At 45.0% G+C, this 144179-nt stretch overlaps 1 protein-coding gene across 2 annotated transcripts; it reads left to right on the top strand.

The window, feature by feature from the left end:
• The first annotated feature begins 25867 nt into the window (after window positions 1-25867).
• On the top strand, window positions 25868-127944 carry LOC147881779 (uncharacterized). 2 transcript variants are annotated; one of them, XM_087401941.1, is made up of 6 exons: window positions 25868-26198; window positions 72468-72705; window positions 94850-94927; window positions 104450-104509; window positions 104663-104725; window positions 127541-127944. In XM_087401941.1, exons 1-6 carry the CDS (start codon window positions 25963-25965, stop codon window positions 127592-127594), a joined length of 729 nt encoding a protein of 242 aa, XP_087258067.1. In that variant the 5' UTR covers window positions 25868-25962; the 3' UTR covers window positions 127595-127944. The 2 variants fall into 2 exon arrangements, with proteins under 2 accessions (XP_087258067.1, XP_087258068.1); XM_087401942.1 differs by having other exon boundaries at window positions 72464-72705; window positions 127541-127939.
• The last annotated feature ends 16235 nt before the right edge of the window (window positions 127945-144179 follow it).

The raw sequence follows: 144179 nt of genomic DNA, 5'->3' as shown, positions 1-144179 counted from the left end.
AAGCAAAGTTTCTCCTTAATGTTTAGCCACATCTTGGTCATATAGTCATAGAGTCTTCTATGCAATTCCTCCCTACTCTTACTGCTCATAACCATACCCTCTATTTCAAGTGTATCCTCATCATTCATCACCTTAATATGAGTTTCTACTTCTGTAAGTGCATCTACCCCTGCCAGCAAGATCGTGTTCTCAGTAGACAACTTTGAATTTCCCTCCATGAAAACATTCAATTGTTCAGTCAAGGTGCTTTTGACATCTGCTAAGCCACTTTTGAACATCCTCAACCATACTCATTTTTGCAATTAAAAAGCTTTGTAACTTTTCTTTCTTCTCCATGATTTGTGCATTTGGCTGTTGTAGTTCTCCCACTATTATCATACTAGTTGCTTCCCTCTCCTGAGCCTCCTGTTGTTGTAAACCAGCTGATTCTTCTCCTGAGTCCACACTATTTTTTCATCTGTGGGTTGTTTTATTTGAGTTTGTAATCTTTTCACCTTAATATGCAGATGCTTTATAAACTTCTCATGACCTTCCCATAGTCTTATGCATCTGTTGTTCCATTTCTAATTCTTCCAGCAACATCTGATTATGCTGAGATTTTAACCTTTACTACTGCTGATATGTATTCAAAATATTAAATGAAGAAACCATTTGCCTCATTGCTAAATCCACTTGCTCTTGGGCTAGAGGTTGCTCTGGTTGGGGAGGATCTTGTGGGAGAATGTTCTCTAAGTTCTCTCCCTCCATGATCATACTTAGCCTAAAAAATGACAACAAGACAAAATTAATTTGTAACCACAAATAATATTAAATATTTAAACAATATTAAACAATTAACCTATACAAACAATATTTAAATATTTATTGTCGCATCATTTATCATATTTAACAAATGGATCATCATTTTTATCGCATCATTTACTTACACAAACAATATTTAAACATTACTTATCGCATCAATTATCATGTCACTGTAAATATACAAACTGTTCAAACAATGGAGTGGATCCAAACTTGGATGATATATAAAACTAAAAATGTTACAAGTTCCATGATCGGTCCCTCATGTTACATCCCGGTGTCTAAGAAAGACTCAGTCATTGGCTGGTCTAATTCCTTGGTTTGGACTGAGTTGTATACCACATCTTGGATCAATGTCAAAAATCCCACAAAAATCTACAGTACTTGGACGTCTATTGGTTTCGGTTGACTTTCCCTAAAACGCAAATCATCATAAATGCCTGATTAGAGCTTTTGCAGGCCCCGTACTTGGCGATGGTGCACAAATGTCCAAGATTTTTAGGATGTGATGAGACATGGAATACACGTCCTGTGCAACATCGAAAGGTGGGGGATTGGTGCAAAGGCACTCTAGAACAATGTGACGAAACCTAGCAATGGAGCTTCGCACAGTGTTGGGGCTGTCACTGAGTAATGCGGGATAGTGCTTTCTAATGCTGCATGGGGGCATCATTCCCCAATCACAAATGCCCAGATACACCTCCTCAGATGACTCTAAGAAGTGTAGCATAATGTTTTGCGCATGCAAATCATTATGTAGGACATTGTGTTGGTGCATGTAATGAATAGTGCGAACTAGTGCACTTAAAATGTCAAATACATGTTGACAATAGACCATGGAGCTCTAGCAGGCATTTCCGCATCATCTCTATGAAACACCAGAGATGGTCACTTTTCGTCATGTTCGAGGTAGGTTAGCCATCTTTCCAAATGATTTCCATTCTAGAATGAAAATAGTATCATTGGGTTATCGTCATGGACTAGACGTATTGCCCGAATGTACGACATCGCCCAAGCATGTGGCTTCTTCCAATGCGCTGGCCTTCACCGCATCAACGGACATAGAAACCCTCAGCACCTTACATGCATAAATCTTGTCCCTTTCAAAGGGAGCGACAAGAATATTGCACATGTTGACTGTTCCTTTTGTGCATGTGCCCATAGCTGCACTAGGTGTGAATTGGATGTCTCATTGCTGAAGCAATATGGGCCGCATGCGTCTTGGCACTTCTACATGATCATGCAAGCCATGTGATGTGCATGGTGCTCGTGCAGGCTGCTCGTGCAAGCGAGAATGAAGTAGATGGGAATGTATCTACTTGTGCAAATAGATTGTGCATTTGTGGTGCAGGTGAAAATACGAGAGATGAAAACTGGTTTGCGCATGCGATAGGAGGCGCAAATGGAAGCACAAAAGATGTGGTGAAATGTGTATTTGCTGCTATTGCACTTCCTTTATTTGGTGAAGGGATGAAAATGAACTCGACAACTCACTATCTAATCTTTTCCCACAGTTCCCACAGGATTTTCTTCAATGATTAGCATTCTCCTTCTCATTCTCTTGCTCTGAAAATAAGGCCTCCTTCTCTTTGGGTGGCGATTCTGGGACTTCAATCCACTTGTCTTTCTTGGCTCTAATTTGACAATTCCATGCTTGAACCTTAGCTCCATCAGCCTTTTGGTGGGGTTAGTAGTGCAAGGTGGAGATGGCAGAATATCTTCAACAACTTTGACTCTCTTATATGACTACTCTATGTCTTGATGTATATACCCAATTTCTTTCATAGTTGCCCTTTCTTCTTCTATTAGTGGCACTCTATTTGGGCTAGTTGCATCATCCCTTCCTTTCAAATGTCTTTTTGGCTATGTGGCTGTATCTACATGTTCAAAAATCCTTGCCAACATCTGTTTAAGCTTTGACAGTGTCACACTTCATATCTTTTCCTTATCAAGGACTTTCCCATTATTCTTGCATATGCGATTCTTGCCCAGTTATTTTTGCATCCACTCTCTGCTGAAAGGATAAGTGAGTAATTTGATTCTCACATGTAGTCACACTTAGTAAGAAACATTATGGGCTCTAGAAACCATAAAAACTATTCCTGTCTTATTGTGCTTCTATGGTTTTTAATCATGGAATAAAACCTAGTTGTTTGAGGCATTCTGAACTCTACAACCATATGTTGTGAAGTGCATTTCAGTTTTGACCTTGTAGGTGCATCTAGATACCATGCTAAATTAAACACATGTCTGAGAAACAACCTGCTTTATCACCCGAACACCTGGCGCTACATATTCCCCAGACTCTTGTAAATGAGCAAACTACTCATCAGCTTGCATAGTATCAAAGGGTGGGTAGATGGTATGAAAATTTGGAGATCTCTCTTAGAAATAAATTCTAGATTTTGAGAAGGACTATTGTGTCGAGGAAGATATCTAGCAAAATGGAAAGCTTCTTATGTCACTTGTAAACCTCTTTAGAGGTGATATTTTCTGGTAATAAATTTACACATTGTCATAAATAAATAAATAAAATTGTAGTGGTAGTTATAGTGACTCTCTATAAGATTCTTATATATCCCACCGACCGTCGCCATAGCTCTATCCCACCGGTCAAACAGACATTGATTCATTGCTTTAACTCTATCCCGCCGGCCGTCACCATAGCTCTATCCCGTCAACTTGCTATCCCCATGGTCACTGCCTTCACGGGTTGTTGCCTTACCTCTATCCCATGGGTCGTCTCCATAGCCCTATCCCACTGGTCATTGCCATAGCCCTATCCCCACGACTGTAGAGATAGCTCTGTGAACACAAAAATAAGGAAAAAGCACATGAAAATTAGGACCCCGAGAATCAATAAATGATGAAATTTGCATGGAAATTGCATTGAAATAAACCTCAAAAGGGGCTGCTGCCCCTTGACCCCACATCAAGGTAGACTCAACCTAGAATTGAGACCTCAACCGTGCCAATGAACACATGAACTTGAGATCAGGAAGAGTCCTACAAGCTCACCTTGAGCCTAAAGACAGTGCCTCAAATGCCATCTTGTCGACCTCCATACCGAGCTTGGCATCCTCAGGGTCAACAAGCTCAAAAGTCGGTTCTCACTCATTGTAAGAACCACCACCAGGTGAATTATCTAGATTTAAAGAGTCCCTAGTGGAGAAATGGTGAACCCTCCAATGTTAGAGCCTTAGTAGCTCTGGACTCCATCTCCATTGATCTCCACTCTCCTACCCTATCTATAGTAGCAGCTACATTAAGGGAAACCTTTTCCAATATCATGGGAAGGTTTGGATTGACAGACCCAGTAGAGTGGCTAAACCCATTTGCTAGACAGGCTAGGGCAATGTCAGAGGCTCAAATGCTGGCCCAACCATCGATGTCAGAAGCAATACTCGAGGAGCCATGTCCCACAATACCTAATGGCAATCAACTCCCATTGTGCCAATTCTTTAATGATAGACAATCCTATGTGGAGGGATTTGGACCCACATTCTCACCAGGGTGCCAAAATCTAGAGCAAAGGGGTCAGAGGAGTAACCCTGAAGGTCAACTCCTAAGACCCTCCACCTTAGAATCCCCTATGATGCCTCCTTGGCAGCAAAGCATGGGAGTTATTCCCTACCCAACAAGTGCCCCTTATAGGCCTATGCCTGCAGGAAACATGCCACTCCCTAAAGGAGCTCCAATCCAACCTATTAGGCCCAACCCAACTGAAGTCACAATGCAAATGCCTACTAGTGGGTTTGGATCCTTCCATCCCAACCTTGCGACATCAAATCTATGGAACTCTTCATCAGGACTGCCAATGTACGGGACAAGGCCCACCATTCCACAACCTCCTATATCGCAAATGGTCCTTACAGACGAAGCTATGAGAATCCTAGTGCAAGCACTAGGAAGGGGGGCCACCACTCCACCACTAATGTTTCCAGGAAGGGATACCAACCCCTCAAGGAGCAAGCCTATCATAATCTCCAAGCTTTTAGCTTGAGTGATATCAGGGATCTAGACAAAGTCAATGCTTTTAGCTTGAGTCTTGATGGCAAGGCTGGACAATGGTTTAGAGCCTTAAACCTTGAGGAGAAAATAAATTGGGACACATTGCGTAAATCCTTCATTGTGGGGTTTGCCCCCAGTGGTCCTAGCTTTATGAGGTGAAGTAGAAGGACACTGAGTCCTTAAGAGACTATATCACTGGGATTCAACATCTAAACTCATGATGTGAAACCCATGAGAGGATGAGTGATGTGCAGCTTCTGCCATGCTTCCTCATAGGGCTACGGGATGCTAAGCTGCATGATCATTTGTTTGCTATGAATCCCACATCGTTTGAGCTATGTAGCAAGACGGTGATATGCTTAGGGGATAACATGAGGGAGATGCCCCAAAAGGATAAATCCTTAGCTTCCTCAGATGTGTCCCAAATAGCATAGGCTTCAACCTCAGAAGCAACTAGGGATGCAAGCATTATGCCCAAGGTGCTCAAAATGGAAGGGTTGGCCACAGATCTATTAAAACAAGTTGAGCCAACAATGGAAGATAGAAGCACCAAAAGATGCTCCTAGCAATCCCCATCATCTTTCCACAAAGAGATAACATATGGTGTGGGGTATGCACTGGAAATCATGCCACTAAGGAATGCCCTCATCTTAGAGCCAGTCTACTGTGCCCATTGTGTTCATTGGGGAAATCATGACACATCCCAATGTCATTATCCTAGAGTGATTCCTCAACCCGCGTATCACCTGCATTGCCCAATACATCCAATCAAGCACAATTGGCAATACAAGGAGCCACATTAGCCAAACAAGGGCAATTTAGGGCTCAAAATATTCCATTACCCTGCTAGTACTATGACCTCAGCCACCACCTCCACGAAATACTGCCCTGAGTCAAGTATTGGTGGAAGACCTACCTAGTGATTGGGGAGACCCTAAACCTACCTTCAATGGACACAAATATCCCCAAAATGGTGATAATGCAAATCGGTCTAGCATTATAAGTCACTACATTATAAAAGATGACCAATACATTCCAGTCTACCAAATGACACCGATTCCTCAAAAAATGGGAGATAGAAACAACTTCACCCAAGCACAACGCATTCAATACCGTATGTGTCAAGGGCCACACCCTACCAATGAGTGTCCATATAGGGGCAATCTAAGTAGCCAATCACATGTGCACCAACGTCTAATACACCACCACCATTATGCACTGGGTGTGGTGTGGACCATCTTTTTAAGGATTGCTTAATGAGAAGGCCATCTAAGTCCACAAGCCTTAACTTGTTAAGCCTTGAGAGAGACCAAGTGTCATCAGTATCCTTGAATGTAATCACGAGGTGCCAAGCTAAAGCCCTTAATAAAGAGCTTCACAAACAAGGCAAAAGGGATAAAGCTAGCACGTCACGGCCTAGAGATGCAACTGAATCAGCACGAGTAAGCACCAAGGGTGCAACAAAGATTGGGAAGGGTGCAACAAAGATTGGGAAGGGAAAAAATAAGGGCATCATCCAAGATGGGTGGGATGAAGACATAGCCTCCCTAGCAACATCATCTTCCTCTAGTGATACTCTCTCAAATGGTACTAGCAACAACCACTCGCATGAGGCAAATGAGGCAATGCTAATGGCTTCAACCCATGGCCAAGCCACAATACCTAAGGGTCGTGGTGAATATCCAAACCCATAGGTGGGGAAACAATGTCCCACCGAGGTGCATAAATTGGTACACAAGTGCCAAGAGGAATGTGAGCAGAGTCTCAAGGCAAGCAAGAGTACTGATACAATTCATCCAAGACATGAGATAAACACTCAAGCCTCAAAAGCCTTGCAAATACTTGAAAGGGTAGATGAATAAGGTGTGTCATGCCCTTCAACAAAGGGATCCACCCTAATGCAACGGATGTTTGAAGAAGACCCCGCCTTGCAACAACTAAAGGAGGATGACAAAATGTCCTTATATGGCTTAGAAGGGTCTAAATCAATAGACATCACAGGATTAGCCTCATTCCTGTCCACTGAGATGCCCATCGTGGCACTATTAAGGGGTAATCCTACTCTATGGAGAGACTTCTCGGATTGGATGAATGGGCAAATAGTGACATCCCACCCCATAAATCCTGATAATGTTGAATCTCCCAATCATGCTCAAGACCTTGCAAGGGTGTTAGTCAACAAATTGGGCCAATATTTTGAGAGTGATGACACAAATGCAATGTTACCCATCTCCTTCCATAATAAGAAAGCTATGGCAATCTTAGATGGAGGAGCAGGTGTTAACATCATCACGAAACAATGCTAGGAAAAGTGGGAAGTCCCGACCAAAAGAGTACTTCCTTGGTAGTTAAATTAGCTGATGGAGGCATGGCTCATCCCATAGGAGTACTCAAGGACATAAAATCAAAACCTTTGGCCTCACATATTGGGTGTGCCTTATTGTAATGGATTTCCAAAACAACCCTGGTTGAGGCTATTCTAGGCAGACCTTTCTTGCATATGGCAGGATTCATCCATGCTCCAAAAACATTTATCTAAGGAAAGATCAGCAAGTCGTGAGGGTTGATCTCCAAATATGGAAGGCTCACACTATGTTTATAAATCTATTTGCAGCTGAGTCAGATACCACCGATAGGTCTGTGACGGTAAAGCTAGTTTAAAAATATGAGAAAGAGGACAGTGAGAAGAGTCTTGATGAACCTTGGTGTGCTACTTTACCAAAACTAGAAGACTCACTTGCTTGGATGCATACACTGGCAACAATAGATCTACCAACTACCCAGGGCACTTAGACGATGTGCCTTGATGATGAACAACTTAACTCCATTACACCTTTTTACACCATAAGAGCGGTACTACCTAATCAAATTGAATTAGGAATTGACAATTCCTTCGATCCTAATGAGATAGATATGACTCCATCTCAACTTTGGGTAGAGCTGACATCAGCAGGTGCAACATGCCAAATACAGGCCATGGTAGATGGGCGAGCAGGCCACAACCTCATCTCCTAGGAGACATTAAAGCATCTTGGCCAAGTACGCCTTCAAGTATTGATTCTAAAATTCAATCCATAGAGCGTACCTCTATTAAGGTTATTGGTTCTTTAATGTTGAATGGACAATTACATTGTGCCTTGCAAGTTTTTTGTAAGTCCTACAGGTACCTTAACGAAAGCCACCATTCTTGGTAAAAGCTAGATCCAAGACACTTACAAAGGGTTATTTGGTGATGAATCATCCCATCAAGATGCACCAATTGCTAGCCAAGGATCAACAGGATGCCACCAAGGAAGAAGACAAAGACAAAAGGTAACCAAGCAAATATGGGTGCGAAAGGATCTATTGAAGGCTCAAGGCAACTTTGAGGGTAAATCATATTTTTGGATTCCAAAGAAACCTCAACATATAAAGCCACCCCCTCCTCTAAACATCAACCCTCACCATCGCCAGCCACCCCCTCATGTAAACAACAAACCTCAACATCAAAGAAGGAGAAGACGCCATCCAACAAGGAAGGTAATGGGTTTCCACAAGACTACTCGAGGCCCAGGGATATTACCTTGGCAACTCTTATATATGGGTACCCAAGCCTCGCCAGAGCAATCAAGGGCCCATCCATGCTTGCCCTAAGCCTAAATGTACACCATCTCCATCACAAAAACAAGAGCAGAGCCCCAAATCTATCAATACAAAAGCATCAATGAGTGCATATGCACCAGTAGTAGTCACACAATAACCTACTCCACGAAGATGGCAAGGACAGTGACAACGAGAACTTGCTTGCAAGGATAAGGGAAAAGCACCAATGCAAGAGGATCATATACAAAGGAATTCATCTACCTCCTCTCGAGTAGTTACACAAGAACCTGTCTCAAAAAGGGAGACAATAACACAAGAACCTGCTTGACTGCAAGTCTCTCAAAAGGCATGTCCATTTATTGCATCATCTTCAAGGCAACTAGCAGTAACACAAGAACCTATCTTGAAAAAAGAGATAGTAACATAAGAACCTGCCAAAACAAATGCTGAATCCACATTGGGAGTCTCACAAGAACCTTCCTTACTGAGAAATTTGGCATCTATCATCAGGGTAGCGATGCAAGAATTGGCCACACAAGTAATTCCCATCACAACAAAAGTCCCATAAGAACCTTCTAATGTGAACAATGAATTATCGTCATCCCTAAAACATTTCTAAGATGAAACTTGGGCTCAACAAAAGTCCCATAAGAACCTTCTAATGTGAACAACGAATTATCTTCATCCCTAAAACATTTCTCAGATGAAACTTGGGCTCAACAAAAGCAAAAGATCTCTGAGACATTGCGATCCTACTCACACTTAATACATAGAACATATATCACTTTATTACGATGAGTATCATAGGAGTGGTACATGTGGAAGATTGCTATGCTCAATGATGCAACACCAACAATAAGGAACATGCCAACAGTTGATCCCCAAGAACCTGCTCCTGAAAATGGAGTAGCTCCACAAGAACCTACTGCTGCAATCAAGGATCTTGAATAAATTTAAGCAAAATTGCTACCTAGTAATGTATTAGTGACTCTCCTTCAAAGTGATTATCAGACTTACATGAGGTCTTGAATAGATATACAATTCATATTCCTCTGGTGGTCTGCAAAATGATGTTCTTGCTAGGTATGGGTCACAATTGGTCAATATGTCACTGCACTCACTTGGTAGTAAGGTCATCTAGGTGAATAGGAACTCAGTTCCATGTGCTAGGTCTAGGTGTGTCCATAAGAGCAATAAAGTTATAACATGTGGAAGTCCTACCTCTCTACTCAAATGTGGGAGTCCTAGGTGAAAATAGGACTAGGTGAAAATAGGCAATTAGTCCTCTTTCGGTCCTCAGCACAGCACACTCAACAAATCACAACTACATCATCCCAAGGGCTCCTTGAAGCTACAAACACTATGGAAAGTCAATACACCAATCAGCATCAACAACAAGTCCCATCAGTAGAGCCAAAACAGAACAAGGCATTGACTTATGCCTAAGTCTTCAGGGTCTTGGATTTGAGTTCACACATGGAATGACAAGTGGTTCTCCACAAGAAGCTCTCGAGGATGCATTCAACTCTAGGGTGAAGGTGATTACACCAAGATGGGCTTGGATGAGTTTCTTGTGACCCTCAAAGCTTTTTTCACATTCCTTTACTAACATCACCATTAACTATCTAACTTTTACTCATCCTCTTTTCTTTATTATTCTTTCCTTCAGTTCTAGCTTAGAAGCCTTCCCTAGAATCCCCCTTATATAAACCTCTTCGACCATAGTCCTCATTTTAGGAGTTTGTATGGTATATTATCAGACTCCTCTCGATTAGATGACTCAGACAAACAAAGCTCCAGATGGTGCCATAACCTTATTGGGCTCGAATACTTCCAAGCAAAGCCCTCAATGAAATATAATCCATAAAATGGATGTTAAAGGAACTTCAATGCAGAGAAGGAAGACAAAATGTCATGTACAACTCGGAACATACAAATGTGGCATGTCAAAGACATAGTCTGATGAGAATCCATTAGAAGTCCCACTCAAATAAAATATGGGACTTAAGCGGAGCACCAGACTGCACTTTACTTACACTGCTAACACTAACACCACTCGAATATACACTCCCTACTAACACGTTCTTCCTAATACCTTACCCCTTATATTTTTATTTTCCTTTTCCTTATTCCTTATTTGAATGATCATAGGTACTTGACTCGGTTCACTCAAACCCTGAAGTGCTAGTTCCATATGATTCATTCATCCATACTTCAAGCAAGCATTCCATAACAAGGAGCCTCTACATCCCTCTGCTGCAATGGACCAAAAGAGATGATTCAGCCCAGTGCACACGAACGACTACTTTGCATGATCTTCATTGCCAACTTTAACAACCATGAACATTGCACGATCCAAAGGAATGGATCGAGATCAGGAAGATGGGCATGTTAACATATTGGTTAACAATACTCCACCATTGGTTAGTGATGTGATTTGATGGACAATGGCAAGTTTATAGAGCCAGGATCGTGTCTTGGGCCCAAGAGGATGGTAAAAGAATGAGAAGAGAGACTGGTATAAAGGTATTAGGGTTGGCTCTCCCTTCAAAAGGTGACTTGTATAAAAGGCCAAATGGTTGACTTTGGTCTTGATTGTTGTTTGCACAAGTTTGAATACAAGCTCCCTCTACTCTTCCAAGAGTGTTTTGGGTGTTCTCTTGTTTCCATTGTAGTGCCCTTGTGTTTGCCAATCCCCCTTCACTATCCTCTTACCTTCTCCTTCTCCCTCCCCTCTCCCCTCTCTTCTCCCCTCTCCCCCTTCCCTCTTTCTCTCATGGAAACACATTGCAATAATCCGGAGGCCGCTTGAGTGACACATGCGGATGGCTCGTGCCTTGCATTGCTCTCACAAGGAGTGGATGCTCCATCAACATCTCTTCAACATCCCCATGACATGTGAGTCATTGTCGAGACCTACACATCATGACAACATACATTGAAATAAAAAGATATCCTCTTGAGATGCAATACAGTTGTTAATGCATGTTTTGCAATGGGCACATCATAGCTTAGTGTGAGATCCATTGGCCACAATGCGGCAACCTTTGCCATGTTTGCTTTAGCTTATTCGTGAAGGAAAAATCGACATGTAAAATTTGTATATGCCATTGGCTAGGTTGTGGATAGAGCCATTGTGCTTAGGTAGTGAACTATCTAAAATGAAAGAGCCAATACTATCTTGGCACTTTATGTAGAGTTACCATATTATCCTTCACCCAATAAGAAGTTGTAAGGAAGGAAGCTCAAAGCAAGATGAGCTCCTATAGTAAAATGCATTTTGGGATGAATTGAACTAAGTGATCTATAAGCTTATATGGTTGATTGATCCTTCAACATAAACCATGTCAAATTGTTACAACTGATTAGATATAAATATGCCACTGTGAGTTAGTGATGCCATTCGATGGATAGTGGCAAGTCCATAGAGCTAGGATTCCCTTCAAAAGGTGGCATGTATAAAGGCCAAATGGTTGGCTCTGGTCTTCACTTGTTGGTTGCATACATTGGAATACAAGCTCTCCTCCTTCTCTTTGGAGTTGTCTCTTGTTCCCTCATAGTGCCTCCATGAATGCCATGTTATCTTCTCCTCTTCCCTTATTCTCTTCTGCTCTCCCTTCCCCACTTCCCTCTTCCCTTCCTCTTCTTTTGCTTATAAATTCACGATTGCAACAAGCCAAGAGTCGCAAGAGTCGCACTAGTGGATGCATTACTCTAAACCCAGAGTAGCTTGGAGGAGTAATCCATTTGCATTCCTACAAGATCCCGATGACACGTGAGTCACCATCAGAGATCACATTTTGGCACTATTGTCAGGGAGTTCCAGGTGTGATTTTGCATTAAATTTGCTTCTCTCATTATCCACCCATTGTCCAATGCTAAGTATTGTAGAGAAAAGTTGTTGGTTTTTTGTGTATAGGAAGGTGTTAGTGAAAGAGAGGTGTTGAAAGTCATTTGGAGTGATTTGGTGATTGCTAAGGTTTGTGTGATAGAAAATCCCAACAAAAACACTACGAAAATAATGCTAGAAGAGACCGGGTAGTATAGCACCTCCCCCCCACAAAAAAACTTGAATAGAAACTCCAAAAATCAAGGAAATGCCCAAAAACTAGTCGGTGAAACTGCGTGTCCATGTGTCACTGCATTATGGTTAACACAATGAGTCCTCAAGTAGTTGCTATAATAACACAATGAGTCCTCAAGTAGTTGCTATAATAACACAATAGTCATTGCGTTAATTGAGTCATTGCATTAATCGAGTTGCTATGTTAATTGAGTTATGTTAATCGAGTAACTGCGTTAAGAAGTCACCACATTAGAAAGTCACTGCGTTATTCAAGTTGCTGCTATATCTAACCCACTACATTATCAACCCGCTATGTTAGCATTAAGGCAACGACCAAAAATTGGCAATTGGCCAATTGTAGATTTAGAAGAAAATGATGAAATTGGCATGCAGATTGCATTGAAATAAAGGCCAACAAGGGGGTGATGCCCCTTGACCCTGCATCGAAGCAGAATCAACTTAGAATGGGCCTCAACTATGCTAATCAACCCATGCACTCAAGATCAGCGAGAGTCCTAGGAGCTAATCTGAGCTTGAGGATAGTGCCTCAAATACCTTCTTGTCAACCTACCCACCCAGCTCTACATCCTTAGGGTTAGGAAGCTCAAAAGTCAGTTCTTACACCTTACACGAACCACTACAAGATGACCTGTCTAGCTCAAAAGAGTCCATAAGCCTGGATGGAGTCATGGAAGAACCTGCCAATGTTGGAGCCTCAGTGGCTCCAAGAACTAACCTTATAGATCCCTAGTCACCTACCCCATCTAAAGTAGCTAGGTTAAGGGAAACCTTATCCAATTCTATGGGTAGACTTGGACTAACAAAACCAATAGATATGCTAAATGCACTTGCTAGGCAGAATGGGGTGCCAATGGAACCTAATATGTTAGCCCAACCATTGATTCCTGAAGCAATTAGAGAACCAAGTCCCATTATATCTAATAGCAATCAATCATTATTTAATGAAAGCCAATCATATAGGGGTGCATTTGATGCTAGGCTCCTTAAGAGTTTCAAATGCCATAACAAAGTGGACAAAGGAGTGGTCTAGAAGTTCCACAACCCCCTACATACAAAGTTCCTTCATTTCCTACTTAACCATAGAACATGGGAGGTCTGCAATACCCAACAACCACCCTTATAGGCCTATGCCTAGGGTGAACATGCCACTTCCTAGAGGACCTTTAGCCCAACCCATTAGGCCCAATCAACCTCAAGTCACAATGCAAATGCCTAGTGGGTTAGGATCCTCGAATCCTACATTTGTATAGCAACCAAATACATGGAACCCTCCATCAAGACCACCAATGTATAGTGTAGGGTCACCATATCCTCAAGCTCTGTCTACTCCATAAATGATACTTATCACGATTAGGCAATGAAGATCCTAGTTGAAGCACTAGGAAGGGGGGGCACACCTCCAATATTTATGGGGAGGGACCAAAATTCTTCTAGCAGTAGTAAACACGTCATCATCTAAGTTAATCACCAAGTTCTTAGAGGAAGGAGACTCAGTCTCCCATTTTGAGCATTTTGAATAGATTTGTGAGACATTTGATGATATAGGGGATCTAGACAAGGTCAATGCTTTTGGCTTAAGCCTTGATGGAAAAGTTGGACAATGGTTTAGCCTGGCTTAAGCCTTGATGGAAAAGTTGGACAATGGTTTAGAGCACTGAGAGAAAATTAATTAGGGCACGTTGTAAAAGTCCTTCATTGTGGGGTTTGCCCCCAATGGACCATGTGGAATCCACTCAACCAGCTCTATAAGGCCAAGCAAAAAGAGACCAAGTATTTTCAAGATTATATTGGTGGAATAAAACACTTGAACACCATTGTGAACCTCATGAGAGAATGAGTGATGCAGAAATATTGCCACACTTCCTCACAGGTTTTGTGGGACTGTAAGATTCATGACCATGCTTTCCCCATGAATACCATGTCATTTGAGTTGTTCAGCAAGGCTGCTCTATGCTTAGATCTATGCTTAGATGACAACATGAAAGAAAATGCCCAAGGAGGGAAGACCACATCCTCCTCCTCAGAAGTATCCTAGACCTTGATGCCCACTACTTCAAGTAGGAGACAACCCCTCCCACCAAGGGTGTGAATATGGAGGAACTGGCTACTAATTTATTAAACCAAGTAAGCCAACAATTGGAAGGAGGGATGGCTAAGGAAGCCGCTAGTAGTTCCCACCTATTCCCAAGTCACAATAATGTATGGTGTGGGATCTATACTGGGAACCATCCCACCAATGAATGCCCTCACCTTTCAAATGTCATACCAAATGTTCACATCCTTTCTTAATAATCTATTGTGGATGCTTTATGTAAACCTTTTCTTGTAGTTCTCCATTAGGGAAAGAAGACATGACATAATTTTCTCACATGCAAATTGAGTGTGTGAGACATACCCAATGCTCGTGCTTCTCGTTAGACCAAGGCACACAATGAGAATTCATATGAATGTGCACCTTGAAATAGAATTATGCTTGATCCACCTCCACATGGAACCCTAAAAGCTTGGGCCACCTCCCCAATGTCCATCACTAAGCAGTGGTTCTACATATTCAAGTATGCAAACATATGATGGATGTCCCATTGAGGTATAAAAATATCCAATTTACACGATTCCAATGGTGGACACATGGGGGACACATGGAATTTACATAACTAGAGTACCCCTCTATTATGCCCATTGTGCATGATTGTGGAATCATGAGGCATCACAATGTTGATATCCTAAGATCATTCCCTAGACAATGTACCGGCAATGGTCACCTCTTACTTTCCTTGCACAACCAAATCTGTCCAATTAGGGACAATTAGCTATATAAGGAGCCACTTCTACCAAACAAGGGCAATTTAGGGCTCAAAGTTCCCTATTACTCCTACCCATGTTGGGACCTCAACCCCCACTACCATGAATCACTTCCATGAATCAAGTATTGGTGGAGGAACTACCTAGGGATTGGGAAAAACCATTGTGCACTGGGTGTGGAGTTGACCACCTCTATAAGGATTGCTTAAGGTAGACACCACAACAATGCTAGCTACTACACCTACGAATGCAAGTCTTAATCTTCTCAGCATTGAGAGAGGCCAAGTTTCCTCGGTACCCTTAAATGTAATTACAAGGGCTCAAGCTAATGCCTTCAGTAAGGAACTTCATAAGCAAGCCAAAAGTGATAAGGCTAGCACATCGCAACTTAGAGAGGCAACTCCATCTATGCATGGAAATGCTAAACGAGCCACTAAGATTGCCATGATAGGGTCATGATCAAGGAGGGTCTGATGAAGACAATGTTGATAGGTTGATATTTTCCGGATAGCATTTTAGATATATTTAGGCATAGTTAAAAGTTTATAGATACTAAGAGTCACCACTTGTTAGGTGTACCTCTTCAATCCATGCTTGGAAACATATGAGAGCATCGACACAGTGTTGATGCAAAAACGATGCAAAGGTTGGTATCAGCCAGTGTACTATAATCTTCAGAAATTGCATGCTCCATCTCAAATCCTTTCCTTCCTCATAATAGGGACCATCCAATGATGCTACGTTATCATCCATACGATCATCAGTAAGTTTCACAATCCTCATCTGTGCAAATGGCCACTAATCCACTTGTTCAAACCCCAAAACTTGACCTTTGGCTATGTTCCTTATTTGCAAATAATATCATTTGCAAAATATCTCCCACACCAAAATCCAAAGAAATGCACTTTGTATTCTAGATAACATGTGAAAACATTATATCCCATGCAATAAATGATTTGTTGAAAACATTATAAGGCATAACATCTCCAAGTATATCCATATCTCCACACTTATGCTTTAGCTCAACATGTGCACTAAGAATCTTTGATATAATAACTATCTTCACCAAGTCTTTAAAAGTGACAAAGAATTTTGATCACTATCGTACATCCCTGGAATAGGTTCTACTACAAACAAATATGTGTCTGCTAATCCGAGATACCTTCCAAAGGTACTTCACCCGAATCCCAACCTACTTAGGTAATCTACCACCAAGTGCTGGCATCCTGGTGTATGCACTATCGTGTAGTCAAATTCTTGCAAAAGAAGGATCCGTCATGCCAATCTCCAAGTTGGTTGTACCTTGTTTACCAAGTACAGCAATGCCAAATGATCTAAATGGAATACATTCTTGTTTCCCAATAAGTAATGGCGGAATTTTCCCAGAGAATAAATCGCTCTAAGGCCTTCTCTCTTCGTGACTAAATAGCTCATTTCGGCACTGGTGAATGTTTGACTTTTATTTGGATGATGGCATATTAGAGAACTTGGTCTAATTAAAGAAGATGGAGCTGGAGGGCTACCACAACTGTCATTGGTGGAAGTGGCAGAAATTTGATCATTCCAACATTTCCATATGCTTTGGATTACAATTGCTCTCACAACTTGTCTCACCACATATTGCATCCCCTTGTCATATTGCAAAATCCCCATCTAAATCCCAATCTTTCCATAATAATTAAGATAAACTCCCAACTAATCGTATCATAAGCCTTTTCAAGGTCTAAAGCTATCCATCATGGTTTGTAGATTTATTTATTGTGGCATTTTTTTGAGACGTATATATGCTGAAGTCACCACTATAGTCTTACTTTCAACAAGATGGCACAATCATTTAGTTCCATCCAGAGAAAATGAAAAGTAGCTCGGATAAATATTGCATTAAAATTTTCCAATAACTTGTAAGAGGGAAATCGAAAGGTGTAAATTGGAAGGAAAGGGAGCAAGAAAAAGAATTGAAGGTAAACAAATATGGGGAAAGGTAGAGGGATGGACGAGTAAATATGAGTGGGCATGTGGCCATTTTGGCAAGAGACCCTCATTTAAATAATATCACATGCTTTTAATAAAGGTGGTGTCATACAAGCTAAATGACAAAATAATTCACTACCCCTTATGTAAGGCCATAAACTTAATCCACACAAAGTGACGAAGTCATTTAGGACCCTCACAAAGAGACAAAAAACTAACCTAAACTCATTACAATGGTCTAAACTACCACTAATCCTAACACTAAACACCCATTAACATGGTCAACTTGACCAAAAGAACTAACTTCTAAACAATGGGCCTAATTAGCACTCACTAGCCAACTACAGCCCTTAGGACCCTTGTAGAGCCAAAAATTTGTCCAAGAGTAGCTATGTAGACAGAGATTGGGTAAATTCATAAGATGGCCTAAAACTGAGGTAGCTCTGACCCAACAACTAGTAGGCAACAGTCGGCCAAGGTAGAGGAGTGTCAATCAATCAAAAGGAGGGAAATTTAAGGTAGATTACAACTATATGCCAGTAGATTTGTTGAAGAGACTCAATGATCGATCCATGTTAGTATAACATCAAAGACCACTGAAATGAAGAAATTGCAAACAGTGAAGGAACCATGATAGAACTAGTGTAGTAGAAATAATGTGAAGTGTGGAGTAGTGTAATGTCAAAGATTACTGAAATGAAGGAATTGCAAACAGTGGAGGAACCATGATAGAACTTGTGTAGGACTTAGTGCTCCAACCTTATACAATTTGCTTTGGGCATATGCGTGATCCCAACAAGTTGGGTTCTTGGATGTTTGTTGACTTATAACATGTTTCTCCAAGCAAAAAGTGCTCGGCCCATATCACTAATAGGAAAAAAATCTATCAGAACACAAGATTTGTTTAGAATTGTGAACCTTCCAAGATGTACCAAACATATGATGTATGTTGAAGGTGTCAGCACTAGGTAGCAATGGTGGAGATGAAAATAGTAGAAGAAGTACCTACTAGGTAGCACTGGTGGAGGTGAAAATAGCAGAAGAAGTACCTACTAGGTAGACTTGCATAGAAGCTTCATAGATGACATCGACAATGCTAATCATCACACTCCCAATTGGGCACTTTATGGTGTAGTTAATGTAGCAATTGAGAAGATCACATGGTTGTCCTCAAATGTGGACCTTGATACCATCTAGAGAAAAAACTAAGAACTCAAGTAGTGGAAGACATGATCACATTGAAGATGACAATGAGGAAAAATAATTGTTGATTTGATTGACTTTGGAGCCACAAGTACGTTCCTCTTTTATAGGAAAAGGAGCCTTAACCTATGACTCAATAAACACACACGTGACATCATTGATGATGTTAAACACAAGTAGATTGATGTCATGGATGATGTGTATTAAAAAGACAACCCACTAGAACCTAGTCACCAGCACATACCAAACCATAACCTTGTTCACATCACAGACTCCAAAATTCCAATGTGTAGCATGTTAGTGTGTGCTTGTTCACATCACAGACTCCAAAATTCCAATGTGTAGCATGTTAGTGTGGCTTTAGAACCCTAGTCCTAACTCATATTTTGCACAATTGACTTTCCTTCATCGGCACTCATCTTTAGCCTTCTCCTCTCCTATTCCCATTGGTGCATCACTTCTTTCATGATCACGCCCACATAGGTGTAGCCTAATGTTCATAGATTCAGATGATAATTTTGAGATACCCTCATATTCAATCTTTAAGTCATTTAGTATGATCTTGAAAATGGCCTTTCTGTATATGAAGTTGCTCTACTATCACTTGAACCTACCAAATACTATATGGCTACTCATGTATCTAGAAACAAATGCCTTATTTCTTTCAAAATAGCCTAATGTTCTTCTAGTAAGCTCAAATTCTTGATTCACCATTGTTATTGACCTACACATTAGGGAATTCCCTAAAGAGATCTAGTTTCTTCCCTGCATGCTCTAAGCAACCAACCTACAAGCTATCTCTAGGGATTGGAGCACCTTCTTAATAATGATTTTGTCGATATATCAATTTATTACCTTGACAGACAATGTATCCCTCCTTCATGTTCACTTTTTCTTAGAGATCAAGTAGTGGGGGTAAGGGAGATAGTAGTGGATGCATTGGATGGCATGATTTGAAGAATAATGGAGGACCTAGCTAGTGGGTTCTAAAATCTCCAAATGTGTAGAGACATCCATGGTGACAAAATAAACACAAGTAGCAAGAATTAAGTGTGAGAGGCCCATGAAGGTCACATGCAAGGCTTGCAAGGAATTAGATTGAGGTGCAAGGGCTTTTAGGTTGTAAGAAGCGTGCTCAAGAGGACTACATTCAAGACTTGCAAGGACGACGACCAAGATGAAAGGCTTGCACGAAAGGAAGAGTGATGGACACTAGGCTTACATGCTTGAGTCAGTTTGGGAGATCTAAAGAACATAATGATCAAGATTGGACCATCTAAGTCTAGACGTCACAATGGTTGATGTAGGCCCTTGCGATGGAGGATGTGATCTGGGACATCTAATTCCATTCAATACAATGTATGATGTGGGTGACCATGTTGGTTTGAATTACTCAATAAAATCTAACTAGCTACTATAGTGGATACTTGCACCACTATGCTACGTCAAATTATATGCATGTCTAAATGTGTGTGTGTGCATGTGAAAGGACATGGCTCAAAGTATGATGGTAATAAGGATTCCATATGGGTTCATGTGATGGTAGCATTTATATGAGCTTCGCTAATGAATAAGCTCAATGGTCCAAGATATTTCCAAGTACTGCAACCTAAGACCATCATGGTGCCTGACTTGGGTAATAGGCCTCCATGCTAGTTTGAATTACATGAACTAGCATGAATGGGATGATGAATCAAAATGCAACAAGGCATAGAGATGTGAATTGTCAGCTTTGAATTTAATTATTAATGGAAAATTAAATTCTAGTTAATGCAACCAAACTACCTCACAGTCCCTAACTTGGGCCACCAGGATCCTTGAAAGTACAACTATGCTTAGATATGAAATGATATGGCTCTTGATTACAACAAGGATTCCACTTGGATTGCATGTGCATGTAATTCATGCAAACACAATGGTCCACAAAGATTCCCTCATGGATTTCAATTTAATGCAATCTAATATTTATGTGAAAGGTCTATAGACTCAAAGATGAGGAGCATTCACCCATTGAGTACTTTATGTGGGACTGTACATGCAACTTGACTAGCTTTTTCCCATCTTCCTCTTGTCTGACCCTCATCTTAATTGTAACTAAAGGTTTAAACCCTTGCACTTGATACATGTATGTTGTAGGCTAAGTTAATTATTTTGGGTGTGTTTTGTATCCATGCCTCTTATCCCCATTGCTCATATCAAAACCCACAAAATCCCTACCATATCCAAAGGTATACATGGCATTTCGTTGAAGATGGTTTGATTAGTGACCAATCGTTGGCATATTCACATGCTTTGAGGTGTATCACCTATTAATTCTTCGACACATTAGCAAGAAGAATTGCATTGGAAATACAACTTATTCATACTTGTATCTTTTGCAAGGATATGATTGCTTGAATGAAGGAAGAGAGGAGATAAGAAATTATACACACAACTAATTGTACACTACATTCAACTTAGGGTTTCCATTGCCTTATTTCTTAATGCATGCTTACCATTTCTTTAGCATATCCACACTAGTGGCTACCTATTCACAGAGAATGGAAATGATATTCCATTGTAAATACCCTCTGTCATGATCAAAGTCATGGTCTTTTGAAATATGTGTATATACTACACTTTTCCCTATACTTAATTTGATCTAGGAGCATTGATTGAGTCAATCTTTTTATTGTTTTTATCCTTGGCCTGTAGATTAAATATATGCAATTTATTTCATTTTCCTAAAGATTGCTGAGGGTTATTGCTTATAAAATTTGATTACTTTTCTTTGCCTTTGATGACGTTTAATGACTACTATCCTTTGGTGGGTTGTATGTCACTAGGACCAATTTCATTAATGGCATGATTGATCAAGTAATAGATGTTTCAATCTAGTGGGTGTTCCATAAACACTTCTTTAAAAGAAAGTATGTTGTGAAATATTGGGTGGGTATGTAATGCTCTTATGTTGTCTATTGAACCCCCAGACGAGCTCAACTCTATGAAGCAAAGGCCGAGGTAAAGCACAAAACAAAGGATCAAATGAACAACAACTAGAAGTCAAAGTCAAATGGACCAAGTTGCAATAAGCATTGAATTGATGGGGAGTCGATAAAAAGGTGCATTGGCCAACCATGGAGGAAGGTGATTGAAAACCATAAAGAGATTTCATCAACAATCTTAGGGTATCTTCAGTATAAAATGGTTTCCAAGGGAATATAAAGGGAAGAAAAGTAATTAGTATGTTCAAGAGGAAAAAAGAGGATAGTAAGTGTGTGTGTGTGTTTAGATTTACTAGTCCCATCAATAAATGAGCCATACAGTCAATTCCATCCTTTGGATAGAAAGTTATATATGAGACAAGGACAAAGAGATTTGAGGATTCAAGGTCAAGAATTGCCAAATATTGAGAATTTACAACTTCCAACAAAGATCGCACCACCGAGGACAGAGTAGAATCCATGGTTCTGAGAGTAAAAGATGAAATGATGCAGGCCATTGAGCAAAAACTATGTGTCTCTCAGCCACCACAGTACCCATGGAGAGAAAATGTTTGGTGCCCACACTACATTGTATGGACAATCATACAACCAATGAATGCCCAATCTTAAGGAACAGACTAAACCCACTAGAAGTGGCTCAGCCCCCATGGTTATGGTGCCCCATTCGCAATGTTGTAGGGCATGATGTAAGTACTTGTTTCTACAATATAAGGGTAGCACAACCTTGGCCACAACAATACCAACAGCCGCCAATCCTAGTGTACAGACAATCGGCACTGGCACCTAATGCACAAGTGCCACATCTCAACCCACTCCCGGTGAGAGACATAGGGGACTATAGAGGATAATTATGTTTTGTAAGGAGTAGTTTTTGCAAAGTGGTTATGAGTGTGAGAGTGTTTGTACTAATAGTAGGATTTATATGGGTTGCAATGTGTTTTCATGAGCAAGTGTGGAGATAGGATAGATGGGTGCATGGGGAAAGCCAAAGGAATGGTGTGTTAAGTATAGTAGTGCCATTTGTATTACATCTCTTAGATGAACAAGGGGAAAAAAACTTTCCTTCTCTAAATTTAGTCTAAGCCAATTGGAAATGTATACATAGTACACTCACATAAAAATTTGCATTGTTCTATCTCTTTTACAAACATGCAATCTTGAAAGGGGTTTATGAGCATTACAAATCCATCCTACATGTTAGAAGATTGTTATGAGGGGGGGGGAGAGAGAGACACAGAGAGAGAGAGAGAGAGAGAGAGAGAGAGGTGCAAACCTTGATGGCTAATTGTTCACTCACATTATAAGGAAGAAAAATGAGTATAAATATACATCTTCTCATTTAGGGTTTGGATTATGGTTTTCCCCTTAATATACACACCATTCTCAATACTCCTCTAAAAGGTGCAAACATATATGTCTAATTGTTCACTCCATTATAATGAAGGAAAATAAGTGTAAATATACATCTTCTCATTTAGGGTTTGGATTATGGCTTTCCCATGTCCCCTTTTAATAGTCTCTCTATACCTTAATCTATACACCATTCTCAATACTCCCTCTTAATTTGCACTTGGTAAGTAGAGGGTGATATACAAAGATATTTTTGGATTTTGTTGAAAATTAAAAAAGTTGCGTTAGGGCATGCACATGAGCACAATGACTTTGCGGTGATACATAAAGTACTAATAAGCAAGTATTTTCCCCTCTTAAGTTGGAGATGTTTTATGCCAAGCTATTGTCAAAAGTATGTGAACTTACCAAGGGAAACTGTCTTTGTGAAGATATGTTCTTGTGAGGGAGTGTGAACATGGTTGATTTCTTCACAAAGAACCTTTTCTCAAATGAAGTGGTAATGCACTTCAATATGCTTGTTTTGGCATGAAATATTGGATTCTTTGCAACTTTAATGCTGGTCGTATTGTTGGAACATAGAAATATTGAATCTCTGGAAAGAATTTCAATTTTTGGTAGAAGTCTTTATGAACCAAATTGCTTCACGGGTGGAATTGGTTGATCCTTTGTATGCCAAGCTATTGTCAAAAGTATGTGAACTTACCAAGGGAAACTGTCTTTGTGAAGATATGTTCTTGTGAGGGAGTGTGAACATGGTTGATTTCTTCACAAAGAACCTTACTATTGTCAAGCTGGAGATGTTTTATGCCAAGCTATTGTCAAAAGTATCTCCAACTCTTAAGTTGGAGATGTTTTATGCCAAGCTATTGTCAAAAGTATGTGAACTTACCAAGGGAAACTGTCTTTGTGAAGATATGTTCTTGTGAGGGAGTGTGAACATGGTTGATTTCTTCACAAAGAACCTTTTCTCAAATGAAGTGGTAATGCACTTCAATATGCTTGTTTTGGCATGAAATATTGGATTCTTTGCAACTTTAATGCTGGTCGTATTGTTGGAACATAGAAATATTGCATCTCTGGAAAGAATTTCAATTTTTGGTAGAAGTCTTTATGAACCAAATTGCTTCACGGGAGGAATTGGTTGATCCTTTGTATTATGCTTTTGTTACTATTGTTGCTGCTTTTGGTTGCTTCTTGCTTTGCCAAGACAAAGATATTGAGCCAAGGTTGAAATTGTATCCACTTTACATCTTCTATCATCTACACTGACTACCCTGTCAACATCAATGTAACCATGAAAATTGAGATATGTTATTTAATCACATTTCAGCCCATAGTCCCATGTAGCTTTCAAGTACTTGAGGACTCTTTGCTAGTTGAAAATTGAGCATTTTTGGGATTTTGCATGAGTTTATTAGTACTAATGAGAATCTATGTTCGAGGACTTGTCATGTGTTGACAATTTGATGTTGCACTCCATGGGTGTAAGAAGTGGCTTGAAGTCATGTAAATGAAATTGTTTGAGAACTATGTGTTTGCAAGATTGCATTTTCATCTCTTCATAATATTATACCAAGAAAACAATAGAGTTCACGCATGTATTTCATGTTGAACTCTAATGTAAGTTGGCTTTTGACTTGTGAAATAAGTTATTCTTTAGAACTTTAATTCTTTCATGTTGAACATTAATGTGAGTTGGCCTTTGACTTGTGAAATAAGTTATCCACTAGAACTAGTGATCAAGTCATCGACATATACTTATAAAAATGCTTTATTGCCAACTTTTTTCATCCATCATGCATCTAGTAGATACTATTATACTTTATTCTTTCTTTTAATAACTCCATTTCACTTAGAAGTGTATTTGAAAGTAAACTATCTTTGGATGCCATGAAGTCTACAAAACTAATTGAACTCATGTGATTTGTATCCTCCTCCATTGTCACATCAAAGGATCTTTGTGTACTTTCTAGGTTACTTTTCTACCAAAGATTTGAGCTCAATACATGCCTTGAATGCATCTTATGTCTATTTGAGAAGTAGATCCATGCCTTGTGGAGTAACCATCATTGAAGGTGATAAATTGTAAAGCTTTTGTCTAGAGACAACATCAGAATGGATGATTTGGAGGATGCCATCACTCCTAGCCCAAGAAATGGGAAAAGGTTGCAGGTGTTGCTTTCCCTTACAACATAATTAACATATATCTTTTTGAAGGTACCTCCGAAAGGCCTTAAATCATGTTTTTCTACTTGCGTAAAACTTGGGATTGAAAGGCATCTTATCAATTGGTCAAGTGCACAAAGCATAAGAGATGAAGATAGCTACCAGAAGGGATGAAAAGGCTCTTAGTCTTCCATGATTTTCCCAGTGGGGCCAGTTGCTAATCAATTGCCTCTTAGACCCCATGCATGTCTTCAAGAATGTGCAATGTACCATTTGGACACATTTGGTTGGTGAAGGGATACGAGTGGTGCACGAGAGGATTTGAGAGCTAAGGATAGATTAGGGAGTAATCGGCACAAAGCCATGTTGTGCTTCCAAAGGCCCCTAAGAGGGAGGAGGTAAAGGTGAAGATGGACATCGCCTCTTTTCAACCCTAAGAGCGTTCACGCATTAGTGCTTGATTGCAAATTAGAATGGAAGGGCAAAATCTAGGTTGTAGCGTGATGACCGTCGGGTGGTGTGAATCACCACACCTGGTAGCCATCCTCCAATTCTAATTCATCCTCCATGGGTGGGAGGGTGGTATGAACTCACCCTAACAGGAGACATTCATTGTTTGAAGCAAGGGATGATGGTCCCAAGTCTATGATGAAGGTGACCTGTGATGATGATGCTGATGATTATGATGGTGATAGTGATCCCTGATGGGGTAGGTAGAGGCCATGGGGAGGCCTTTACCCAAGATAAAAGTCTACAAGCCACTTTTGGCTTGGGTAAAGGCCGAAACCATCAAAGTTGTAGGGGTGAGGAGTGATTTGATGGGCGAGTTAAGAAGCCTTGGACACGTCACCTTTTCTCGCTTAATGCGATGGGCAGCTCTGAAAGTTTGACGCCCACCATCGATAACTTTGAGGATGATGATGATGGTGAAGCTGCTGCTGCTGCTGCTGCTGATGATGATGATAGTGTGATGATGATGATGATGATGATAGTCTACCCCTGATGATGATGATGATGATGATGACCCCTGATGATGATGATGATGATAGTAACCAAGTGAAGCATCATAGCAACCCACTGAATTCGAGTGACTCTCTTCGTCTTCATGGATCGCAAGCCGCGAAAGAAAGCGCCTTCATCACAACAGCTATCCTCTTCCTGGTTGCTCAACCTCTCCATCTCTGCTGTCGCTGCTTGTACCCTCATCTTCCTCGGCCATTGGTTCAGCGGAAGAGAAGGTTGCATTCTGTTCTCTCCCCTTTTGAACTTCAATTGTCGACCCAGCTAGCGCATTGCAGCAACAAGAATGAATACGAATTTTGTTTTCGAATCATGAAGCTTTAGAAGTTTTTTGGGGGCGGCAGAGAAATCGAGATGCTCACCCATTTCCGAGCCCGTATACGGGCTAGCAAAGCCTGGACCTTCATTCTTTCGCTCTCACAATGCACTCGCAGACCTGTTAAGGCTAGGATGATCACAGCGATGCAACAAAATATTGCGGCTCAACTTCAAAGAGCATAATTGTGTCACAATAAAAAGCCAGCATTCCTAACACTTATAGAGACGGGTATGGTGTCGCACAACATCTTGCAAGAATGTTGATTATTTTTCACCCTTCATCTCTATCGAGTGGTCTTGTTTTAATGTGCAATTAAGCTAGCTTCTTGCTAGGCACATCGCCAAAGTTATTGATGACGGGGGGCAATTACTTGTTGGCATGAATAAAGGATAGATGAAGCTGTCGATTACTTTATAGAGGGGCTCAAGAGTAGATTTTGTAGTGAAGCTCAAGGATGAACGCTTACTATGGAGAGGCGCTGAGGAATACCTTTTCTCCTTATGTATAAAGCAGAGACTATGGGACTTGCTTAGTCAATCACCCATTTCCTGAGCTAGGTAGCAGAGGAAACGCAAGAAACTCACAGCATTTTCTTTTGGGCTTAAGACAAATGAATATCTCTTAGTGACAATCTTTCTCTGACATAGTGATAATGAACCTCAATGTGCTTAGTCCGAGCATGAAACACTGGATTTTGTGGAATTGCCAAAGCACTTTGACTTCAGTGGATGTTGGGAATGTGATGCTGGATGGGTATGACAAGGAAATTAAGTGATTGGATGAAGTAGATTGCAATAATGATATGGTGGCATATGGATGGAGAGATCATGAAATCTTGCCTATTTAAGGAGGCACGATCTAATGGAAGATGATTGACTACATGTTGAGCCTCCTTAGTCTGATTTGTGTCTCTTGCGTGTGGTATCAGAGCTCTTTCCTTTATGCTTCTACCTCCCTCACTTGCATGTGGTATCAGAGCTCAGGATAGCAATTTCCTTTATGCTTCCACCTCCATCTCCCTCTCCCTTCAGCATTCTTACACCCCCTAGAGGTGTACCTTGCTACCTAGTTCCTTGCTGCGTGCTACCAGCTGGTCTCAGAAGGCTTCATCGAAGTGTTGCTCCAAATGCTTGTGCGTTCCTCCTGTTGGCTGTGCGTGTGGGAGTGATTTCGCTTGAGAATCATAAGCTATTTTGGAGTATTTTGTGGTTCATTCATTATCCATCACCAGTGCTGCTTGGCTGTTGTGTGGAAACACGTTTTCTGTCATCGTAGCTTACTGTAGTCAGGCACTGGTTTTTCCCTTATCGTGCTCCTGCAACCTGGCCATTTTGCTCCACAATTGATCCTTTTGCTGGAAGAGCCACAACCTGCTGTAAACTGAGGGGAGTTCCACTGATTGGAGCTACACATCGTTTATTTAGGCTGCCCGTTTTCCTGCTAGAAGCACATTTTGCTACTTCTGCTGGAACAGAGGCACCTCCTACTGTTACGCTTTATGCTGCTCACAGTGATATACAGAGGCAAGCTTTGTTGCCTAGTTGGGCCTGTTTTTTGGCTGCTCGATGAAGGTGTAATCTACTATTCTTTTGGCACGTTCTAAGGCTCAAATATTAAATCGTTTTACACAAGCCACTGTTATCATTGCCTGATCGATAGTCATTTTGAAATGGCACATAGGAAAACCTTCCTCAAAGCTTGAAACAACTTCCAGTTTTTATATTTGCTATGGGGAGGAGGAGCTGATCCTGGGAGACTTGATTGTTTGCTAGCACTATGTCATGTAAAATGGGATTGGACACTGCCCTTGAGCTAGTTGCCAAGTGGTAAGACTTTCCCAAAAGAAACATCAAAATGAGTGATGTTGTTGAGAACATCTCCAAGTTTAATGGAGAAGGCTTCCACACTTGAAAAATAAAAACCATGTATCATTTAATGCAAAAAGCTTTGTGGGATCTGTTTGAAGTATGTGAATCAGAATATTAGATCCCCCACTCTAGGCACAATTCCTCAAAACTACATCTGTTGCCCCTTGCAATGCGAATTAGATCCCTCTGCCAAAACCTCTGTTTGACAGAGACCACAATCACCAGACAAGCCAAATCTTGAGATGAGCTTTACTTGGTAGAAGCTTTCAATCTTAGCTTTCACATTTCACACTGTGGTACATCAGAACTACTTTGATAAGAATATTAGATCCCCCAATCTAGGGTCTACTGATAAAGACATGTAAGAACAAAACTAACCAAGATATCACACCCTTATGGTGTTGACGTTGAACTCACAACCCAACCATAGACACCCCCGAGCTGGGATTGTCTAGGATCACTCCACTCAATTTATGGTGGAATTTGGGGTCTTGTTCTAGCTCTATCTCAAGTGCATACTTCCAGAATTCCGATGTTATTTTGTGCCACTCCCTCGGCAGTTTTCGGAAGAATCTTAACTTATTATGCTACAGTTGAGTGGTTCTATTCACTTGCTATGTATCTTTCACCATCAAGTAGCTTTAGAAAACGTTTTGCATCCCATACCACAAGGCATTGTACCAACATCCGTAATCCCTTGGGCTACTGAGTCTTGTTCAATTAAACTGAGTGCCATGTCCAGCTTATAAAGCCTTAGCCCTAACCTTGGCTGACATTCTTCCTGACATCCAGTTAATATCTAAATCATCCAAGGCTCTCTAACCCTATCTTGGTAGGGATGTATCACCCCCAATACTACTATGCACCACCCTAGGCAAGAAAAGTTTTGATGCTCTGATACCAATGTAACAGGAATGAGGGCTATAATTCTCTCATTACGCCATCCATGCTATATACTGAGTGCAAGGGGTGAGTGCTGACTGGAAGGAGAGAGAGTAACCCAGTATATCTGCATGAGATCCTTGAGTCCCTTGCCCTTGTAACAGGAAAGGTTTGCTTGAGGTAGTATCCAGAGTTTGGCCTTTGATGTTGGCAGATCGTCAGGTGAAGACTTTTGGGTTTAAGAAATCAAGGCTCGGCATTTGCAAAAATGTTGCATATGTTTTCACATGTTTGTTCTAAAGGTTTTACCTGATAATTGTCTCTTTCATTGTCACCATCGAGTTCGGATTTTGTCCTAAGCTTGGGAAGAATGTCGTTTCTTTAAACAATTGGTTTGGTTTTGGCAGATGTTGGCTCTCTGGTTCTTGTTTTTCTCCTTCAATATGATGATTGTTCTCTGGAGAGGGATGGAACTCAATTGTATTGTGCTGTCACCAAATGGTTATCAAGTGAGGAGGCTGTGGGTTAATGCAGCCTGAGGGTTGTCCCTCAACATTTGGATGGGTCCTGTGATTTGCCTTGTCCTTTATCTGATTCAGTTTTATTGAGTAATGATGGTTGTCAATGTGAAAGGGAATGGATGTAACATTCAGGGACTTGCTGTGCAGAAAATAAATGAATTGTAAAAAGGAGAACTCTAGCATGAGAGACACCAGAGATCTTCCTAACTAAAGAACACTGCTTTATTTATAATGCTGGCATAAATGCCCTGACTACTGTTCTACATGACTGCCAAATTGGCATACAAAGCTGAGCTTAGAAAACTCCCCCAACTGCCACTATAGGAGATGGAGCTACATTGAAACAGACTGCCAAACCTCGACTATATGCTGTCCATCCTGGGCTGGGTGGAGCGTGGAACCCTCGCCTTCCATTGCGATCTGGTACAGCTGCTGTACGAGTGCTGCTGGAGCAAGTAGAGGCACGGCACAAGGTCTGGAACTGTGTCTGGAGGGTGTAGGACTGAATGCCCAGCTGAGGGGAAAATTGCCCCTTATATAGGGCTGGAAAACCAGCCGATTGGATAGTGGTTTGACTGGCGAGACCAGTCGATTGACTGACCTGCTTGGTTGGGTCGACCTGGCCAACCCTTTTTGGCTGACTCTGGGAGATCCATGCAGGTCGGTCGACCGGCTTGCTTGGCGGGGTTGACCTGGCCAACCCCTTTTGGCCGACTCTGGGCGATCTAGTCGGCATTGAAATCAGCTGCTGGATTGGCCCAAATTCCTGAAAATATCTTGTATTTGAAGGCTGCGAGATGTGACTGTGCAGCCAGTTGTCACTGCCACCTGTGCCTGTCACTGGTGCGTGTGACAATGGAACTCAATCGTCTATATCCCTGTTTTGTCTCTATATTGAAAATGGAAAATTGTGTATTGTTTTCTTCTGTTCCTATATCAAGATTTTGTCTCTTCCTATATCTGAGACAAGGCTTTTGCATCTAATTTCCTCTCTGTTTGTCCCCCAAAGAAAAGAACCCTTCTATTAACACTTGAGAAAAACCAACCATACAAATCAGCTATCCGTGTGGCGCTGATCATGGAAGAAAGTACGAGAAAAGTGCTGACCATTGTGCAGTCTGTTTCTAGAGAACCCAACTCACTGCCTATGGATTTGCAGGAATAGGAGAAACAACCCAACAAATGGATGCCTTGATCCGTGAATGTGTCGAATGCACCTGCAGGCCAAGCTTGGCAGAAAGATGCACGCCTTTTGATGGTCATTCGAGAACCCATCATCCCCTTGCTGCCATATGGCATGCAAGTTATAGATGATATCTTGCCAAATGGCAACAAGGATAGCTGCTGCAGGTTCCTGCTTGCCTCCCATCACCAAATTGCAATGGGTGACCCAGATCCTCCAAGTAGTAATGCTGGACACCGTCTCCCAAACTCTATCCTTGACTGATGGTACAGACCTTTGGCGGGATTTGAGTCATGCACCCCGGAAGGAAACACCTTGTGTCCAGTAATCCTGTAGGCTGGTGAAACCTTCTCGACTGAAGAAAAGGCATGACCCCCCTCTGTCAACCAGGCTGCCATGCCGCAAGTGAAGTCTCACTGCTTTTTTGAGTCCCCTGCTAGATCCTCTGAACTGCACCAATGGGCAGTCCCCCGTGGGCCACCATCCAAAGAAATACATAAATCTTGTGGATGGAGGCTAGTCCACAGATGGGACCAGAATATCGTAACCTCATGGGGTACCTTTTGCTCTGCTCAATACTGCTCTGTCGAAGGGGTCCAGGAATGATGTGTGTGGTGTATAAGAAGAAGGGCATTTTTGTCATCCTCTGTGAGTGCCCCACTCTAGAAGGCTAGAATCACTCACCTGGGTTCCACTATACCTCTTGTAGGGGGCAGTCCTCCCACAACCAAAGCCTCCAGTGAGATTGGTCCTGCCCTGAAGTGACTAATACTGGGTCAGTGGTGGTTCATCCCGTACCAAGACATGATCTTGATCTGCTGTCACTCAAGCATATCCAACCCTAGGTTTTCCTCTGCCTCTGATTGAAGAAAACCCCTTGGCCCCACTTTGTAGTGCATGGGAAGCACCGAGCATGAAAAGGATCCTCTGAGGCACCCTATTTATGATAACTATTGATATCGACTCGAGGGATCTGAGGCTCAGTGCAGACCAAATCTCCAAGGCTCGAGGATGGCATCATCTATCTCCAACATCATCTTGTCTCGGGCGATCTCCTATGAGGAAAGCTGTAATAGGCATGACCTCAATCGAGGGTGCTCTTGTCGCTCTCCGTGTCGTGGGTGGTCGCTCTCCGTGTCGTGGCTAGCTCCTCCTCCTCCATCCCACTTGTTGGGGTGTGACAGGCAATGGAAACTCAGAAAAAGAGAGATAGAAGGCCAAAAACAAGCTGCTATGATCAAAATGCTGCAAGTACAAGTGAGGAGGCTCAAGGGAGAGCCAACATAACAAAACCCTAGGGCTAACTGCCCTAACTGGACTAAGTGTCCTAACTGACCTAGATGGTACATGAACTAACTATACCAATAGTCCTAATTGACTATAACTAGGCCTACAAGGCACATACCAAGGAATTAGTGGCATCTATGGATAGCCAATAGGATGGCCTACAAACCCCCCTCCATGGTATGGGCTAAAGTATCCTGGACATGTCTCAGGATACCTAAATATCTAATGTCATGGTTGCACATGTTAGTCCCATAGGGAAATAGCAACCTATGACTGTAGGGAGTACAACAGATCAAGTTACAAAAGGTACTAAGTTTAAAGCTTGTTAAAAAGCCTCAAACTTAGGTCGAGGTAGAGCCTTCGTAAAAAGATCTACCAAGTTGTCTTCAGTGGGAACATAAGACAACATAATATCACCTATTGATAATCGCTCTCTGACATAGTGATAGTGAACCTCAATATGCATTGTGCGAGCATGGAAAACTGGATTCCGTGCAACAGCCAAAGCACTCTGACTATCAGTGAAGATGACGGTAGGAGCAGTCTGGCATGCACAAAGATATGCAAGTAGCTTCCGAAGCCAAACACACTCCACTATAGCTGTAAAAGCTGCTTTGTACTCAGCTTCACAGCTAGAAGTAGCAACTGTATCTGCTTCTTGCTGAACCAAGAAACACATGAAGTACCAAGCATAAAACAGTTGCCACTGTGTGACACACGAGTGTCCGAACAACCAGCCCAATCACCATAAGTGAATCCATGCATGACAAGTGAAGTATCAGCCCCATAAAGAAGGCCTAAATGCTGAGTGCCTTTGAGCTATCTGAAAACACGCTTCACGGCATGCCAATGGTGAATAGATGGGCTGTGCATATATCTGCTCAACTGTGAGACAGCATACTGTAGATCAGGCCTCGTATGGCATAGGTAAATCAAACAACCAACTGCCTGCTAATACAGAGTGACATCACATGTACCGCTGCCATCCTCAGAAGAGAAGTGAAAACCAGTATCTAATGGTGTGGATATTGGCTAGCAATTCTCAAACTGAAAACGCTGCAAAAGCTATCCAATGTACTTGGATTGTGACATCAAAATGCCCCCCTCACTGCTAGCAAATTGGATGCCCAGATAGTAGTGCAGAAGACCAAGATCAGACATAGCAAATGTCTGCTGCAAATCAAGTTTAAAATCTGCAATTTGCTGAGCATGTGTCCTAGTCACAAGCAGATCATCCACATAAAGGACTAAAATCAGCAAATCTGTCCCACGCTTGCGGATGTAAAGGGTAGCCTCTGTAGGGCTGTTCTAAAAGCCAAATGTGAGCAAATGAGTATGAATCCTCGAATACCAAGCCCGAGGTGCTTGCTTCAATCCATAGAGGGCCTTTTTCAAGCGGCATACCTTGCTTTCAGAACCTTCAACCTAAAAGCCAGGAGGTTGGGAAACATAGAACTCTTCCTGCAAATGCCCATGAAGGAAAGCTGTCGTAATATCAAGCTGATGTATTTGCCAATGAAAGTGGGCAGCAAAGGCAATAACAATGCGAATAGTAGTGATCCTGGAAGTAGGAGCAAAAGTCTCCTCAAAGTCAATGCCATGCTGCTGAGCATAGCCCTTAGCAACAAGACGAGCTTTGTAATGGTCCACTGAACCGTCAGCTTTCCGTTTGATTTTGTAAATCCACTTAGTTCCAATGGCATTCTTGCCAGGAGGCAAATCACAGAACTCCCAAGTGTTATTCTAATGGATAGAATCCAATTCAGCTTGCATGGCCTTCATCCAACAATCATTCTGAAAGGCATCTTGATGACATAATGGCTCTTCATTGGATGCTGTAGCAACCAAAGCATAAGCAACAAAACTAGCATGCTCTTTCTGGACAGTTGCTCTCGTACGGGCTGGCAGAGGAGTGTCTTGTTTACTGTCTTTTAATGTGTCAAGGAGCCAACGGGGTACCTTTTTGGGCTACTGAATTTCTGCTCTTTCTTGGTCAAGAGCCCTATGCAAATGATCCCGATCAATGAGAGGCATATCAGGCTGAATTTCTGGCTGCACATGTGGCTGCAAATGACCAACAGATGGAGGAGGTACTACCTTAGATGGAGCATCATCCCGAGCATCGGATGGAAACGAAGGCATCAAGCTGTCAAATATGTCAAGCCAGCAAAGGCATAGTGGAAGATTCATCAAACACAACATCTTGACTGACAAAACACTTGCCCATGTGGGGCTGATATAGCTTATAGCCCTTGCTCTGTGAACTATACCCAAGAAAAATGCACTTGACAGCGTTATCATCGAACTCAGCGCGTTTCTGTGAAGGCACATGAGCATAAGCTAAGCATCCAAAAGTCCTCATGTGGGAAATGCGAGGCTTATGACCCGTCCGAGCCTCATAAGGGGTGATAGTTTGCAATGCCTTTGTAGGACATCTACTCAAGATGTAATTTGCACACATGACCGCATTCAAGCATCCAACCACAACTTATTAGGCAAATGCTTGCCTTTCAACATGCATTGGGCATCTCCATCACTGATCTATTTTTCCGCTCAGCCACAGGATTCTGTTGAGGAGTAAAAGCCACCGTGCATCGATGATTGATGCCACTGGAAGCCAAAAAAATAGCAAACTCCTTCGATATGTATTCACCTCCCCTATCTGTATTAAGGTGAGCAATGTGTAGCCCACTCTCATTCTCAGCCAAGGCAATAAAGTGCTTGAAGCATGAAGAAACTTCAGATTTGGATTTCAATGCGAAAATCCAAGTATACCTGGTGAAATCATCAATAAAAGTGACAAAATAGTAGAACCCCCCAAGGGCTGCAACCCTCATGGGTCCACAAACATCACTATGAACCATATAAGCTTATGTGAAGCACCAACTCTCCCATCCTTGGGAAACACAGCACGGTGCATCTTACCAAGCAAGCATGGTTCACAAACATGTTTGTAGGCATATGCATTTTGAGAAGATCAACAACCATATCCTCCTTATATAATTTCACCAGGGCTCCAAAATTGAGGTGTCCAAACCTCTCATGCCACAAATGAGTATCTGCCATGGTAGAATCAAGAGCAAAGGCATGTGCATCGGCAAGTGCAGCATCATCATCCAAACATCCGTCATAAGCATCAAGTCTATAAAGACCTCTAGACAATGTGCCAGTCAAAACCATGGTAAAGGCATGTGTACACCTAACACCATAAAAAAGAACCTGAAAGCCACATGTAGCAATGCTTGAAATAGAAATGAGGTTCTTACGAATGCCTGGAACATAAAGGACATGCTCTAGAGTAACAATACCACCAAAGACAGAAGTAAGAGCAACTTGCCCAATACCTTTCACGGTATATGATGCATTATTGGCACATGTGACACTGCCCCCCTGAGATGTAAGCTCCAATGAGCTGAATTACTTCCTGCAGGAAGTGATGTGCTTGCTAGCACCACTATCAAAGAACTAGGCATCATGAACATCTGAAACTGCCATACAAGCATCATGAACATCAGGATTATATAGCATGTAACCAAGAAAGCCCAATGCTGGTCTTGTGCAAAATTAGCGGATTCATGTCGATCTTTTGCACTAGAAGAACTAGATACTGCAAGACCAGGCTCTTTCTTCTGTTCAGATGCTATGCGCTTCCTGCATTCAGAAATATCATGCCTGGGTTTCCTGCAATAATTACATCTCTTCTTCTTTTTGTTATCCCCTGAAGAAGAGGCACCATGTGAATGATCAGCATGGGATGAGAGGGTTTTCCACTTGAAACCTTGCCTTTATCTTTGTGTTTGTGATGGGCAGCAAATGCTTGATCACTAGCCATAGAAGCATTGTGATTCACACGACTTTGCTCCTCCTGAAGAAGAAGAGCAATTGGCTGGTCAAATGAGAAATGATTGGCATCACCCCCTGCAACCAACCTCAATGTAGTAGCAAAGCCTTGATATGAATCAAGCAACCCATCAAGGGTATTAGAAACAAGCTGAGAATCAGGCATAATCTCATAAATGTTGGCCAACTGCACTTTCAAATCCTTCACATTAGTGAGATAGGCATTCATGTTACCACCCTCTTCAAGCTTCAAGTCTTTTAATTGCTTGCGGAGATAGGCAACCCTCGCCTCATTCCGCATTTGATACAAAGATGCAAGCTGATCCCATGCTTGCTTAGCTATCTTGCAAGATCGGATGTGAGGGATAATAAACCGTTTTTCTAAAAGAGCAATCAAGGCATGTGCTTTAGCATCACGACCATCCCACGGAATCTGCTCCTGTGTAGGAGGCAAAGCACCTGCAGCAAGAGGTGTAGGTGTCTTGGAGGTAGCATTAGAACCATCACTTGAAGACCCATCACCTGAAGAAGAACTAGATGCAGTAGGTGCAGCACCAGAAGTGACAGTGCGTGTAGGCCTGGCCTCAGAACCTGAAACAATATGCCATAGATTCTTGGCAACCAAAACATGTCCCATCATGTATGACCACATGGGGTAATTGGTGCCATCAAGCTTATCATCAGCCCCAAGCATACCAAAAAGATCATCCTTGTGGCTAGCCATTGATGCAAACGGAGAGCAAATACCACAACTGACAAAGGGAATGCAAGTGACTGCACAAGCCTCAATGCTTTAAACTGCAAATGTATAGCAGTCCCAAAAGCTGCAAATGAAGACACGCTTCCCGATGCAAACCACTGCAAATAAAGACACGCTTCACGAGGCAAAGCTGTCCGTAAGCTCTGACAGCTCTGTACGGATGCCCGTACTGCAGTTAATGCAGGAGTAACTACTGCTGTCAGTCTGTACAGTTCGGTGCGCAGGTTTAAATGCCTCCGTACAGCTGTAATAAACACCTGAAACTCTTTGTACAGCGGCAGAACTGATCATACAGCAGCAGCAATCTCGTACGGCTCACACGTGTGACTGGCGGGTGTAATAAATGCTCCGTACAGGGCAACAGCAGGTCGGGACACTGTTGTAAATGCACCGTACAGGATGTACGGCTGTCCATGCAGCAGCAGCAGACAATAAATGCACCCGTACAGATGCAGCAGTTCACACGTGTGGATGGCGGCTGTCCGTACTGCAGCAACAAGGCATTAAATGCTCCGAAATGCTAAGCAAAGCTTCAATGGAGCACTAGATGCAGGCGGCTATGCAACAGCAGCACTGAAATGAGGTCTTCCCGTGATTAAACTCCTCCAAATGCCCTCGGGTGACCACACCTGCAGCTGCGAACAGACGAACAGCAAGAATAGGCCGCCAAACAGCTCCAAATGAGGGTACAAGTGCTTAGGGAGGCTGCCAATGGCTGGGAGGAAGGACCCTAGCCTGCTTTGATACCACGGTTGGGTGTGATAGGCAATGGAAACTCAAAAAAAGAGAGATAGAAGGCCAAAAACGAGCTGCTATGATCAAAATGCTGGAAGTACAAGTGAGGAGGCTCAAGGGAGAGCCAACATAACAAAACCCTAGGGCTAACTTCCCTAACTGGACTAAGTGTCCTAACTGACCTAGATGGTACATGACCTAACTGTACCAATAGTCCTAACTGACTATAACTAGGCCTACAAGGCACACATACCAAGGAATAAGTGGCATCTATGGATAGCCCTTAGGATGGCCTACACCACTGTGTCTTGGAGCTGACTCAAAAACATAGAAATCTGTGACTCGTTGCTTTGTCTAGTTAGCCTCTGTATCCTGTAGTCTAGCCTCTTGTCGCTGTGTTTGGAGGCCTCGTCCCATGGGTGTCCATGTGATCTGGCTGAAAAAACTCCGTGATAGAGCTCTGAGAGGGATCAGCCAAGGAAAAAGTCTGCTCCTGTCTCCGTGCTCGAAGCATCCTCTCGCAATGTCTGAGTCCCTCATGAACGAAACCTGCCAAATATCGCTGGTCTGGGTAGGAGATGAATCGGGCCAAAACCCCATAGGTGTCTTTGAAGAGGCAGTAGAAACATCCTTGAATCTCATAGTAAACAGGACACATGAAGATGAAGTGCTCCTCTGTCTCAACCTCCTGCATGTCACACAAAGTGCATATGCGCCTCTCCGTGGGCAGTCTCTCTGCTTTGTCGCTCTCGATACGAAGTCTATGTGAAGAGACCCAGAACTGCCCAAGAGAGATCCTCAGTGAGTGGGGTAAGTAAATCTGAGTGTACCCTGGTGGATCAATGAAACCCTCCGCTGTGATATGTAAGAAGTGATCTTTGTAGAAGCCCAGCTTCACTGGAAGATCACTCGGGCCCAGCCAGGTCCGGAATGTGTGTAGTTGTAAGAGATCCTCACGGATAACCTGGTTGACCTAGTGCGATATGAGGGGAGAAAACGGAGCATCCATGCTATACTGAAAAGGAGGTAGTCTATCCATGTGGAGCCCCAGTCCCTCAAACCATCTCTCTGTGCATGCATACCAACACCTCTGGTCTCCTCCTGCTGCAAGTGCCATAGAAGAGGACAGTGCTAGCCATGGTAGCCTGCTACGCCCAGAGGTGTAATCCCCATACTCCTTGACTCGGTACAGATGCGTGATGACCTGAAATGCAACATCTAGCTGGAATGGGGGTGACCCAAATTCCGCTTGAATGATCTGGTGAGGAACGGATGGCTTACCTCGGATCATCCGTGATAACATGAGAATCTGTAGCCGCTCCACTTTGGCCCATTCTGTATCCGACAAGTCTGGCCCCCAGCATGGACTGCCATACATCCCCGCTGGACGGACCAAGGAGTCAAAAAGCAACCCTTTGGTCCGTGGATCCTGAAAGTGAGAGTGGAAGCACTGCCTCTCTAGTCTAGCCAATGAAGCATATCCTCTGCTCAAGTGTGCCTACATTGCGGGTCTCATAGTGAAGATGGGTCCGGAAAAGACGACCCCAAGATAAGTGTATGATGAAACTACCTCAATAGGTGAACCATCAAATGCGAACTGCTCCTGGCGCATGACGGCTCGAGATGTATTGAAGATCATAACCTTGGTTTTACCTAGGTTAACCTAGGTTTACCTAGGTTGACCTTCAAATCATTAGACTCACAAAAGGACTGTAGGGCATCAAGGTGTCTCTGGAGCCCCTTTGCTGAGGAAGACAAGAGAACCACGTCATCTGCATAAAGCAATATCCGGATCAGCGTGCCTGCAAGAGAGCAACCTGCCCCCCTGGTGTCTGCATCACTGTCTCAAGCTCGTCAATGTAGAGGCCAAACAAGGTAGGTGATAATGGACACCCTTGTTCGACCCCGATAGTGCTCATGATCTCGTTTGTCCACCCAAAACCCGCTCGGACTCTGCCTGAAACTCTCTCATAAAGTGCTAGACAGCCCAAATGATCTCCTGGTTGTAATCTAAATCTTGTAAGCGCCGTATAAGGCGGGCTCTCGGAACTGTGTCAAATGCCTTGCGAAAATCCACAAAGCAGCAGTAGACCCTCTGCTTCCGTGCCCTCGCCTCCTCGATGATACATCTGAGCGTGAGAATGTGGTCCATGGTCCCATGATCACGCCGGAATCCGGCCTATCCTGCTGCTCTAAGTCCTTGACACTCCGCAAATTTGCTGTCCTCGGAATCAAGTACTGATGCATAAATTTTGGACGTGACATGTCCAATCATAATGCTCCTGTAGTTCTCTGGGCTCATGGGATCCCTTGCCTTGTGAATGGGTGAGATAGTGTTAATGGTCCAGGTGCGTGGAAACCCCAAACAAATAGCTTCATTAAATAGCTTTGCTAAGATCGGGGCTAGGAGGTTAATCCCATATTCAATGAACTCAGTGCGTAGTCCCTCATGATCCTTCGCTTGGCCATCATGAAGCTTCATTATGGCATCCTTTACCGCCCCCTAGTGAAGAGGGTGCAGGATGTGGGGCGTGGCATATGTGAGAGGTTAGGGACTGGCTGATTTGGGATATCTGAGAGTGTGCGTGCATAATCAAACCACACTCGAGTGTGAGTGAGTGGTGAGGGGGACCGTCCCTCTAGAAATCTCTGCCAAAAGTCCTTAAGTTGTTACTGAACAGAATGTTCAGTAGCTCCTCGTTCCGGCTGACAAAGTCTAGTTTCTTTCTGCGTACCAATCAATGGTACACGCGCAGTGTCTCTGGTTCGCTCCGAAGACTGTTTTTGGTTTCGAATCTGAGTTGACGGCATAAAGCCTTACACTCATCATCGTACCAGCTATTATAGGGTATGGTCCTAGGGGGTGGTGGGCGGGTGGTGTGGGGGAAAGCATGGGGGAAAGCATGAAGAGCAGCCTCGTGTAGTGAGCGGGTGACCAGGGCAGCACGATCCTCTAATAGGGGTATGAAGTCAATGTAGGTGAGAAGTATGTACAGACGGCCATAGTAATTAGGTGAGTGATCATGATCAAAGCGTATATCATGGTAGGTGGAGTAAGAAGTCAGCGGGGTGGAAAGTGCTGCGTGAGGGGGAGTGGAAATGCTAAAGAAAAGATAGGTATGATCAGCCCCTGGAGGGAGAGGTGCTACGGTGAAGTTAGTGATGCGAGATGTGAAGGCAGGGGATCCCATGGTGTAGTCAACAACACTGGAGCCTCTCCCATTTGGAAAGCACGTGAAACCACCTGAGGTGGGCCATCTGTCAAGACCATTATAAATAATGAGATCATGCATCCTGTCGAGGTCTAATAGGGCCTGCCCATAAGATGTGAATGGTCCTCGTGTGTCAGTCAAAACCCGTATCATACTTGTCTCCTCAAGGTCAATGTTTGGCAATAGAGTGGAATCATCCCTAAAGTCGAGGAGTGGTGCCTAACGAGCGCCTGTCCTCGCGTTGAAGTCCCCAACTAGGAGGACTTGTCCGCGGCTAGAGAAGTCAACAATGGACTAATAAAGAGCAGCAAATGGAGATGTCTCATCCTCAACTCGAATATCTCTGGCAAAGTGGGAGGTCTTAGGGGAGAAGTAGCAAACTGCAATAAACAGATCCTGGCTGTCCATGTGCTGAATCCGGATCAAAAGAAACCTGGAATGTGCATCTCTCTGCTCCACTGAGATGGCCCCCAAAAGTGTGGATTTGTAAAGGACTGCGACTCCTCCTGATCCTCGAACCCCTCCTATATCCCTCATCTCGTCTCTGTAGGCAGACTCCCATGTATACCCGCTGACTACTGGTAGTGGGCGCTCTGGACTCTGATGTGTCTCTGTATAAAAGACTATGTCGTGACCTGTATAGGATTTCGAGAAGTTCCTTGGTTCTGACCATAAGGTACCATTACAGTTTCAGATGGTGCAGGATAGGGTCTCGGATATCTGAGTCTCATAGACCCCGGTGCCCGATGGGGGTATGTAAGGAGTCGTCCATCTCGTACTACTATCCACTTCCCCTCCTTGTGGGCCTGATCCCGCTGCTGCAACAGGAAGCGCCTCTCTTCAACCTGTAGTGTGCCTCCACAATTGGGGTGCTTCCTGGGACTGGGCGTATAGCAGTGACCTCTTGTCGGAGGTGTGAGATCTCTTGTCTGAGTCCCTGAATAAGATCTGCTTGGTCTCGGATAGCTTGAGCTTGCTCCTGTATGACACGCGACTGCTCCTGGGCGAAGCGTGTCTGCTCTTGTGCGAAGCGTGACAGCTCCATCTTGCGCTCTCGGATGCTATGTACCTCCATCAGCAAGCTCTCCCAAGCCTCTGATGGGTCAGCTCGTCTGTACTCTAGTGGAAACTGAAAGGACTGTGGCATGAAAGTGTGGGGATGAGACTGGAGGCTGGGTGATGACTGGGTGAGATGGGTGTGATATGGAGATGATAGTGGCCTAGATGAGGCAATCCCAGCAGGGTGTGGGAACGTGGGCTGACTGAGAGGCAGAGGGGAGAGAAAGGTCGAGGCGTAGTGCAGAACAGTGTATGACCCCTTCAAAGTGGGTGTCATAATCGGTGAGAACTGCAGCGGGAGAAGAAGGGAGAGATGATGTCAGTGACAACCCCTCTACCCCAGGGGAGGGTGGAGCAATCGATGTCATGGGTAGGGGTATATCAGTGCCAGTAGCTATGCTATGGATGTAGAGGCTGTGGATGGAAGTGGAGCTGAAACTGAAGTTGAGGCTGACGTTGAAGCTGAAGCTGAGGATGAGGATGTAGCTGAGACGGAAGCTGAAACTGAAACTGAAACTGAAGCTGAAGTTGAAGCTGATGCTGAGGCTGAGGTGGACCCTGCCTTTCCTTTGCTGTCAACTCCGAGTCCATTGCGGTTGTAGCGTGTATTCACATCCTCAAGTTTCAGTTGTGTTTGTTTCTTGGTTTTGTTGTCGTATTTCTTGGCGGCTTTAGCCGTATCTTTGCCACCTTTCCCCATTTCTTTTGGTTGATTCCGTGTTCGGTGCAGGTCTTAGTGCAGGAGCGGGAGCATGAGCCCCCCCCCCCCCTCCTATGGCGGGAGGCATACCCAGTCCTGGGGCTGAAAATGAAGAGGAAATGAGAGGCTATGGGAGAGGGGGAATTAGGGAATCAGAGCTCGATGGAGGGGGCTGAAGGATGTGACAGGTGCGTAGAGCACGAGCTGGCAAGCAATTTTGGTTTTCGGAGCGTCTCCAAATTCCACCTGCATCAAAAGATACAGCTCGCGGAAGAATATGACCTCAAGGGTGCTAAAAAATGCACTGATGATGTGGCCTATGGGTGCATATGGAGAAGCATAGGGTGCCTGTGAAGGGATTACTGTGCCTGGGTGGCACTTATGCCACATGGCACAACTTTGACCAAACTGTAACTCAGCCAACCTGTAACTGAACCAAACCTGTAATTGAACCAACCTCGTAGGTAACCTAACCAAGCCTGTGTAACCTAACCCTGGGTAGAGTTTATCTGCCGCGTGTAATGCAGGGATGAAGAGAGAGAAAGGCTAGTGAGAGTGTAGTGAGAGAGTAGATAGGTTACGTGAAGCGTGAGGACGGCGGAGGGACTGGCAGAGAGTTTACGCGGGGCTGGCGCAGAGGCTACGAAAGGGGAGAGGGGCTACGTGAGGCGAGGCTATGAGGGGCTGGCAGATAGGTTACGTGAGGGGATGGCGCACCAGCAGTCCGGTGGCGTAGCAGGAGTAGCTCCTAACGAAGGGGAGCGTCGATGACGCAGCTTCACAGGTGATGCAAAAACAGCAGCTCCCCACGACAGCTACCCACGAGACGGGTGACGGAGAGGCTGAGAGAAGTGACGACAAGTGATAGAGAGGCTGAGGCCTGAGGGTGACGGACAGAGAGGGGGGGTGATGAGGGTGACGGACGGAGAGGAGGGGGGTGACGGATGGAGGGCTGAGGGCTGATGGACGGAGAGCAGATGATGCTGATGGGCTGCTGACGAGCACTGACAACGTTGACGGGAGAGAACGGGTTGAACGGGCTGAGCGACGTTGACGAGAGAGAACGGGTTGAACGGGAGAGAGAGAGAGAGGCTGAGGCTTGAGAGTATGATTGGAGTGAAGCGAGGCTGCCCCCTCTCACCGACCCTTTTTGGGCTTTACATTGGTGAGATCACTTCTTTCATAGACCGCCTAAGAGGCGAAGGATCACCACTAGCCGATCTTATGGTACAAATATTGCTATATGCTGATGACATAGTCCTTATCTCATCCTCAGCGGAGGGGCTACAAAGGCACCTGGGGTCCTAGAGGTGTTTTGCAGAGAGAGAGACCTGACAGTCAACCCTGGAAAGACCAAGGTTATGGTCTTCAACACCTCACACATAGTGCTTTGTTGACTCAGTTTCAGCTATCGAGGTGAGCAAGTGGAGATAGTGCGGTCCTACACATATTTGGGAGCAGTCTTCATAGGACCCTATTTCACTATGATGCACGACTCACACAGGGTTGGGGTGCTTTGGCATGACTGGAGAGACGGTGCTTCCATGCGCACTTCCATGATCCATCGACGAAGCATGGTCAAAGTGGACCTGAATGCGTACGGGTGTGGGAGGTGCTCTTCCTGTGGCTGGCATGGTGGTAGGGATATGAAAGGCCAAGTATGAGTGGTCAGCTCCGAGTGGGGGGGGGTATGGCGAAGTCGTGTATCCGTGAGACACAGCCAAGTGGGCCTAGTAGATAGTCTACTGTACTGGACCCATCGCCATGCAGGAAGCAAGTGTGTCTGTTAGAGGATGGCCATCTATGGAGACCATTATAGATGATCAAGTCATGGATAGGTCCTAGCTCAAGCAGATGTCGTCCATATCTGTCACCTGTGGGGCATCTGCAGAGTGCCTAAGTATCCTGAGCTCAGTTGCATCTAGTTCTGGGACTATGTGTGGGTCTCTGTCATCTGTGAAGTCAAGTAGGCCCACCTGTCTATTTCTTGTCCGTGCATTGCAATCCCCTAGTAGGGGGATGCCTCTCAGTTTGGAGAACTCCATGATGTCATAATGGATTGTCTCATTTGGGCTGAGTCCATCTATAGTGACCTCTCGTGCATAGGATGATGTGTTTGGAGGGAAATAGCACACTGCAATGAAGATAGGTCGAACATCAATTCGTAGCCAGGTCTCAGATGTGATTTGAAAAGGACAGCCACCCCTTCGGAGCCTCGTACTCTGCTCTCTCTCCTCAATTCCCTCTTGTGGGTTGACTCCCAAGTATATCTTGTCACTGTAGGCAGCCCTCTCTCAAGGCTCTCACGTGTGTCAGTGTGAAAGATCAGGTCTCTTTCAGTGTATGTCTCTGAGAAGCCCCAAGGGTCGGACCAGAGGGTGCCATTGCAATTCCACACCACTTTTTTCAGCTTATTATGTGCTCTCATCTCATGGGTCTGACACCGTCATGTGTTGTTCACTGCACGTTCTTCCCTCTCCCCTCTTTCTGCCCTTTCTCGGATAATTACCTTCCCATCTTTGTAGGCTGCCCATTTCCCTTCTTGCCTTGCTGCCATAACTCGCACCATCCCTTTCTGCTGTAGGAGTGTGGGATCATCATCCAAATAGATTTTGGTGCAGTGTGGTCCTCATGTCCATGAGGGTGGATCTATCAGTAACTGTCTGCAATTTAATTACCATGAGCCTTGTTGGTGCATCTGCCTTACCCACTCTCCAAGCTGATTCACAGGTGAGGTTGATGCCCATCTTTTCAAATAAAGCCTTGGCATCTAACATGGGGGTGTCACCTACTGTTAGGCCTCTTACCAGTACATTAATAGCCTTGCTGTTACGCCTCTTTTCTTCCTCCAAAGTTGCAAAAATGAGCTCTTTTTTGGGGGCTGTTGTGCCTTTTTCAGCACATCCTTCCATGCAAGCATATCTGCCTTCCCCTTCGTGACTTGCTGTGCGAACTCAGCATGTTTCCCCTGCATAGTGGCTTGTAAGTCTGCCATTTTCTTCTTGAGCTGCTCATTGTCAGATTTCAGCTCATCAATGAGCTTGCATCCGTCTTCTGAGGTCCCCTTTGTGTCCTTGAATTGCTTCATATGTCCTTTGATAAGGGTCAGCTCTTCTTGGATGGGTGGTTGGAGCTCCCCTTCCTCCCCAGCTTTTGAGAGTGGTGACTTGGACTTCTAGCATCTCAATTTGGGAGGCAAGAGAGCTGGTTTTTCATTCAGCATTCGAGTTACCTGGAGTCTTGGATGTTCTCGATGCTTTCTTGGAACTGTCTTTTCCTCTTTAATCCACTGTTTGTGGTTCTGAAATGTGCTGGCAGCAAGTATTTGGCGCCATGGAGCTTGGAGCAGGTCGGGGCCTGCTGTGTACTTTGTGGAGCCCTAGGCAATGCCTAGGGCCTGTATGGGCTGCGCCGGGTAGCCTAGCTTGGCTTGGCCAAGCTTAGTGACTGCTGTGAGTAGTCATGTGGCCCAGCAAACAGGGCCAACACCCACGTGAACATCGTGGTGTGGTCCACGGGGCCTGGGAGAGGCCCATTACACCAAAGATGGCGCCATTTGAGGCGCAGCACCAGCAGGTGCAACAGCTGGTCCGTGTGACAGCAGACGGGTAGCACAACAGATGGGTAGAGAGACAGAGAGATGATGTCACCCATCGAGCAGAGAGAGAGAGAGAGAGAGAGAGAGAGAGAGAGAGTAGCTCTCAATGAGTGACCTTTTCACTATAAGCACATATTTTGCAATCCTACTATTCACATAGTACAAACCTTTACAGCACATATTTTGCAGGCCTATGGGACAAAGTGCACAGAAAAGGGAATTCATACAAGCCTCAGTGGGCTGAAGCAAAGGGTACGCTAGGACCCTTGCTGAGTACTACTGAGTACTAGTCTATGCTAACAGAATCATAATCGTATCAATCAATCTATCCAGGTGCTGGGACAAAACCGAAGCCTGGTACAATGATGGCTCTCTGGTGGTCTGCAAAAATGTCTCGTATCTGTGTCTGTTGAGCTGTCTTGTGCTGCGGTGGGGGGTGCGGTCTCCTCGCTCTCTGGACTCTTTGGGCTATGTCTAGAGTGACCCCTCGTCTCTGTCGGTCTCCCCTAAGGAAAGCTGTGATAGGTTGGACCTCAATGGAGTGTACTCTAGGGGCTCTCTGTCGCACATGTGGCCTCTGCGCCCCTCTCTCGGTGGTACTGTGCCGGCTGCTCATCCAGACTGCTCTCATATCGGCTAGCTCCTCTTCCTCCACTCCACTGTGTCCAGGGGCTGACTCAAATGTATAGAAGTCTGTGACGTGCCGCTGTCCCCGGTCACCCTCTATGTCCTGTAGTGGTATGACCATCCCCTGCTGCTCTCTGATCTGTCGTAGAAGCGCCTTCCTGTGTCGCCGTATCTCCATCAGATAAAGCCCGATACAGGCCTGGTCATGGAAATGGATCAGTTGTGACAAAGGACCGAAGCCACTCCCCTCTAGGTCCTCGAATCTCGTAGTAAGCTGGGCAAACACAAAGAAAATGCTCCTTTGTCTCAACCGCCCCCAGCGTACATAGCGTGCAGACCCGTTGCTCTCTAGGTGTACCTGCTGCTCGCTCTGCCTCAATCCTTAGCTGATGGGTTGAAACCTGCATCTGACCAATGGCAATCCCCAGTGCATGAGATACTCCTCTATCCTCGAGATATTGGGGTCTGATAATGAATCCCTCCTCTGATACTCTCTGGAAGTGGTCGCGATAAAACTGGGTCTTGGTGGGAAGCTCCTTGTCCCCCCCCCCCCCCCCCCCCAAGTCTGGGATGTGTGAAGATGGAGGAGGTCTAACTGTATGATACGGTTGATCTGATCTCGCGGGATCGACTCAGGAGGTGCATCCATGCTGTACTGAAAGGGGGGAAGCCTGTCCATCTGGATACCGTGCCTGGCAAGCCATGTAGATATGCATGCATACCATATGTCTGCCCCGCTCTCTGCGAGTCATCTGGATGACTCTAGGGACAACCTTGAAAGTCTCCAATGGGGTAAGTCCCAGACTCTGTGAATGAAAGTCATTGTCTGAAAGATGGCATCAACTTGGAGAGGTGTCATGGCGAACTTTGCCTGTACTATCTCATGTGGAACTGAGGGCTTACATCGGATCATCTTGGATCCCATCGTCACCTGTAGCCGCTTGAAGCTCCTCCAGTTTGTCCTTGGAAGATCGCACCCCCGGAAAGGTGCTACATACATGAGACAGTCGGCCGCACTAGTGTGTCGAAAAGCCAGCCCTTCGTATGGTTCACTGAGAGGAGCTCCTGCACCTGGTTGCTCCCGCTGCCCCCCTCCCACCATCTCCTCCTTCCTGCAGGCCCTTCCGCCTCCTCCGCCTCGCTTCCCTTCGTTGCTCCTCCCTCGACCTCCTCCGCTACCTCTCCGCCCCCGCCTCCCCTCGCCTACCCTCCCTGCCCCCCCCGCCTCGTCTCTCTGTGCTGCCCCTCGCCTCCCCTCTCTGCTTCCCCGGTCCCCCTCCTCCTCCCCTCCCCGTTGCTCCTCCTGCCTCCTCCGCTATCCTTTCCCGCCTCCTTCCGCCGCCTCTACCACCTCCCCCCTCCGCCTTCCCCGCCTCCTGCCGCCTCCAACTCCTCCCTCCTCCGTCTTCTCCGCCTCCTCCTCTCCTCCCCCCCCTACTGGCTTCCTTCTCCTGCCTCCTCTTCGCCTCTTGCCCCCGCCTTCTCTCCCTCCTCGCCTTCTTGTTCCCCTCCTCCTTCTCTGCCTTCCGTCCTCCTTGCCTTCCTCTTTTCTCTTCCGTCCTTACCCCCCCTCACTCCGTCTCATCCCCACCTCCCTCTCTGACGCTTTTCTTTCCTTTCTCTTCTTCCTCCTTGTAGCGGGAGCATTTGTGCTTGTTAAGGCGAAAGAAAATCTTGGTGGTGACTCTTGGTTTGGCCAGAGGGACTCTTGGTGGTGACTCTTGGTTTGGCCAGAGGGGCTCTATGGCAGCACCCTCGAATCCCATGGCCGTTAAGGTGCTTCTTTCCCCAGTTGACAAGTAACAGGTACAGCAGGCAGTTCAGTCCCTCCAGGACAAGGCGCTTGTGGGCGAAATTGTGGGCCTCATGCCTACACGGAGACAGGTGCGAGAGTGGGTCCAAGTGAGCTTGGCATTAGAAGGAGACCACATCTAGGAGGTCACCATCTATGGACGAGGCATTTTCCTCATCGAGCTGAGCTCCCTCAACACTGCCTCGACACTTGTGGAGCAGAGCCCCATCCTCCTCGGCCACATCTTGTTTACCTCTTTCCTTGGTATCATGGATTCATAGTGGAGGACATGGATACAACACACATGTTCCACGTTTCCTGGTTACACTTCGCTTCCCAGGGCTCCCCAAGGAGTATCGAGTGTGAAGATAGTGGGAGAGAGGGAAGGAGTCTCACTTGCGGCTTTCTCACATGCACAATGGGGGAATACACACAAAGGTGGAGGCTGAAAATAGTTTTCCTCTTCTTAGTTGTGAAAGCCAAAAGAACTCTCGTACAAAGAAAATAGAAGAACCCTATATGTGGGTCTCAAACCAAACTCAACTAACTAAGGTGGCATACTAACTGAGCCACAAACTAGAGTAGATAAGGATAGCTGTCATCCAGCTATTATTTGTGGGCGGTGTACCAACCGCATCTCCAGCTAACAAGTCGGTGACATAAATGCACAACAGTCACCCTGGCATATCGCGAGTGGAGCTCGATATCTCAACACTCCCCCTCGAGCTCAATCCCAATTCCTGCATACCAAGCAGGTCTCTGAACTTGCGCAGCTTCTCTGCGCCCAATGCTTTCGTGAATATGTCAGCTACCTGATCCTCTGTGCTGACATAAACTAGATCAATAAGACCTAGTAAAATCTTCTCCCGCACATAGTGATAATGCACCTCAATGTGCTTTGTTCTAGCATGAAAGACTGGGTTCTTTGCCAAGTGTATGCTGCTCATGTTGTCACAATAAATGACAACCGGCCCATCTGTAGACTGATGCATATCATAGAGTAGCTTATGCAACCAAGCTACCTCACATGCAGCCATTGCTGCACCTCTGTACGCAGCCTCTGTGCTCGACAAGGCAACTGTAGGCTGTTTCTTGCTGCTCCAAGTGACTGCAGCACTCCCAAAAGAGAACACATATCCACTGGTAGATCGTCTATCTGAAATGCTACCAGCCCAATCAGCATCAGTGTATCCATGCAACTGTATCTGAACCCCAGCCTCATAAAATAGTCCATACTGCAATGTGGACTTCACATACCTGAGTATGCGTTTAGCCGCATCCAAATGCGGTTTCCTTGGAGCCTGCATAAACTGACTTACCAACCCAACAGCATAGCTCAAATCTGGCCTGGTAATAGTCATGTAAATCAAACTTCCTACTATGCGTCTGTACATAGTAGGGTCCTTCAGAAGCTCACCTGCATCTGCGCTCAGCTTCACATTCTGCTCCAAAGGAACTGAAATAGGCTTACAGCCTGTCATCCCATATTTGGACAGCATGTCCAATTCATACTGCCTCTGTAAGAGCTGTATCCCACTTGGTGATCTAATCACCTCAATGCCCAAGAAATAACGCAGCTCTCCTAAATCCTTCATCTCAAACTTCTGCCTCAATAGCATTTTCACATGAAGGATATCTTCATCACTATCACCTGTGATGATCAAATCATCAACATAAATGACCAGCAGCATAATCCCTTTCTCTGTTTTTCTCACATAGAGTGAGAAATCTGCCTTGGAAATCTGAAAGCCAATAGTGACAAGATACTGTCCTATCTTGTCAGACCATGCTCTAGGTGCTTGCTTCAAGCCATACAAGGCTTTCTTCAACCTGCAAACAAACTCGGGATGAATAGCATGAACATAACCTGTTGGCTGCTCCATAAAGACCTCTTCTTGTAAATCACCATGCAAAAAGGCATTCTTTACATCCATCTGATGTAAAGACCATCCCTTTGATGCAGCCATAGCAATGGCTGCTCTTACAGTTGCCATCCTTGCAACCGGGCTGAAAGTTTCTTCATAATCAATGCCATATGTCTGTGCATACCCCTTGACAACTAATCTTGCCTTGTATCTATTCACAGAACCATTTGCATTGTGCTTGATCTTATAAACCCATTTACAGCCAATTGCATTCTTGCCTTTAGGCAAAGGCACCAATTCCCATGTAGCATTAGCATCCAAGGCATCCATTTCTTCATCCATGGCTTTCTCCAATTTTTCATTTCCCATGGCTTGCTCAAAAGAAGTGGGTTCTGGTTCCTGTATCACTTTGACCATATAAATGGTTGTAAATCCATCATATTTCAGCCTATCCACAGGATACCTAACCCTGATAGACCTGCGCAAAATAGGCTCACTTCCTGGTGCTCTCAAAACATCCTTGGTCTTCCTTACTCCAGGTGTAACAACAGAAGGAATACCCAACTCATCATCTATGCTCTGTTCTGAGCCACTGGATTCACCATCCACATAAGAGTGACCTGCATTCACATCAAACATGGGCTGATCTACCTTCTCTTTTCCTTTTCGTGATACCTGCGTACCACTCTCTGCATTGCTTTGAGGGGATTCTCCTGATCTCAATCTACCTGTCCATGGCGAAGTATGTGAATCACTGGTAGAGGACACTCCAGGTCCACTGATATTTTGTGATTGCTGCTGTGCATTCTGTGCAGCATTACCATTTTGTGCATCTACATCAATCATCACATTTACTGGTTTATACCAGCTGCTCATCTCATCAAAAACAACATCTCTGCTCACTGTGAACTTACGTGTAGAAGGGTTATAGCATCTATACCCTTTTTGTTGCAGAGAATAACCAATAAAGACGCACTTCTCAGCTTTTGGATCCAACTTGGACCTCAACTCATCTGGCACATGGACATAGGCAATGCAACCAAAAATCTTCAAATGAGAAATATCTGGTTTCCTACCAGTATACATCTCCTCTGGCGTCATGCCATGTATTGCTGCAGTGGGAGTCCTGTTCATTATATACACTGCTGTAGCAACTGCTTCAGCCCAATAATAATCTGGTAGATCTTTTTCATTTAGCATAGCCCGAGATACCTCTCCAATATGCCTGTTTTTCCTTTCTGCAATTCCATTTTGCCGTGGGGTATGACTGCATGAATATTGCTGCTTTATACCATGCTCCTGCAAGAACCTTGCAAACTCATTTGAGAGGTACTCTCCCTCTCCATCTGACCTTAGGCATTTTATTTGCAGGCCTGTTTCTTTTTCAACCATAGCTTTGAAAGCTTTGAAGTGCCCAAACACTTCACTTTTCTTTTTCATAAAATACACCCACAGTTTTTTGCTGAAGTCATCAATAAATGTGACAAAATAGTGACAGCCTCCAATAGATGCAGCTTTTGTAGTCCACACATCAGAGTGGATTAATTCCAATGGCTTTTTACTCTCTTGAACATGCCTAGGAAAAAGTTTCCTTGCCTGTTTCCAAATTGACAGGCTTCACAAACCTTGTGTATTTCTGCAACCTTGAATTTAGGCAATCCTGCAACAATATTTTGGGCTTGCATTGATTTAAGTCGCTGTATATTAATATGACCAATGCGTATGTGCCAGATATCAATATCTGCAACTACACCGGTCCCATGTGCAAACATTGCTGCACTCAATTTAGGCATGTCTGCATCCAACGTAAACATCCTGCCCTTCTTCTTTCCTTTTGCTATCAAGCGACCATTATTTTTCATATCCTCAACAAAGCATCCATGAGGATTAAATCTGACCTGCAAGCCCTGCTCAACCATCTGACCAACCGAAACCAGGTTCTTGGTGATGTTCGGGACATGAAATACATCAGACAAGTATTTCTTTTTCCCATCCTGCATAGACAAAGGAATTTTGCCAATCTGCACAATAGGATGTGCAGTATCATCACCAGTCTCCACAAATCCTGGCTTTTCCATTTTCCTTGCATCTTGCATCCATTCTGCATGACCTGTCATGTGGTTTGACGCACCTGAGTCAACATACCACACATCATTTTGTTCTTTTGCACTTGTCATAGAATTAGTCATATGCTGCACCATAAATAGATGCTCATTTCTGTCATCACCCTGCCTGCTAGAAGATGCATAATTGCCTTGCTGCAATTTTCCATTCATAATGTCATTCTGCTTTTTGTAGCAGTCCTTAGCCATATGACCCATTTTGCCACAATAGTAGCATTCAACATTGCTGTTTGCATTTTGGCTTCTCTGCCATCCACCACGGCCTCTTTGGCTCCCCCTGCCTCTAGAGTTACCACGTCCTCCTGCATAGGACTGGTTTTCTTGCGTTTGCTGCATATTCTGATTTCTACCACGGCCTGCAGATCGGCCTCCTCTACCTCTGCCTCTACCTCTGCCAGCATTTGAGTAGAAGACAGTTTCTTTTGAAGTTCCTGCTGAAGAAGATGTACCACCATTTCTCTGCTCTTCAGAAATTAGAAGAGCAATCAGCTCCTCAAAATCAGGAAATTTTTCACGGACGGCAATGGATGTCCGGAACTGTGCATAATCCTTTCCTAGACCATTCAAGGTCACAGAAACCAAATCATCATCATCCACTGGTGACCCAATGGAAGCAAGTGCATCTGCAATTTTCTTCACTTTCATGTGGTAGTCATTTATGCTCAAATTTTCTCTCTGCACATTGTGCAACTCCTGTTTGAGTTGCATTTTCCTGGCTTGCGTATTTGTGCTGTACATTTTTGCCAAAGTATCCCATGCCTCCTTTGGCGTACTTGCATCCTGAATATGCACAATCATGGAGTCCGAAATACTGATAGACAGCCAGTTCATAACTTTCCTGGCTCTCTCATGCCATCCTTTAAATGCCTGCATTTTCTGTTGACTGGGAACATTAGGAAGAACAGGTTCTTCTTCATTTCCTGTAATGAATTCCCAATAGCCTTTTCCCATCAAGAAATTCGTCATTCTAAACTTCCATGCCTGGAAGTTGTTCTTGTCAAGCTTTTTAGTGACAATCTGTGAAAGAGAATTAGACGCCATTACAGAACACTGCAAAATATTCTATCACTGCAAAAAACACAGCTTTTGCCTCACACGGGTAGATCTGCAAAACTGACGAAAGTGGTATTTCACCACACAGTCACTTCCTAGTGACGATTTTGCATCAACAGGCAACAGGCATGAATCTGCAACTCCCAATATCTTTGCACACAGGCATACGATGCAATTTCTGCGGCACCTTTCCATCGATGAGCCGCGCAGTGGTCGCACAGTAAAAAACAGGGCCTTTTTCTGAGTGCCTGCGAAGAACTTCCGCCTTCAAAACGGGCCCCGAAACGGCCTCAAATCAGAAAAATAAAGTCACTAAGGGCTTTGCCCTTGTCCCGCAGCATATACTGCGCTCTCGCCACACCGCGAAGGGCGTCTCAATCTGAAACAGTGCACTCCTGCACTTCTGGCTGTGCTACCTGCAGAGATTTGCTCCCAAACTCGAAATAGGAAAGCAACACTGGTCCTCTTCCGAGGACACCACGAACTTGGCTTGCTTTCTTGAGCTCCTTACCACGAACAAGGCTCTGATACCATGTGAAGATAGTGGGAGAGAGAGAAGGAGTCTCACTTGCAGCTTTCTCACATGCACAATGGGGGAATACACACAAAGGTGGAGGCTGAAAACAGTTTTCCTCTTCTTAGTTGTGAAAGCCAAAAGAACTCTCGTACAAAGAAAATAGAAGAACCCTATATGTGGGTCTCAAACCAAACTCAACTAACTAAGGTGGCATACTAACTGAGCCACAAACTAGAGTAGATAAGAATAGCTGTCATCCAGCTATTATTTGTGGGCGGTGTACCAACCGCATCTCCAGCTAACAAGTCGGTGACATAAGTGCACAACAGTCACCCTGGCATATCGCGAGTGGAGCTCGATATCTCAACATCGAGCCATCCTCCCTTCCATTGGTCGGGCATTTGGCACAGTGCTCGAGTCTCTGCCAGATTCGGCCGCCTCAGTTTTAGCAGATTATGGCAGTCTCAGGATCAGATTGGTGGTTGAGAGCCCAGAGTCCCTCCCAGAGTTGATCCTTCTTGAGACCCTTGAAGGGGGCACACTTCGCCAGAGGGTGGAGATTCCTGGGTTACCAGGCCAGTGTCTTCAGTGCAGACAGATGGGTCACCTTGCCAAAGATTGCCCCCGTGGCCTCCCTCGTGCGCCTCCCCCCCTCTTCGCAGAGTAGATAGAGTCAGCAGGCCTGAGCCCAGCGGCCTCTCAGGCAGGAGCAACAGCAGTCTCAGACCCCTTGGGTTACCCCCTCAGAAGGGGATTGGACCCAAGTTAAAAAGAAAAAGAAAACAAGCAAGCAGGTCCGCAAGCGCCGCAGGCAGAGGGCCAATCGCAGAGAGAGGGACAGGATTGACCGAGAGGCCTCGAAGGAGAAACAACAGGAGCCACCTCCTCTAGCGGCAAGGGCCACCGCCCATCCAAACAGTCCTCCAGCTTTGGAGGTTCAGCCTTCGAATCCACCCTTGCAGTAGCAACAACGAGCCCTAGGAGCTCTAGATGCGGCGATGGCGGAGGCCGCATACGCTAGCCCGATGGGGGCCGCGGAGGAGCCGATCCAGAGCCTCAGCGAGCCTGATCAGTAGGGGGGCCCTGTGGTCCTTGTCCCTCCTCCTCCCCCCCCAGACCCTTCCCCCTCTTCCTCCTCACTTCCCCCTCCCCCTCCAAGTTTCCCCTCGCCCCCTCCCCCCCCCTCAGGCCCCCCTCCTATAGTCACCCTCACCACCCCCCCCCTCCCTCTATCCCCCGTGTCCCTACCGCTTCCTCTCCTGCTGCCCCCCTCTTCACTTCAGCAGCAGGTCTTCCGCTTCGACACCCCTACCAGCTGGCAGGGGAACGATGACGCCCCCTTCTGCTTCCTCATCGCAGCAGCAGGTTCGTTTAGGGAGGGATCCTGAGGGACGAGGCTCGTCTTCCCAAGGACTTCTGGAGGTTAGGACCCTGGAACGATCTGCTCTTATCCTCTACCATTGGAGGTAACGCTCATGGTCCTTCAGTCGCGAAAGGGGGGTTTGATCAGTGCAGTGGGATCTCCGACACCGTTTGGAGATTTCCATTTGCCTCCACAGGGTTGGAGAAATGGTCCCCAGAGGTGTTCGATGCTATTTTGGGGAATCAGATTACACTCATGATGGATGAGTGCATGGGGCCACATGGACTAGACCTTTGGTACACCCATGGTGCGGAGGTGAACTTTCAGTTGAGCTTCATGCACGAGGAGCCGGTGTGTGTTTGGCGACAAGAGTTATCAGATTACCACTGGAAGCAAAGGTGGAGCAGGCACACTTCTCGCCCCTCCAGAAGTGTGCGGAGCTGTTCGGGGTGGAAGCCTCCTTCATGATGAAGTGAGCACGGAAAATCGGTATTGAGCCGGTATCCACACTAGTACGGCGTCGCACAGATACTGACTACTCGCCCTATAAACTCCCGGCAAAATCACACAAAGTAGTCTTTCTGGGACAGGCACCCACCCACAGGAGAGCCTTGTTCCCAACTCCCCCGTCCTCATGAGCTGGACCATAGTGAGTTGGAACGTATACGGGCTCCACGACCGTGTTCGTAGCCAACCGTAGTACCTGATACTCGAGTAGGAGTTGCAGAGGGCAGTGGTAGGGCAGGCAGTGGACATCCTTATGATTCAGGAGCACATGTTTTCAGCTTCAGACATTAGACGACGACATCACCTTCTCCCAGGGAGAGGTCCAGAGGAGTGGTGCTCTGCGGTAGCCGACCACTCTCCAGTGGTACTTCACTTGGATTAGCCCCGCCGAGGTCTCCCCCAGAAGGGGGTCCGCATTCCAGAGGACCTCCTGTAGGACGAGGAGATTCAGCAGGTCATGGCAGGGATTTGGGAGCAGTCAGAGACGGCACCGTGTGAGGGCTGGGCTGCGTGGGTGGTCGATGCGATTCAGAGGAGCAATGAGGAGCTGCAGGCTCACGCCCTTAGATGGAGGAGTACCCTTCAAGAGCGTCAGCGGGCTTTGAGGAGAGACCTCGCCTCCATCGAGAGGCTCAACGAGCAGGACCCAGTGTCTTAGTGGCTTAGCGACAGATTCGAGAGCGCTCGTCTCGAGCTCCAAGACACGGAGGTGCGGCGGACTGAGTTCTCCTATCATTCCTCCCGGGCCCGATGGGTGCAGCAGGGGGACAGGATGATGAAGCAGTTCTTTCAGACCACTGGGCCCCGATCAACAGGCACACAGCTACAACGTCTCTGGGACGAGCAGGGCATCATGCACACTGACCCGCAGGAGATTCTGGACATGACCACCGGTTTTTACAGCGAGCTCTTTCAGACAGAGAGGATGACCCCAGCTAGTCTTGTGGCCCGAGAGCTAGTTTGGGATCATGTTCCGCCAGTAGTCTCGCAAGGCGGACTTATGCAGTATACTTGAGGAGCCTTTCACAGATGAGGAGCTCTGGGAAGCCCTCAAGGCTCTCCCGACCTAGAAGTGTCCGGGTGAGGATGGCTTGACGCCGGCCTTCTTCCGGAACTTCTGGGAGATTATCTCCACCCCTTTTCGTCTAGCTTGCCAGGAGATTTTTGACACAGGCCTTCTCCCTCAGTCTTTGAGCAGGGGGTGGATTTGTTTGATCCCGAAAGGGGGAGATAGGTCAGACATCTGACTGTGGAGGCTGATCACTCTGCTTGATACTGCATACAAGATCCTCGCCAAGGTCTTGAGTTTGTGGTTACGGCCCCATCTTACCGACATCATCCATGACACACAGACTGGGTTTGTCCACGAGCGTAGCATCCTGGACAACATCTTCACGTTCTGGGAGACAGTGGATTGGTCTAGGAAGGAGTCACAGCCGTTGGCCATCCTTCTCTTGGACTTTGAGAAGGCCTACGACAGGGTGGAGTGGTCTTTCTTGGAGGGCAGTATGAGGAGATTGGGTTTCTCAGACAGATGGGTCAGAGGAGTTTCAACACTATATGCAGGGAGCTCTAGCCAGATGCTTTTCGGAGGACACACAGGCGAGGCCTTTCCTCTCTCTCGCTCAGTCCGCCAGGACTGCCTACTCGCTCCCTTTCTCTTCTTGTTTGTGCTGGAGGCTTTGGGCTACTATTTGAGATCACAGGTGGCGGGTTGAAGCTCCGAATTAAATAGGAGGAGGAGCTACTTGACTTAGAGTTTGCAGATGACACGGCCTTGTGTGTTGAGGGCACCACAGCGAGTCTGGAGAGAGTCAGGGGCACCCTGGCTATTTATTGTGAGGCCTCGGGGGCACGGATCAACTAGAAGAAATCTATAGGTTTCTTCACAGGCTTTGAGGAGACACATGAGATCCGTGAGTGGGGGAGTGACTTTGGCTTCAGATGGATACCGTGGGGCCAGACCGCGAGATGCCTCGGATGCCAGTATTGACATTACAGCAGAGCAGCAGATTGCCTCGGTCCTTGAGAGTGTTCGACGCAAGCTTCTCTATTGGAGCTCGGCCAAACTCTCCTTAGCAGGTCGCACCTTAATGGCAAACCAGGTCTTTCTTGCCACGGGTTGGTATATTGCCTCCTACTGGTGCTTTCACAGAGGTTGCATTGGGCAGCTCCGATGGTTGATACGAAACTTCCTTTGGGTAGGTTCAGATGGCACGAGGAACTCTAGGGCCCGAGTAGCTTGGCAGACAGTGATCATGCCGTAGGCACTAGGAGGCTTGGGTGTCATTGATCCGGAGATGCAGAGCAGGGCCCTTTTGGGCAAGTTGGTGGTTCGTGGCCTCACCCGAGGTGCAAAGCCTTGGAAGCTCCTCTTACAGCGAGGGCTTTTGAGGAACACCCCATGCACTGGGAGACATTGGTAGCCTTCACATCGATGGATCTTCTCAGAGGCTTCCCTTATGGGGAAGGGCTCCCCACTGATGAGGAGTCTTCATAGGGTATGTCAGAGACTGGCAGGGGGTCTCATTCGTGCTCTACCCAGATGCAGAGAGGAGTTTGAGCGCCAGCCCTTATGTGGCACCCAGAGATCAGAGATCAGGAGGGCTGTATGCTCGGACAGCGGACTCACATTGGTTGGGCACAGTGGGACAGTGGTCTAACAGGGTCCTTTGGCCGTTGGAGCAGACTACCTATGGAGACAGAGGCGAGGCTTGATGCCCTGGTGCATCTGTGAGGGATAGGGCAGCAGATGGGCGAGATTGACTCAGCCATTCTGGAGTCCTGGTGGGAAGGACTTCATGTTTGGAGAGACAGCAGATGGTTGGGGCAGTTTTTCCGTACTGGTGTTCCCTTGCGGATGTTGATGCAGTGCGGCAGCACGCACCCCGACTTCTTTCGTGTAGGACTTGGAGGCCTACTTCAGCCACTCACTGAGAGTTGTTCTGAGATGGATGGGAGTCTTGATGGGATACACTGGCAGATGATCAGAGTGGTGGGACATTTGGGGAAGGAGTGGCACATTGACCCTCCCAGTATTTCAGAGTAGGACACCTCTAGATGGCGCCTTTGGTTGTGGTAGGGTAAACCCCTGAGGGAGGTCCAGTGGGATCCGAGAGAGTGGTTCTGGTGCTCCAGGGGCGGCCTAGCTGAGCAAGTGGATGAGGTGCCCTTCTTTTCCTACACCACACGGATTGGCAGGAGGCTTCAGATGGACTCGTCGAGGTGGACCGCTTTGAGGGAGAGACATTGGGTGACCCAGAGAGTGCCCCGGGATGTGCGCTCCAGGTTTTGGATGCGGTTGTGGTCCAGCTTGCGACCGAGGAAGATCTCTTACTTCTTCTGACTGGCTGTCCACGGATGCTTGTCCATCGGACCGTGGTTGGAGCAGATGCGAGTGGACGGGCAGTGCCATTGTTGCTCCGATGGTGTCCTGGAGGCTATCTCGTATTGCCTGTGGAGCTGCCATAGCGTACCAAGGATCTGGATGGGAGCCCTCAGGATCATGACACGTATGCAGAGTCTTCATAGAGACTACACCTGGGGGATGGTGGCTTGGTTGACAGAGGGAGGACACGCGTTGTAGATTGATGAGATCTCTGCAGCCTACCGGATACAAGGTCAGAGCATCGAGAGGATCGCACTCCACGAGGCAGTCCCCCCTGACAGTCTAGCTCCTCCTCCTAAGGAGGACAATGTTTGGGAGGTAGTAGCTAGCGTCACAGCTTGGAACATTTGGGTGGCTCGCTGCAGTCTTGTGATGGGTGAGTGCCCGGTTCCATGCGCGGCTACCCTAGTTGCCATATGGCAGGATATCATCTACACTCTATGGTCCGCTTGGGAGCGCATGACTCCAGGCTCCAATGTGACTATCGAGAGGGGTGCTCATTTCTACAAGGCTTGGCTTGCAGGTGTTTTCTACATCTTCACTCCACGAGGGATTTGCTGGCTGTATAGTCCCCCCACTTGGCTGTTAGCCCCAGTTCCAAAGATCCCCTAGGCAGTGAGCTGGGGTTTCTTAGGAACAGGCCGGTTTTTCTTTCAGCCTTTTCCTGTTTTTCCATACTTAGCACCTTCGGGGCTGCTGTCTTGTATGAAATCTTTCAAGCATTAATAGAAGGTTCCTTTCTTTGAAAAAAAAAAAAAACCAGCCCTTTGTCGGTGGATCTTGGAAGTGCGCTTGGAAACACTGCCGCTCTAGTCTAGCCAAAGCACTACGCCCTCGTGTGAGTCGTGCCTGGGCTGCATGTTTCATCGTGAAGATGGATCCTGTGAAGACTGCTCCCAAATATGTGTATGACTACACTATCTCCACTGGTTCACCACGATAGGTGAAAGTAAGTCGGTGTTGTTGAAGATCATAACCTTAGTTTTCCCAAGGTTGACCGTCAGATCTCTCTCTATGCAAAACACCTGTAATGCCTCCAGATCTCTCTGTGGCCCCTCCGCTGAAGAGGATATAAGGACTATATCATCGGCATATAACAATATATGTATGATGAGATTCCCTGATAATGAGCCCTCGCCACCTAGGCGATCTATGAAAGATGCAATCTCATCAATGTAGAGTCCAAAGAGAGTTGGTGAGAGAGGGCAGCCCTGCTTCACTCCAATGGTGCTCTCGACTCTCTTTGGACTTGATACCTATAGAAATGCATCACAACTATGGCTCTTCTTTAGGTATCAAGTGCTACAATGCTCACCTTGAAGAAAAGCATGTGGGGCTAAAGTCTAGGTTATTGAAATGTAAACACTCTCACTCCTACCCATTGCTAGAGACCATATCTTTGGACCCTCTCCCCGGCAGAAGATGGTGCTGTCACTTGATATCCGAAGCTAAAAATATGTGCTCTTGAATCATAAGAACATCAATTGACCATCCCACCAAAGCGTGCTGTAACTCCTGGCAAAGAATCAGCAGTTGTGGTTGCTCATGTGCACGATCGTGTAGACCATGCGCGGTGGCAACAAGGCCTTCCTATGAGTAGAAGCTTGTGTTTCAGTCATGGATGTCTTGGATTTCGATGAGGGTTTGGACTGGGAGTAATGTAGTCTATGTCCGTGCGATGGCCTGGCAAAGGCATAAGGTGCATTGGTTTGGTGACGGCAAGTGTGCAATTTGTTGGAGTTGCTTATTGGGCCCCAAATGAATCATAGCGACTGCTTAACCCAAGCCTCGTCTGTCTCTCAAGAAAGCGAGCTAAAAGTGGTAGTATGACAATGGGTGATCCCAAACTCTTACCCTTGTTGGCCCAACCACTCTTCCATCATGCAGAACATTTGATCACGTATCGTCAAGTTAAAGAGAAGGAAGGTTCACTGCTCTTGTCTTGTGGTTGTGAAATTAAAGTCCTAGAAAGGACAAGATGTGCTCCAATAGCTCCTTTAGAACCTCCTTTGCAGGATTGCAAGGTCAAGATTGACACCTCCAATGCGGCGGGTAATCGTTTGGGACATTGAGGAAGTTCATGGCTCCACCCAATAGCTAGAATCCTCTTTGGAGGAACCGCACGGCACGGGGATTTGGCCTTGGGGACCGAGAGAAAAAGAGGGGACTCTCTTGTGTTGACATTGTAGGGGCTGTGTCATGGTCCAATGAAGAGGTGGGCTAGGATTGTGAGGAAGAGCTGAGCTCTGGCCTAAGCGCCTCGGAAGGGTGGTGGCTACAAGGCCAGAAAGGCAGGGAGGGGGAAATCAAAAGCTGCAGGGGGGAGGAAGGGATGATTGGGGGGGTGAGGGTGACCATGGGGGGTTGCGCTGCAGGGGTAGCGGAGGTGGCTCGGGGGGGGAAGGGGGGGGGGATGGGTAGGCGGGGCAACTCGGGGTGGGGCGGAGGGGGCCTGGAGGTGGGGTGAGATGGATGATGGTAATGGTGTTAGAATGTCATTGCCCCACCTGTGAGCCCCCAATTTGAGGGGACAAGGGGGCAGAAGACAATAGGGGGAAGGGATGAACATACCCGGCTTTATGGAGGCAGCACTCTGTGTGGAAAATGCTCCAGTAGACACAGGGGGGCTGGAGCAGCATGTGGTGGACATCTGGGGCTGGCATCAGCAGCCCAAAGGCCCAAAAAGGGCCTATTTATAGGCCAGACCAGCATGGTCTGGTCGGCCACCTGCAGCCCTAAATAACCGACCAAACAGGTCGGCTAGGGGGCCCAGGCCTGGTCGGTACCTTGGACAGGGAGCCGACTCCTAGTTGGCCAATTTGAGGGGTCCAGGCCCTCCTATATAAAGCCCACCATCTCCCCCTCATTCCTCATCACCAGCACTGACAGCCTTGCACTCGGGTAAGTGTGCAGGGAGAGGAGAACATTCAGGTCTTTTGTATCAGCATCTCTTTGCTGTTTTCTGCTCGCCTCTTGAGCTTTTCAGCCCACTGTTAGTGGAAGAATACATGTGAGTTTTGTCTCTATCTCTCTATCTCTCTATCTCTCTTTGAGTGTTGTATGAGCTGCGATCGGGAGTGAGAGGAGTGAGTGATTCTGTACTCTACTTTCCAACTTGGTATCAGAGCAGGGTTTCCAGCTCTAGAACGGAGTTCCTAAGCAAGAAGGCGACTCCAATCTACACTCAGGTTTGCTGCGTGGTCAAGTTCTCTACTTCAAGTTCATTTTTCAGTTTGCTGTTTGCTATTACAGCAAGGATCGAGGACAAGGATTCATTTGTTGTCTCTTCAGCCCCTTCTCTTACTTCCTCCTCCCCCATATTTCTCTCTTTCACCATCCCTAACTTTGGAGAGTCAGGGAAACTAGATGGGTCAAACTACCCGATCTGGAAGGTGAAGATCCAGAGGCATTTAGTGGCTTGGAAGCTGTGGAAGTTGACAACAGGAGTGGAGGCAAAGCCGAAAGATTTGTTGGACAATAAGGGAAAGATTCTCATCCCAGTAGATGGAGAGGAGCTTGAAGGTTAACCAAGTGGAAGGTAATTGGGACTCAATGGGTGTACAAGCTTAAGTTCAAGTCAAATGGGAGCTTGGACAAGTACAAAGCGAGATTGGTGGTGAAAGGCTATGCTTAGTCAGAAGGACTTGACTTCGACGAGACCTTCGTTCCCACAACTAGGATGGTGACCATTCGGACAGTCATTGCCTTGGTTGCTCATCACAGTTGGCCTATTTTTCAGATGGACGTCAATTCTGCATTTTTGAATGGAACCCTGGAGAAGGAGGTATATGTGGAGCCACCAGGATTTCAGATTCCAGGATCCCCATCAAAAGTATGCAAGCTGAAGGCCTTATATGGGCTGAAATAGGCCCCTAGAGTATGGTACCAGTGGATAGATGTTTTCTTTCAGAAAATCGGGTTTCAGAGGAGTCCATCAGAGGCAAATCTTTATCTCGACTCAGAGGGGGATTTACGGCTGGTATGAATCGTGTATGTGGATGACCTCATCATTACAAGGGATCATACGAAGAAGATTGCTCAGGTCAAGAAACTTCTCATGGAGGATTGCTCAGGTCAAGAGACTTCTCATGGAGGAGTTCGAGATGACGGACTTGGGCATAGTTTATTACTTTCTTGGGATTGAGGTGCAGCAGGGAAAGAGCTGTATCTTTATCTCACATGAGAAATATTGCAAGGAGCTACTCAAACGCTTTCAGATGGAAGGTCGCAAAGCGGCAATGACTCCCATGGAAGCTGGTCTGATGCTGAGTGTACATGATCCATCTCAGCGGGCTGATTCATCACTGTATCAACGCATGGTGGGGAGTTTGCTTTAGCCCACCAATACCAGACCGGATATTTCTTTCTTAGTTGAATTGCTCTGTCAGTTCTTGCCACACCCAAGAAGGCCCACTGGGACGCAGGTATGAGGTGTTAGAATTATTATTATATTCTAGGCAGTGGCCAATGTATGTAATAAGTAGGTTAGGGGCACTTTTCCCTCATTGAGGTTTTTCCCCCTAACCACAGTCTAATCCCTAACTACGGTTAGTGGATAGGATAGGGTTTTGTCACTTAGACAAAACCCCTCACTCTTTTTGTACTTACACTCTTCTATTTAGTACACTTACGTTTGCTCTCACTCTTGCTCATTGCTCATCTCACTCTCACATTTGGTATTAGAGCGGGTTGTTCCTGCTATTAATCCTGCTACCCAACTGCTTCAGCTCACGACCTCCATTCTGTATAGTCTGTACGATTGTACAGATGCCGTACTGCCTGTTTGTACCGCCGTACGTTTTTGCGCTACCCGTTCGTACAAGGGTACGGTCAACCGTATTGTTTGCTGCTGACGTCCGTATTGCATCAGCGTCGCCATTTCGTACCAAACTGCGTCGTACTGCATGTGCGAGTTTCGTACTATTTTTCGTACTTGCCACCCTGTCAGGCCGTACAATGTACCTGCATTCTATACAAGCCGCAGTACAGCAGGTGACAGCACAGAGTTCCGTTATGGCCGTCGTACAGCACATAGTTATGTACAGGTTGTCATACAACAGTTGACAGGTTCCGTACAGGTCATCCGTAGTGCGGTATCTTCCGTCCAGGTCATTTCGTACCTACTTGCTGTCAGTGTCTGTACAGCCGTACAGTCCGTACTGTACGCACTGTTGCAGGTCTCCAGAGCAAGGTACTTTTGCAGGGTACTCCAGAAGGGTGGTCATTTGCAGAGTTTTCTTTGCAGGTGGATCTAGAATGGTGCTTTTGTCAGGCATTTGTGCAGAGAGCCATTGTGGCGTGCATTTTGAGTGCACATTTGGGGCTTTTGCATTTTTTACAGAGAATTTCAAAAATTTGGGGCTTTTAGTTCATTTTCCCCTTTGAGGTGCAATTTCTTGCAGAAATTTGGGGCTTTGGCATTGTGGATGCAATTTGGCAGTTGAGAGACCATTTGGGAGATTTGCAAGCAGTTTTGGACTCAGTGTAAGTCAAATTGCAGACTTTTGCCACTTTTTGCAGATTTTCTTTGCAGATTTTTGGGCATTTGCAGAGCATTGTGGTGCATTTCAAGCCTTTGATAGGCTGTGACAGTAATTGTCACTGTGGGCAGATTTTCTTTGACAGACTTTGGTTGTGCATTTTACATCCCAGGAAGGGATTTTACTTGTCCAGTTTGCTGTGTTTTTTGAGTTTTCTGGCAAAAATGGCTCAAAACAACCCCAATGAGGTGTTTGGAGTCCTCACACAAGAGGATAAGTTGGATGGCACCAACTACTCTTTGTGGAGTTTTATGGTTTGCAACATCTTGGTTTGTAGACATCTCTGGGATTATGTCAATGGAGATGATGCAAGGCTAGAATTTGTGGCTACACCTGTCACTCCTACAGCTGGAGGCAGGGGTAGAGGTCAAAATGCAGCACAAGAGAGTAGCTGCTACTCCAGTGGCTCCAACAGCAGAGCAGAAAAGATGGGATTCGAGGGATGCACAAGCTCTTTCTGTGATTTCTCATTCTGTCAAGAGGTTCATTGTTCCTCACATTCGGTCATGCAAGACCTCAATGGCAGCTTGGGAAATTTTAGAGAGTATGTTTGTAGCAAGAAATGATGCTAGAGTTTCCTTCTTGAAGAGAGAGCTATCTCATACGCATATGGATGAGGGAGATTCCATGAATACTCACCTCACAAAGCTTCAGGATTTGAGGGAACAACTGCTGAATATAGATGAAGTCATTCTGGATTCAGAGATGATTACCACCACTCTGAATTCTCTTCTTGAGTCCTATCTTGGTTTCCACAACTCGCTGAATTTGTCATTAAGGGGGGGAATCAATCCTCTCTCTTTTTACGAGTTGGTAGGACTTATGTTGCAGTTAGAGCAGACAAGAAGAAATATGGCAACAGAGGCTGGCGAGCCTACCCTGCTTTCTGAGTTTAAGCCCAAAGGAAAAGGGCAGCAAAAGCAACATGTCAGTCAGCCCGCACATCAGCATAAAGCTGATTCAGGACAGCCCTCTTGTAAGGCTATAGGTGATACAGATAAGCCTAAGAAGAAGGGCATTTGTCACTACTGCAAGAAGCCAGGTCATTATATTGGTGAATGCAAGAAGTGCATAGCTAAAGAAAAGAAAAGGGATTCATGTATGGCTATCTCAGATGCATCAGCTCCTAATACACATGATGAAGGAGATGTTACAGCCAACTTTGTGGAAGAGCACTATGCCTTTTTGTCTTGCATTTCAGATTTTTCAGTAGATAGTTCAGATACTACAACCACTATTGAGGATGATCCATATGCTTTCTTGACTTGCAGTTATGATCCTTCAAAGGATGCATGCTCTCTCAGTGTCAATGAAACACTGAATACTTGGTAATTTGATGTGGTGCTTCTAACCACATCACTTCTAAGAAGAGCCTTTTTGCATCTGTGCATCCTCCACCTACTAAAAAGAAGGTGACATGTGCAAATAATTCTTCTTACTCAGTGTGTGGAGTGGGGGACATCATCTTCACATCCACTAATGGCACAGATTTCAGAATTACAGATGTTCTTTATGTGCCAAGTATAAAGAAGAATTTACTTTCAGTGTCCTCTCTCTATAGAGGAGGATTTCAGGTTATATTTGATGATGCTAAGTGTGTAGTCAGAGACAAAGAGAATGACTATGCTTTGATGTTGTCTGGCACTTTATATTGGGGTCTTTTTGAGCGTGACATATATGAGAAAAGGTCCGATCTTGCACTTTCAGTGAGCACTTCCACTGCTGCGATACAGAATGCAGAGTTATGGCACGCCCAGGTATGGGCACATGAGCTATGGTAGCTTATTGACACTTCAAAAGCATGCTATGGTTGATGCATTGTCTCCTTTGGAGTCACCTCCTCCTCATGCATGTGAGGGTTGCATCCTTGGCAAGATGCATAGATTTCCTTTTAAGAAGGATGGTGCAGTAAAAGCTACTCGGAAATTACAGCTCATACACAGATGTCTGTGGTTCCATGAGGACACCTGCTTTTAGTGGTTATCTCTATTATGTTACTTCATAGATGACTTCATCAATTATACTTGGGTCTATGGTCTTAAGGCAAAATCAGAAGTGTTTATGCATTTCAAACACTTTGTGGCTATGGTTGAGAATGAGACAAGACTCAAGGTGTAGACACTTCACACAGATAGAGGGGGGGAGTATATGTCTCATGAGTTTGAGGCATTTTTAAAGGAGAAAGGCATGACACATCAGCTTACAGTGAGGCTTAGACCTCAGCAAAATGGCAAAGATGAGCGCAAGAATCGCACTGTTCTGGAGATGGATAGATAAATACTCACTAGTAAGAAGTTGCCTCACAGGTTTTGGCTCGAAGACCTCATGTGTGCAAATTATGTTTTGAATTGGGCTCCCACAAAGGCTTTGAAGACAATCACTCCCAATGAGGCATGGCATGGGAGAAAGCCTTCAGTGGATCACTTCAGAGTTTTTGGTTGTGTTGCATATGCCCACGAGCCTGTCGAGTTTCGACGCAAGTTGTTAGATAAGGCACTTAATGCATTTTTGTTGGGTATAGTGCACAAAGCAAAGGCTATCGTCTTTACAGTCCTGCTTCTCGCAAGATTTTTGTGAGTAGAGATGTTATATTTTCAGAGAATTCAGCACATACACATGCTGAATTTACTATTCCAGCTTCTTCAGATGATGTTTTTGAGGGGATGTTTCCTCCAGCATTTGGTTCCCCAGCTGAGACTCATGCTGAGAATCAGAATTTACAGCAACCTCTTCCTGATCCACATGTCCCATTCAGCCACATGCTGATTTTGTACCTCCACAGGGTGTGGATGAAGTTGTCAGGCAAGAGATTCAAGAGATACACACAGCCAAAACAGTTTTGAATTGGTTGCTACAGACTCTCAGGGAGAGTAGGCTTGAGGCACCATTGCCTAGCAGGACTCGTAGTGCAGTAAGGCACGCAGGGGGGGCTCTTTCTGTCGAGACAACTTGTGCAGGTACTCTTCTTGATGAAGAAGAACTTGACTCTTTTGAAGAAGCCAAGGATAATGTGCATTGGATGCATGCCATGCATATTGAATTGCAATCCATTGAGAAAAATCAGACATGGGATGTTGTGGATTTGCCACCAAGTAAGCATGCCATTGGTACCAAATGGATTTTCAAAGTGAAAATGAAGCCAGATGGGTCCATTGAGAGGTACAAGGCAAGGCTGGTTGCCAAAGGCTATGCACAAAAGAAGGGCATAGATTATGAGGAGACTTTTGCTCCTACATCATGGATCACCACTATTAGGTCAGTTATTGCCATGGCTGCAAATTTTGTTTGGAATGTCCATCAGTTGGACATAAAAACAGCTTTTCTTAATGGGGACTTGCAGGAAGAGGTTTATGTTAAACAACCTCCTGGATTTGAACTTTCTAGCAATGCACTTCAAGTTTGCAAGCTTAATAAAGCTTTATATGGGCTGAAACAAGCCCCACGTGCATGGTATGCCAAGATTGATGCATTCCTGGCAAGTAAGGGGTTACATAATAGTCCCACGGAAAGCACCCTCTACATCAAGAAGGATGGGGGAGATATTTTGGTCATCATTCTGTATGTAGATGTCATGTTGCTCACAGGGTCAAATGAGGAAATAATTGCAGATTTCAAAGCTGAGTTGAAAGCTGAATTTGACATGACAAATTTGGGCATGTTAAATATTTATTTGGGGATCTAGTTTATACAAGACAAGCGTGGCATCGTTATGTCTCAATCCAAGTATGTGCAAAAGCTTTTGGATAGGTTCAACATGCATGATGTAAGCCTATAGCCACTCCCATGGAGCCGGGGCTGAAGCTTACTATGCATGATGCAGGTGCATCAGTGGATGTCACACTTTATAGTTAGGATGTTGGATGCCTCATCTATTTGTGCAATACTAGGCTCGATATTTAGTATGAAGTATCTCAGGTGAGCAGATATATGCACAGCCCAAAGACAACACATTGGCAGGCTGTAAAACGCATCTTCCGTTATTTGCAAGGCACAAAGTCTTATGGCTTGATGTTTCCCAGGGGGGGTGACTTGCAGATGCATGCTTGCAGTGATTCAAGATTGGGTTGGAGACTATGATACCAGGCAGTCTACTAGTGGGAATTGTTTCTTTTTGGGCAAAGCTTGCATTTCTTGGCTGAGTAAGAAGCACTCTACAGTGGCTACTTCCTCATGTGAAGCTGAGTACATGGCAGCTTTCACAAGGACAGTTGAATTTGTTTGGTTGCGTGGCTTGTTTACTGATCTTCGTCTCTTATTGGAGGGTCCTTCTCCAATTCTCACTGATAGTGAAAGTGCTATAGCAATGGCAAAGAATCCAGTATTTCATGCTCGCACGAAGCACATAGAGGTTCAATATCATTATGTCAGAGAGAAGTTGCATGCAGGGGAGATCGGTATGATCTATGTGTCAACACATGACAATGTTGATGACATCTCTTCCACGTGAGAAGTTTGAGGCATTTTGCAGTGCCCTAAACCTATCTCCTTTTGGTGATTGATCACTACCTTGTATACCACATTGGCACTGCAAGGGGGTGTTAGAATTATTATTATATTCTAGGCAGTGGCCAATGTATTGAAATAAGTAGGTTAGGGGCACGTTTTCCTCATTGAGGTTTTTTCCCCTAACCACAGTCCAATCCCTAACTATGGTTAGTGGATAGGATAGGGTTTTGTCACGTAGATGAAACCCCTCACTCTCTTTTTGTACTTACACTCTTCTATTCAGTACACTTATGTTTGCTCTCACTCTTGCTTATTGCTCATCTCACTCTCACATGAGGGTGCGAAGGTACTTGAAAGGTACCTACATCTATGGCATCACTTACACGATAGGCATTGAGTTGGGAGGTTTTTGCGATAGTGATTGGGTAGGTGATGGTGACACCCGGAGATCGACTTATGGATACTGTTTCTTACTCTTATTAGGAGCTGTGTCATGGCTGAGTAAGGAACAACCTAATGTCGCCCTTTCATCTACAGAGACAGAGTACAGGGCTGCTTGTACAACGGCATGCGAAACATTGTGGCTTAGGTGGATCTTGGATGACATGAATGTGGCCCAAGAAGATGCGATGGTGATTATGTGCGACAACTAGAGTTGCATAGCAATCGCCAACAACCCCGTGTTTCACGCATGGACGAAGCACATCGAGGTCCACTACCACTTTGTTCGAGAACTCATTGACCAAGGTGTCATTGACTTGATGCCCCACTTGTGAGCCCCTGATTTGAGGGGACAAGGGGGCAGAAGACAATAGGGGGAAGGGATGAACATAACCGGCTTTATGGAGGCAGCACCCTGCGTGGAAAATGCTCTGGTAGACACGGGGGGGCTGGAGCAGCATGTGGTGGACATCTAGGGCTGGCATCAGCAGCCCAAAGGCCCACAAATGGCCTATTTATAGGCCAGACCAGCATGGTCTGGTCGGCCACCTGCAGCCTTAAATAACCGACCAAACAGGTCGGTTTGGGGGCCCAGGTACCTTGGACAAGGAGTCGACTCCCTAGTCGGCCAGTTTGAGGGTTCCAGGCCCTCCTATATAAAGCCCACCATCTCCCCCTCATTCCTCATCACCAGCACTGGCAGCCTTGCACTCGGGTAAGCGTGCAGGGAGAGGTCTTTTGTATCAGCATCTCTTTGCTGTTTTCTGCTCACCTCTTGAGCTTTTGTCAGCCCACTGTTAGTAGAAGAGTACATCTGAGTTTTGTCTCTATCTCTCTATCTATCTCTCTTTGAGTGTTGTATGAGCTGTGATCCGGAGTGATTCTATCCTCTACTTTCCAACAAATGGGGGGACCTCTCTTGCACACTTGTCCTCAAGGGAGTCTCCTTGGACGGCTGGAACCCTGAGGTGGTGAGGAGAGATGGTCTGCTGGAAGATCAAAGATCTTTCCCCAGGTGGTAGAGGTCATCTTAAGGGGGTCTGCTCTGCCTACTCTTCGGTGGGGTGGGGCTGGTGGGGGCCTTGTGCTCGCTTACTCTGCTTGACATGCATGATGTATTTGGTTCTTCACAGCTCTCTTGCCAAGCTTCTTGTGGTCCACGCAAGTCCAAACTCCCTCAGATGGCTCGAGCAAAAGGGCTTTGCGATTCATGCTGTTGTATGTTTGTGCGGGGAGGTCTATCCTCCTGAGGCTCCCGATACTATCCTAGGTGAGGCTGCAGGTGGGTGGAGGCGTGACCTGCATGGCGAAGGCAGGTAGTCTCTAGAGGACCCATTTTTCTGCACCCGAGGCATTGGCTGGGAGGCTTGAGACCTCAAAGCCTTTGTCTGAACTAGCTGCCATCCAGGGTCTTTGGAAGAATCCTCTTGGGCATGGACTCTGGGAACTCTACAATCGCCTTGAGCCGTGGAACACCATCATCTGCAAGGACCAAGGCTGCTGTACACGGGGACTCTAGCATGGTTTTGAAGCAAGCTCCGATGATGGAAGATAGGATGGAACGATATTCCTTCGGAAGCCCTAGGAAGTCTAGCGTCACTGGAAATCTCGGGACATAATGTGTCGTCTCCATGTCCTCTGTTGTCAAACTGGTATGGAGAAAACCGCATGTGGCCAAGGAAGATGGGGCTCTGATCCACATGGGCCTGGGTAGTGACAGGGGAACTCAACTATAGAAGGAAGACTTCTCTCCCACAGATTGTGACTTGCTGCTTGCCTCTAGGCAAAGGGAGACCCCAATAGCAGGGGGTGTCAAAGGAGCTGCCATGAGGGCTCCTGTGGCCAGACCAGAAAAAGTCACCAGTAAGATTACAATTTCCAAAGTTGAAATAGAGAGCTGCTCATGCTTGCAAAGAAGGGAAAAAATGGGGAAGGTGGAATCGAACAGTTGGCTGTCAAGGCAGTCTGAAGGGGAAAAGGAAAGAGGAAGGGATGAAGGGGGAAGGGAAAGAGGGGGGAAGGATGGATGGAAAGAGGGGATAAAAGAGGGAGGGGGGGGGGAGGGGGGGTCAGCTCACAGGCTGTCAAAATACAACCTGACAGGGAAGAAACAAAGGGCCTTGGCCCCAAGAGGCAGGGAGGCAAGGCAAGGCTGAGCCTTACTTAGCCCAGCGATAGGCTGAAAGGCAGCATTGCTGGCATGAAAAAGTCCAGAGAGGAACAACGAAAAAGGGGGGTGGATGCACTGAGGCTTTGGAGGGTTCTCAGGTTCACCATTCTCAAATCTTGGCCAGTACTTGGACAGATACGGTACACACTCTGATGGCCATTTGGGCAACCATGTAGGGATCATCTCGAGCAGCCTCCTCCAGGAGAGTTACTTTTCTCAGAGATTGGAGAGACTCTCCCTTCTTTGCTGAGACTTCTACAGGGTTGAGTTGGCATTTTCAGCCTCAGCCTTGGTTTTTTTCTACCTCATTCCTCTGAGGTGTTTTTTATTACATGCTTAGCATTTTGTATTTCCGCATAGAGCTTGCTCTAGCGAGTTTCTTTCTTAGTTAATAGAAGTCTCTTTTTTGCTGATGGAAGGCAAGGAAGAGGAGGGGTGGGACAGTGCCCATATATATTGCCCATATATATTGCACTGATTCTCATTCCTCTTCAAGTGAGATAGCAGTAATTGTTTGTAGAGGGTTCAAGTGAGACAGCAGTAGTTGTCTGTAGATGGTTCAAATAGACATGGTTGTTTTAGCTTTTGAACTGGCCCAGGCTGTGAGAAACATAATAATTGATGGTTGCATGTAGTGCTGGTCGAAGTCTTTTCAATATCTGGCTCCATACTTGATTTTCCCTGTAGGCAGGCGTTTAGGAGGCAGAGGAAGCAGAGATCTTGCTGATGAAGAGGAAATGAATGGTAACGGAGATGTCAGCCGTGGAAATTTGCAAAAAAGGACAGGTTCAGTTAACAAACCTACAAACCTGGCTGAACTACGTTTACGGCGCCTTAAGGCTGTGGAAGCAAGGTCCCTCCGTGCAAACAATGAGCCTTCAGCAGCAAGGCTTACTCCCCTCGGCATGATCCTCTTTCTTACACAAAAAGTACATATGCTCAATCCTTAGTGTTGTTCTCTTTTACTAGAAAAAAGGTGAAATGCAGTAGTTATTTGTTCTAATTTCCTTTTTGTGCACCAAAGCACGCTAGGTTTCAAAGGATGTGTTGATAATTTGATTATGAACTTGTGTGGGTTTTGTATTGCAGGGTGATAATCTATTAGCTAGTAGAGTTGTTCCTGCTGTCAGGGCCCTTTGTTTAACTTTGTTATGGCCCTTTGTTTAACTTTCCTCTTTCTGTTTGCTTTTTCATGTATGCTTTTCCATGTTTCAAAGTCAACTCACCTCTTCTAGTTGAAGTCCTTGTAAAGTTTTCAGAGGAGCACGCGACTCCTGTAGGGTAGAGGTTAACAAGCTGCTGTAAATGAAGAGTATGGCATGCAGGTTTGTGTGCCTACTTCCAAAAAGTATGCTAGAAAACTTTTTTGAATGTTTAATGTCTCATTCCTTTTTTGGTTTGTTTTTAAGAAAGAGCCTTCTATTAAGTATTAAAAAAACTCGTGAGAGCTAGCTCAGGTGAAAATACATAATGCTTGGCATGAACAAAAAAACCACCCAGAATGGGTCAACCAAAAATCTCAATACAAATTAGAAAGAAACCAAAGAAGAGGTTGAAAATGCCACCTCAGTCATCTATAGACTTTGAGAATAAGGAAGAGCCCCTCCATGCCCTAAGAAAAATATCCCTCTTGGCAAAGGCTGCTCGGGAGGAACCCTGCATGCTCGCCCAACTGGCCATCAAAGTATGTAAGGTATTAGTTCATATACGTGCCATGTGTGAGAGGCATGGACCTGAGATCCATCCAATGCCTCTGTGCATCTTTCTTTCCAGATATGCCATGCTGTAATACTCGCCAGTATCTCCCATGAGGTATCCACAAAAGCATGTACAGGTCTGAAGGAAGATAAGGGAATATCATCTAGAGAGTAGTGCTCAACTAAGTATTGTGGAACGGAGATAGCCCAAGAAGAGTCCTGTCTCTCAAAGAAGATCTAAGGCCCCCAAAGAGAGCCAAGCCACTGAACCTCAGGTCATGTAGAAACATGAAGGAGCAAAAGTACTGAAGATCCTAGCAATTTCCTGCCCTCGCCTGTTTGCAATCCCATAAGCAATAGTGAATGGACTCCTCAACAGACCTATAGCGAGTACAAGAAAAGTTTGCCCCATAAGCAGTAGTGAATGGACTCCTCAACAGACCTATAGCGAGTACAAGTAAAGTTTGCCTCAAACTTGGACCTCCACAGGTTCAATGCAATCCCTCCATGAATAGACAACCAAAAGAATAGAGCGATTTTTCCATTCCTGAGGGATTTCCAGAGTCCCCTCCAAAAGACTCTCTGAAATCAGTAGAAATATGAAAGTTCTCCAAGTGAGGGGATTTGGAGGGACTCCAGTCTCTAGATACAGTATAATAAAAGAAGGGGAGACTCTTCTCTTGGTGCCTGCATCAATCCATTCCCACTTTTTGGGATCCCAGTGCAAGAACTTGACGCGGATCCCTTCGTATAGCCAAATCCTCCAATAACCCAAGAGACTAAAACATGGGTTCGGATCTAGATGCCACTGCAAATCCTTGCTGTGATCCACACACCCTATGATCTTGAAGGCTGAAACAAAATGGCCAAGAAAATATCATCTAAAGATTTGGACAGCCTACCATCAGTTTGAACATCAAAGACCAAGGCATCCTCATGTGCTCCTCGAAAGGCTATGATGTGAAGTGGAATGCCTGTCCTCGAGAAAGCCCCCATCCAAGTAGAGCAAACAACCAGTCTATCATTTGTATCCTCCCAATCCTTAGGTAAGGCTGCATCTTGCTGCTGCATCCTGTACTATTATAATTTCACACAGCCATTTTCAGTCCATTTTGTGCAGTTGTCCCATTGGCGTGACACCGTCATAATTCTCCTTCTTGCTTCTCTCCCCTGTCCACTCTTTCCTGGATAATCACTTTGTCATCTCTGTATGCAGTCCACTTTCTTGCCTTTCTTGCTGCCATTACTCGTACCATTCCCTCCCTTCTGTGCTCCTGCTGTAAGAGAGTGAGGTCGTCATCCAAGTATATTGCCCTCATACTCATGAGGGTAGACCTATCCATGGCAGTCCTGAGTTTCAACACTAATGGTCTTGTTGGTGATTCCACCTTGCCTACCTCTAGGCTGTCTTGCACGTAAGGTTGACACCCATCTGTGTGTGTGTGTGTGAGAGAAGTAGAAGTAGAATTTATTAATGTCCATGGGGGGCCAAAAATGACCCATGGGACCATCTCAATACAATGTGGAGAGAGAGAGAGAAAGAAAGAAAGAAAGAAAGTGTATTATTGTCCACTAAAGGCCAAAATGGGCCCATGGGACATCAAGAACTCTGCATACAAGATAGCACAAAATCAACGTGCCACAAAGAAGAGGCATCGTCGAATATCATCTAAGTGCTACGCAATACAATGCAAGTGAAAGTACGTAATGTCAAATCTGAGCCTAAATACAAAGTAAACTAGATGCAAGGAAACCGCCCCTAGGTGCAAAATGGGGGGATGAGTACAATATGCCAATGCAAAGATACAAGTCCAGGTGTCACGGAGTCTGAGAACCAAAATAATACTGGAAATCCTGTCCATCGACTCTGCCTCCTGCTATGAGAGTACAAATCTGAGCAAAGGTGAGGTGAGCGGCTGGTGGGGCGAGATCTCCATGAGTAAGTCTCCTCCGAAAAGCTGCCATCATCCTGGATCGTCTGGAGATGAAGCGACGAGTACGTCCCCTATGTAACAAGATCCTGCGGCGTCTACAAACCATCTCATATGTACATCCACAGGGTGGAGGCATGTGTCCTGTGTGAGCTCTGACCTCCTCGTGCTCCTCCTGGTCTCTGTCCTCTGGTATAGCGTGTGCCTGAGCTCTATCAGGCTGGGCGCATAGCATGTAGATCCACTGCTCTCTGGGCTCTCCTCGCCTCAATCCTCAGCTGATGGGATGAAACCTGCGTCTGTCCAATGGCAATCCTCAGTGCATGTGAGACTCCTCTGTCCTGGAGATACTGGGGTCTGATGATGAATTCCTCCTCCGACACTCTCAGCAAGTGGTCGCGGTAGATCTTGGTGGGGAGCTCTTGGTCCCCTCTCAAGTCCGAGATATATGGAGCTTGAGGAGACCTAACCGTATGATACGGTTGATCTCGTGGGATCAACTCAGGAGGAGGCGCTTCCATGCTGTACTGAAAGTGGGAAAGTTTGCCCATCTGGATACCGTGTTTGGCAAGCCATGCGGATATACGTGCATACCATCTGTCTGTCGCACTCTCTACTAGTTGTCTGGATAACTCCAGGGCTAGCCTCGCAAGTCTCTAGTGAGGTAAGTCCCAAACTCTGTGGATGACTGTCATTGTCTGAAAGATGGCATCATCTTGGAGAGGTGTCATGGCGAACTCTGCTTGTACTATCTCATGCGGGATTGAGGGCTTACTTCGAATCATCCTGGGCCCCATAATCACCTGTAGCTGTTCAAATCTCCTCCACTCTGTTCTCGGGAGATCGCATCCCTAGAAGGGTGCTACCTGGCGGTTGGCGCACTAAAGTGTCGAAAAGCCAGCCCATCCTGAAAGTTTGCCTACAAACACCGTCTCTCGAGTCGGGCCAAAGCACTTTGTCCCCGTGTGAGTCGTGCCGTGGCTTCCTGAGACATCGTCAAGATGGGTCTTGTGAAAACCTGCTCCCAAGTATGTGTAGGACCGCACTATCTCCACTGGCTCACCATGGTAATTGAAGCTATGTCAATGAAGCACCACGCATGAGGTGATGAAGATCATCACCTTGGTCTTCCCAAGGTTGACTGTCAAGTCTCTTTGCAAAAAACCTCTAAGGCCTTTAGGTGCCTCTACAACAACCCCTGTGCTGAGGATGGTATGACGACTATGTCATTGGCGTATAGAAATATCTGTATCATGAGGTCAGTCAGATGTGATCTTGGCCCCTCGGGTGGTCTATGAAAGATGTGATCTTGTCAATGTGCAATCTGAGAAGCGTCGGTGAGAGGGGGCAGTTCTGCTCTCTACCCAATCTGACAAACCACACGGCGCACGAACTATCCCTCTGACAGACTCATACAGACTCATCACACCCTAAATCAAAGTCTTTGGGATTTGCGGTGAATAATGGGGAGCAATGAGCAAGAGTGTGAGCAAATGTAGAAGCTGAATAACTGAATGAAAATGAGTGTAGTACAAAAGTCAAGCGAGGAGTTTTTTCTAAGTGGCAAAACCCTATCCTATCCACTAACCGTAGTTAGGGATTGGACTGTGGTTAGGGGGAAAAACCTCAATGAGGGAAAAGTGTCCCTAACCTACTTATTACAATACATTGGCCATCGCCTAGAATACAATAATAACTCTAACACCCCCCTGCAGTGCCAATGTGGTGTACAAGGTAGTGATCAATCACCAAAAGGAGATAAGTTTAGGGCACTGCGAAATGCCTCAAACTTCTCACATGGAAGTGCTTTGGTGAAGATGTCTACAACATTGTCATGTGTTGATACATAGATCATACTGATCTCCCCAGCATGCAACGAGCATGAAACACATGATTCTTTGCCATTGCTATAGCACTTTGACTATCAGTGAGAATTGGAGAAGGACCCTCCAATAAGAGACGAAGATCAGTAAACAAACGACGCAGCCAAACAAATTCAACTGTCACTGTGAAAGCTGCCCTGTACTCAGGTTCACATGAGGAAGTATATTGTAGATTGCTTCTTGCTCAGCCAAGAAATGCAAGCTTTGCCCAAAAAGAAGCAATTACCACTAGTGGACTGCTAGGTATCATAGTCTCCAGCCCAATCTGAATCATTGTAAGCATGCATCTGCAAGTCACCCCCCTTGGGAAACATCAAGCCATAAGGCTTTGTGCCTTGCAAATAACGGAAAATGTGTTTTATAGCTTGCCATGCATATACGTGCTCACCTGAGATATTCATACTGAATATTGGGCGTTGTATTGCACAAATAGATGAGGCATCCAACAGCTTGGCTGTAAAGTGTGACATCCTTTGATTCACCTGCATCATACATAGTAATCTTCAGCCCCGGCTCCATGGGAGTGGCTATAGGCTTACAATCATGCATGTTGAACCTATCCAAGAGCTTTTGCACATAGTTGGATTGAAACATAGCGATGCCACACTTGTCTTGTATAAACTGGATCCCCAAATAAAAATTTAACATGCCCAAATTTGTCATGTCAAATTCAGCTTTCAACTAAGCTTTGAAATCTGCAATTATTTCCTCATTGACCTTGTAAGCAGCATGTCGAAACTCCACAGGCACGTGGGCATATGCAACACAACCAAAAACTCTGAAGTGATCCATTGAAGGCTTTCTTCCATGCCATGCCTCACAGGGAGTGATTGTCTTCAAAGCCTTTGTGGGAGCCTAATTCAAAACATAATTTGCACACATAAGGCCTTCGAGCCAAAACCTGTGAGGCAACTTCTTACTAATAAGCATGCACATATCCATCTCCATAAGAGTGCGATTTTTGCGCTCAGCTTTGCCACTTTGCTGAGGTGTAAGCCTCACTGTAAACTAATGCGTGATGCCTTTCTCCTTCAAAAATGCCTCAACTCATGAGACATATACTCCCCCCCTCTATCTAGGCGAAGTGTTTGCACCTTGAGTCCTGTCTCATTCTCAACCATAGCCACAAAGTGTTTGAAATGCATAAACACCTCTGATTTTGCCTTAAGATCATAGACCCAAGTATAATTGGTGAAGTCATCTATGAATGTAAGATAATAGAGATAACCACCAAAAGCAGGTGTCCTCATGGGACCGTAGACATCACTGTGTATGAGCTGTAATTTCCGAGTAGCTCTTACTGCACCATCCTTCTTAAAAGGAAATCTATGTATCTTGCCAAGGATGCAACCCTCACATGCATGAGCAAGAGGTGATTCCAAAGGAGGCAATGCGTCAACCATAGCATGGTTTTGAAGTGTCATTAAGCTGCCATAGCTCATGTGCCCATATCTGGCATGCCATAACTCTGCATTCTGCATTGCAGCAGTGGGAGTGCTCACTGAAAGTGCAAGATCGGATCTTTTCTCATAAATGTCAAGCTGAAAAAGACCCCGATACAAAGTGCTTGACAACATCAAAGCATAGTTATTCTCTTTGTATCTGACTGCACACTTAGCATCATCAAATATGACTTGAAATTATCCTCTATTGAGAGAGCACATTGAAAGAAAATTCTTCTTTATACCTGGCACATAACGAACATTTGAAATTCTGAAATTTGTGCCATGCGAGGATGTGAGTATGATGTCCCCTACTCCACACACTAAATAAGAAGAATTATTTGCACATGCGAGGATGTGAGTATGATGTCACCTTTCTTTTTAGTAGGTGGAGGATGCAAAGATGCAAAAAGGCTCTTCTTAGAAGTGATGTGCTTAGAAGCACCACATCAAAATACCAAGTGTTCAGTGTCTCATTGACACTGAGAGAGCATGAATCCTTTGAAGGGTCATGACTGCAAGTCAAGAAAGGATATGTGTCATCCTCAATAGTGGCTGTAGTATCTGAACTATCCATTGAAAAATCTGAAATGCAAGACAAAAAGGCATAGTGCTCTTCCACAAAGTTGGTTGTAACATCTCCTCCATCATGTGCATTAGGAGATGATGCATCTGAGACAGCCACACCTAAATCCCTTTTGTTTTCTTTAGCTATGCGCTTCTTGCATTCACCAATATAATGACCTGGCTTCTTGCAGGAGTGACAAATGCCCTTCTTCTTAGGCTTATCTGTATCACCTTTAGCCTTATAAAAGGGATGTCTTGAATCAGCTTTATGCTGATGTGCGGGCTGATTGGCATGTTGCTTTTGTTGCCCTTTTCCTTTGGGCTTAAACTTAGAAAGCATGGTATGCTCCCCAACCTGTGTTGCCACATTTCTTGTCTGCTCTTCCTGCAATAGAAGTCCTACCAACTGGTGAAAAGAGAGAGGATTGCTGCCTCTCCTCAATGATAAATTCAAGGAGGTGTGGAAACCAAGATAGGACTCAGGAAGGGAATTCAGAGTGGTGGTAATCATCTTTGAATCCGGAATAACTTCATCTATATTCAGCAACTGTTCCCTCAAATCCTGAAGCTTTGTGAGGTGAACATTCATGGAATCTCCCTCATCCATATGCGTACGAGATAGCTCTCTCTTCAAGAAGGAAACTCTGGCATCATTTCTTGCTGCAAACATACTCTCTAAAATTTCCCGAGCTGCCTTTGAGGTTTTGCATGACCGAATGTGACGAATAATGAACCTCTTGACAAAAAGAAGTTGTGCATCCCTAGAATCCCATCTTTTCTCCTCTGTTGTGGGAGCAAGTGAAGTAGCAGTTGCTCCCACTACTTGTGCTGCATTTGGATCTCTACCCTTGCCTCTAGCTGTAGGAGTGACAGGTGTAGCCACAGATTTTAGCCTTGCCTCATCTCCATTGACATAATCCCAAAGATGTCTGTCAACCAAGATGTTGCGAACCATAAAACTCCACAAGGAGTAGTTGGTTCCATCCAACATTTCCTGGGATGCAAAATGCAGAACCAGAGTCTGCCAAAAAATTCTTCCCACAATGACAATTACTGTCAGAGCCTATCAAAGGCTTAAATGCACCACAATGCTCTGCAAATGCCCAAAAATCTGCAAAGAATATCTGTAAGAAGTGGCAAAAGTCTGGAATTTGACTCACACTGAGTCCCAAACTGCTTGCAAATCTCCCAAATGGTCTTTCAACTGCCAAATTGCATCCGAAATGCAAAGGCCCCAAATTTTTGCAAGAAATTGCACTTGAAAGGGGCAAATCAACTAAAAGGCCCAAATTTCTTCAACTCTGTAAAAAATACAAAAGCCCCAAATTTGTTCCCAAAATGCAAGCCAAGCAATGGCTATCTACACAAATGCCTGTCAAAAACACCTTTCAAAGTCCACTTGCAAAGAAAACCCTGCAAACAACAATGCCGCTAGAGTACCCTGTAAAGGTATTCTTTTTTGAAAATCTGCAACAGTCCGTATAGTGCGGACTGTACGGCTGTACGGATGTTGACTGCAGGCAGTTACCTTAGAGTACGGATGACTTGTACGGAAGGTACGGTACGGACTGTACGACCTATACGGAGGACTTGCATAAAGGGTACAGTACGGAATGTATGACCTGTACGGAATGGTGGCGCTGATGCAACTGTACGGTACGCAGTACAAACCGACTTGTACGGCTGGCACGTGCATTACGGAAATGCAAGTACGGATGGCGTTGTTGTGCGGACGAAAAATGTGCGGAAAAATGCAGTTGTACGGAAAGATAGTCCATATGTTGTACGGACGGCAAGATTTTGGGCAGGGAGCAAGCGGTGAACCGGAGCTGTGGGCTTGCACAAAAGCGGTGAAAGCTGGGAGCTTGGGCAGGAGGAGCTGGTCCAAGAGTTTGTCTTGGTTTGATACCGAATGTGAACAATGGGGAGCAATGAGCAAGAGGTGAGCAAACGTAGAAGCTGAATAACTGAATAGAAATGAGTGTAGTACAAAAGTCAAGTGAGGGGTTTTGTCTAAGTGACAAAACCCTATCCTATCCACTAATCGTAGTTAGAGATTGGACTGTGGTTAGGGGAAAAAACCTCAATGAGGGAAAAGTGCCCCTAACCTACTTATTACAATACATTGGCTACTGCCTAGAATATAATAATAATTCTAACATTTGCATCTCCTGTAGTCTCCTGATCATGTAGGATCATGGGATGGTGTCAAAAGCTTTCTGGTGTCTAGACTTCGCCTCCTCAATGATAGCCCTCAAAGTGAAGATGTGATCTAGAGTGGAATGCTGCCTCCGGAATCCTGAAGATGTGATCTAGAGTGGCATGCTGCCTTTGGAATCCTGCCTACCCTAGTGCCTGCTGCCCCCTTGACTCTGTATGACTGTTAATCTCCCTCTCTAGTACCGATCCATAAATCTTGGCCAATGTGTGGCCAATCATGAGGGTGCGGTAGTTCCCAGTATCCATGGGTTCTCCTGCCTTGTGTATCGTTACAATAGTGGTGGTGCTCTAAGCCGGTGGGAAGCCATGGCATACAACATGGTTGAACATTTGTGCTAGAATCGGGGCTAAGACCTTTTGCCCAGGTACAAAATGCTCAGTCCTTTAGGCTCTCATGATCCTGTGCTTTCCGGTTGTGTAGCCGACGGAGTGCAGCCTATACATTCTGTGTAGTGAACAAGTGACAGGTAGTGGGCCTAGGCATAGAGGACATGTCCGGTGGTGCTTCCATCGAAACATCATATAAAGAGCATGCATAAGTGTGCCACACCCTCGGAGTAGTGATGGGAATGGGTGGCTTCCCCTCCGACAGAAGCCCCCATCTTGTGGTCGAGTCTCCTCCTCGAAATGATATGATAATCTCATCCATCTTGTGTGTGAGGAAGGCCCATCTCTTGCGGTGTGTCAACTTTCAGTAGATACGCTGTGCCTCAGATGACGTCAATTGATCCTGGGCTCACTCCCGTGTGAGGTGGGCTTGCGTCTCTCTACACTTGTCGTCAAACCAAGGTTTTTGAGGCATCTTCCCATCTCAGGCCCGTGTGGATCGGGTCGTAGGGAAGGATCTGGTGGCATCGTCTTGTACCATTGAGGCAAGGGTGTGTGAGGCATGGGCGAGGTCTATATCATCTCCCAGTAGGGTCGGAAGCTCTCTGGCTAAGTAACTCACATATACAGGGTCGAGGGCACAGACAAAGTGGATATGGGTACGAGCGGGTGTGGCAGGCATAGTTACCAGGGAACGGTGTTCCGGCATCCACTACGCCTGGCCTCGACCAAGACCACAAATCCAAGTGGTGGAAGGAGGTGAAACCTGAACGCCTCTACAACAAGTCAAAAGGAGGAGCACGCAAGTGGGATTGTCCCTATTGTGGTGAAGAAAAATTTGGAGGGTCAGACTTAGGGCGGAATCATTTATTGAGAATAAAGAACGGAGGCATTAATTTTTGCCCTAGGATTATTTTAGATGCAGATATCACACGTTTTCAAGCACTTGCAGATAGGTTGGATGCCAAGGCAGCACGACAAAGGTTCTTGATCCTCGTGGTCGAGCACGAGCAACCCCACATCCCAGTGCGACAACGTCTCCATCTGCTTCTATTTCTAGCTTCTTCTTTGGGTCTACAGCTTCACACACACATATGGGGACTCCCACTTCATCATCCCCTGGCTCGAGAGTCGTGCAGGCTATCCTTGTGGCCTCATGGTATCCTGGGAGGAGGGCACATGTAGATGCTGCAGTGGGCCGATTCTTTTATGGAGCAGATGTACCCTCAACAAAAGCCTGAAATCCTTACTTCATCGATATGGTGAAGGAGATTGCAGCCTTTGGACCTAGTTACACTCCTCCCACATGTGAGGCCCTGTGCACCACACAGCGTTTGGCCATTCGCATACTCAGCCAGGGGGCTAGCTTTTCACCTGTTGAGCGGTTGTGGAGCTTTTTTGGAAACATTGCATCCAAAAAGAGGAATAGGCTTGGGGTTCAGAAGGCAAATGATCTTGTATATGTTAATGCAAACTTGCGTTTGCTTAACAAATTCAGGGTAGAGTGCACGAACCATATCTTGGATTTAAACTGATGAGGAATCCAACAGTGATGCAACAGAGGATGCTCCTGAGCATGAGGATGATGAGGCCCAGGACCAGGATCAAGATGATGACGCCCAGCAGGGTAAGGGAGAGGCCTTTATTGCTATGCCACCTTCAGACCATTAGGGCTGACTCTCTTTCTTTCTATACACCATGTACTTGACTCGAGAGTCTCGAGTCGTATTTTGTATTGAGGCCTTCATGCCCGAGGCATGGCCTCCCTTTTTTGTACTTTGTGTATTATATGCTCTCGGATCTATAGTATTCTACAATCTACTATGTTTTATTCACATTGCAAACATGTACATATCAGTTTTGAGTATTCTAAGAGTGTCTTTAAATGTCTAAAGCTGAAATGGAAAGTTTAGAGCTTCTAAAAGTGGTTTTCTTTTATATGAATTGATGACGTGTCATATGATGTGGCATTCCGGTTCTCATTCCCATTCCCTGGCACTTGAAATTTCAGAACGTTCCCGTTCCCTGGTAACTATGGCGGCAGGAGCTCTCCCTGTGACTGGTGTAGTAGCAGAGATATGGAAGGCCAGATATGAGTGTTCAGCCCCGAGTGGGGGAGGGGGTACTGTGAGATCGTGTATCCACAAAGCAAAAACTAATGGGCCCAGTAGGTAGTCCACTGTTGTGGGAAACAATTGAGCCCCCTAGATGATGGCATCTCTGAAGGCCATCGTAGATGATGAGGTTGTGGACTGTTCCCAACTTAAGTAAATGTTGTCCGTACGCCATCACATGTGAGGCATTTGTAGAGTGTCTTAGGATCCAGAGCTTTGTTGCATCTACCCCCACAACCATGTGGAGATCTCTCTCATATGCGAAGCCTAATAGGCCCCTTTTCTATCTATTGTCCTTGCATTGAAGTCCTCCAGAAGGAGGGTGAGTGTAGAGTAGGGTTGGGCATGTGCCTATGCCACGATTTAGGTGTTGTATCCAGTTTCTTCCGAAGCAGATATGCTTGTCCGGAGAACCTACCAGGGTATTATGCTTTGCCAGAGGGGACCAAATGTGTGCGGGCCAGTTTGGCTCAGTTCATAGGGCCTTGTGGACATGCAGACATGTCACCTTGGAGGTGCATTGATGGGGGTGTTCCTAAAGAGGGGTCGTAGGTCATATGGCACTGTTTAGGGCCCCTTTGTAGCGTGCTTGTTGCCACGTGGCAGCTCCTTTGGAGGACTCACACGAGGATCAGGAGCTTTGGCTTGTCTAGAGAGGTAGTGCTTTTAGGTGCACTTTCATGATCCACCAATGAAGGGCTGGCTTTTTGACACCCTAGTGAGACCGACTGCCATGTATGCAGCACCTTTCTGGCGGAGTGATCTCTTGGTGACAAATTGGAGGAGATTGGAGTGGCTACAGGTGATCATGGGGTCTAGGATGATTCACAGTAAGCTCTCAGTCCCTCATTAGATAGTACAGGCAGAGTTTGCCATGACACTGCTTCAAGTTGATGCCATCTTCCAGACAGTGACATTCCTCCACAGAGTTTAGGCCTTACCTCACTGGAGACTGCATTGGCAGTAGAGTCAGAGAGCCGAGTCAGCACATCATGGTATGCACGGGTGTCCACATGGTTTGCCAATGAAGGTACTCAGATGGATCGGCTTCCCCCTTCAGTATAGCATGGATGCACCATGCGAGTTGATCCCTTGAGATGAGATGAACCATATCATATGATTAGATATCCTCCAACTCTATACGTCTAGAACTTTGGGGGCAGACCTAGATTTCCATACCAATCTTGAGTTCTATTGCGACCTCTTCTTGAGAGTCTCTGAGGCTTGACTCATCATCCGAGGATAGAGGAGTCTCACATGTACAAAGGATTGTCTTTGGGTAGATGTGGGTCTCGTTCCATCAGTTGAGGATGGAGGAAGAGAGAGTAGCAGGCACACCCAGAGAGCAGGATAGTAGGCAATGCACATTGTGGGATGTTGAGATAAAGAAGCAATTCTTTGTGCCTAACCTACCTACTATGAGCTCCGGGGACAATATCACTGCCTCTTTCAATAGGGGCACGGCTTTGGTCCACTCTCTCTCGTGATCCACTTCCACGACCATGTCTGTGTTGGGGTCTTTCTAATTGAGATGCGATGGCAAATAGAGACACTATTGAGGCAGATTAGACAACAAAAGGATGTGACCGTGCCACAAGAGGCTGGGGTAGACGGAGCACAGCGACATGTCTTGAACTTCTATGCATTTGAGTCACCTCTAGGAGATAGTGAGGTGGAGGAGGAGGAGCCAGCTGACATGAGGGCCGTGTGAATAAGTGGGGAGAGACAACGCGATGCTGCCGAACCAGAGACATAGAGACCACACACGACACAGAGAGTGACCAGAGCACCCACGATCGAGGTTTGGTTGATCTCAGCTCTCCCCAGAGGAGACCGGCAGAGACAAGGTGTCAATCTTGACATAGCCCATCAGATGTTGAGGAGACCACGTCCCCCACCACAGCGAGAGACAGCTCGGCAGATGCACATCCGGAACATCTTTGCAGCCAATCGGAGAGCCACCATGGCATTAGGTCTTCGGATTCTGAGTTTCAGTTTTTTTTTTTTGCCGAAAAAACAGTTCTAATTATATTACTTCGAGAACAAGATACAAGAGGTCAGCTTATAGCTGACGGGCTGCGTTCACAAACCGGACGCAGCCCAAAAGGTAGCATAATAAATCATACTCTCACGGAGGAATATGCTGAGTGTGAATGAACAGCCATCGGGGTGGTGAGTAGTGCCACCGAAGGCCCTGCGTAGTCTGCTCGAAGAAGAGGCTCTGTGTATCCCAAGCCTGGAGGAAGCGTCTCCGCTTCTCCTGACCAGCCCGGGAGTCTCCCTGAATCTGGTCCCACTGGCCTCTAAGGGTATGAATAATCTCACTCCAAATCTCCGCCATGATCTGGGCAGTCGATAAGGAGGTGCCACCGAGGATCTGCGCGCAGCGCGAGGTCCAGATGTGCCATCCTGTAATGCTGCTGATAATCTCCCAGACTGGCTGCCTCTCCTGAACTCCTGTATCAGCCTCTGCTAGGTGCTGTGGGATACCCTCGAGCGGCCCCCACGTCCCCTGTGTGATAAGGAAAGTGGGGTCCTGCTGGCATGCCTCGAACAAGTGATGAAGACCAGGTGCGGTGCTGCACCAACAGAACGCGCCCCAAGTGATCACTCCTAGCTCTGGTGCTGCACGAGTAAGAAGCCCGAAAGTCCACCTCCACACTTCCTGGGCGCGCGTGCAGCTCCACAGGCAGTGTTTTGGTGACTCCTCATCCGCATGGCAAATCTGACAGCAACCGTCCTGGCCTATCTGCCTCAACCAGCTCCCCACTGGAAGACCTTTGTGGGTAAGAAGCCACAGGAAGTATGAGATCTTCCGCGGCCGCCAGCTCTCCCACAAGGCCTTCCAGAAAGCCTGCAAAAAGAACCTGGAAATACCCTGTGCGTACCAGCTAGGACGCTGGGTGGGGGGGCGGCTCTGCATCCTCCCGAGAACTCGCCTGCCCAGAGTCGTGCTGTAAGCGAAGAAGGAAGTCGGCCCCTGTCCTGTCACAATCTCTGGCCACCACCACTCTCCTGGGTCCCACTCAAGCTCTGACAAGGCCCGCCCCTCCCAGAGCCAAAGACGCCAAAGCTGCAACTGGTCCTGCTCGATACTGGGGTCGGTATGCCAGACCTTCCCCAGAAGGCCTACGACCCTAACCCTCTGCCACGGGAGTAGGGGGTCGATGAGCGCATCCTCTCTCCTGAGTCGTCCGTCCCCTGAAACCGCGAAGAAGGCGATAGAGGAGTCATCCAAACGTCCTGCGACCACCAGTGGGATGCCACGGGGGGTGAACTGTCCCAGCCAGTGGGTGTCTCCAGGCATGAGGACCTGAGGCTCAGGTGGGGCCAACCAAGCGGCTGGGATCGCACCGTCGATCTCCGTGCGTCTCGCCTGGACTCCGCGTGCACCTCCCGCTGCGTCTGCAAGATCGGCCATCTCCAGATGTCTGTACGTATCCCTCCAAACTCGAAGGGACCGGGCTGGCCCCCTCATCCAGCCGTCCCACCTGATATGTGATCTCTCCCCCAACTGAAGGCCCTCGGCGTCTCTGACCTGCCCATTCCAGACGAGCGGCTGGCGATCGATCTCCTCCTGACAGCTGGGCTGGGACTGAATGAGACTGAGACGGAGCCGCCTCCAAACCATGAGGAGGCTACGAACGAGTGGGGAGCGGGGCTGAGTGAGCGGGGCGGAAGTGAAGATCCACCTGAAGGACGGTAGCCACTCTCCACCTCGGCGCGGGACACAAGAGCCGACTCCCTGCTGAAGTAACATCTTCCACGTCTGCCCCCCTGGGGTCAAACCGCGGATGATAAGCTTGCCTAACAAGGCCTGACTCTGAAGCTCTGGATCAATGACCCCCAGACCCCCCTCCGCCTGCGGAAGAATGACTGTCTGCCAAGCAACCCTGGCTCTGGTATCTCTCTGCCCATCCTCCCCAGACCAAAGAAAGTTCCGAACCAACCTCCTGAGCTGTGCCACGCTGGATCTCGAGAAGCACCAACAGGAAGCCACATACCAAGCCGTGGCTAGAAGGACCTGGTTAACTACTAAAGCACGACCTGCAAGGGACAGCTTAGCAGTGCTCCAGAAAGCCAGCTTCCGTCGGATGGAATCTAGCACCGGGAGAAACTGCTGAGCTGGCGTAATGTCTAGGCCAACCTGGAAGCCAAGGTATCTAGCTGTCTGTCCACGTGGAATCCATCTGAAGCCCAGGAATCGCCCCCACTGAGAACACGCCCCCGGGTCTGTGAGAAAACCAACTGATTTGTTCCAGTTGATTTTCGCACCAGCGGCCGAGCAGAAAACCTCCAGGGCCATCCGCACCCTCTCTAGCATCCTCTCATCGTCCTGGACATAAAGGGCTGTATCATCTGCGTACTCTGAGTCCAGAAGCTCCGTGTCCTCCCGGAGTGGAAGGCGAACACCCCTGAGCCCTGTGGACCTCGCCCGAAGGTAGTAAGTCATGGCCTCGGCGAAGAAGAGAAACAGATAAGGAGCCAGGGGACAGCCCTGACGTACTGATCTCTCCAAGCTGAAACGCTCACCCATCCTGCCTCCAATGATGACTCTGCTAGACGCTGTCCTGTACAAAGCTGAGATACCCTGAATCCAGCCTGCCGGGAAACCTAGCCGCTCCAGAGTCCCCTCCAAAAAGGACCAATCCACGCGATCGTAGGCCTTCTCGAAGTCGAGAAGTAAAATGGCAAGGTGTGAACCGTTGTACTGAGCCCACTCCGCCGCCTCTGAAAAGGTGAAGACATTATCCAGGATACTGCGATCCTGGACAAAGCCTGTCTGAGTGTCATGGACGAGGTCTGGGAGTAGAGGTCGAACTCTGGCACTGATCATCTTGGCGAGGATTTTGTAGGCAGTGGTAAGGAGAGTGATCGGACGCCACTGGCGGATCTCCTGTCTATCTCCTCCCTTCGGGATGAGGCAAATCAGTCCCGAGGAAAGGCTCTCTGGCATCTGACCGCTGCTGAAAATCCCCTGCAGAGCTGCAAGGAGGGGCTGATGGATCTGGTCCCAGAAGGAGGTGAAGAAAGCTCGGGATAGCCCATCCTCACCTGGGCATTTCTGCCCATCAATAGCCATCAAGGCCTCCAACATCTCATCCGCGGTGAACGGCGCCAACAACGTCGCCTGCATGCTGGGCTGGACCAGGGATGGAATGTGCCTCCACACCTCCTCACGGTCACGACTAGCACGAGGGGCAAGTGGCTCCTGCTGGAAGAGGGTCCTGTAGAAGTCAGTGGCCAACCCCAGGACCTCCCCCGGGTCCGTAACAAAGTGACCATCCGCTGTCCTGAGACTCCGTAACTGATCACCTGCAGCTCTCTGGCCGTGTGTCCTGAAGAACTCCCTGCACATCCGGTCACCCTTCCGGGCCCAGAAGGAGAGAGAGGCGTGATAGGAGAACTCGGAGCGACGCTGGAGGGTCTCCTCCAAGAGGGCTCTGGCTCGAAGGGCCTGGATCCGAAGCTCCTCCGAGCCCGGGGAAGACTGCTGAAGTCGCTGAATGGAGGCGAGGTCCCTCCGAAGAGCTCTCTCTCTGCCCCACCAATCCTGTCGAACCTGTAGGGTTGCGAGCTGGCAGATCTGGCTGGACTCCTGCAGAGCCTGCGCTACCGAGTCTACCAGATCCATGCCCTCCCCCCAGTCTCTGTCCCAAAGACTGCAAATGCTGCTACGGACGTCCACCCTCGAGAAGATGGAATCGGGAATCCTGCATGATCGGGGGGGGAGAGTCTGGGCTGCCGAATCTAATGAGAGGAGCACAGGCGCATGGTCGGATAGTGTCGTCCCTGGAACAATGCCCGCCTGGCCACCTCTGCTGATGGCCCAATCACTGACATAAAACCTATCAAGCCGCTCCAGGAGTCTGCCTCCTTCCCTGCGGAAGCCCCAAGAGAAGTCCAGGCTCCCGTGCCAACGCCGGAAGGACGGGTCTCTCCAACTGTCCCTCCCTCCTGTCGCGAAGATGAAAGAGTCCCAAGCTGACTGCTCTGCCTGAGCCATACCTGTGAACTCCGGATCTCTACCCTGCTGGTCCTCCAAGGTCTCCAGGTTGTTGAAGTCTCCTCCAACAATCCAGGAATCCATGTCTGGAAGAATCCCTGTAAGTGTCCTCCAGAAGGTGGCTCTGCATCTGAGGTCTGTGGGAGCATAAATGTTGAGGATTCCTATCTTGGATCCCTCCAAATTCAGGCCTACCCAAAGGGCTCGGCCTGGGATCAACGTGCCGTGACCGAAAACTGACTGAGCTAACTGCTCGCACACGGAGGTACAGACCCCCCCGCTCCTCCCCTGTGCGCCGATCGAAGGCTCCCAATAAGTGTAGGAGCGTCCAGGGAGAACCTTCCCACAGCTACGGGCATGAGCCGCAGAAAGCTTGTGCTCCTGGAGCAGCAGTACATCCAATCGACCAATCACTGCAGGCTGAAGTTCCTGACGCAAAATGAGCTTCCTGGGACCACGGGTACTCGAAGAGTGAAACCCGTTCACATTCCAGGATATGAGGTGTAGGCTCATGGAGAGGGATGGGGGGCTGCGAACAGCTGTCTGCTCGCAGAAGAAGTCGAAGAAGAATCAGACAGATCGGAGTGGAGGCGCTGCCGCTTGTGAGAAGGTTTGGAAGGGGAGACGGGGTCGTCCTGCCCGTTCTTCAACACCTTCAGCAAAGGCGAGAGGCCTCTAGTGCCATGAACAAATGCTTTCTCGAGCCAGCTCGAGATCTCTGAAGCGGTCATCCCGTAGAAGGTTCGGAGTTTCTGTTGGGACCAAGCTCTGACATCCTGGGGAAGAGGCCATGCCAGGGGGGGTCTGAGGATCACGATCAATCGGAAACGTTTGGCAGCGCAACGCCACCGCAAGCGCACATCGCCCTCGGACCACTGAGTCTCGAGGAGCTGCCCACCGGACGGGCCTATCCAGGAGCAAATCTGGGCGTGTGTCTGCTCTCTAAGAGCCTCCCACACCGAGTCGTCTGTCCAGGTCTTGGTGCCATCGCTGAGGAACGTGAAGGCGAAGCTAGGGCCATCCCTGGGAGCCAAGGCACCAATCCTCCCATCCGCCCCTTTGCGGAGCATGAAGATACTAATGTCGAGACAAGCCGGGAAGGTCCCAAGGTCGGCCACATCCAGGTAGTCCCAGGGGCCAGATCTGTAAAAGTCTCGAGGGAGCTCTCTCTCCTGGAGCTGAGACCCAGCTGAGTCTGCCACTGAGGGGCTAGCGGGAAGGGAAACCTGCTCCACTGGTGGTACAGACACCGGGTGTCCTGCAAGCGGGGGAGGAGGGGGAGGAGGCTGCGGGATAGGCGACTCGGGCTCCACGGAGGCGACTGGCGGAGAAGGTGGAGGAGGTGGTGCGGAGGCTGCACTCGGCTGGGAAGGCGACGGTGCAGCTAACTCTGTAGGAGGGGCGAGGGGAGCAGGGGGGGGAGGGGGATGGGGATGCATCTGGAACTGGGGCTGAGAGGGAGGGGGAGGGGGAGGGGACTGAGGAAAAGGAGGCGGGGGCTGAAACTGCGGGGCGGGCGAAGGGGGGGGAAACTGGGGAAACTGGGGAGAAGGCGGGGGGGTGGGAGAGAGGAGGATCTGAGGCTGTGGAGGGCGGGCTGCCGTCGAAGAAGAGGCTCTCCCAGGTCCCTGGGGCATCTGCCTGTCAGGTCTGTGGAGTGCTGCTGCAGGAATGGTGACCTCTGCCTCCTTGCCTTTATCCGAAATCTTCTTATACTTTCCTCTTTTCCTTCGAACCTCGGTCCAACCGCCCACTACCTCTGGCCCAGGCTCCGACTGCCTCGGCTCCTCCTGACGTGGCTGTCCGGGGGGGGGAGGTGGGGGCGGAGGGGGCGGGGGCGGGGAGGGTCGAGACGAGCTGGCAAAGCGTGGACAAGCAGCCGCCAAGTGCCCAAAGCCATGGCACCGCAGGCACTGACCTGGCTGTCCGGTGACTATCATGCTCTGGGTGATACTGCCGGCACCTGTAACGATCTCGATCACTGCAGGGAGAGTCGCAGGATCCGCCACAGCCACACGGACTCGGGGAGCTCCTGCCGTGGTCACCGCGTCGGCAAAGGTGTCGTGCATAACCCAGCCAAAATGGGAGCCCAAGTCCCTGACAATCGGCCGCAGCTCAGTAGCAAGCCCTGGAAAAACTAGTGTCACTGGGTGGCGAGGTATACGGAACCGAGTATCGAAATCCGCTGCGCTGAAACCTCGGTACCACGGGACTATCATGATGATCTTCCCATCCACCGATGTGGGGGAACCGGCAATCAGATTGCTCGCAGCTTTCTCACTGGAGAGTTTGAGCCAGAAGATGCCCCTTCCCATAAGGGCCACCTCCTCGATATGGCCATCCTCTAGCAAGAGAGTGGACTGGAGCCAGTCCCTGATGGTAGACCTGGAGGGGGAGTGTCCAATGACTCTACCGTAAACAGAGGTACGAGCAAAGTCACTGGCTACCTCCTGAACACGAGATGATTGTTGCTCTGTCAGGATAACGCGGTAGGCATCTGGAGAGGGAGGGTCCGACTGGGCCTCCGGATCCGGGCTGGGGGCCGCCATACCGCCAAGACTAACTGCAAGCTTCCGATGAAGAAAAACAGGCTGCCACCCAAGAAGAGATGAAGCGGCGGTGGAGCCTGGGGGTGAGGCGGGCGAGGCGAAATGAAGGGTCGGAGGGGTCGAAGCGGAGGGCGGGGCGGAGGCTGCGGGATGCGGGGAGTACGGAAGGGGCGGGGAGGGCGGGGGGGGGGGGTGCAGTTGGAATGGCGGGGGTGGAGGGGTGAAGCGGGGGGGCGGGGGGAGCGGAATGAGGCGGGGCGGGTGAAGCGAGGGGGTGAAGGAGCAGCGAGGGGGCGGGTTGGAGCGGGGGGATGGCGAGGGAGCAGCGAGGGGCGGAGTGGAGCGGAGGCGGGGCGAGGGCGAGGCGGGCTGGAGAGAAAGAGGGGGGGGGGGGACGAGGCGAGGCGAGGCGGGATGGAGCGGAGGGGGCGGCTGGAGAGGCGGCGAGGGGGGGGGGTTGGAGCGGGGGCGAGGGGCGGGTTGGAGCGAGGGGGCGGGATGGAGCGGAGGAAGGGGCGGGATGGAGCGAGGGGGCGGGATGGAGCGAGGGGCGGCTGGAGCGGAGGTGAGGCGAAGGGGTAGCGGGGTGCCGGCGGGGGGGGGAGGAGAGGGGACGGGGGTCGAGGGCGGACGGGAGGGGTGGAGGTGGACGCGGCGAGGGGGGGGGAGCGAAGGGGAGGTAGGGGCTAACGGCGAGGGGGGGAGGGGAAGCTCGCAGGAGCTGAGTTTCAGTTTTTAGCTTTTTGAGTTTGTGTTTGAGCTATTGAGCTCTTTAGCTTAGCATAGCACTCAGCAAGGTCCCTAGTGCGCCCTTTGCTTCAGCCCACAGAGGCTTGTATGAGTTTCTTCACTTGATGTACTTTGTCCCATAGGCCCGTGAGGCCTTCCGAGGACATTAGTTATCTTTCATATTCTTTCTTCCTCTCTTATCACCAGCCATGAATTTCTTTGATGTACTATAGCCTTGTCATTTCTGCTATGTAGCATTACCAGTTCCAACATGGATGCCTGTATCAGGGTCTGTCAAGCCAATGGGAAGGAGGGCGGGCAGGGGGAGGGGGAGTGTGTTTTCAGGATGGATTTGGAGATTTTTGGGGCTTTTTGTTGACATGTGGTGATTATGTTCGTACTACAGCCTTTCAAAACAGTTCAAATTTGTCCGTCGTTTACGAAAATGTTTGTGAGGGAGTCGTAAGTGTTCTATAAGATGGGCTTGTTGTGTGTTATAATTGCACATCACATATTGGATCATAGTGCTTTGTTTCTGGCCTTTGTCAGAGAGAGTGCAATAGTTGGTTGCTTTTCATTGTTCCATGCTGAATGCTGATGCATGGTATAGACCTCCTCCCATCTATTTAACTTGTCCAATATGCATGTGTGTGACTAATAACCAATATAATCATTGATTGGTATTCTATGCTATATGCAATGTCTCCATTACAAATCTTAGGATCCTCTTTGCAGCCTTCAAATTGACAACTATAGGAATATCATCAATTCCAATGATACGAACAGCATAACTGAAGCTAGCCTCATTCAAGTGGGATGTATAGACTGCCTACAGGCTGTTGGCGAAGCATATCACACACTCCCTTTTAGTTTTCAGTTTTCATGGTCTGATATATGGGAGGCCTTTTTCCATTGGACTTGCTGTAGTCTTGAAATTTTCGGGGTAATCAATAATCTTGTTCTAAGATGTAGATTCCTTTTCTATTAAATCAAAGTGAACATCAATTGTTGAATACTCTGCTCTGTCATAGAGCGACATATGTTCCAAATGTCTGAGCTCAAGGCATTATCCCATGCCATTGATCAAATGCCAGGCATGGAATGTTTGCGCCCCCCCCCCCCCCCCCCCCAAAAGCATGCGAGGTTTATCTGTAATGCATTGCTGAGTAGTATGGCATGACTTTGGGCCATCCTGATATTTTGGAGTCTCAAGGTGGATTTGATTATATGAAATTTAAAATTGGTAATTTCATAGTAGAGAGTAGTGGAGAGGAGTTATGATTCATGATAAGTAGCATAACAATAACAGACATGCTTTCAAAATGTGCATCTCTTCTACAATCCTTGTGAAACTGATGGTGGCTCCATAGGAGATGGTCAGAATGATACCTGTAGAGTGCCACAGTTGTTTGTCACAATGTTTCAAGTCTGGAAATCTTGCTTTTCCAGCCATGCCAGCTCTTAATTAAATTTCTTGGTGTGCAAGTTGAGGATGGATTATTTCACTGCATTACCTTCGACTGGGTCTTTACACAATAATTGGAAACTGATTCAAAACTGTTGATACTGCATAGCCAGTAAAAAGTTTGTGGGTATCTGGATTGCAGGTTGACAAGTTGGAGGAGGAGGCTTTATCACTTCTTGGAAATGTAGCTGGAAGGGTTATGAGCCCTTTGGAAGAGAAGGTGTGAATTTTTTCTTCTGATTTCACATTAAGGACAGCTTAATATTGCCCTTACCAAGTTTTGCAGGTTTGTGGATTCAACCTAATATAGTGAGATTCATGCTCCTGACCGATCTTCTACCAGAGGCAAAGTAGGCTTGCTGAAAATAGAAGAATTGGGAGAGGATTGAGAATGGAGAGAACGTGAGTGAAACAAAATGAGACCTGATGTTGCAAGGATGAGAGCATAAAGAGTACAAGAGTTGACAACATGATAAAACTATGGGGCGACCCAAACTAGGGTTAAAACCCAACCCAAATTAGGGTTGAAAACCACACACGCACCCCCAAAATTCTAACTGGGGTTAGGGAAAAAAGCCTTAGATAAGGGCTAAAATGCCCCTAACAACTAGTTATTACATTGGCACTACCTTTAATACACCAACCAACACCCCTCTACAGTGACCATGTCCTAATGTACAATGTGTGATATCAAGTACCAAACGGAAGTAAGCCCAAAGCTTTGCGAAAAGCTTCAAACTTTGCTTTGGGTAGAGCCTTGGTGAAAAGATTGGCAACATTCTGATGTACAGGAAAGTAGATCAAATTGATCTCTCCTCCACACAATCTCTGTGATTATGCATCTCAATATCTTTCATGTGAACATGAATCACAGGATGCCATGCCACTGCAATAGGGCTCTAACAGTCAATGAGACATAAAGAAGATGGCTGCAAACCACCTCGAAGATCTGCCATAAATCTTGTGAGCCATTCACATTCTACTGTAGTAGTGAAGGCTGCCTACTTGGCTTCACGTGATGTCGCCACAGCGAAAAATGCACTTAATGGCCTTATCATCGAGCTTGCTTCACAGCTGACTACGCATATGTGCATAGGCTATGCAGTCAAGCACCCTTTGTTTTTCTGTTATACAAGGCCTCAATGGGAGTAATGGTTTTTAAGAATTTGGTTGGGCATCTGTTCAAATTGTGTGCTGCACACATTATTGCCTCCATCCAAAATCGGTGTGGCATTCTTTTTAATCATGCATCTGGCCATTTCCATCAAAGATCCAATTATTCTAGTGGCCAAGAGGACCCCATCATCTAGCTTTGCTAAGGGGAGGCTCGTCCAGATGTTCGGCCAACTGCTGCCCAATGCATCCTACCTGAGCAACCCCTATTTCCAACACCTGGTGCTCTAGAACAACAAGGGCTATACAAGTGTTTCTTTTTTGATGAAGCTAATGTCACCATGGACTAGGATACAAAAATCTAACGATAGCTTTGTAGAAGGGATCAAAGTGATAAGGATCCTATTTATTTTTGTAGATAGGGGGATTGTGGGGGGGCAAAATAGCAAGCTGCCAATCTGATATTCACTTCCCTTGCCATTATTTCTATCCACGTATATTGTTTATGTGCGTCTTTTTTTACCAGTTTTACTGTTTTTTCCATGTCAATCGGATGTGGCATGCTATTCCACCAAATCCTCATCCTCCTATGTGTGTTTTGGCATATCACATTGATGATCAGATTTCATTGATCCTGTCTGTGCATTAAAATCTCCAGCAAGAATAATTAGAGAACATGACTATTAATTTTCTACATAGGGGATTGTGGGGGGCAAAATAGCAAGCTGCCAATCTGATATTCACTTCCCTTGCCATTATTTCTATCCACATATATTGTTTATGTGCGTCTTCTTTTACCACTTTTGCTGTTTTTTCCATGTCAATCGGCTGTAGCATGCTATTCCACCCAATCCTTATCCTCCTATGTGTGTTTTGGCATATCACATTGATGTTTTCAAGAACCCTTGAATTTCTAGGGATTCATTTCCCTCATGCTCCCAAGTTTCCAGAATTATACGTATGACCGTCTCAGCTGTTTCGTCTCCCAATGCAATGACCTTATTCAAGGTCCATCTTCCTATGTTCCACACTTTGATCTTGAGATTCTGGAGTCCCCATGCTTGTTTCCCTCCCCTCTTACTGTTTTCTGTAATAACATTCTTCCCATCTTTCATGTATGTATGTTTTCCTTTCTTCTTTGATTTTCTGATTTTTTCAAGATCCTTGATCTTTTTGGCATATTGACAGTCCTCATTAATCCTTATGGAGTGCCCTTTAAGGTGATGTTTGTTTGGGCACCTTGAGGTGGGATTGAGTGTCCTAAAACTTGACTCTTGGATTTCCTCCTTTCCTGCCTACCCGAAAGACCTCATGGGCCTACAAAAGAAAAACCCATACAAGCCTTTTTGGGCTGAAGCAAAGGGTGCGCTAGGGCCCTTGTTGAGTGCTATGCTAAGCTAACTCATCAAAACTAAGAAACTGAAACACTGACGGCTAGAATTTGCATCTCCTGGAGTCTCTTGATCATATGAGAGCATTGGACAATGTCGAAGTCTTTCTGGAGGTCTACAAAGTAGGCGTAGACTTTCTAGGTTCTCGACTTCGCCTCCTCAATGACAGCCTGCAGGCTGAAGATGTGGTCTAGGGTGGAGTGCTATCTCCGGAATCGTGCCTGTCCTAGGGCTTGTTGTCCATGTGCCTCTGTGTAGCCGCTGATCTCCCTCTCCAAAATTGATTTGTAGATCTTGGCCAAAGTGTGCCAATTATAAGAGTGCGGTAGTTCCCACTATCCATGGGGTCCCCCGCTTTTTGTATTGATATAATGGTGGTAGTACTCCAGGTGGATGGGAAGCCGTGGCATACAACGTGGTTGAACATTTGCACCAATGCACGAAATGCTCAGTCCGCAACCCCTTATGATCCTGGGCTCTTTGGTTATGGAGCCTATGGAGTGCAGCCGTACATTCTGTGCAGTGAATAAGTGACAGGTAGTGGGCTTGGGCATAGTGGACATATCAGGTGGTGCCTGCATCAAGATATGATAAAGCGAGCTTCGCATATGTGTGCCAGACATCTGGGTCTGTGATGGGAATAGGTGGCTTCCCCTCAGATAGAAACCCCCATCCAACAATAGGATCTCCCCCTTGAAAAGATCGGATTACCTCATCCATCCTCTGTGTGAGGAAAGCCTGCCTCTTATGACGTTGATACAAAACAAAAAAGGAACACAACAGGAGAAGTTCATATATCTATCAAAGTGAGGAATATGGTGGCCGGGACATCATGGAATCAGTATAGCAGTGTGGAATGACCCCAAGAAACAGGGTCTAGCACATCATCTAGAGCATGGATTCAATCACAGAGGTCGTATCATGCACAACTTGCTTCAATCAATCCCAGCAACACTCAAAATACCCAACAAGCACCAATCCCAATTGAAATGACAACCTCAGGCGAGAGAATCTGCCACAAACACCCTTATTAGAACAATGAACCATCAAATATGTAGAAAAACGAATCACAGCTCAAAGGTGAGAAGTTTTCTATGTCTGAATTAGGAACTAACCACGAACATCTTCATATCTTAGCACATCATCCAGAGCATGGATTCAATCACAGAGGTCGTATCATGCACAACTTGCTTCAATCAATCCCAGCAACACTCAAAATACCCAACAAGCACCAATCCCAATTGAAATGACAACCTCAGGCGAGAGAATCTGCCACAAACACCCTTATCAGAACAATGAACCGTCAAATATGTAGAAAAACAAACCACAGCTCATAGGTGAGAAGTTCTCTGCGTCTGAATCAGGAACTAACCATGAACATCTTCATATCTCAGACCAGGTCGTACAAAATAGAGCCAGCTTCTACTCTCTTCATTAAGCAAAAACCTGCAAATCTGCCATGAGCTTGCGTTATCAAATAGGCACAAGAGTGCGATGATATGAAGGAGATCCCTTCATCTACTGCCCCTACTGCAACTTGCTCATCACGTCACGGAAGAGACTCTTCAGCAATCACCGGCCAGCACCAAACTCAATATGAAATTCGAAAATCTTCAAGGCAAATCAGCCCATCCACACAGGCGTATCTTCACGTGACCCAGCGCAAGATTACTCAAGATCAAATCAGCAATAGGCGTTTCCAGGAAGTCGACCAATTCCCTTAGGAAGATCTTCCACAGATCATCACGCAGATCATCACAGCCACGTCGAGGTACTCTTTTGAATATTGATCCAAAGCTTCAGTGTTTTCTGATTGTCACTCATTTGCAGCAGTCTCCCGCTACTGCACGATGAGAGCCTAGTTTGCTTAGGACATTCATCATCCAAGTCAAACAGGTCCCGCTGGAATGCTTCTCGGGCTTTTCTGTATTTGCCCTCTTTTTGGCCTATTTGCCCTCATTAAATTTGGGGCTTTTGCCAAATTTGCTGTTTTTTGCAGTGAACATTGCATGACACAGTCACATTTGGGTGAAATTTGCATTTGCCCTTTGATTTGGGCTGGAAATTTGCAGAACATTTACTTGAAGACATTTGCTGTCTTTTTTGGACAGCCAGCTCTTTGCAGTGATAGCCTTGAGGCTTTTGTGTTTTCAGGTCTCTTCTTTTCAGGGTATCCCATTTGCAATGGGTGGCAACAATCATGATCTATTTGGCATTCTTCGTGAAGATGATAAGTTGGATGGCACCAACTATCCGATGTGGTCTTATCTCATGAAACATATTCTTGTTGCAAGGCATTTTTGGAATATTGTTTCTGGGATTGATCTGAGGCCCCCAGCCAACGCTACAGTGGCTGCCCCTACTGCTGGTCTCTCTGCAGAGGGTACTCCTCCTGATGCCTTATCCTCTAGCACCCCTGCTGCTGCTCCTCCAACTCAGGAACAATCAAGATGGGATGCAAGAGATGCAAATGCACATTCCTGTATTGCTTTATCATGCAAGAGTATCATTATTCCACACATCCGGTCTTGCAGGACAGCAAAGGATGCTTGGGACAAATTGGCTTCTCTTTATCAGATTTGCAATGAGGCACGTGTTGCATATTTAAGAAGGCAATTGCAGGAAGTCAGTATGAATGAAGGTGACTCTATGGATGCATACCTGACAAAGGTAAAGGACCTCATGGAACAACTTGCCAATATTGATGAGGTGGTGCCAAATTCTCAGCTTGTCAGTATCACATTGAATGGACTACCAGATACATATCAAGGGTTTGCTACAACCCTTCGATTAGTGGCCATGGGTAAATCCAGACCACTACTCTTTTGATCAGCTAGTCACTTTGCTTTTGCAGGAAGAACAAAGTCGTGCTAATAACAAGCTATTATTCCTGATCATACATTTGCTTCACAGCAGATAGGAAGAGGCAAGGCTTCCAAGCCTATGGGCAAGCCTAAATATGGGCCTAACAGTGGCAATTCCTTCAATGCATCTAAAAATACAGCAGATAAGTCAAAGAAGAAAAGGTGCAACTATTGTCGCAAGCCTGGGCATGAAATTTCAGAATGCAGGAAGCGCATTGCTTCGGAGGAAAAGAAAGTAGGATTGACAGTTAATGCCTCAAAATGCAATTGAATCCCACGAGCCAGCAGATGCCTCACATGCACATGCTCTCCAGGATGATTAGGCATGGGCTGTCCATTGCTTTTTTGATCCCTCCCAAGTTGATGCACTCTTTACTGCTAATGATGCTCAGTCTTGGTATTTTGATAGTGGTGCTTCCAAGCACGTCACATCCTGTAGACAGTTGTTTCATTCCTTAGCTAATGCACTTCGTGGGGGAACAGTCACGTGTGCTAATAATGCCTCCTATGCTGTAAAAGGAATTGGAGATATGCAGCTCACATCCATTTCAAGCCATCCTGTCACTCTGACTAATGTTCTTTTCGTGCCCGGAATTGAAAGTCAACTTGATTTCAACTTCAACACTTGCCACTTCAGGTTTCAGAGTGATTTTTGATGGATATAGATGCCTAGTATATGATCTTCGTGATGATGACAAGGCCATAGTTCTCATTGGCACTTTGAAAAAGGGACTTTATCACCTTGATGATCACTCAGCTGCACTCTCTATTGAAGCATTTGCTATTTGAGATTCACAGCTTGCTGAAACTCATCTTTGGCATGAGAGAATGGGTCATCTCAATTATAGAGCTCTTGCTAAGTTACATTTACAGGACATGGCAAATGATGTACCTCAAACTCACACAGTTTCCAAACATGTATGTGAGGGTGGTTTTTCGGTAAGATGCATCGGATTCCTTTTCAAAGGAATTGTCATAAACTCTCACAAAGGAAATTGCAGCTAGTGCACAGTGATGTCTGTGGCCCAATGAGGACAAATGCCATTGGGGGGTACAAATATTTCATGACTCTCATTCATGACTTCACAAGATATTGCTGGGTATATGCTTTAAAAGCCAAATTTGAAGTGTTCTCATGCTTTCAGAGGTGGTTGAACATGATTGAGAATGAATCAGGATGCACGCTTGTCACCCTCAACACAGATAGGGGGGGAGAGTATATGTCAAAGGAGTTTGATGCATGTTTGTCTTCACGAGGCATTGTTCACTCATGCACTACTCCTTACACTCCTCAGCATAATCCTCTCCCTGAAAGGAAGAACAGGTCCACTATGGAGATGGCCAGATGCATGCTTAAGGCCAAGTCCTTGCCCAATAAATTTTGGCTTGATGCAGTGATGTGTGCCAACTATGTGCTGAATAGATCACCTACAAGGACATTTAGGACTGTTAGACCTTATGAAGCATGGAAAGGCAGGAAGCCTTCACTTTCACACATGAGAGTTTTTGGGTCTCTTGCATATGTTCATGTACCATCTCAGCTGAGACATAAGCTTGATGACAAGGCAATCCAATGCATATTTATTGGTTACATCCAAGAGAGCAGAGGGTATCGGTTATACCAACCAAATACTGGGAAGATTATTGTCAATTTGTCTTCTCCTTTTGTGGACGGCAAAGCTAAGCGAGAAGTTGACATGTTTGATGCCTTTGACTCTTGGTTACCTGTGCCTTCCTCAGAGGGGGACTTTGACCAGCAACATGAGCCTCCTGCAGGCCCTCCAACAAGCAATGATCAGCCAGTACCCCATGCTGATTTGCAGGTTTCTCTTCCAGCACAAAATGATCCCACTATTCATGATTCAGTGATTGAAGAAAGAGCTGTCAATAGACAGCAAAGGCAAGTTCCCAGATGGCTTCTTGATACATTGAGGGACAGGAAACAAGATCAACCTCTTGCTTCCCGGACAAGATCAGGGAATAGACAGATGCATGGTCACTTTCTTGAGTTTGCACTCCTTGCTACAGCTTGCAATGAAGAGCCTTTGTGCCATCAAGATGCTTTTGACATCAAAGAGTGGATGGATGCAATGAGAGCTGAGTTACAATCCATTGCCAAAAATGACACATGGGAATTAGTAGATCTCCCTCCCGGCAAGCATGCCATTGGTACCCGGTGGGTCTATAAATTAAAAAGGAAATCTGATGGCAGCATAGATCAACACAAAGCCCGTCTTGTTGCAAAAGGGTATGCCCAACAACAAGGCATTAACTTTGAGGAGACCTTTGCTCCCACTTCCAGGATTACTACTATTAGATGTGTCATTGCCATTGCCGCCCATCACCATTGGCAAGTGTATCAACTTGACATCAAGATTGCCTTTCTTCATGGGGATCTGCAGGAAGAAGTTTATGTGACACAAACTCTTGGCTTTGAGGTTGTTAATTTTGAAAACAAGGTATGCCGGCTTAGAAAAGCCCTTTATGGTTTGAAGCAGGCACCCAGGGCATGGTATGCCAAGATTCATGCACACTTACTATCCCTTGGTTTTCAGAATAGCCCCACAGAGTCCACTCTTTATGTCCGTGGGAGTGGATCTGATTTTTTAGTGCTGATTTTATATGTGGATGATATGCTAATCACAGGCCCAAATACTCAGCATATTGCAGCTTTCAAGGTTGATTTGCAGCAAGCTTTTGAAATGTCAGACATGGGACAGCTACACTATTATTTGGGCATTCAGTTTGCTCATGTTGAGGGGGGTATCATAATGTCGCAGTCCAAGTATATTGGACAGCTCCTTGATCGTTTTCAGTTTGAGGATTGCAAGCCAATCTCTACTCTAGTGGACCCTGGCGTCAAATTTTCAGCTCATGATGGGAGCCCACCATGTGATATCACTCTTTACCAGCAGGCTGTTGGATGTCTCATTTACTTATGTCACACCAGACGTGACTTACAGTATGCAGTATCCCAGCTCTGCAGGTTCATGCACATGCCCAGTTCACAGCATTGGCAGGCAGTGAAGAGAGTCTTCAGATATCTCAGAGGCACTCAGGATTTAGCCCTCTTCTATGGTGATTAGAGTTCACTTATCATGCATGCTTACATGGATAGTGATTGGGCAGGTTGTTCCGACACCAGAGTGTCACATACCGGCAACTGTTTTTTGCTGGCAGTTCATGTATCTCTTGGCTTAGCAAGAAGCAACCAGAGCCCACTTTCCAAACAGAATATGCCGAGTATATCCATCATTTGTTGCATCTTGCTCTCACTATCAGTGAAAACAACCACATCATCTGCATAAAGAAGCAACCAAATCCCAAAACCTGCTAGGTTAAGACTGGAAAATTCTCTTTTACCTGCTTCTTTGTGCACCAATTCCTCAAGTCTATCAATGCACAAACCAAACAAGGTGGGTGAGAGCGGGCATCCTTGTTTGACCCCCATATTACTGTAGAATTCTTGTGACATCCCATCCTTACACGTGGGCCTATGGGACAAAGTACACAGAAAAGAGAGAGAGAGAGAGATGTATTAACGTCCACGGGAGGCCTTGTGGGCCTATGGGACAAAGTACATAGAAAAGCGAACTCATACAAGCCTCAGTGGGCTGAAGCAAAGGGCGCGCTAGGGCCCTTGCTGAGAGAGAGAGAGAGAGAGGCAGCCCAAAACAGGCTGAAAATAGAAGCTCCACCATGTTGGAGGTCAATGCCCCACCCTCTACGACCCTTCACCATAGCTTAGCTGCTCACTTGTGAGGCTCCCAAAAAAGGAGAAGCTGCGAGCATGCATAAGGGATGGCAAAAGATAGTAGTATTCCAGTACAAAAGGGAAATATGGGGATGTTTGAGATATTAATAGCCCGAGGGGCACTATGTAAAAATCCCATATAGCCAGTGAGATTAAAGGGTATTAAAAAAACCCCCTACCTATGGACTTTTATAACCTATATTCACCCCTTTTGTAAATATTGAGATGATAAAAGTGTCCCTTATTTTTGGAAAGTTTCACTTTTTGATTGTATGTATATTCTATGTAACTCTGCTATCTTACATATTGCTTAGTGACCCCCCGGGAAAAGTAGGAACATGAATAGAGGTAGGACAAGACAGTAGGAAGAAATGGCAAGAAAAACTAGAGCCCAAAAGGACAAGGAAAGGGTCTAAATTATGGGGGGAAATATGAAGGTCTAATGAAGAGAATGCAGCCTTGATAGAAGGAGAGAGAGGATCAAGTAGGCAAGAAGATTAATATTTCTTAAGGAGTTGTAATTACCAGGAGTATATGTGGCATGAATTATTTTGTTACAAAAGAAAGTTTGTGTGATCCTTGGCTTACCAAACATGCTATTTTACCTCCCACTTTTGTAGGAACAATTGAGGCTGCTGGAACTTCTTGCTAAAGTACAGCTGGAAGTTGATGATGTAAAGGTATGTAAAACATGAGGGAAGGAGTTTGCGTGTTATCAAGTGTCAAAGGAAAAGTAACCTATTTGATTTTGAGTCGTGGGTAATTGAGAGTGGATTTTAAAACAACATAAGATGTGTTATCCCATGCTTAGTTTTACTACTGTGCTATACTAGGGTGATGAGAGTGTCCGGCCACATAGGAAGAGTCAGACAAACCGCATACAATCTCTTATTACGGTTAGACTTCTCAACTTGACAAGGCATCTCAACAGGATCTAGTTTATCCCATATGTCATTCCACTTGTTATGATCTTGTTTTCTCCTTTAATACTAGCTTGAGATGTTTGTTCATGTCCTTGTTATCATTCCAATGATCCTTAAGTGTGCGTTATCAACTGGACCATTCTCATTGAAATAATAGGTGCAAGGGGACAAGAACAATAAGAACAGCATTGTGTTTGGGAATGGGAATGGGGGAAAAAGAAAAGAGTGAAAGCTACAATAGTAGAAGGGAGAGCATGATAGTAGAGAGGAGATGAAGCAATACACAAAGAAGTCTATCCCACAATGAACCACCAACTAGTGAAATATGTAGAATGTTCTCTTCTATGGGAAAAGAGGTGCATTCCACGGTGAACCGCCAACTATTGATGAACACAAAGACTTGCCTCATATGGCATTTGAAAGAATCAAACATATGGCTGACTAATGTACCTTGTCATACCAGCTTAATTGTATCCTTCGAGTCCTCTCTCACTTGTACGGTTGTGACACTCATGAAAACGCCTCTATATATGAAGTACCTTGGTTGCACAAAGCCATCCCATGGGACATATGGCTGAAACCCAAACTCTAGAAACCTTGGTTAGAGGTCTTTGACTTCAACCAAAGTTCCCTAGGTGATTCTCGACATGTGCTAGCACTCTAGACCAAAAGTGAGTGCCCAAAGTGTGATAGTGACAATCAAATGTTCTAGAAACCATTTTCGCTATAAATTTACATACATTAATGGTCTCGAGTCCCTCATAGATTTTTGTATCTCCCCCACAAGGCCAAGATTTATCCCCCAAAGCCATTGAAGAATGATGGTGAACCACTAAGCAGGTTTTGTAGTTTGTATGCATGTTGTTAAGTAAGGGAAGAATGATGGTGAACCACTAGGTAGGTCGTGTAGTTTGTATGCATGCTGTTAAGTAAGTCTAGTGGAGGGTGATCTGGCTATGGTTTCTTCATGACCAAGGTTGAGGGTAATTTGATTCCCAAGTTTCTATACGGCTTAGACTCCTTAGGGAGGGATCCACCACATGCACTAGCTTGGACCTTGCTAATGGTTATCGAATGTCATTTAATGTCCACGGGAGCTCTTTGAACTGAAATAGTAGACGTGAGTCATGTTGAATCCTATAAAAAAGGAACCTCTATGTTACACAACTACTCTCTAAATTCCTGTTCTGCAGCTCCTTGCTGACACTGGATCTGTGCACTCTAATTCATCTTGTTCACGGGCGATGACAGTATTACGATCCACCCAGCCAACTCTCAAGGCATGATACGTATTCAATTTTTCTTCATAAACATCACTACGTATTTTCTTCATGTTTATCCTTGAGACCCACATCTCCCTAGATAGTTCCTGGCCACATGTCACATTTTAGGCCTTTACTTAGATGCATCCTTTTTCACCCCTCTCTTGGAGTTCCCTTTTAAAACAATTGCCCCTTGGCAATTTACACATTTAGATGCACCTAGGCCCTAGCCCTATTAGAACTATCTAGTCAATGCCATTACGCCCTCACCTAGGACCTTGGCAGTTACTTCTCTTGACCATTTAATTACGCACATTAATTATTACAAAAGTTGGTCATCTAAGAGAAAATGCCCACCGATCTATCCGAGGTCATGCTATCTCGGCTAGAGCATAACATTCCTTCCCTCTTCAAGCATCAGCGTCCTCGATGATGAAATCTGGGAATGCTCTCCGCAACTGGTATACGGATTCCCAGGTAGCTTCCGATAGAGGCTGACCATGCCATGCAACCAACACCGTGGGTATCTTCCGATTTCGTATTTGCATTGTTCCTCGGTCCAGGATTCTTGTTGGTTTGCGCCTTGCAATATCCTCTATCTCCTGAAACAAAACCACACCTTCGATTAGTGAGTCACCTGTATGCAAAAATTTCTTTAAGCGTGAAACATGAAAAACCGGGTGCACCTTACACCCTTGTGGCAATTCTAATTTATAGGCTACACTGCCTATTCTTTTTAGAATTAACCACGGCCCACAGTATCGAGGTGATAACTTAGCACACTCTCCTGAAGTCAACGACTTCGAGTGCGAAGGAATTCTGAGAAAAACTTTTTCTCCTTCTTCAAATACTCTTATAGACCGATTTTCATCCGCATACACCTTGGCTCTATCCATAGCCTGACGGATATTAGCTCTCGCAAGTGCTAGCATCTCCCGCATCTGAACTACAAAGTTCGCGGCACTAGGCACTTTCTGAGGTATTCCAACTATAGTCGGATTGACTGGTCTATAACCATAGTTCAGCTCAAACGGACTGAACCCAGTAGATGAGTGTTTCCTATCATTGTAGGCAAACTCCAACAATGGCAACCACTTGTCCCACGTATGTTGCCTCAATGACACATATGCTCTCAGCATATCCTCTAAAGTCTGGTTGACTCTCTCCGTCTGACCATCCGTCTCAGGATGATCCCCACTACTCATTCCCAACTCAGTCCTTAGTGTCTCAAATACCGCTGTCCAAAAGTGACCGGTAAACCTGACATCTCTGTCTGACACTATGGATCTAGGCAATCCATGCAGACGAAATATATGTCTAATAAACAAATCCGCTACTTGCGGGGCACTAATAGACTCTCTAGTTGGAATGAAGTGAGCCATCTTGGTTAGACGATCAACCACCACAAGGATAGAATTATACCCTCCTTGTGTTGCAGGTAACCCTACAATGAAGTCCATGGAAATGCTCTCCCACTTACTTAGTGGTATTTCCAAGGGCTGTAAAAGTCCGGGTGGCTTCACCCGCTCGGCCTTACTTACCTGACACGAGAAACACCGTGTCACATATTCATGAATATGCTTTTTCATCTTTGGCCAAAAAAAATCTCGCTTCACGAGATCATATGTCTTCTCGACTCCTGGATGTCCCGCACACGGGCTATCATGGCATTGTCGAATGACTCTCTGCCTGAGATCATTCTGACCAGGTACTACAACCTTGCCATTTCTAACTAGCATACCATCCCTTATGGTATATCTTGCATAAGTTTGGCCTTTTCTGGATGCCAGGTCATCCTTTTCATTTTCCCCGGGTTTTAACACATGAGCCTTAGGCCATAAGCTCTGGACAAACTCGTCCACCTTCTGAGTTTCTTTTATCTCGGTCATTAGAGCACTCTCTAATACCGTGAAGCTCAGGTTGTGCATAATGCGAGACAACGCATCAGCTACCTTATTGTCTTTTCCTCTTCGGTACCGAATCGTAAGATTAAACTCCTGCATGAGCTCTGCCCACCTAGCTTGGCGGCCCCTCAAGTCAGGCTGTTTACAGAAATGTTTCAGAGTATCATGATCCACATCCACATAAAACTCTGAACCATACAGATAATGCCTCCATGTTTTCAAAGCATGGATAACTGCATACAACTCCAATTCATGAGTTGGCCAATTCCTTTGAGAGGGAGAAAGCTTCTTGCTTTCGAAGGCTACTGGCCTTCCCTCTTGAAGGAGGACTGCTCCTACCGCAATGCCACTTGCATCGGTTTCTAGGAACAACGGTTTCTGGGGATCAACTATCTTTAACACCGGTCCTGAGACCACAGCTTGTTTTATGGTGTTAAAACTTTCTTGTTGATTCTGTCCCCAAATAAAAGGTACTTTATCTGAGGTCAGATCAGTCAATGGCGATACTATTCCGGAATATCCTTTGATATGCCTTCTATAAAACTGGACAAATCCCAAGAATGATCGCAACGCGGTCAGACTCTGAGGGATTGGCCAAGTTAGTATCGCAGCCACTTTCTTCGGATCCATTTCTACCCCCTGTGGAGTAATTATGAACCCTAGATACTCAAGCCTAACCATACACAGTATAGTTTTCTTTTTATTCACATAAAGACTGGTTTTCCTCAAAGTACTGAACACTATTCTTAAGTGTTCACAATGCTCAGTAACACTTTTACTGAATATCAAAATATCGTCAATAAAATGTACTACGAACTTTCCGATATACGGTCGTAGTAAGTCGTTCATAAGCATGACGAAGGTCGCTGGAGCATTGGTAAGTCCGAAGGGCATTACCAAAAACTCATAATGACCAAACCTGCTTCTAAAAGCGGTTTTATGCACATCCTCGGCTCTAATCCGGATCTGATGATAGCCGCACTTAAGATCTATCTTGCTGAAAATCACGGCTCCATGTAATGCATCTAGCAAATCATCAATCCGAGCCATCGGATACCTGTGCTTAACAGTGATATTATTCAATGCTCTGTAATCTATACAGAGGCGAAACGTATCATCCTTTTTCCTCTTTAATATCACTGGTGAAGCAAAAGGTGAGAAACTTGGTTGAATCTGCCCCAACTTGAGGTATTCTTCCAGTTGCCTACGCACCTCCGCTTCTTCAGTAAAGCTCATTCTATAGGGAGGTCTATTTACAGGTTCTGCCCCCGGGATCAGTTCAATCTTATGCTGAACATTCCGCTCTGGAGGTAACCCATAAGGTAGTTCATCCCTAAAGCATTCAGAGAACTCCTCTGTTATAAGATTAGCCAGCTTGGCCATCTCACCACTTTGCGTAACATCAGTGCTAGCCGAAGACTCATCCACCGGCTCTACCGATGCGGTGCAAAGGTATAAAAACTCTACTTGAGCCTTCCTGATTTCCATCACGGAAACCAACGGTCCCTGAGGTATATCTTTTTCACCTCGCAAGACATAAAGCACATCATTCATCTTGAATTGATATACGTGCTTTTTCCAATCAATGGCTGGATTCTTCCTAGAATGCCACGCCATTCCCAGGGCTATATCCGCATGAGCAAGCTTAGTCATTTCAAAATCAAGCTTCTCAGCATAGTCCTGAATCCGAAGTTCCAACTGGGTAACCCTTTGGTCCCATACTTCAGTTGAACTTCCATCTGCCATCCTGACTGTGTACGCATAGTCAGATGGACTTGTCTTTAATTTCAGCCTCTTCACGAGCTTGGAGTTAATCACATTGTGAGTTGACGCTGAGTCAAACAACACAATGACATCATGACTGGCCACTTGCCCTTTCATTTTGATTAGCTCCGTATCATTGAAGGCTGTATACCCCGTTGCTGCGGGCTTAGATAGGATGTTATCAGGTGCACTCGTCACTAACTTAGCAACAGATACACATAACAAACAAGGTACTAACCTCTGAGAAGGTCCCGCCAGTTGCATCTGCATATGCTCCGCACTGGGACTCTCCTGCATTTCCACGTCGCATTCAGATATTATCATACTAGCCGTGCGGCGATCTTTATTCAGTGGACAATCCTTCCACTGATGTCGCTGAAGGCAGCCGAAGCACAATCCTTCTTTCCTGGCTTTCTCTTTTTGTTCAGGGGTCAACGAGGACTTTGACCAAGCCCGGGCTGCCATTGGAGTTATTTTCCTTTTCACCCCAACGGTGGTACTTGTCTTTACTGGTCCCTCAACCGGCTTCACCTGCTTGGTTTGGCCACTTGGCTGCGAGACACTTGTCTTTGAAACCCATTTCCTCTGAAATCCCCCTTTTCTCGGGTGCTCATACTGAGTCCCTGCCTGCACAAATCCACCAGATCTGCCTCTGGCATCCTCATAGTTCAGGGCTACTGCTATAGATTCATCTAGTGTAGTCACATATTTAGCCCGAACTTCCATTTTTATTTTGTCGTTCAGTCCATAGATATAGTCTTTTAACTGAACCGACATAGGGAGAGGGTCTGTTATTTTCATAACACATTCCCTGAATTTGTCAGTGTACTCTGCCACTGACAAGCTCCTCTGACGAAGACTTCTATAAGCATCCCAAGCTCGGGATTCTTCATCAGGTGGAAGAAAGTGTTTCTTGAATTCAGCTTTGAACCCTTCCCAGGTGGTTGGAGCAACTTGATCCTTCTGTTGCTTTATCCACCATCTATCCGCTGCCTCAATAAACAGGTGTGTGGCCTCGCGGATTTTCTTTAGATCGGATTTAATCTCACAAATGGCGAAGGCTTCTTCCCACTTGTGCAACCAAACCTCGATCACATCAGAGCTGCGCTCGGTCATCCGACCAGCGTACTTCTCTGGTCTATAATTAGCGATATTAGGTACTTTGACCCTTGCGCGCTCTAAAGAATGTACACTGGGCTCTGGCTCTGCTGGAGCTTTGCCCTTATCAATCCTAGACGGTCTAGCCGACAAGGCTTGCACCATCTCCCTAATCTCATTTTGACCAGCATTCACCTGAAGCTGCTGGTTCATAATCTGCTGTAAAGCGTCCTCTAATATTGAAATCCTACCAACCAATGTAGGTGCTGCCTGATGTGACATCTGTTGTGTTGACTGAACTCTAGACTCGCTAGGATTTATTCTTGAAGTCTGTCCTTCTGCTTCCATTTGTTGAAAGGGAGTTTTTTTTTTTTTTTTCTTTGTTGTGTCCCTTTTTTTTTTTTTTTTCCTCTACAGTGCAGAATTCACAAGACCATAGGACAACACAAAAAAACTGCACGGAAAGAAAGGCCCCCCCCTAATCTTTTCGACGATTCTGGCTGCTCCTCTCTTCACAATGTCAACAAATTTCTTCGAAAGACACAAACACTCCCTGGATCCAAATCCGCCATCAATTCGTGTGATCGTTTGTCTGCTTGTCGTCGTTTCGTGTGATCGTCTGTCTGCTTGAAACTAACAAAGTCACCACCTACCGTCCGTCGACGTGCACGCCGCTCAATTCCGTATCACGTTCCTACGCTGGTCTATTCAAGAAGCTGCGCCTGGTTTCGTCAACGACGCCACACAGTTGCAATAAAATATCAACCTGCTCCGTTCGTTATTTTCGTCACTTGCGTGGAGATGACGATACACAGATAAAACTCGTGGTGACTGGTCGAATAGCGACGAACAGTGGCTGGTGCGTGTACGAATCCTGGTCAGCAGCCCTGCGATAAGGCGTCACTCAATCCGCTGCTCTCCGTCGTCACGGCGACTCTCTAGGTACAGCCACCATCTGAAAAGTCCCGACAACCGACGAACCACCACGCTATCAACCCGTCCCTAATCACGGCTGCAGCGAGATCGCCAATTCGTAGACCCCTTACGTTTCCTTGCGCTCTGATACCAAGTGTTACACAACTACTCTCTAAATTCCTGTTCTGCAGCTCCTTGCTGACACTGGATCTGTGCACTCTAATTCATCTTGTTCACGGGCGATGACAGTATTACGATCCACCCAGCCAACTCTCAAGGCATGATACGTATTCAATTTTTCTTCATAAACATCACTACGTATTTTCTTCATGTTTATCCTTGAGACCCACATCTCCCTAGATAGTTCCTGGCCACATGTCACATTTTAGGCCTTTACTTAGATGCATCCTTTTTCACCCCTCTCTTGGAGTTCCCTTTTAAAACAATTGCCCCTTGGCAATTTACACATTTAGATGCACCTAGGCCCTAGCCCTATTAGAACTATCTAGTCAATGCCATTACGCCCTCACCTAGGACCTTGGCAGTTACTTCTCTTGACCATTTAATTACGCACATTAATTATTACAAAAGTTGGTCATCTAAGAGAAAATGCCCACCGATCTATCCGAGGTCATGCTATCTCGGCTAGAGCATAACACTCTACACAATACCGGTAATCATTTGTACAAAATAAAATAAATCACAATTGGAATATAGATATACCATAAAAATATTGGATGTATAAATAATGATGTAACTGGATGTTACAAGTCCTCACACCTTCCTATGGATTATGATAATCAATTAATTTGTCAAACATATACGTGCCATGGTGTCTCCATTAGCTGTTTTGTGTTCATCTTCAATTGGTTAAAGAGAGACCATCTCGGAGCTCGTACTAGGACATAAAACACATGCTGAAAAGTGAGAAACATTTTATTGTTTCTATAGAAAGAACCATCTTTTAATTGTGAAAAGAACACAATAGAAACAATCACCTATCCGTGGGTGTTACCACTTAGCCCTAGTATGGCCTTGTAGGCTACTTAGGACATTTTGTCCTAGTCTTGGTCAACTACTTGACTTTGGTCAACCAATGGACTTTGGGGCCATATAATGGCCGCTCTTGTACTTTCTTCATTATCCGTTTGCAAGTATTCCTCATTTCCTTTAGAGTGTTATCTACTCTTGCATTCCATTTCCACTCCATTGCTTCCGGCACTCCAAAAGTTGTATCAAAGCAGCATTCGTGACTCCTCCCCCAGCCAAGCTTAGCTTAGCCTCAACTCCCAAGCCAACAGCTCGTTTTTCCAATTTTTTTGGTGATAGAAGCTTGTTTTTGTACTCAACTTGCAGATTCAGCTCCTGCCGCGACAGCTTTGTGTAGTCCCATGACTATTCCCAAGCCATTTCTGGCCATTTTTGTTGTCATTGCAACTTGTATCTACTGAGAACAACATATTTGGAGCTCCAGCCAGTAAATAGTCACAAAAAAGAGTCAACATCTGGTGGGAAGAGCTCAGCTTGCAGCCTTGATTGCAGAAGCCTGTTTTCGGAGCTGAAAAACAATCCTACGACTATTTTTTGACATTTTCAGGTTCCATTTTTTGAGTTTTTTTCCTGTTTTTGACTTGTCCATACCTAGGTGACCCTCTTCCGCACCTGTTTGTAGAAGTCCGTATAATCTGTATGACTGTACAGATTCGACATTTTCTTTCAATTATCAACTCCGTACTACTGGCACCTTGCTGTCCGTGTGCAAGTTTTGACACCTGGAAATCCCTACAACACACGTGGCAGTCCGTATAGTCAAGGAACAACTTTTGCAGCAGGTGGGTTGGTTTGTTTGTTCTCCCCCCATTCAAAAAAAGACTTCTATTAAGTATGAACAAAACTTGCGAGAACGAAATCTTAAAGTGAAAATACATCATGGGGTGCATGAGAAAACACTCCTCAGAAGGAGGTAGAAAACAACCAAGGTTGAGACTGAAATTGCCATCTTAGTCTCAAAGAAGAAAGGAGAGCCCTCCCATTCTCTAAAAAAAATAGCGCTCCTAGCAGAGGCTGCACGTGAGTACCCCTGCATGGTCGCCCGGATGGCCATCAGTGTATGTATAATGTTTGTCCATATACTGGCCAAGGTATGAGAGGGGTGGACCTGGGATCCATCTAATGCCTCTGTGCATCTGGTTCTCCAAATTTGCCACGCTGCAATACTCGCCAGTATCTCCCAAGAAGAGCCCACAAACGCTTGTACAGCTCTAAGGGTAAAGAAAGAACATCATCTAGAGAGCATGGCTTAACTGAATGGCGTCAAATCGATAAAGCCCAAGATGAGTCATGTCTCTCATAGAAGACTTGGGGCCCAGAGAGAGAGAGAGAGAGAGAGAGAGAGAGAGAGAGCCACGACCCCAAGTCATGAAGAAGGGGCGACGAATAAAGGTATTGAGAATCCTGGCTATCCCCTTCCAAATAGTCCTGGCCTCCCTTCTTCATGACTTATATATATATTCTGAATCAAGATCTTCATAGGTTCACTACAATCCCACCACCATGAATAGAAAGCCAAAAGAAATAAAGTGAATTTTCTATTCTTGTGGGGTTTTTCAAAGTCTCCTCCAGAAGTTCTTTTGAAGAAATAAAGTGACTTTTCTATTCTTGCGGGGATTTTCAAAGTCTCCTCCAGAAGTTCTTTTGTATGCCAGCTGAGATCTCATAACACTCCTAATGGGGTGCTCTTGAGGGCCTCCAACCTCTACAGCTCACATGGAATCTCCTAGCATTACTAACGGTGTAACGAAAGAAGGGAAGGCTCTTCTCTTGGTGCCGTTCATCAATCCATTCCCATTCCCTGGGATCCCGGTGCAAGTACTTTATAGGAACACCCCCATAAAGCCACAATCTCCACGCTCCAAAGGTAACAAGACGTGGGTGAGGGTTTAAGTACCACTCTGAGTTTGAACCATGGTCCACCAATCCAACAATCCTGAACGGCTGAAATTGAATCTCTAATAAAACACCATCGATCGATCTGGACAGCGTGCCACCCGCAAGGTTGTCAAAGACCAGGGCATTCTCATCTACACCACCGACAGCAATAACCTATAGAGGAATGCCTGCTCCCATGAAAGCGCCCATCCAAGTGGAACACGAAATAGGCATATCATCCATTGCCATCCAATCCACTGGAAGGGCTACATCAATCTGCTGAATTTTGCCTGTACTCCCTCTGAGACTTACTAATTGAGCCTTACGGTCCTCTGAAGCTTGTTGAAAGCTTTCTAGAACCCCACTATGTAGGCAAGACTCCTCTCCCACGTGGACCACTGCGTATAGTGTGAGGCACCAAGTGGTTCGTCACATGATCATTAAGTATGCTGTTGTTCCACATGATAGGCTGCTTGTCTCTTCACGAGAGGAAGGGGAATGCCCTGAAGAGTATTCTTGAAGCTAGCCCAAGCCTTCAGCATAGCAGCCATAAGAGGGGATGAAGGGGATTTGGTACTATAACTTGAGTCTCCTCCCGAAATTGGCGTACATGATTGTATGCTACGAATAAAGAAATCCTTCCATGGCTCCTGTCTTGGCATAAGTCCCCTCACCCCCATCTTGTAGAGCAAGGCCCTACACTATAAATCCGGATCTATGATGTTGAGGCCTCTTCCTGTGCGGGGAGGATCAATGTCTCCCAAGCCACCCTGGCTATGTCATTTGTTGTGCCATCAAGTCCACTCCATTAAAAATTCCTTACAGGTCTCTTGAGCTGAGTGATACACTTACTAGAACGGCACTAGAAAGAACATATAAATCAAGCCGTGACTAACGAAACCTGATTAGCCATCACAAACCTGGACACAAGGTTAGGCTTGGCTGAACTCCAAAAGATGAGTTTTCTCCTTGTACTCTCCAACATCGGTGCTAACTGTTGTGATGGAGAGATGCCCATGCTGACCTAGCACCCCAAATACCTGACAGGAACACCCCTCTGAACCCAAGTGAAACAAATGTCATTCCCTAATCAGGGGTGTCCTCGTCATTGATCTAAAAGCCATTGGATTTATCCCACTTTGATGTGTGCCTCCGTAGAGTAGTGCAAAATATATCCAAGGCCGTTCTGAAAGAAGTGAGCATATGTGTCTTGGCACAAAATAAGTATCATCTACTAGCTGACTATCTAGAACTTCTTCATCCCGTTTGAGGGGAAGTCTCAGCCAAAGATATCAGCTTGAGATCTAATATAGATGCTCATCTCTTCATCCCGCGAATAAAAAAAGGAAAGAAGTTGGAGGGCAACCTCTCTCCCTTGACTTCGCCAATAAACACCTGGCTATGGGCTGATCTGTATAATAAGGATACACCTCGAATTCATGTATGTGAAAATCCAAACCGAAGAAGGGTGCCTTCCACAAAACCCCAATCTATGCTGTCATAAGCTTTCTCAGAATCCAAGAGTAGAATGGCCAACCTCTGGCTAACTACAACCCAAGGGGGGACGGCAAGTGGAGGACGCAAGGAGGGTCCTGGACGTGCTGAAGGAGATGACTGTCTGGTAGCACGCGTTGCAGGACGAGTAGGGGGTGCCGAGGAGCGGTGCGAGGAGGAGCCATACCCGAAGACTTCTTGAGTCTTTTTTTCCCACCCTAGATAGTCTCTAGCAAAGTGCCTGTGGGTCCGGCATATCTTGCATTGATCCTATCTGCCTGCAATCTCTATCCTCTGGCGGAAAAAGGATCCATCTAGTGGCTGAAGCATGATGTGGTCATCCGTGATGTTGGGGGCTAAGACAATGACCCTAATTCTAGGCACCCCATTGGCCTTAAGTGCCTCCACTGAAGAAGAAGGTAGGCTTGGAAGGGGGGGATCTCTGTGACCATTCCAAAGGAGGCTCCAATAGTGGCAAGGTGTCGATGGTACATTTGAGGAAGGTCGGGTAGTCGGATAAAGAGAGATGTGACTTGGCTGTCCTCCTCAACAGGATCAAAACCCAGAGTGAAAGGTGATAGAAAAATCCTCTTGGAGGCTAGAACTAAAGGATTAGCCTTGAGCCCCAAAGGCGTGGCCTCAGGAGAATCGAAAACCATATGGAAGAAACCTCGACTAAGTAAGCGTGCATTTGAAAGGTGAGGAGCACGAAGTCTTCCAGTAAGGCCGCAAGCATCTAGTCCCTGGCTTGTGATTTGGAAGGATGGGACCCATGGATGCGAGCGAAGAGCGAGGTTGAACTTTTTATCTCCACATCCTTTTTCAGTTGCTGCAACTCGTCTTTTGAGAAAATCATTGTTTTTGTGGCAATGGAAGCAGTCAAGGATTGACTGAATGTGTATCCATTCATCAATCAAGGTGAGGAGGCCGACTCGAACACGATAAAGCTCTATCTGACAACTCCTTGCTGCGGGAGAGGCTGGAAAGAAGTAGATGCTGGAGCAGGTGGCAAGAGGGGGGCTGAGATTGAGGGTAGGTGCTGAGAGTAGGCTAAGGAGGGAGGCTAAGAGTGAGGGTGAGTGTAGGGCTGAGAGGAAGGGTAAGGGGGGGGCTGAGAGGAGAAGAAGAGGGGGAGGGAGAGTAGAAGGGGGGGAGAGAGTAGGAGAGGGGAAGGGAGAGGTAGGAGGGCGGTGTGAGGCAGCTAGAGGGGGAGCGGGATAGACATAGAGACTGTGGGGGTGCTTACTGCAAGGTCACTGTTGTAGGAGGGCTTGACAAAAGCCATAGAGTCCTAGGTTTTCAACAAAGTAGACAGAAACAAAGGAATCGAGGAGAACCAGAGAATCTGGTTCATTACATTTGGTATCACAGTGGTGGCGATCCACTTTAGGTACAGAAAGAGGAAGAGGAGAATCTGTCTGAACGGAGATTCAGGTCCGTGCAAAGGTTTGGCGATTGTTAGGATAGAGAATTGCACGCACAGGCAAGGGATTGGTTGCAATACGGGTTGAGAATCGCAAACCGCTTGGCACGTGCCAGGGGCTGACCACCGCACATGCGAAAGAGGCGCTAGAGGACAAATGAATAAGTTTTCTATGTGCGACCCCTGAAAGTTTGGATCTCTCTGCATGCAATGGGATGCTTTGAAGTCTTGTGCGCATCGGCTTTGGAGTTTAAGGGTTAACATGCAGACCCTGAAAATGTGCAGCGGGCTTGAAATTCAAAGGTTCATAGGGAAGGGATTCCTAAAAACTTTTTACTTTTTGGATGGGGATCGGGGTGTCCTAACGGAGTGACTCCCCTCCTAGTGTGAGTGCACCTTTAAAGCCCTCAAAGCATCAAGAAAAAGGAACCCCCTGCCCCCCGCAGCCGTACTCCCTAACGCGTGGAGTTGGATTGGAAGGAGATTTTCAGGGAGTGATCCACCTATCATATACCCCCTATGGCAACATAGAGAACTCAAAAGGAGGAGCCTAAACTTAGTGCACCAGGTTACAACAAAAAGACAAGGGAAGAGGGCTTATTTCAGCTTGTTTTTTGACATAAATGAAGCAAAAGATGGATAGGTACCACTAACGCTATACCATTGGAGTTTTTCTGTAAAACAAATCTTTGTTTTAAAATCATAGCAAAGCTAATTTCAGGTTATTAGTAAAATGGAGGAATGGAAGGGGAAGGGATACATAATAATGAACTTGTCTCATTTCCTCCATTACGTGAAGAGGAGGCGGAAATAACCCATCACATCTTCATGAAGAGGATGCATTAAGTGAGACTTATACACACCTTGGCTAGATAATCTACAAATAGAGTTAGCCCCCTCTTTCCCACAAGAATCTCATGATAGAGAGTTGTCTTTTTGGAATGAGAGGAGAAATGAGTTCATGCCACCAAGACATGAAGAGAAACTGACCTTCCATTGGGAGAGGTTCAACCAATATGACAATGAGAGTATTGCTGAGTTTACAGCAAGGTTTTGGAAACTCTCTCTGGAGTTACTAGGAAAGAATGAGGAACATAGAAGAAAGAGATTATATTAGTAGGAACCTTGAGCTTGAAGAAATGTTGGAAGCATTAAGTGAAGTTTTAGGAGCCTGTCAATGTATGCATAAAGAGACAAATAGAGAGCTAGGCTATGGGAGAGGCAAAAGGTTACACAAGTTCAATGCAAAGAATGAGATTCAGCCTTCTAGCTTGCAACATTTATTACAAGCGGGTATAGGAAAATGTTCCTAGAAAATTGAAACCTGTGTTATGCTTTAATGTTATCTTAGGAGGTAAAACTTTATACAGTAAGAGATGAAAAACTAGCAAGAGAAAAATATTGTTCAAAGGGGCACCGTTAAGTACCAAGAGTAATTGAGTCTTAAGATAAGCAAGAGGAATTTGATGGGACTGACTGTAAGGGTTTCCACATTTGGAGACCTTATAATGGCCGATTTACTTGGATCCTTGAAGGAGGTCACCATTGTATCTTTGGAAGTATGATGGCAAAATACATTTAAGGGATTGAGGATTGGACTGAACAACCCAATTGTTAATCTGTTTCGGCCTGGTCAAATGAAATTGAAGGCAAGGTATTGAAGTCCATGAAATGCACAAAAAGAAAGAGAACATGGACAACTGGACACTCACGAAGCTAAGTACTGTTACCCTTTCTTTGGATTATTATTTTATTAAAAGGAACGAATAAGATAAAATGAACCTAAGGGATTAGGCTTGCATTAGAAGCTTGAGGGTGAGTGGTAAGATACAAAGAAAAGACATGAGGGTTATCCTAGAACTCTAGGAAACTTCTTGTGATCCACAATAAGATGTTAGTCCTACATTAGATAGTTCTGGCTAGGTACAGAGCATCCTCACTATAGCTTGACGCAGCATTGCAGGTTATCAAGTACCTTCATTAAGTTAGGGATTATGGCTCTCGTACCGCAGGTCGGCATATGTTACCATGGATGGTCTTTTCTTCATCACGAACATGGTTTGAGAGTCTAGGGCTCCACATGGAAATATACCTCCCTTTCAGTATAGCATTGATGCCCCTTCAATCTTGCTCACCTATCACGAGGTCAACCTACTTATCCAAGAGGATCTCTTACAGCTAGAACATTCAGGACCTGTTGACACCCAATGAGCTTCTTGTGATGCTCAGCTTCTATAGGGACCAATGCCTATGGATTTCAGAGGAGGGCTTCATTGACCTACCGTGGATCCACCGCCCTCACTCCTTGAGGATATCGATTGAGTTCCATGTCTCATCGCACTGACTCCGCATTGAGAGTGGGCGGAGGGCATTCTTAGACACATTTGTACTATATGTGATCAACGGAAGATTGACTCGGAGGAGCACTTTGCTTTCAAATGCCCTTTGTATTATGAGATCCAAGGTCGTTTTTAGGAATGAGTCCACCCAATCAGCTCATTGTATGAGGATCTTTTAGTCTCATAGACCCTTTCGAAGACTTTTAATAATTCTCTTTCTTTCTTCCTTTCTTTTTTTGTTTCCTGTTGGGCAGATTTTATAGATCTTGACTCACTGGGGATTCTTGGTATGGCTTATCTACCTTTTTCTACCTTTAGGTCATGGGAGCTGGTTCTTATCATGCAGATTATGTGCCTTTCGAACATTGAGATATCCTCCTTGAGATATTCCTGCATGTTGTACATCTCCATAGGGCTTACCTCTCGCTTGTATAATCCATTTTTGCTCCTGGGCCTTGCCATGATGTATGTAACATTTCTGCATGACTAGTGTTAGTAACATGGTGAGAGAGAGAGAGAGAGAGAGAGGGAGAGAGAGAGAGAGAGGCTAGGGAGTGAAGAAATGATACACAAAAGTAGAAACCATGGAAGGCTTTCATTCATTCATCATCATCAAATGAGACAAGTGAAGTACAAGCCTTATATAGGCTACACTGGAGCCCTCACACACTAGCACCAAGTGCATATGGAATAAGTCCCATAATGACATGTGGCACTCACACATGAACTAGTACTAGATCTCCTAGTACAACACATCACACATCACATCTCACACACTCTTTGGCTATGATATCTCCAACATCCCCCTTCAGAGCAAAGAGTGTGAGATCCAACACGCAGATTCTGTCTCCATGCTACAAAGAGCAAGTCCAACTATCCAACACCTCCCGTGTGATAGCGACCTCTCAGTCAGCTTGCGACCGAGAAGAGCAAGCCATCACTCATCACTCTGAACTGGGTGGTCAATACCATCATACCAAAGTAAAAGACAATACATTCATTTTTGGGGGACAACCTAGGGCAGAGTACCTCTTATTGACTCCGAATACATTCATTTTAGAGGGACAACTCAAGCTGAACCTTTATAGTGACTCAATACAAAAACACATAGCATATAGGGCCAAGAAAGCCCAATTTATGTCATATGGGTCCTCAAGAGAGAGGCCGTGAACTCAGCTTGCTGCATGTAGCTCCTCAGGGGGCTCTTCAGGTTCAGCCTATTCTTCAGCAAGGAGATTGGCATGGTGCTTCTCTTGTTCCTGTTCCTTCTTCTTGAAGCAATGAGCCTCAATATGCCCTTTCTTCTTGCAAAACCTGCAAATGATATTCTTGTTGGTCTTCCATTTGCTTGATCACCAAGACAGGCAAGAGTTGCTTCCTTATTACAATGGTCCTTCTCAATGAGTAGTGCCAACATATCATCAAACATGGTAGGAGCTTTTCAAACTTAAAAGTTGTTGAACAAGAGATTGAAACCTTGCTAGATGATCACTAAACTCATCACTCTCTTCCATTTTCAAATCATAAAACTTGAGCTTCAAGAAGACGGAGTTGGTGTTATTACCAAATAACATCTCAAGGCGATCCCAACTACATGATGGATGGGAGTTGGCCAAGATAAGACCAATGAGGGCAATGGCTTTTGCATTCTGCTGCTTCCAAAGCTTGCATTGTTGTTGATCAAGTAACTCAACTTTGTCGTCCTCAGCATCCCAAACTCATTCATGCATAAGGAGAAGCTGCATCTTGGTTTGCCATGTGGGAAAACCTTCCCCCTTGAACTTCTCCACGAGCAAGGAACTAGAAGACGACAAAGTCATGATGGCAAAGACCTTGGTGACGGCGGGCAATAAGCTGAGACGAAGAACGAGCAAAGGAATGGGCTGGTCTCGAGCTTCAAAACATAATAGCAATCTCCTGATGTGCAAAAGACATATATAAATGCCTAGTGGTGCTCCAAATGTGAACCCAAATCAAAGAGCAGCAAGTATATGCCTCAAAATGCAGAATTGAGTGCTGCAGCAGGTATGATCCCTTCAAAACGGTTCACCAGGGGACTCCGAAGTGCAAAAATACATCTCTGCAGTAAAAGGTGGCTCTCTAGAACAGCTCCGAATGCCATAGAAGTTATCTGATGCAGAAGACAGCTGATGTAGACGTGTTGAAGACCTAAAAGCTCATAAATGCCTCTATTGAAGGCGGTGATGTAGGAACAGCCTCAAAACAGGTCGGAAATGCCTCCAAAGGCCTCAAGGTGCTGCAGAGAATGCTCACAAGTGGTTGACTACACAGCAGCAGCAATATGAAGCAGTTTTGGGTGTTGAAAACCTCCACTTGTTGCAGGTTCCTCCAACAAAACACGCCGTCCAGCAGGGAATCAGGTTGCCTAGTGCTCCAAGAGAGCTTGAATGGAGGCGGCTAGCTGTGGATGTGGTAGACAGGCAGAAATGAATGCAAATGGCTGCAAGGAGAGGCAACTAAAGGCAGAAATGAATGTAGTGGCCTATGGAGAAGGAGGCGGCTGTGCAGAGATTCTAGTTGGGTAGGAGCAGCTGAAAGGAGGAGGTGAAAATGAGGCGGCTGAGAAGAGGGAGACTGCATAGGCAGACTAGGGTTAGGGCTGGAGATGATGATGATGTGGCAGGGCTGATTTGGGCAGGGCTGACCTGCTCTGATGCTAGTTAGTAACATGGCGAGAGTGAGAGAGAAAAATAGGCTAGGGAGTGAAGAAATGATACACAAAAGTAGAAACCATGGAAGGCTTTCATTCATTCATCATCATCAAATAAGACAAGTGAATTACAAGCCTTATATAGGCTACACACTCACGCACTAGCACCAAATCCATATGGGATAACTCCCATAGTGACACGTGGCACTCACACATGACTCACACATGAACTAGTACTAGATTTCCTAGTACAACATATCACACATCACATTTCACACACTCTTTGGCTATGATATCTCCAACAACGAGCTCTCAGCTTTCCCCTTCTTCCTCTGGGATATTTACAGCATGTAGGCCTCATCTCTCCATCCACTTGGCTCCCTCTCTTGTTGGGGAATTGAAGGGAAAGCATGAAGTGAACACAAAATGAGAATGCTTGCTTATAGAATGAAGAAAGGTAAGGGACTTATGTAGGCACCTCTTACATGATCACTGACATCACTGATGACCTCTGAGCTCCACAATCATCTCCTCAATCTGCTCCTAGATTCTCTCAATCATCCTATGTGGCATCTACCACCATCTAACAGTGCTTATGGGCACCTAACTGTGCCTCTAGCACACACACATAGAAACCAAGGTGTGCCTGGGGCGTACACCTTGAGATATCCCATCATACCCCCCCTCAAGGGAATGCCTCAGGCTATGTCAAGGATACATCTAGTCTCATAGTTTCTCATGCCATCTCATGGTGGTCAAGGATAAATCTATGGCTAGGTTCTCATGCTAGCAAGGGGTTCCCAAGGGTGTGAAGTAAACAAAAGGGATACAAAAGACTTTCCAATGGTTATCTCCCTTGCATGTACATGCACACAATGTCTGCAGGAGGTACCATTTAGTAAAACACATACACATGGCCTACATCATATGGTGACCAGAGGTGTTTACAAAACACACAATAGTTTATTTCATTCATTTTGGAGGACTATCCAGGTTGAGTACCTTGACTCAACATAAAAAGAGAGATCTGGAGCATATATGGAGATGATTCAAAAAGCATAATCTTCATAGGATGCCTCATCTTGTGGAGGCTCATCAACTGAAAGTAGATTGGCAGTTTTTGACTTTGTAGTTGCTTCCTTTTTGGCTCTACAAAACTTTTCATGGTTATTGTTTTTGCCACAGTGTTTGCGTGGATTGATCTTGAAGTAGTCTTTTGAGAGGTGATTAGTCTTCCCACAATGTTTGCAAGGTGAAAACTTGCCCTTTTGGATTTTTATGGCATAGGCTGTGTCATTGCCTCTCCGGAGTTCCATGTGCCTTTCTTCTTCTTGAAGAGCAGAAATAAGACCTTCAAGATTAGGATTAGGAAGATTTTTCAAAGTGGTAAAAACATGATCATAATCTTCAGGCATACTCTTGAGCAACATTGCCATTGCATCATCTGTAGTGATTGGAGAGTTGATAGAAGCAAGTTGAGTCATGAGACTCCGCATATGATTGACATGGACAGCCAAAGGAGTGCCACTAACCATCTTCAGTTCAAAGAAAGCAATCTTAAGTGACAATTTTGAGATGTGAGAGCTAGCACCAAAAATAATATCAAGCTTCTGCCAAGCTTCTAAAGGAGACTCTAAGTCAGAGATGTGATGAATATAGTCATCTCCTAAGGCAAGAGCAATGATGCCATAGGCTTTCTTCTCTCTAGCAGGATCTCTTGCCGGGCGTGTCGGAGCTGAGGATTCTCCAGCATTGGAGGCTGTTGAAGAAGAAGTTGAAGCCGGTTTGACAAGCCCCCAGAGGTTTTCCCTCATCAATGCAAACTTAACCTTCATCTGCCACGTGTGAAAGCCTTTACCATTGAACTTATCCATATTCAAGATGGTAGCCATGATAGGGTCTAACCGAGAATGGGCAGTGTCTACTCTCTTACAAGGCTATAAAGAGTTGAAGAGCTTCAAAATACAAGCATTTAGAGTAGCAAAGGCTTGCAACCAAATTCCATGCTACAAAACATAATGGAAATGATGTTTTCATTTGCATGCTTCATAGAGGTGGCTAAATGAAAGCATTCCAAGCAAATCCAGGTGTAGCAACTTAAAGCAAAGCTGTAGCCACAGTTGTACTGATGCTATTCAACACTTTAAAACATCAGAAATGCTAAAGTAGCATCTAATGTAGCATCAAACACACAACCTTGTCAAAACTGTCCAAAACAGAGGCCTGAACTTGGAGGGCTTGTATCTCACTCTTCAAAGCAAAGAAAACAGGGCTTTGTGAAGCAAAAGAAATCTCATATACTAGAGAAGATATTTTGAGGAGGAGAGACGCAATTCCACGTCACGTCGCCATAGCTAGCTGCTTCAAAGTCGACCGGTTTCTCCTTGTTTTCTCCTTGAATATGCAGCCATTGCTGCTCAAATTTCAACACAAGATAGCCCAAGGTATGGAGAAGTTTCCCCTAAAAGGAATTAGAGAAAGATGGAGCTGAAACATAGAAAACGTAGAAGAAAGGTTCGATGATTTTCAGGAAATGGCGACCAGCAGCGACGTTGTTTCTTCAATTCCTTGCAGGTGAAGGTTCGCCCATTCGAGAGGTATCTCCAGCAGGAAGGGCTTGGAGAATGGCGGAGAAACGAGGGAGAACAAGCTCTAGCAAGATTTGGGAAGAAAGGGAAGAAATGTTGAAGATGGAGAAGAAGAAGATGATGTGGCACAAATGGGCTCAAGGAGGATCAAAGTGCTCTGATACCATGCTGGGGAACTGAAGGGAAAGCATGAAGTGAACACAAAATGAGAATGCTTGCTTATAGAATGAAGAAAGGTGAGGTCCTTATGTAGGCACCTCTTACATGATCACTGACATCACTGATGACCTCTGAGCTCCACAATCATCTCCTCAATCTGCTCCTAGATTCTCTCAATCATCCTATGTGGCATCTACCACCACCTAACATTGCTTATGGGCACCTAAGTGTGCCTCTAGCACACACACATAGAAACCAAGGTGTGCCTGGGGCATACACCTTGAGATATCCCATCATCTCTGTGCCAACCTGAATTTTTTGTTGTCTCCATGGCTCTGTATGGGAGTCTTCCTGTGTCCATCTTTGTTATTTGCCCCCCCCCCCCCCCCCCCCCCCCCTCCCGCCCCTCCCCCCCCTGTCACATTTGTTAGGTCATAGCAGATCAGCTGTCGTCAATGTCAGGTCATAGCAGATCAGCTATTGTCAATCTCATCCATGCAAAATCAGCAAGACTCCGTTAATGGTATCTAGGGCCATCGCAAGGCGAATTGTCCATATGTGTAAAATTCTAGACTTGGTCTGAATACCAGTGTAGGATCCTGCGAGGGAGCCGCATGCCAAAGTGTGTAGCATGCACATCAAGCGCAATCTGTCTGCTCACTTCTTTCCCACCTATGCCACAAAAGAACCCAAGGGCTATCCCCTTGTTTGCATGCTAGCGAACAATTGGGCCCCCAAGGAGAGGGGTAGCGGCTATCTCCAACACTTTGTATACTAGGAGTTTGAAAGAGAAATGATGGGCTTTAGAGCGTAATTGCCTTTCCTGTCCACTTAGCAATCAACAATATGAAGTCCTAATCCGGGAGAAAAGATCCGTTGGGAGATTGCTGTGGTAGTATGAAAGCTTAACTTAGAAAGGAATAAGATGAAGTTGATACTCTGCAAATCCCCCCTCCCCCCCCAAATGTCACAATTGTCAAGTCATAGCAGATCAGCTGCCGTCAATATCATCCATGCAAAATCAGCAAGACTCCTTTAATGGTATCTAGGGCCATCACAAGGCAACGAACTGCCATATGGATAAAATTCTAGACCTTGCCTGAATACCAATGTAAGGTCTTGCGAGGGAGCCGCATGCCAAAGTGTGTAGCATGCACATAGAGGGCAATGTATCTGCTTACTTCTTTCCCACCTATGCCACAAAAGAATCCAAGGGCTAGCCCCTTGTTTGCACGTTAGCGAACCATTGGCCCCCAAGGAGAGGGGTAATGGCTATCTCCAACACTGTATACACTAGGAGTTTGAAAGAGAAATGATGGGCTTTAGAGCGTAACTGCTTTTCCTGTCCACTCGGCAATGAACATTATGAAGTGCTAAGTGGGGAGAATGGAGCTAAATGGCTCAGGGGAATCCTTGTGAGAAAGGTGGTCATGGTTCTTTTCTCAAATGGGCCCACCTGTTTAAAAGATCTGTTGGGAGATTGCTGTGATAGTATGAAAGCTTAACTTAGAAAGGAATAAGATGAAGTTGATACTATGCAAATTTTGTATTTTTCTTTTTTTCCAAAAAATCATTGGGTATGTGTTTAATTTCGGAGAAAGTACCATGTGTAGACTTGTCTGCATGATTGTATTGCTGAGCAGAGATATGGATAAAAGCAGAGATGCCGATATAGGAATTTTTTTATAGTATAAATCTCCTTTTATATGGTATAATCATCAAGTGGAACTAAACTTCTATAGATGTCCTTGATGATGCAAGGCCTTCCAATTTTAATTTGTCCCTACCTTTCATTACCCATCCTGAATATTGCTTCCAACTAACAGTCCGATCCCACAAGAAGGGAACTCCCATTGAGCGCAGCTATGAGAGTTCCGGATATGGTAGGATTTCAGGAATATTTTACCAAATTTGCTGACTGATGAAAGTCTCAACGTAGTCAGCATTTCAGGAATACTCGCCACATTGCATCAATCTGCTCACAAAGTACAATTTTCAGTGCGTCTTACACCACCTTTTTGTTGCCAGTCTTATAATTAAATACGTGTACTCACGACACAATGTCTCCTTGAGTCGTAGAGCCTCTGTCGATAAATTTATTAAATTAAAACTAAGTGTTGTGCCACAATTGGTCCTAGCTGATGCGATGCTTCTCTTAGTCTCTACACTGACATCCCAAAAATAAACATGAAGTGTGGAACAATGTCAGCAATTTCAATAAACTTTGATTTGTTTACTTGTAGAAACTAGACCTCCTAAAGCAGAGAGAGACATATTTGGAGGCAAACCTTGGCTAGACAGCTGTCTTCAGGTTTCTCTTTTCTGCTGAATCAGGGTTGTCCAATCAAATGCATCCATTTCCAATGCTTTTTTTTTTTTTTGGGGGCAATATGTGAAATAGCCATCAGCCTTGTGTAGAATGCCTAAAAGAAGTGAGTTAACTATGTTTATGTTGAAAATGCAAAAGAGGCGACTTCATCGAAATTCAACCATTTTCAACATTGTGACAACAATGAGATATTATTGCTTTATATTTCCTGGCTATATATGCTGTGTATTATTGGTTTGTTGCATGAATCCATAGAAGCTATATTTCTTTGTCTGTACACTCTATGATTGTATTTTATAGTTTTTTGCAACAACACGTATTGAAGTTGAAAGAAAGAGCAGTTTATTAGAAGAAGTGAAGCCTTGATCTATATGCTAAGCTTTCATTGGTAACTTAAACCTGATGATTACTCATGCACATGCATTATTGTGGCTTCTTTCATGTCTTCGACTTCTCCTACACTTCTAACATTGAAATGTCTTCATGGCTTCTACTTCACAAATACGAATTTCAATATTTATGTTGCTTCTCTCTCTCTCTCTCTCTCTCTCTCTCTCTCTTTTTGATAGAGGGAATATATTCCGTTCTTATCAAAGAATGATAGCTTGTATGGCATACATGCTTCCTTTGAAGAGATTTCTCTATCAAACAAAACAAATCACAAATACAATTAATGCTCCATCAAGAAAGTGAAGGGGATCCTTCGAGGGGGAGGTGATGAGATATCAAGTCTCAAAGGCCCTTATAAATTATACATACTTGATCCCTAAAATATACAAACTATTGCTAGACTTGATCCCTAATTTATAGACCACTGAAACAATTAGAGCTCCGAGGAGCACATATCCAGGAATTGTGGTATCTCTCTCATAGGAAGCAGAGAGGTGCTCTTATAATGACTCCATTTTTACAATAGCACCTCTTATATGAGGCTAGCCTTCGTGACGAGTTGCAACAAGAGTACATTGAAAGAACCATTTTTATCCACCCGTATCTTCTCATAGAGTATAATTTTGCAAAAATTACAGAAGAGTTAACTTTGAATAGCTCCATTGCTTAGAAGACACTAAACATGGATAAAAGATGAGGTTTAGGGTAGATCTCGTAGAAGCATGCAAATGGACACATGAAAAGGTAATAATCGATCAAAATGTTTTATCATTAATGTTTCCAGAGGAGATACTAAAGAACAATTTTGAATTTATCACGGATCAAAAAATGGAAAAAAAAAAGTGCGATGAAGTTGATGGAAACATAAAAAATTTATCGGACCCCATTGGAATTATTGCATAAGAAAATTATCTTTATGGCTTTGTGGCTAAAATCCTAACTAGGAACCTCTGTGAACCACTAAGTCTAATTAGACCAAAGTATTGGTGTCTTGCTTCTTAAACCTCTAAAACATGCTCTGGAGTCTATAAGTATCTTTACTCTTATACGTTCACATCGAGTCAAGCACCTCATGCTTCATAAAGATAAGCTTCCTAACCATTTATTCACATACTATTGAAACATACAAATTACAAAACATTCATTTACATACTATTGAAAGAATAACAAATATGCATTCAAAAGCGAGTGTAAGAATGTGAATACTTGAAAGTTCATGCACATAAAATCAAAAGATTGCATATATATTCTTTAAATATTAAGTGTAAGAACATAAATTCATTTTCAATCCACTTTCCATGTTGATTTTATTCAATTTCTCATGTTAAACAAATCCTATGAAGAAAGATTAACATGAAAAGTGGATTACAAGCGATTTTACCTGTCCATTCAAATGAGCGGATCCTTCGGAAGATGTTGACATCTCTGGCCTATTGACAAACTCGTCTTGCTTCTTTCATCATCTGTAACAAAAGGACTACAAAAAGGGTTAAAAAATGAGTAGATTGTATAGAGAACTTGTAAGTGAGTCAATCAATCAATCAGACGTTGCATATGTAAATATAGTTTTCTAGACATCACAGATAAATAGTTTTGCTAAAAGTATATTGGTTCCATTCATATATTTTGCACTAGATTGTTGACAAGTCTAGCAATCCAAAGTCTAGTATTCAACATAGCAGTATGCAATTCACTAGTTCCTTGCTAGCTTGTTTGAAGCTAGCTAGTTTGCAAGTAGCTAGCTACTTTGGACCTAGATTACAGTTACGTAGTTCCCAAATAGGGTGATAGTAGTTTTGGGCTAGTTAACGACATACTAGTTTGGACTTAGTTTGTAGTTAGCTAGTGCCCTGATAGGTAATTTGGAACTAGCTAGTTTGCAGATAGCTAGTTTGGAGCTAGCTAATTGCATACTAGTTTGGACTTAGTTTGCAATTAGCTAGTGTCCTAATAGGTTGTTTGGAGCTTGCTAGTTTGAAGGTACATAGTTTGGATTGAGCTAGTTGGATGGACCTAGTTTGCAAATAGCTACTTTGCATTTGCATGTAGCTAGTTAGGAGATGTCTAGTTAGTAGGTACCTTCTTTGTAGATGGCTAGTTTGTGGCTAGCTAGGTTGTACATAACTAGCTAACGGCAACCTAAATTGCAAAGAGCTATGCAAGAGAAAGCTAGTTTGCTACTAGCTAGATTGTGGATAGCTAGTTTATAGCTACCTAGTTTGTAGTTTTAGAGCAGGCTAGAATTGTGAAAGCTACTTTATAGCTATCTAGTTTGGAGCATGCTAGAACTATGAAAGCTACTTTGTAGCTATCTAGTTTGCAGAAACCTAACTTGTATACGACTACGCAACAACCTATCGAGTGCAAGAGATCCCCATTCCCCTATCTCCTAGCCATGCATACCTCTATTCCCCCAAAAGGTCAGAGAGAGAGGGGGGGGGAGGGGGGAAATGGGGATGAGTGGATAGAGGGAGTTGAGAAGAAGAGAGAGTACATGTGCATTAGAGAGAGGAAAGCAGGCATTCAAAGAGAGGAGAGAGAGAGAGAGAGAGAGAGAGAGAGAGAGAGAGAGTACGCTTTCCATTTTTGGGCAAGCTCGCCAAAAAACGTCCCCCCATCTTGCAATATAACATAATGAACACGTGAACAAAGGCAATAAACATCTTCATCATTCAATAACATATGGTCTCATAATTGCTTACAGCAACAGGAACTACAATTGCAACTCTCATTTTGATACAACTTTATCTATACACCTTAATATGTCCATGTGCAGCTATGAAGGGATGCACCTGACAAATGGTGACCCTTGGTATCTATAAGAAACTAATATATCTATACCTAAATATAGAAAAATACTACTCGGATATTATCCACCTATCACTAACAAGCACATTTGCTTAGCACATGTTCCCTTTGCTTCAAGGCAAGCCAAATTTGAAGGGCACTAATAGTCCACTCCCATGTGTACTATGTTAACCTTTGGTTAATAGGAGGCCCAAGAATGGTTGGCCTAGTAGAGCAAGACTCAACTCAACAGCAAGCTTATGAAAGCGGTGTCAAACAAAATGGTGCTGACAAAGGAGACGGTGGGAGCTCCACATATTCAAGAGGAAAGCAAAGATCTACCAGCAATGACCTATGGTGGAATGCTATCCACCAAGCTAGCTACGAATAGAATTTGAAGTCAAAAAGCTCACCCTTGTGTGGTCAATGAAGCTCCTACTTACTGGTAGGGAAAACAGAGTTGAGAGTAGACTATTGCTAGACTACTGAGAGACTTGAGAGAGACTACTTCTGACGAGGTAGCCTAGAGCTAGAAAGTCTAGTATATTTGGTGGGCTCATAGAGATTTCAATCCAGTTGAGGCAAAGGAAAGGTGAGCCAGACCAATCTGAGCGGAACTATTGAGGAATTGTGCAGCCATGAGCTATTGTAACAAGGAGACTACTTTTATAATACATTTCTCTATTGTCTATTTCTCTCCCACTTGAGTACCACATACCTTTCTTTATACAGTTTGGCTACTCAGTGTGTTGCCGTGTTAATTACCTTGAAGTCTATTTTTGTTTGTTTTTATATTGACTCAGAACCCTACATTGCAACCCATGACTACAAGAGAGAATCTTCATTTATGAGTTCACACACACCAAAATCGACCAAGTGTGGCTAGTTAGTCAGCTCGAGATTAGAAAAAGAACCATCAACTTGTGGCCATCCTACTAAGGAGTGATGGAGTGAAAGTATTGAGTGGGGAATTGAGAGGGCTGAGAATAGAGGTCCAAAGGATTGAGTGCATAGTGGGAAACTAAGGAGGTTAAGAATAGGGGTCCATAGGATTGATTGCACACTGTCCTCCAATAGCAATCTATGTTGACCCGAGATGAGATACAACAGTAGCTTGGTTTATAAAATTATTACAAAAAGTTTCTCTGAGGGTATTCCAAGGCTCTCAGCATCTTGTAAAATTAATTGGCGACTGCTGTCTAGACTGAGAAGTGTTCCCAGGCAAAAACTCTTTGTATCATTCAGTTGTTGCAAGAATATTTGACACGCACTCAGTGTGAGGAGAGAAAGATATGAGGAAAGATAAGAGGAATACCTGTGAAAAGGCCATAGAGGTTAGTAGAACATTAAGAGCTAGTACAAGATGACCGATAGAATTGGGAAGAGGATCTAAGGAATCACCTTGCAACAACAAGCTTAGGATAGAAAAAGACCCAGCCATGTGCATAAAAGAGTTATTCTAGGATACTATATGGACACTAGAAGTGAGGCAGTTCCAAATGTCCATCCAAGACAAGCTGAACCTTTTAATAGAGAGAACTTTCAGAAGAAGATTCCGAGTAGTCATCCAAAAATAGTTAGAAGAGTCCAATAGGTCATGACGTAGATCAAGCTATGAGCATGGTTCTCCAAGCTAACAATATCAAGCAAGTTTTGAAGCTAAACATATTTTTGGCCATGACTATGTTTACCTCTCATTCTTCACCCTTTGACATATATGGGTGGTCCTCTGTTGTTCATGATCGGAAATGTGTTTAGCTTCAGAAATTGATTTATAATGCTAGCTTAGAGAGCTGTGCCCTTCCATCTGAATTGTACTTCACTTTGTATACCCATTTGTTTGCTATGGCTTTCTTTCCTGGTGGAAGGTCGCATAATTCCTAAGCATTATCCTTGTACAAAGCTTTCATTTCTTCATTCATAGCAGTTTGCCGTTCTATCTTGTCAACTGCATCTTCGAAGTACACTGGCGCTTCTGTAGCCATGATGGTAGTCATAAGAGCATAGTTGGTGGTTTCAACCTGAATTGCTTTGCCTTGTTGAGCATATGTCAATCTACTAGGTGGTCTGTTTTCCCTAGTAGACCATTTGAGTTGCTGTGGTTCTTATTCTTGCTCTTCTTCATCAACCTTTTTTGTAGATGACTATGAAATCAATGCGCCTATCTCCTATATATTTGAGGATTTCCATTCAGATTCCTCATCAAAGATTACATCTCTGGAAATAATGACCTTGCGGTTGGTGGGAACATACAACTTGTATGCTTTGCTATCTTCACTCTAGCCAACCATGATGCATTTGCATGACTTCGCATCCAATTTTTTGCGATGGTCGTCACGTATGTGGGCATATGCTATGAAACCAAATATGCAGAGATGCCCAATGTGTGGCTTGTGTCCAGCAGTGAATGCTTTATAAGGTGTAATACCCTGTATCGGTTCGACTTATTAAGCAAGTAGTTTGTAGTGGCTATTTCTTCTGCCCAATACTGATTCAGAAGATGCTTCTCACTAAGCATTGCTCTAGCACTGTATGCTAAAGTACCATTCTTCCTTTCAGCTCTTGCATTCTGCTGAGGAGTATCTACACAAGTGAATTGTCTTTGAATGACGTGACTTTTGCAAAAGTTCATGAATGCTAAAGACATGTATTCACCTCCTTTGTGTGATCTCATGACTTTGATCTTTCTATTTGTTTCGTTTTCTACAATGGCTTTGAATTCTTGAAATCTGGAAAAGACCTCAGATTTCTCTTTTAGAAAGTAGACCCAACAATATCTGCTGTAGTCATTAATGAAAGTCAAGTAGTAAAGTGCACCATTGATGCTGCAGGTTTGGGCATAATCCCATACATCTATATGAATAAAATCAAGAATTCTTCTAGCTCGAGAGGTGCTTTTGCTAAAGTTGGTTCGCTTTTGTTTGCCGAAGTAGCATGCTTCACAAACTTTTCCAAGAAATTGTAACTTTGGAATTCCAATTGCCTTATTCTGGTTCCTGAGCTCTATCAAGCTCTTGAAATTGACATGTCCATATCTCTTGTGCCATTTTGTGGATAGTGGCATTTGTTGCGGTTGAGCTGACATGGTATGCAAATCTGGTATTGTAGCTAGCATTCTGAACAAGCATCCTTCCTTGACTGCTTTTCCTACTAGCTGAAATCCTTTGGATTTGTCTCTGATAGTGCATTCATCTCTGTTGAAGATGATTCGATAGTTGTGTTTTGTCATTTGACCTATTGACAAGAGGTTCTTGCTGAGCTTTGAAACATAGAGTACATCTTTCACCAATCCTTTCGTACCAGTGAAATTGCTCATAGGGACAATGCCTGTCCCTTGAACTGGATTCGGTGTATTATTTGCTGTGTAGATGACATTCTTGTGACCTTCTAATGGTTTCATCTCTGTGAACCATTCTTGATGCTTTGTCATATGAGATGATGCACCGTTGTCGATGTACTAAGGATCCTGATCTGCTTGGTCGACTTGATAGCTGAAATCCTCTTTTGAATTGTCTAGATGCATTGTATCAATCTTTTGCATTTTCTCATTTGCAAGGAACATATTCCCAAGTTCATTTGCATAATGACTGTGACTAGAATGTCCACCACAATGATTTTCTCTTCCGCAGAAATTCCCTCGATTGCTGCTGGATTGATTGCCTTGGTCGTACTGCTTCTTCCGGCAATCTCTTTCATAGTGTCCAAACTTATGACAATAGTTGCACTGAATGTTTAACACGTTAATAGATGCATTTCCTCATCCTTGGAATCTTCCTCGGTTGGAATGATTTCCTCTTTGTTGATTTTGATGTTGCTGATGCTGATTCTGACTTTGATGATGATTTTATTGTTGATGATGATGACTTTGCTGGAATGATCTACCTCTGTCTCTGCTTCTATATGAAGCTGTGAATACTTGACCATTGGAATGACCTTTGCGTGCGTGAATGGCCTAAGTCTTGAGTTCTTCACCAAGTAAAACTGACTGAAGTTCTTTTAGTGTCAGAATTTGCCATTGAATGGTAATACTCTGGACTAGATTATCATATCTCTCTCCTAGTCCATTTAGGATGACTTGAACCATTTCTACAGGATTCATAGTCTCTCCTGCTGCTATGAGTTGATTGTTGTAATCTTTGATTTTGAGTACGTAAGCATGACCGGTTTCACTGCTATTGCAGAAACTCTGGTTGATCTGGTTTCTGATGTCTTGATGGTGTTGAGCTGTCCTAGCATGACATCTTGCACATTCTGCTTGATTAGATGATATGCATATTTGTCTTTCTTGTCCCATTCTGCTTGTGCTTGGGCAATGGTAGGGTTTGCTATAGGTGCAAAAACTGCTTGTGTAGCTGGAGATCCCGTTGTAGATTTCGTTGTTGCTGGTGTTGTGACAATAGGTGGAGTAGAGCTACTATTGGCTAGATCATCCAATGGTCTAGACGTAGAACCATCGACACACTCCCATTTGTCCTAAAGTACAAGAATGGTCTCCATTCGGTATTTCCATGTCCCGTAATTGGAGTTGTCTAGCTTAGCAGATGCTTCCAGATTGAGGTTGCTAGTCATAGACATGGTGCAAGAAATGTACTCAAGGTGTTGTGAAAATCACTATTTGAATCAATTGCAAAACACTGATTGTGCCAAGTGAAATCTGAACCGTTGGTGAAGATGGAACTGTAATATATAATCCAATCTGTTACAAGACGTGTGACAATATATAATCCAATCTGCTACAAGGCTTATGACAAATGATGCCAGGAATAGCCAAGAGGCTTTACAAGGCTTGAAATGATGTACACAATGCTGAAAAATAGCCGAATAGGCTTTACAATGATGGCATGTGTGTGTGAAATCAAATCATGTGCTATCTGCCCACTGATCTGTCGATCAATATCTCTGAACACTCTGAAGTCTGCTCACTGAACTGATGAACATCAAGTTTCAGGTAATGTGATGATGTGAAACTACATGTGAGTGTATGGACTAACATAGGAACTATTTAGGAATTTTTCAGCATGGCTTCGATTGGCTGCTTTGGAGTTCTCTCCACTATGGATGATCTAATCTACTATGAGGATGATGTGCGTGAAGGAAGTGGACTTATCGCCGAGGCTAAAAAGTGTGTGCAACTTGTGTTGAAATGTGCACGTGATGTGACGAGCGCATAGAGTACAAAAAATTGAGCGATTTTTCTTTTTGGAGCACCCTAAAATTCTTCCTGGATCAAGAGATACGGCTTGATCTAGGTGGAGGGGTGAAAAAAGAAGGGTGCAAAGTGTGCTCAGTGATAATGTGCACTGAGGGGGTCGCATGCAGTGACTGTGCTTGTGGAGCAGTGTGCTGATGTGCAAGTGGGTTCACATGCAGTGTGAACAATGTGTCTGCAGAGGAGTCAGAGTGCCTAGCAGGGGACAATGCCATGTGGTAATGATGATGTGGCATGTTGACTTGGTCAATGGATGATGTGGCAATTGAGGTTAGCCTGGTGACGTGGTGATGATGTGAAATTGTTGATGTGGATGATGATGTGGCATTGATAATTGGCAGATGAGCTGATGACATGGCACTAATGGGTAGGTTGCCACATGGCCAAAAGCTTACCACTGACCAAACCCAGGGTCAACTTGACTTGACGTGTCAGATTTAGGACCATGCCCAAGGTATGGTGATAAAATTGCCATGTGTCATGAACCTTATCTTGACCCATGGACAACCACGTATGCTCTAATGGAATATGTTGAAATGCTGACGGAATCACGAAGATTCCATCTCCTTGGAAGCTGCTGAGGGTGGAGGCATGTAGGTGGTTGAAGAGCTCGTTGAAGATGCATCGTCGACATTGTCGCTTACTGCTGGAGGCCGTTGAAGCTGTTTTGGAGCGCAGCTTGTAGCTTAGGGCTTGGAGATGTCGGGTCATGGACACTTGGGCTGCCGGGTCGTGGACACTTGGGTTATGGAAGAGCCGTCCGTGAGCTTGATTGCGATGTGGATGAACGAAGGCTTCCTTGTGGATGAGCTGTTTGGAGTCGTCGGTAGTGTTGCTCTGAGAGGTGCTCGCTGGAATGTAGCCTCAGCCATTTGCTGGAGGCGTAGTTGCTAGCAGAGAGTCGAGGTGGAACGACTTTGTTGAGAGGTCGTCTTAGGCTTGGAGATCCGTTGATGGTATTGTTTGTGTCAAATAAGGCATTGTGGCATCGTATGGAGCTCACAGCCAATCGTTTGGATGCTCGATGGAGCTCGATGGCTAGTCATGGCTTCTCGTCTGTTCGTAGCGGGAGTCAGTGCAGGAGCCATCTGAGGGTCGTTGCAGGAGCCGTCTGAGGCGTATGAGATCGGTGGCAAAACTCGTTGTAGATATTAGTCATCGCTGTGAAGGCGTGGCGTTAGCTCGAAGCTATAGCACACAAGAACGGCACCATCGACATAGTCATGGCTGGGTCGCCTCCTGCTAGAAGGATCAAATGCGAGTTGACGAAAAAGAATCGTTGTGGCGGCTGTAAGAATATAGAGCACTCTGTCGTGAGCTGAGCGTGAGCCTTTGGAGCCTGTGCAAGGCTGCCTTGTGAGAGCCACGGGAGTTGACTGTAGAAGCTTGAGTGCATGTGTCTAGTCATGGTGGCTATAGATAGAGCCGAGACCAGCTGTAGGTAGGTTGCGAGTCTGAGCACATTGAAGGTCTTGAATATTTCAGAGAATATCTTTCTCTCTAATAGAAGAAATTGACAGAAATTTCTCTCACAATATGAAGTAGGCTAGAGAAGGATAGCCCCTATCTCTCAATTCTCAGTTTCTCACAATGTAAATCTCCCAACTCTCAAGAGAAAATGAACTGAAGTATGGATGGATCTTGTCTCGTTGGAAGAGAATGAAATGAACAACTTTCACTTTCAATGAACGGAATTGAACGAAAATCATCTATCTCTCACTGTATGGAGATCCCTCATAAAGAAACTCTTTCTCACAAGAATGAACACTTAAAAAATCTCTCTAGAAATGGATAGATGGAAATTTTCTCTCTCAAGTGACGAAAATTTTCTTTCAAAGAATGGATGAAGATCTCTCACCAGAAGTGGACTCTCATGGAGAACACTCAAGAGAACTCTCAATCACTCTCATGCACGTGGATCGCAATGCCTCAGCGGAAGGCAAGGAAATCTGATACCATGACAAAATATGAAGAGGGGAGAGGAGAAGAGTGGAGATGAGAAGAGAGGGCACAGCTAGAGAGCACACCACAAATGACTAACTGTACACTAGATTTAGTTGAAAATTTAGAATATATACAAACCCATTTAGGGATAGGGTTAGGGCATCTAACCCTTTCCTTTATAGCACTTTATATGTGTTAGTGCTATGCACATGTAATTACATGATGTTGAGCGTGGTCTCTCAATAGGTGATTTGGTATTAGTGTATAACTCCAGATTGGGAACATTTCCGGGCAAGCTGAAGTTGAGATATCAGGGTCCATACCGAATTGTGGAGGACCTGAAATAGGGAACATTTTAATTTGTGGATTTACATCGTAACATATCCCAAAACGAGTTAATGGGTTTCACATGAAGCATTTTACAAGTGTACAAGAACTGATAGACTAGTCGGAGTATTTGGACTTAGAAACGCTGGTTAAGACAATATTTGGATATAATATGGAGGTGGCGGTGGCCCATATTTAGATGATTGGTAGCTTGCATGTGTCGGTCACCTCGAAGAGATGGTTTAAACTGCATACGTTTGATTCCTGTATTCATTTCAGGAGCATCCTAGTCCTTAAGAGTAGTTCTAGAGTGTGGAAGGTCAAGTCCAGTGGTTCAAAACCTAGCATGTGAGGACTCTTCGCACAAGTTGACTGTTGCCAGCATTAGATACCACTTGTGCAACTAAATAGTGCATCAATATCTTCATGTGTGTGCCTAACCCTAAGGAATCCCAATTGAATCATCTCAAAGAAGCACCTTGCAAGAAGCAAAGAAGGAAATGAAAAAACTATCTATTTTTATTCTTTGATCCACAATTGTTGAGTTGAAGCATAAACACTTTTGGCAAGCATTTAAAGGTAGAAGTATTTTGATCCACATCCTGCACAATGCCAGCATCATCATCTAGAAAATGAATAGGCATAGTTGAACTCGCCTATGGGTTGCATCCCATATTGTCACTTTGCCCTTCACCATGCATTCCCAAATTGATATTTTCACTGAAATTGATATTCTTTTTTTGAGTCTATATGTATGAATTTTCTTCATGTTTTATTGTAATGCTATTATCCAATGCCATCCTTGAGGTCAAATATATAAAAATATTTGATGAGGATCTTTCTTCGTGTCCAAGCATCACGTCTCCAAAAATGATTTCTAAAATCTCTTCAAATTATGTAAACATATTGCTAAGGATTCCATTGTGAAATGGATGTCTTTGGGCCAAACACCAATAGCAAAATGGCCATAGACATTTTGCCCATGACCATGTGTTATAGCTCCTATCAATGACACTGGAAATTGCATTGCATGATTCAATGAATTTGGGATAGGTTGCGGCCTTGGAATACATGTCTTTCGTTGATCCACCTTATCATGAATGCTACCCAAGTATTGCTTTTGGATTTAGCTCCGAGGATAATCTCCAAATGTAGTAAGCATTTTAAAACCTCATTTGTTGAAGCATATGCACTTAGTCTAATGTTTTCATTATATATTTAGCACGCTCATCTCTACTTTTGGTACATTCCAATTGCAATTTGATGGATGAGCAAATATCACACTTGAAGAATGTTCTTGTCTTTAATACACTCATAGTCCTAAATGTGTACATCAAACTCTACTAAATGTAGACCTAGACATGATCTTGTGATGCAATCCATATAGTGTCATGTTCACCTCTTGTAAATTTTTTCTTGCTTATACACTGATGGATTGATAAGTTGTCTCCCTAGAACCATCAAGAAATGTTGTGTAACTCTTATGTGGTATTCTCTTTGTATTGGTATCAATGAACTATTGTATTATTTACAATGAAGTATTGTATTATTGCATTCCCCCTTTCACTATGCTCCCATGCTTTCCTAGTGATTCCATGCCTTGCTTTTGTTTCCCCTAACATGTATGTAAAATAAAATATTTGAAATTCCATGTATTGTGTACCATGCAGTGCAAATGTGGAGCATGATCTTTTTTTTTTCAAAGGTTGTATTTTAGTCATGCTTTGGATGCAGACATGTTTATACCCATTCTATGAAGGGAGGGGTGTAGGGGGGTGCAATAACCCTCGTAGTACTATCACTGGGGTGTTCCAAGGGGGGCCGGTAACGACGACAGTTATTAAGCCCCCCTTGGTGGGGGTTCGGGGGAAGCACCCCCAAAGTCAAAAATACATGAAAATTTGTGCATGAGTTGTGTTGTCAAAAAAATTATAAGATAAGGGTGCGGCACACATAGCAAAAGTTGTGTTCTCAAAAAAATTATAAGATAAGGGAGTGGCACACATAGCAGTGGATATACTTGTATCTTGTATTTGCTTGCTTGCTAGACAAGAGAGATGTAGGACAGGTTGTTTCTCCATGGACATAGCCCACACTAGGTGAACCACATAAATTTGTGTCTCTCTTTCTCTTCCATTATATATAGTTTTTGTATTTTGTATTTTACACATTCTGCTTCTCACATTGTTGTTATGTTATCACGTTGATCCTAATAACAAACGTCCTTCCCATCAAATAAAAACTTTAGTTGCACCCCATTTTCATCCTCATGGATGGACATTGTTAAGATATCATACATGTATGTCACACAACGATTGAATTTTTGTCCCCAATACTCTTTCCTTCTCTCCATAACCTCATCATGGTGGGGCATTTGACAACATTTATTCTTGCAACAATAAATGATTGCTACAAGTCAAGTAGCCTCTAATTTAGAACGCTTTCCAAAAGTACACATTTGAATATTTTCTTGAGGCTCCCTACTTATCATTTTGTACCTTCTTTTGACCAGCACACTGTGAGAGAAACTATGTTGCTCTTGGTATGGACCATCACTGCAGTTGTTGTCTTCTTTTAAAGAGCCATTGTTTATGCATGTAGTAGCTTTGCCCTCATCCTTATATTTTGTTATTTTTGAACTAGTGCCATCTTCAAAATACACAATTTTAATATACCAACTAAACAAGTTCACATTTCTCAAGTTTGAGAGGCTGGTACTTGTGGATGAAGTAATGCTTGTCCCAATTTCACATTCTACAACCATAGTTAAGTTCCCATCCTCCAGCTCTTGGAGGTTGATGGTATCAAAAGGGTCAACCAATAAAATCAAATCTCTTTGCACTTGCTCACCCTTAGATGAAAACATTATTATCTTCTTGCCTATGAGATCCTCCCTAGACCATTCTAATTTTTCCTTGTGTAGGGTACTTCCATGGCATGACTCGAGCCTTAATACTTCTGGATGTAACATTGTAACATCTAATTCGAGAACTGTAACCTCAAAATGAGAACTCTAGGGGAATTTTTCAAAGATTCCCTTCTTTTCATGTGAATTTTACATATTTTTTAAAAAGATGGCCATTTTGCACAATGTATTTTAACAAAAGACATAAAAAACATCTTTTTTTGAAAAAACTTCGACAACAGTAAACAAGCATGAAAACCTTTACTTAGAATACAAAATCCACATAAAATAAAATAATGTCTCAAAACCATTACAATATGGACCTATGCATCCAATGCAAATAAAAGGGCCATGGCATGACATATTTCAAAAGTCTAACATGCTAGAAATTACATTGCTTCACAAATATACATGCCATTGATTCTACAAAGAATAGTACTCATCCTCGGATTCTATACCTTCAAATGCACTAGAGCTAAAGCTTTGTGGGGTAAAAGTTGTAAGAGCCTTCCTCCTCCAAACTATCCACTAGAACATTCTCTGAGTCAACCTAGCCAAGTTGAGATGCCACCCTCTTTCTTGCATGGCGTGTCTTGGCTTTAACTTGTGCACTGCATTCAATCAATGTCTTTGGAATCTTTCGAGATAATGTTATGTATTGCATCACCTTTGGCAATTTCCTTGCTTGTCTCAATTGAAATGCATATATCAAAATATCCAACCCAATTGCTCAGTCAATGATATCATCTACCAAGCTCTACCTTGCTTGCTTTTTGCAACCAAGCTATATGCTTGGTCAATGATATCATTGACCGAGTGAGCCAAAACCTTTGAAAGCTCTAAATTATTTGGAATCAAATTTAAACTTTTTGTAGATACATATTTTGGTACTTTTGACATCATAAATGAGCTTGGAACGCCCCAAAACCCTAAAAATGACTGCAAACATGGGTACCTTCTGATGATTTTTTGAAAAATCCCAAAGGGAAAAGTATGTGCCCACGTGCTAGGTTGATGATATCATCGACCAAACGCGCATAGGTTAATAATATCGTCGACTGAGAGCCGGGTGCATGCTTTCCCGTTTGGGATTTTTAAAAAATCATCGGAAGGTATCCATGTTTGCAGTCGTTTTTAGGATTTCGGGGCCTTCCAAGATTATTTATAATGTCAAAAGTACCAAACTATGAATCTATAAAAAATTTACTTTTTTAAACCAAATAATTTAACGGTTTTAGCTCACTCGAATAAAAGTTTTCCATTCTTTCTTTATGTGATTTAAAAAGTAGGTGAAAAGTCTAGTTTGGACAATAATGAGTAGAATATGCTATTAGGTGCAACAAGTTAAGATAATAAAAGATATTTTTTATAAAAATACAAAGGGTATGGGAAGAAAAAATCTAAGACTTTGAGAATATAGAAAATCAAAAGATATTTTGTGACATAGTGGAGGCCCTTTTTAATTTATAGGCATGATGTTTGAAAAATTATGAATTCTATAAGTTTTTAGTTTTTGACTACGCAAAATATAGCTTTAAAAAAAAAAGTTATAATTTTAATGAAATTTTGAGAGAATTGTAAAATGGGTACCAATGTTACGTACCTGAAATAGATGTTACACTGTTATGTTCTATGTTTAGCTTCTCTACCACTGTATCTTGCCATATTACCACACTTTATATTACCTTGAACATTTTTTATGCACCCATTGAAGGAAATGTAAGATGAGTATCATCTATGAAGCTCTCTAGCATGTTAATTCAAATGCATCCTACTTCTATTGGGGCTCTACTACAAATGGACAATGTAAGATGAGTATCATCTATGAAGCTCTCTAGCATGTTAATTCAAATGCATCCTAGTTCTATTGGGGCTCTACTACAAATGGACATAAGATCAACTGAGCACATTGTTCCTCATCCAATAATGACAATATTGTGGATAAGGAAAAGGTCATATCCACAAGCTTAGATGTTTCTTTTTGACCTACTAAAAAGATGAATCGCATAGATAGTTGCAAGCACAAAACATAAAACTTTCCCTTGAAGGTTTCAAGGGATTACAAAAATGAGAAAAAATCAGATCTCAAATTGTCAAGGATTACATATATAATCACTAATGTTTCTCTTCTCCTGAAGAAGGAAATGACAGATTGAAGAGCTATTGAAGACAAAAGTTTTCTAGGAAAACATTCTAAAGCATCTAATCAATATTTTTCTTGAGATTGCCATAATGGGCAAAAGAGAGATAGAGTGTAGGAGGGAGAGAGCTTAAAGAGTGAGAGAGGGTGGGAGAGGTGAAAATTCAAATTCATTTCCAGTAATTCCAAAAAAATCAATTCAATGTAGATGCATGCCAATACCGGTACACTAGTAGAGTTATATTCCTCACATGTTTGAACTTAAGATCAAGGGTGCTCTACTTATAGAGACCATGAGGCCATATTTAATTTCCTTTCCAACACATTGTTATGGTAATCACAAACTAAGTAGAAAAATTCAAATTTGTGATTCAAAAAATATGGGAAAATTGGACGAATAATTTGGTAGGGAGAATAGTCAGGCAAAAAAACCGTTGCCACATCGTCCAATAGTATTCATACGAATACAATTTATTCGTATGAATAAACCAGGTATTCGTACAAATAATTGTTCATACGAATATTTATTGCTACAAATATCTGCTATGATGCCTATATGTGCACACATAAGAACTTTTTGTGTTCATCTCGCACTTGGTTCTCTAGCAATCTCAGAGGTCAAGGAAGAAAATAAAACAAGGTAGTCCTTGGAGGTTGCTCAAGCAATCTCAGAGGTCTTAATCAAAAGGGAGTTTGTTTATCTGAGTTCTTAGGATCTCTCTTTTGAGATTCTAAGATCTCTTTTGTGAACGAGTTTGTTTGTGTAAATTCTCATGACCTCTCTTTTGAGATTTTAAAATATCTTTTGTGATTTGTGATTTGTGTTATGTTAAATGGAGTTTGTTTTATGT

Source organism: Dipteris shenzhenensis, chromosome 30 (assembly GCF_047967505.1).
Source record: "Dipteris shenzhenensis isolate YYH24624 ecotype China chromosome 30, Dip_SZ_1.0, whole genome shotgun sequence".
Classification (NCBI taxonomy): domain Eukaryota; kingdom Viridiplantae; phylum Streptophyta; class Polypodiopsida; order Gleicheniales; family Dipteridaceae; genus Dipteris; species Dipteris shenzhenensis.
The sequence above is the reverse complement of the archived record's forward strand: the minus strand, read 5'-3'. Positions and strand labels throughout refer to the sequence as shown.

Bases quoted from the DNA above. Each gene is read 5' to 3' on its own strand.
- LOC147881779 (XM_087401941.1), top strand. From the start codon at position 25,963: ATGATGATGATGATGATGATGACCCCTGATGATGATGATGATGATAGT. The intron at 94,928-104,449 runs GTGTGAATTTTT...CCACTTTTGTAG, and splicing joins TGAGCCCTTTGGAAGAGAAG to GAACAATTGAGGCTGCTGGA. The intron at 104,510-104,662 runs GTATGTAAAACA...GTGCTATACTAG, and splicing joins TGGAAGTTGATGATGTAAAG to GGTGATGAGAGTGTCCGGCC.